Source organism: Typopeltis vanoorti, chromosome 15 (genome assembly GCF_054136105.1).
Source record: "Typopeltis vanoorti isolate ZY-2024b chromosome 15, IOZ_Tvanoo_1.0, whole genome shotgun sequence".
In the NCBI taxonomy this organism is placed as follows: Eukaryota; Metazoa; Arthropoda; class Arachnida; order Uropygi; family Thelyphonidae; genus Typopeltis; species Typopeltis vanoorti.
In genome coordinates, this window is record NC_143563.1 from 99,381,931 (window position 1) to 99,526,109 (window position 144,179).

The window sequence follows — 144,179 nt, forward strand, 5'->3', positions numbered from 1 at the left end:
ACGATTAATTGAATTCCTATGGCGTGCTGTTTTATGTTAGTGCTCTGCTTTAAATGGCCGACAGACACAGGAATAGTGTTGCTATCAACGTAGGTAGTTTTCGTGAGCTAAACGTTTGCTTTATGATGTTGTTGCTTGCAACATCTCTGTGTATTGCTGTGAGGTATTGTTTATAACCATTATTTTATTTTATTGTGTTTAATAATGACAGATAAAATTCAGAGTAAGGGTGCTATTGCTTCCGATGAAAAGAAGACGTGTAAATCTATTACATTACATATTCAGGTTAATAGATTAAGTTTAGTGACGATAATGTTTTGACCACTGTGATAGGCAGCAGGCTAAACTTACTGTACCAACAGTAGTTACAAAGATAAAGTTCTCAGTGAAGTAAAAAGTGCTATACTAGTTAATACCATAGTTATCCGTAAATGAATGCCTTATTTACGTTATTTATGCCTTAAATGACGTTCTTTGTTCTTAAAACGTTCTTAAGCAGTCACATATATGACTGCTTAAGAACGTTATAAAACAATTATGCATCTAGAAGTGGGGGGGGGAGGAAGGCGGTGATTCGCTATAGGACGTTGGTCAGGAACCTAACGTGTCGTCTGACCGGCTTTTGCCCGTATATAATGTGATTCCCACCCGCGATTGATTTTTGTGAATTTACAGTACATTGCTACAGCAAGTGATATAATAATGTTTTATATTTTATATTAACTTTATATATTTTGTATTTTATTACCTACTCCAGAGACTCTGCTCTGGAGACAAACGTGGAACTTTTTCAAGCACTTTCAAGACCGCATTAAGCCTAATTTATCTATCTATCTAGGAAAGTGGGCAGCAATACGAGCCTCTGCTTCCACAAGAGGGAGAACAATAATTGTCAACCAAATAGCTACCAGTGTCCTTCGGCGTACACTAACGATTCTCACGCCACCGGCGAAATTCATCAAACAAATAAAGTCAATCATTTATCGATTCATATAGAACAAAACAAACTGGCTTTCGTACTCCAAGCTATGTATTTCTCTCAAAGATGGAGGACAAAACTTGACCTCCATTGACAACAGGATAACAACGTTCCACACTCGATTTCTCCTTAATGCCCTACAACAGGAAACAGCACACAAATGCACCACTGAATATATTTTCACCTCTACCACTAGAGGTCTCTCTCTCCACAACCTTAAGAATGACAACAGCGCACGTGCCAGTGCATCTAAAAAACTTCTACAAAGATGCCCTTCGAAGATGGAAGAAGCTAAACCTCCAGCACACAGTGAAGATAGCATCCCTTCCTGAAATCTCCAAGGAACCCATCTTCTACAACATGATGGTAAGAAATCTGACCACTCAGAAAGAGATTTTCTTTCCTCCATGGAGCTGGCGAGGCGTGAGGATCTTGAGTGACATTCTTTCTCCGAGCCTCACTTGGCGCGGGAATCAGGCTGAGCAGATACACACTGTAAAGGCCGCTTTTCAAGCCGCTATGCCTGATAGCATAACGGAAGAGAGGCTTAGCCCTCCAAACTGAGAAGATCCGGTGCCTATCTTTCTGATAAATACTAATAATTCATTGGAGAAACTACACCTAGCAACGCTAACGGAATCTACAGTACTCTAATACAAAGTACTTTATTGGAAAATCCTGTACCATCCCACCAAACACCATTTCAATGGGACTTACCGTATCGCACAAGAGCCATCAAACGCGACTCAGATATTCAGTGGAGAATGTGGCACAATGTATTACCCACTCCAACTATATTACGAAAATTTAACTCAGATGTCTCAGATAAGTGCCTATTCTGCTACCGATCAGGAACAGTCCGGCATATCTACTTGGAATGCCCAGTCAACACCCAATTAATCAGTTTGTCTCGGGAAACGGCAGCTCTCACCATGTTTTCATACAGAAGAGGAGTATTTCAATCTCGTCCATGCAGAGTCAAATAATCATTCATTCTGCAATTACCGCTTCATCACTGCTAAAGCGGTAATATACAGTTTCTACCTCAGACATACAAGACCAGACAGCTCAGCAACTTCACAGAGAGACAGCTGACCAACTCCTTGCAGCCTTCAGACAAATGGTGAGAAGTCGGATCCTACACGAGCATCACCACCACAGGCAAAACAACATCTTAGATCTTTTCCACCAAGACTAGAATCCACGGAATCAACTCCTGGCTGAGCAGGGCGACTACATCACTTTCCAACATAGAAGTGACATTATCCCACCCACCCCCCAAGAAAGGGGGAAGAAAGTTTTTTGTGCTTAAGTGCGAATATTAATCAGCTGTCACTCTCATGTAAATAGATAATATTGTCCTATAGTAACTGTTATGTTATTCCACATGCATGTCAGACTTTATGTTCTTATACAGTAGCATGTCAAAATAACTGTTAATCGCTTTAATCTAAAAAAAAAATGTAATTCGCCTTATAATAGTGACTTCGATGTAACATACCTCAACAAGAGTATGAGCATGCTGCCTCTCTTTCTGACTGCAGAGAACTAAAAACCGGTTAATCCTGTACATAATATTGTTATGTTTACAATATTAAAAAAAAAAAAAATATATATATATATATATATATATATATATTGATTGAGTAGTGGAGACGGAGAGTTGTAGAGTAGGCGCCCTCCGTCGATGAATCTTTAGACTCCTTGGAGGTGTCACATAATAATACGATGACACTCATCATGACAGGATGAACTACTTCGTAAGCTCTAAACCATCTCAACTTTTGAAGTTCGAAATGCAGAAATAGACGGTATTTCTTGCCTCCCTGGCTATTAAGAAGAATCAACGTCAAAAGTTGAAATAAAAATACGAATCTAAAGGGTTCAGATGGTTGTAATAACAACCGAAGCAAGTAATTCTTCTTCTGGCTTGTTTGCCTTTATTTCGACATAATAAACCCGATTTTCTGCTGGAAAAATTCTTCATTCTTCTATTTTCGCATGAGATTGGTTAACTCACCTACAGTTGAAAAGCTCTTATACAGAAGTTGCCAGACCAGTATTAATAGTTTCTGTAGAAACTATGAAAAGCAAGCAAAAGAAACAATGGAGGCTAGGCCTAACGATGCCAAACAAAATATAGGAAATTAAATAAAATACAACGAAAAACTGATTTTATCCGACAAGAATGGCAAAATCATATAAAAGATGCTGGGATAAAGTCGGGGGGGGGAGGAGGAGATGAACACCGAATATCAAAAGTGGAACGTCACCTTGGAAAACAGAATAAAGATGGGTTTAAAAACAAAATCAACTAAGCCCAGTGGTAAAAAGAAATCAAGTTGACTGCAGGAAAGAATTAAGTTAGCTCGGATACAGAAATATATTCCTGTTACGCAAGGAATAATTTAATTATGATTCCTATTACATAATCACACTTGCTTTTTTGCCTCGCTTTTTCCAATGATCGTATTTCACTGCATTTATTTCTTTAATGAAGGAAACTTCGGTCGTTTCCACAGCTTACTCAGCATTGGCCCGCTAGAACAGTTTTTATCGATGGCATAAATCGTATCAATTAATGAAACCGCATATCCCTTGTATGGGATGTTTTTAGAAGCATAACGAGCATTGTAACGAGATAAGTTAATTAGAGGTAATGTAATTTATAAGGACGAGTTTCGATTAGCGTCGATTTTTATCATAATGCAAAATAAATGGTCGATAAAAACAATAACGTAAGCTCGAGAGAAGGATGTTGTACATTAAAGTTTTCACGCAGAAAGAAATTCGAACTTTTAAGACATGTTAATGAAAGGCAATTAATTAGTTATGATAATCGCGTATATTCCATGTTCCGTGGAAGAAACTTGCCATATATTGGAATATCGGTGAAGATTACGTTTCGTAAACGTATTACGCTTGTCATCAGGATTAATTAGCAACAAAATTAAGTGACAGTTTGATTTTAATTGCAATGACAAGATTTGACAGAGGATGTAAGTCATGAGAAAATGCAGTCGAATTAACAGTAAGGCAAGACTTCTTAGCCCTAAGAATCTTTTTAGGTGTGGCGCCGAAATGATATTTTATGTCACTTTGGTTTCAACATCGATGATCAAAAGTGTATGCGACTTAAGGAGTCTCATTACATTGACTTAGACTCTTGCAGAGAAATTTTGCTAATTAAAAACTCCGATGCTGTCATTTGAATAGCTAATCTCAGATATGCGTACCGGAGTAATTTATATAATTAATTGGGAAAAATTCTGAGATTTAATTAACTTTTAATATTAATTAATTAAAATATTCATGTTATTTCAATAAAACCAGAAATCAAGACTAATTGAAACAGATTATTTTTTTGGTTTCTGTGATATTGAAGAAATATCATTAGTATAGGAAATTATTAGCGACTACATGTTAATAAATTCAGTAATTAATTTTTAATAATACATTTAACGATAAATAATTCAATAATTTTTTATTTAATATGAGTTATTAAGAATAGTTCAAAAAATCAGACAGTGAGCATATGGAAGAAATTATCGATAAAAAAAGAAAAAATGGGAGTTTTGCATATCGTATTCCAATAATAAATTTAGGTTAAACTTTTGTTTTCTTATAAATACCAAGAGAAACAATTTAGATCTACCTCCACATCTCTGTGAGCCAAACACACTTGCTCAATCAGGCCGGCAATGATTAAGTGAAAAAATTAGTTTTTAATAATCCAAACTACAATATTTTACTTAATTATAATAACTAATATCAAATTAGTTAATAAAAATTATAAGTAATAAATTATTATTATTTCTTTATTCATTTTAAAAATGCGGAAAATGAATAGACGAGAGGGGAAAAAATCACTCTGATATGTACGAAAGTAAGGGAGTCAACTACGAATCAATAATTATTTCCACAAACCGGAAAATAAAGCACAAGCCCCCCCGCCCCCCAATTTATCTATATTTGTATGATGGTCAGTCATCCTCAAGCAAAGCCCGATACTTAATATTTTCCTCGCATAGGGCGGGTCTGAATTCGTCTAAGGAGCAAGAAACCTTTATAAGAGGCTTTTCGCTGACAGACGCTTTCATCCGGTGATGGTGGTGTTTCCTTCCGGTCTTAGAACATGCGCAGTTAATAGCATTATATGCTGACTTCGTGGTAGCTATCTGGTTAATCGAATCAATCCAATCTTCATGATAAAATTCTCCACTACTAGGCGTACTAGTTTTCGGAAAGTCTCTCCCCATCGATAAGGGATAGTAAAACTGTTTGATTTTTTATATAAAAAATAATTTATGCGAGGATAATCTTACCTGCAAAACGTCGTAAACTACAGCAGTGTATTAATCCGTGGATAGGTACCCACTTCGATAATCGGGAAGTCTTGCTCAACACACGAATTTTTCAAGTCACTTCAGAGACACGTAACAGTAGTAGGCTCACACCAGAGGATGAAAATCATCTAGCATTAAAAGAAGGGAAATAAATCCGTACCGCCGCTGTATGAGACGAACTAACTTCCCGTTGAAAATCCTAATGTACGTTCTTCTCATTAGGATTATGAGGATTGGGATTTGAATGAAGATCTTCAAAAACACAAGACGCATACTATTCTTCCAGGCTAGTTCTGTACAACAAAAATCTGGATTCAAATCGCATTGATATAATTTCTAGGGAGAATTAAAAGTAGAGAGACGGAGGGCAATTTTTTAACCAAAGTTTAATTAACCAGTCTCGAGTGGAGGTGGGCAATTTTCCTCCAGAAAACTCACTCTTCCTCCCTCGAGAACAAAGTAATTATCGGAAACACGTAAAAGTGGGAGTCATAAGACACTCGTTTATTGAACTTAGTTACCGGAAATTAACTGTAAATAATTAAGCCTAGGTAGCCTAATCTTTAAGACAATTCTCAGTTTTCCATTAATCCTTATTTGAACAGAATAATCGCTCTCTCTTCTCTCTCCTTCTAATTCTCCTTAGTCCACGGATAAGTCGTGCTTGTTTCCTGCTCTGATCTTTGCGACATAGTTAAATAACAGCAAAGGTCAGCAATTTCAGATTCCAGCGACCGACCAGATTCGTAATTTACTCTTCACCCCCCCCCTCCCTCCCCAGAACTTCGCTCAATTTCACTCGACTGTCGAATTCACCTTTAGTCCTGCTGTGAATAAATCGGAATTCTGAAAGGTTCGATGTTCAGGAAGTGGGTCTTGGCTGGCAGCTGTCGCTCACTCCCGAGGTTCGATTAAAATGTAGGAAAGAGGCAAGGAACACATAAATCGCCCGAACAGCGAAAGAGAAATGCCTACACCACACGAGCCAGTTTTACATAGTTGACATACCAGTGACATTTCCTGACAGCTGGAGAGCCAGGATATGCGGTCTCCTTTAAAGTTTTCATGCAAATTTCCGAACTATTTGAATTCCTAAGAAATATGAATAAGACGCTCTTTTGCCGACTTAACAACGGTGCTCATAGTCACCTTCGTATGAAGCGGACGAATTTTACACTCAATTTCGTGCTGTCTATTCTAACTGAAGATTTAGTCCTCACACGTGCTGTCAGCCTCTTGAAGAAAACAGACGTTCGCCGGCCCCGTATTCATCTTTGTAACTGTCTGACATCAGAGTTTCTGGTTTTCCAAAAATCGGTGGCAGGTGATTTTGTAAGAACAAAACGGGAATGACTTTTGTGTCTGTTCAAAGTTCTTAATCCATCTTTCCCTCTCTATCATGTGCTCTTTCTTTGGAGTTTTTCTTTCTCAGCACTTATGCTATTGATTTAATACATCTTTCTCAGACATTCATTGCACTTCTGCATGGAAATCGAAAAATTTGTTTCATTTTTGATCAAAGATTTCAGAACAGCATTGCAAACAATTGCTTCATTGAAGATCGATCTTCATCGATTAAATCGGAATAAATAAGCTCATTTCGTGCGTCATTCTTAATTTTTTACCCATTGATTCTACTTGTTTATGAAGATTACATGCAAAGATATGCACTACAGAAAGAATCGTATAACTTATCGCAGTTTTTGTTTTTTAATGATAGCAATTATTCAGAAATAATTTACATGTTATTAGAATGAGAATTATGTGAAACTTCTAATCACACTCAACAATGTACTGCGAGACGATTATCATATTACGCAACAATGAATAATTGATATGTTATTATGCAGAAGATAATGAGTATATTTTAGTATATTTCGCAGCATGATGATGAATTATCAATAATATAATATTCGATATGGGAGTAATTTTATTGTCTGTTTCAGAATCAACAGCTTAATTAAATAATTCGACATTATGTTGAGAATTTTAAGGTTGAGAAATCCACAAGATATTTTTGTGTTATGCGTAGGCGTTCATATGCGGTATACTGCGCACTATTCTATACCCGCATATGAATTTTAATCTCGGCACTGGAAGAAAACCTATAATTAGGATGCTGCTGTATAAACAGCTTCCTTTCTATCCATTCCAAGTGAAATTAAAATACAAAACTATTTCTTCTTCCTAGATGTCCTAGAAAGACGTTTAAATGCAGAGGATAAAAGAGTCCGGCGATCTGGGATTTGAGTGTGTCTTCTTCAATAGAGTCTGTCTTCCCTTTTGAGAGAAAGTCTTTCTCTGGGGAAATACAAAAGACGACAAACTTTAGTTTACTCTTGAGGTCGACGTCAGTTTACGTTGAAGTATACCCTTTTTCTTCCTCTTTAAAGTATACATATAAAATAATCCTGCACGGTCAAGCAGAGAGAACCACAAACAATGTCGTTTTATTTATTTATTTGATGCACTTCACTAAGATAAAGATAAGACATATGAAATGTTCTTCCTCTTGAAAGGAAACGAAATCTTTATATATATACTATATATTACATATATACAGTACGGCGCGAAAAAAAAAAAAAACAGTACGACGATCTATGTTACCGAACGTTTACTCATGATGATATGTACATCATCAACTGTCTGTGGAATTTTGGTCAAATAAAGCGTAAACGATGGTAGATTACGTGCTCGAAATGGGCATCTTTTCTCTTAAGACAGGTCGTAACACATGCGAAGGTTCTCTGTCTTCTTGGAGAGTAGCGATTGGAACAACTGCTGGATACATCGTGTAATTTTAGCCCTTAGTTCATCAAGATTTGAAGACGGGTCATGGTGGAATATTCATTTTCCTTCAACATACTCCAAACGAAGGCATCAAGTGAGGTGAGATCAGGAGAACGTGAAAGGTACAGGAATTCTGTGAGCCTCCCGGGGAAGTGTTCTGATAAATAGGCTCTAAATAGGCACGAAATGGAATGTTTTTTGCACGACACATCCTATGCTAATCCTGGGTGAGCGGAACCAACACATTTTCGATGTAGTGTTCGGTATTAAAAGTCACAGTTGCGCCACCCTCTTCAATGAAGTTGGCGCAATTATGCCATAGCTGGAAACCGCACACCATGTGGTGACCTTCTCGCTGTCAAGTTTCTCTTGGACAAATTCAGGTCTCGAGAATGGGCATGCATGTTTGTGATTGTCCTACAAACTTTATGTGGAAAGGGAATCTGTGACCTTACCACTTATTCTAGTAGAAGACACCATCGCCAAAACCATGTGAGGTACGACAGTGACCATACGGCGTCTACTGATGTCAAATGTGAAAGAAGAAAAAAAAAGAACGCAAGAAACCTGTAAGTTCGTCTGCTTAAGGCAATGATGACACTATTGCTTGGTGCACACTTACGGAAACAACGAACAAACTGCTTGCAAACATGTCGTAGGCTTGGACCGCTGTTCTACCAACTCCATTGGAACGAAAATAATGCTCGACAATAAACATCTTCTTCCAATGTCAACACCATTGCTAGCTAAATATAATGGCGTAGACTCTATAAGTGCTCTTCTATTAACATGCATGCAGCTGAACGGCATATCTTATAGCGCGTGTACTGAAGGGGTTATCGAAGTTCAGTGCTGTCTTTTTTTCCCTCGCCATACTGTATATATATATCATCCTTATTTCATAGCAATGTATAGAAACTTAAAAGGTTTTAAATTACTCCAGATAGCTTATGAGTATACAAACCTCGGCATCGGAGTTACTCTTGAAGACACGAACTCAGCCCAGGAACCTGTATGTTTGCCTTTTTATTAGTGCGTTTAGGTTTCGCTGGCCTGATGGCTGTTTCCAACTTTTGGTCCTCGACAAAGACCAAAGAGAAACTTTAAGAGGACAAAAACCTTGTTTTCCATAGCAAGGCAAATAGTGCAAGCCACTCGGATGCCTAGGATTGTATTCTCATTAGCTCGATGATATATTTTCCAAACTTTCTAAGTTACTGCATATTTGACTAAACAGGAAGATATTTAGGATGAGAGAGGTTCTGGGAGAGCGGCCAACTTACCATTTCTGCTTTAACAAAGTGTGTATGGACGAAGCAGTTTTCAGTTAGTTGCAATACTAACCGTTGAAATCAGAAAAGTTTTTTATTCAAACGATGTTGGACAACATTAATCAAAATGATTCAGTACAAATTAGTTGCCTTTCATTATTCCTTGGTGATAAAAGGTAGAGAACCATTAGTAAATAAAAAGAACTCATCTCGTGCGTCATTCATAATTTTTCCACTAATTTCGTGTCATGAATATGTAAAATGCGATTCACTCTTTCTGGAGTGCTCTAATTGGACAAAAGGTATTCGAGTTATTCATAAATAACCAGAAAAGAATTGCAATTAATTCAGTGTTGTGCATCACTCCAAACGTTCCATAAAACTCAACAAACGCTAACAACTTTCCGTTCGCGTGTGCCGAGATAAAAACAAAGGGACGACACTCAAAGCATCTGCCAATTTAATAAAGCGAATGACGAAACTAGAATTAATTCTGCACAACTGAAAGATTAACGTCACCGTTAAAATATGTGGCTTATTCGAAACTCCGCTTACATTTGTCTAATTTGTAACTGATTTATGACTTTCGGACTCATCATGCTCCGAACAATGAGGCCAGCGTGTGTGTGTGGGGGGGGGGGGAGTAAGAATTAAAAAAAATAATAAAAATAACCAACCGTCCACTGACATTATTATTACGTTACACTAGTCTAGTGTTCGCTTCGCGAGCCGAACGTTTCACGTGACAGAATTAATCTAGCGAAGTAATGACATGCTGTGTGCCGCACGCGGTATCATGTGTGGTTGCTGTAATGAGGAAATCGAATTTTAAAACACTCATTATTCATAAAGCGTTTTGGGGGTGGGATGTGGAGAGAAATTCCTGAGAAAATTACTACTTGCAAAAATATCCCTTTTCTTCTACGAGCTGATGAATAATTTATACTGATGAAATATAATTTTCCTGTTCCTCGATGTGTGATAACACACTTTATTTTGGTCCAGCAGTTTAATAAAGTTAAGACGTTGCTCTCGGATGATACTCGAATCTAACGAAAGGGAGCGGATTGCTAAGTGAATGCGAAACTCAGCCACTTGGAAAAGAATAATCACGACACGAGACACTTGGAGGAGGGATTTTTAAAAAAAATACGCATAAAGGGAGCCAAAAATGAAATGCAAAGAAACAAACTTTGTTGGTCTCTAATTAGCCTTATTTAAACATTTCGATTTGAATTTAAATTGCAAAATAAAACTGTGATATTGCTTTGTGAATAAAATAATATTTATTTAAAAAAAAAACGCTGAAAGCACCTTTAGTGATACGCATTTCTCCACTCCCTCATTTCTCACTTCTGTGCGCTTTAGAACCAAATCATACTGGAAGAAATCCGCCTCTTGGTGGCGCTTTTATACTCTCCGTAATTATATAAATATTTGTTGTTAATTTTATTTTCACTTACCTATTTATTAATTGACATTTTCAATAGCGTGATGGGTTTGCTGACAACTACATGACGATTTACTTTGTTGTATTCGCGCATTGGGATGATGATGCCCATTGACTGGAAGCAAACCTTGCATTTTTTTAATGTTTAATAAGGGACCTTTAGAAAGCTCTTCTACCTGACAAGATTGTTTATCTTAAAACAAGCAAACCTACTATTAGAAACGGTTTTCAGATGAAATACATTCGATTCGATACTTCAAATGTTGTGGCGTAATCTTTACAGCCAAATAATTATCGTCTGCTTATTAACATTGACAGACACGTGTCAATGTTAATAAGCAGACCTCCCTTCACATTTATATTTATCTGGTTAAATACTTTCACCATGTAGCTTTGTGCCAATGACTTTTACATCCTTAGCGCTAGGCTGCTCGAAGAAAGAGTGTTCTAAGTTCGATTTTAGTCACCGACTAGAGGATCTTAAGTCCGAAGTCGAAAATAATACAGAAAGATTACGAAATTAGCTACGAGAAGGACAAATAGCCTTGTACTCTATTTGACCTTGTGGTAGGAATGTCACAAACATGGCACGTATCTCCATTGAAACCAAAACCATATAGACGGGGATGAAATCTGTTTCAGGACGGATATAATTAAAGGAAATTTTATATTTCGTTGATATATTTAAAATAACTAATAATAAACAGCGTCTGTATACAACTATAACTTAGTGCTGGAATGAAAATGACCCTCTATAGCGAAAATCTCTCCAACAAACATACTTTACTGACCCAAGCATGGGCGTCTGCAGAAGGGGAAAACGGATCTACTTGTGAAAAAAAAACCCAAAACATTAAATAATTAAATAAAAATTTATTGATGTAATTATTTGTCTCCAAGCTTTGCGGGATCCCCCCCTCCCTGGAAAATTTTCTGCGGTCAAACAAAGTAGAGTATGTCTATGGGGGAATGTTACAGCGGACATGTGAATGGCTCGACAACTTTCTCTTTACGTCTTCTGCCCCGATATTCATCCCAAGTACCAATGCATAATTGAACTGAAGAGATCATCGGCGAGAGACCTCTTGTAATTTGGAACAGAAATCCAAGGTGAGCATGTTGATATCCCATCGTCTTTCAAGAAATTTCTTTAGCCCTTTTTGATGTTATTCACTCGTGCGGATTAATGTGAAAGTTTTCACAGTCCTGTTGCACGTTTTCTTGCTAGTTATTACCGCCATTTTGAAATGTTATTAATAAAAAAAGTAACCTCCAGGAAAAACTAATCCATCAAAAACATTCTTTTCGAAACTTTAATGCATTTCAGCGTGAAAGGAGTTTTCTTCCCTCGGGAATTCCCTCGTTTTTTTTTTTTTTTTTTTTTTGATATGTGTGTGTGACACGCTCTTCCGTAAAGATCACGCGTGCCGTACATGCTAGGTGAACTGTGTGATGAATCTATAAAAGTCGATTGTAAAGGAGAAATGATCAAGTAATTAAAATTTCTTCCGGACAGGAAGAAACAAAAAAGAAAAAAAAAAACGGAAAATATCCCTGTTGATTTAATCTACTTTTTATTGACATTACACTTAAACTGAGTTTCGCTAAGCATTTGAGATTATTCATAATTTAAAATTACAACAGTTCAAGCTAATGCAGGAAGTCTTGTTTAAACGTTCAGAATCGTGCAAAATAATTTCCGCAAGTCCCTTTGGTCCTATAAATGCTGAAATAGAATGTTTAGGAACTGTAACAATGATTGCAAAAAAAAAGTTAAACAACGATCTGTTTAATGATTGTAATAATTTTCACAAAAAAAGTTAAACAATGGTCTGTTTATTTATTGTAATTATGATCAAAAAGTTAAACAATGATTCTAATTACAATACAAAAAGGTATCAGTGATCTGTTTATCGATTGTAATTATGACGAAAAAAATTAAACCATGAACTGTTTATTGATTGCAATAATGATCATAAAAAGTTAAACAATGATTTGTGTAATGATTCTAATTATTATCATAAAAAGTTAAAAAATAATAATTTGTTCAATGATACAAAAAATCAAAGACTCATCTGTTTAATGATTTTACAACAAAGGCAAAATCGGTTAAAAGAAATTACTTTCGTGGGGGTATTTTATGTATACAATTACTTTTCCTGGTTTGAAATATTTCAAATGGAGATAATATACCGCCAGAGGTATTATGGATTTGAAATAACCTTGTTCACCATAAAAGCAAACAATGTCACTTCAGGAATTCAATTTTTAGAACCTCTTTTACTATTAATGAAATATTTCATTTTTATAGTAAAAGAAACAAACAAACAAAGAAGTTGAACTAATCGTTGGGAGATCGAAATTTTAAAATGTCGGTATCCTTTCTTGCACGTGTACCCAGTAGGTTACGAGAAGTCAGAAGAGATTTCATTCCGAGTTTCCTAACTGTCATTTCATCAAATCATATTTTGTTTGCTGAAGCCGTTCCTTTGCATGAATCCATCTTGGTCTTCTTCTCTTTTCTACTATTTTTGCTTTGACACCATTTTTGCTAATCCTTCATTTGTCGTTTTGTTTAAATATATTCAGACACATTTCTTCAATCTTCATATCACATTCCTAATATGGTCTGCACATGACTGCATTTTTTCCTTTCGACAATTTTGATCAACGCTTTATTAATGTACTTAGAGCTGAAGTGTGTGTTACACGCATTCACTACGGAGAATGCAGATAAAATGTTCTGTTTTCCTCTATTTTGATATTTTGTTTTTCGTTGTTGATCTTTATATTAAATTTATTACCACTGTTATTTTCAGCAAATAGTTTCGGCAGATTTATTTATAAAGAAGTAAAGAAAAAAGTAAAGAGTTAAATGAGTATATTGCCTATTTTGACATCAGGTTCGATAATATTTTCCTTAATAATGGGGAAGAGAGGGGACCGGTTTGGTTTTAAACAACAGTAGACTTACACGTTTGAATTACTGTATGATTCATATTGTAAGTAACCTGCCAAAAAACCTTTCACATCTGATTACTGACATGACGTAAGTTTATTTTGGAGACAATTCCATATCCACCGTATAATCCAGCGTTTGTAACAAGCTTTCACTTGCATATTATCGAATACCTTTATAAGATTTGCGGAATATAGAGATTCTATTTCTCATTAGTTATTAGTACCATCGTAGAGGAGGAATGAAAGAGATGAATTGGGACCAGCGAAGGCTACAAAGGACCCAACATTTCTTTCCCATAGGTTTCCACAATCTTTAATTATCACTCGAGATGAAATGGTTATGGTTAAAATATGTTAAGCTGTTTAATATTTATCCTCTGTTGTTATGGCGAGGGATGTTGATTCGTAGGTTTCTTCAAACTTTGCTATAAAAATTCTGTTTTTCCTCTACAGTTTAGCACCAGATGAACAATAACTGAAGCTTGTACAGACGAAGAGTGATCGTAAATTTTAGCTCCATCTGGTACAAAAATTTAGAAAGTGAGTTTTGTTTTTGTTATGCGTATTGACTGTAAAATAGAAATAGGGTGAGAACAAGTGAGTTAATTTTCATAAAGTAGCGGGGAACCAGTTTATGTAGGTTTGTGGAATGCGATAAACGCAATCATTAACTTAAGCCTACTCTTATGGAAGAAACGTTTCTCGTAAAGTTCCATTCTGCGAGTTGAACTGTGCGCTTATTAAATGAGCAGTGAAAATTGGGTATTTCGCTATTAACGCTCCAATGTTTGCAGATTCTGTTTCGTGTGCGAAACTGTAATAGCCATACGAATTATCGCACTATTTGAGAGAGCAGCAGATTTCGATTTGTGTCATTCTCTCTAGACGCTTAATGGAATTCTATTTTCGAGGGGGGGGGCGAAATTGTGAAGCTACAGCGCCAATGGATTAACGCTAATTGTCAAAATAGTCACGCGATTTCACGGAGTAAAGAAGTGGAACTCATTCTGCAAGAGATGCGGCAAAATGCCCATGCGAGACTGAACGTCGCCTCATTATTGTTGGTTTCAGGGTACCGTCGCGTGACCATGAGAAATTGGCATAAATCACGAGCGCTATTGTTTAGGTGAAATCGACCATACGAGCAAAACGTATGGCAGCACCAGTAAATTGTTCATGACAGGAAACATTGTTGTGATGTATTGGATAAAAGAGAAGTAATTTATAACCCAATCCATTCACATTAGTATACCAGCAGGGAAAGTCTAATAAGCCATACATCTTTGACGTGATTTTCTTTTAATAGAAACAACTCACGAGAACCCTTGCATGTACGTTAATACCATCATCTTTAAGCTGTCATTATTATTGAATAATGATAAATCTTATTTAATATTTTGTCTAAAATAATGGATTTTAAATTTTGCCTGCTTGACATGAAATTCGCCTTAATTTTTTGTTGGTCTAGCATGAACTTTAGTTTAGTTTTTTGTTTATCCAGTATGAACTTTTTAGTTTTTTGTTGATCGAACACGAATTTTAGTTCAATTTTTTGTTGGTCCAGCATGAACTTTAGTTTAGTTTTTTGTTGATCCAACACGAATTTTAGTTCAATTTCTTGTTGTTGGTCCAGCATGAACATTAGTTTAGTTTTTTGTTGATCGAACACGAATTTTAGTTCAATTTTTTGTTGGTCTAGCATGAACTTTAGTTTAGTTTTTTGTTGATCCAGTATGAACTTTTTAGTTTTTTGTTGATCGAACACGAATTTTAGTTCAATTTTTTGTTGGTCCAGCGTGAACTTTAGTTTGGTTTTTTGTTGATCGAACACGAATTTTAGTTCAATTTCTTGTTGTTGGTCCAGCATGAACTTTAGTTTAGTTTTTTGTTGATCGAACACGAATTTTAGTTCAATTTTTTGTTGGTCCAGCATGAACTTTAGTTTAGTTTTTTGTTGATCCAGTATGAACTTTTTAGTTTTTTGTTGATCCAACACGAATTTTAGATTAATTTTTTGTTGGTCCAGCGTGAACTTTAGTTTAGTTTTTTGTTGATCCAGTATGAACTTTTTAGTTTTTTGTTGATCCAACACGAATTTTAGTTCAATTTTTTGTTGGTCCAGCATGAACTTTAGTTTAGTCTTTTGTTGATCCAGTATGAACTTTTTAGTTTTTTGTTGATCCAACACGAATTTTAGATTAATTTTTTGTTGGTCCAGCGTGAACTTTAGTTTAGTTTTTTGTTGATCCAGCATGAAATTGTCTCATTTTGCTACTGGAGCACAAACTGTAGCCGAGTTTTGGCCTAATGATATAAAATTTAATAAAATACCTTAATGAACTAATTAAACTAATTAGATATTCTTGGTAATGGTATGAAGTACTGTCTTTCCTATACAGCTCAATGGAAGGGCGACTAATTATCCGCTTTAAAATAACCAATTTTCCAGCATTCTGAAGTAAGGAAGTTCCACACTGACAAGACAAAGAGATGCATTACTCTCACACCCAAGTCCCTCCTGACTGGCATCTAAATTAGGGATTTTGGTATTAGAGAGAAGAGAAAGACGACAACCGATGACTTTATTATCAACCCGATGCCGTACTCGCGAGAAACGTTACTTATACATAAGTATTCCACTAACTTATACATGTGCTGCTTCTACAGACAGCTGTCAGCACGGTCCCAGAATGGACTCGCGCTTTTGATAGAAGCCACTCTCGATTGTCTCGCGAGTGTCATGTGATGTTTCAAGGAGAAACGCTGACGGGTAGTGTGCTGTCTAGGATAAAAGATGAGCTTCCCAAGAGAGGTTATGCGGAACGATGTCGGAGGTTCATCGAAAGGAACGGGAAGAATAGCGGGAGTAACGAAGCGGCTCTCAGAAGGAAGGTCCTTGACTGTTGGTTATAGATTAATACTGCCAACACACCTTTGGTGGAGACGTACGCTTAGGTGCGGTAATCAGCAGTCTTTAAATGACAGCAAATCTGTCCTCTGAATCGTTAACAGAATAATCACTAGTGGTGAGGTTATATTGAAAGTTCTTAGTCGTATGTGAGTTCTTGGAGTGTGCACAGTTTTATATGGAATTTACTACTAAGGTGTAACTAACGTTTTAGACACCGGCTATAAATAGGCTAGATTATCTTCGGTAGTATCTGAGTTCAAGTGCGTGTGATAATGGGCAAAGATCGTGAGCTGTCACTTCGAACGGCAGTGATAGTGGGATCCAAATTCGTGGGTCAGATTATCCATAACCTAGCCAAATCTTTCATTAAACATTTCCTCAATCTCATTTCCTGTATCACCATTCCAACATGAAGGATATCATTCCCCATTCCGATCAGAATCCCTGCCTGATATTCAACCGTGGGCTACCACACTTTTGCAAATACAAAGCAAAAATACCGCCAATAAATGATTCTTTCTCTGATCACTGAAACTCACACCAACTAAAAGGAGAAAACAGTCGCAAAGTCGAAACCCTAATTTTGAATTGGTAAAATACAGAAAATTTACATCTGACTTCTAAAGGCTTTTCGGGCCTTCACCAAGCACCAGAATTTGTGAGTAGCCTTTGTTCCACCTCTCTCTCTCTCTCTCTCTCTCTCTCTCACGTCACTATTGTAACGCCACCCAAAGACGTAGTTGACTTCCTAAAATCATTCTTCTTCAACTGTTGGATGCTAACCATGAAGAATCATTTGGGTCCAAAGTAAAAAACCAGTGACCTACAAGAACATATTATTAAGCTGACTTACAAGTGTATTCACAGGCTCGAACAAGTATTTGTTCGATCCTGTGCATATACACTTGGTAAAAGTGAAAAAAATTCATTTCTAGGTATACAATATTGAAAAAGTGGGACATCATTCTATTTGAAAGAAACCTAAATCGCATATACTTCAATAACGCATGGACGTGATTACACATTTCATTCTTCTTGGAATACTCTTCATCCGTTTGGAATAATACGAGCCAAACATCCCTCTTTCAGTATGAATACCAGTTAATATTTCGTTGCTAGACGGTATTGTAGCTAGATACGGAAAGTCGCCTATTTTGTTCTTCCCTGCATAACTGTCATGCGTCTAATATAGAGGCCAATGTTGCCATGGAAACATCAAAGTATATTGTCAATCCTATTTAGTCAAGAAATAATCTTATACAGAGAAAGGATAAATATTCAGTTTTCATCGGTACACAAGCAAGGAAGGCTGAAATGTTCTTGAAAATAATTTTGAACGTTTCGTTTTGAAGTAGTTTAATAATTTCTGAAATATCAGTACGGTAATGCTGCACTCTATAACGCACGCGTGACATGATCTTTAAAAGATTTTTGATGAAGACCAAACATGGTGAAGGATGACGCCCTGCTTCTTATTGAAGTGAGTAGGATTGTGCAACATTTCGGAATCCTCCTTAAATTCCCTAATAAAAAGGTTATTTTGGATGTAAGGCGTTTCTGGTTTTGCCAAAGTATCAGATGGTCTTCATTGGTTGTGCGAAAAGCCAAATGAGATCTGGCTTTTCTTTTCTTTTTGGCACGTTTAAAATGCATCCTTGACATGAGGAACACCGTGTATGATGAACGTAGCAAATGCTACAGGAATAGTAAATCTTATATAGAGATCTCCAGATTATTACAGCCTCTGAAATCTCCTCATAGTCTCCGCACCCCCCCTCCAGGAGAGATCCACTGCTGAAGCATTTGTTAGGTTGGTCAAACTCGAAGTTCCGAAGCGATCCCGATGTTACGTTTTAGAGATGTCAAAAAAGAAAACACAAATCACGTTTTGCTTTACACGACGACGACCATCTGGTACTCTGGGAAAAAAATAAGTAAATTCTTCCCAGCCTCCGTCTACTGTAATATTGTGCTGTAAACAAACATAAGGGGTCACTATATCACTTTCCCGTTGCTCCAACGGGAAATTGATATATTTTGGATGTGAATCTATTATGCATTCATTTTGTTTTATTTTTGTTTATATTCAATCTTTTTTTTTTCTGCATTCAGTTCACTGATCTTTTGTTGATGTTCTAGAAAATGTATCAGTGAATCGTAGGTGATTTAGTTCTTTTCCAATTTTCTTTATGTTATTCCTACCCACGAAAGCTTAATATACAAACCTATTGTACATTTTATACCGTGGGTGGCCTGAAGTTTTTTCTATTTTTTTAAATCAATATACAGGGTGATCAAAGTATCCCAGTTTAAGGGCTTATGGAGCCATCCAGTGATCCAAATGCTGCGAAACTTTGCAGCAATACATTGTGCGCCATGCGTAAGCGATATCTGAGAGAAAAAAGTAGTTCCAAAATTCACCACTAGGCGAGTGTAAACCCTAAATGCATGGAATTTATATATCATGCAGCTCGGAAGATGCTAAGAGGGTTTACAAAGATAGACACGTGAACTTTCCCTTCATTCTGGTTGTTAATGTCATCCACAGCGATGGCACTAATCTCACCCCAGCGTGCTTTGTTCGTGAAGCTGTACTACCTAAGCAATTGCAATGTTATTGCTGCAGCCTGCGAATTTCGTCACCTGAACGAAATGTGCACTATCTCCATGTACTCTGTTTGAAGAAACAGATTAGTTGGTTTGAAGAAACGGAATCGTTGGGAGTTAGACTTGGCAGAGGTCTCAAACCAATCAGTTTACAACCAATGAATGAAGTTGCTGTTACCGTTGTGGAGCAGGCCATTAATATCAGCATTGGTTCCTGTAGTGCACGTCCTGTATCAAAACACATGGATGTGTGCCTTGCACACCTTGTCTGGAAAATTCTGTGGAAGATTTTGCATTTCTACCCATTCAAGATAACGTTGATGCAGGAGTTGCGCCTGCAACTTTGAAAGTCAACTGACATTCACTTTAACTTCCCTGCTCGAGTGGAGTTGGACGCTGCCACACAACGTCCAACTCCACTGATTGTGTCATGATTTCATGGGGGAAATGAGGCTCACTTTCATTTGAACGGAGCTGTGAATACCCACAATTTCCAGATATCGGCTATGCAATCCAACAAATTCCTTTACATTCAAGTAGTATACCAGGCACTTCTGACCAGATCAAGATCAAGATAAGATAAGGGATTGTATCGTGAATGATTGTTGTTATCAGATGAAGATAAGTGACGTCATTTGTTAGTTGTAAATAAGTGACATTATTGTTTTGAATGGAAAGGAAGATATATTACTGGATAAGGAATTGTGTCGTGATTGGGGGGGACACTTTTAACCAGATCAAGATCAAGATAAGATAAGGAATCGTGACGTGGATGTGTGTTGTTATAGAGTTTGGAATGTTTGGAATTTCACTGGGCCCCCCTTCTGTCAGGGACATCACGTAGTGTGTTGGGTTCGCATATTGTATTGTGGAAGCTTAAAGGTTTACAATAACTTTTTGTACATAGTCTAGAAATTCTAATGATAATTTAAATTTACTTACAGTCTTTCCAGAATGACTCTTCTTAATGCAAGTAGATATTCCAAAATAGTTGAATTTTTATCCACAGTACAACACACACAAAAACACAAGCTTGAAAGAACGAAATTTCTGTAATAACCTAAAAAGCTATTTGACTTTTGTTCCCTTAGAATTTCTGTCCATTTGGTACACCGTTAATTCCTTTGCATACTATGTTTTTATTCCCAAGGTGGTGAGTGTAAACTCAAACTGTCGTTTGCTGAATAATATATCCACTAGCAAAGTTCTGTGTGAGTGTTTACTCTGTGTGAGTGTTTGGATTTCCACTCATTTGGTTCCGTTGGAGATGACTGATTAATTTCCGTCTTAGTTTTCGACCTCTATCACGCTATGGAACAGTTTGTATTAATCACATCCTGTAATATATGAGTTGCTGTGTTGTTCAAAAGGTATCATTTTCCCAAGTTTTGGATGTTTCTCAAATACTTATATATGACTAAGTGATTAGCATTCACATGATTGTGATGACACATGTCCTAAAATTATTCATTCCTAATTAAGGATTTTATACACTTATTGTTTTCAAGTAGATGGCTTGTTTGTTTGTTTATATTTTGAGTAGCTATGAAACTGGAATTTATTTCAAATGAATATTAGCTCTGTAATATGTAGACTTTGATAATTTCTATGTTACCTTTTATTTTATTGTAATATTATTAACAAATTGTATTTATCGAATCTAACATACAGAAATTAAATAAATTGAAAAAGAGAGTATTTTTTTCTTATTCTTCTGATTTCACATTTGCGCTGATGCTCGTAGCGTATGATTTCCCACTGGTGCTTACGTATAATTCAAGTGATTTTTCTCCATGTGACATTTCAAAACAAGTGTAAAACTCATTTCCGTTAGTCCAAATTGACTGTTGTCATCTCAGCCTGACATTTATTTCGCAGTACGGATATTTATATATATAGATATTCTTTCCAATACAAATAAATAATTATTTATTCTTATTTCAAATGAAAATTAGCTCAGAAAGAAAGAACGAAAGAAAAAATGTTTACCCTTAAATAAATATTTATCACAGTAAACAAGAAATTCATCAGCTTTTTCGAAGTTTTGAAATTCATGCAAATATTGTTTTCATCAATTGGTATCATTTAAATGAAGAACGGGTCTGGCTATTAAGTCGTTAATGTTTTTTTTTATTTTCTCTTCCAATGACAAGTATTATTTGATATATGCATGTTGATTCACTTGTTATCTGCATGCTACAATACGTTTTTATTTTTTTTTTTTCACTTTTCAGGTGAAAGGGGTGAGCCACAAAATTCTTTGAAAGTTTCTTTGTGAAAAGTTCTAATTGTTTAGAATTTTGTAACAGAAAGTTACCATAAGTATACGATTAGAGCTAATAATCAGTGAAATAATAATAATAGTAATAAATAACTATTTATTTGTGGTGCCATATGAAATAATCTAAGAAGAAGAAGAATGAAGGAAAACGATTATGAAAAATCGACAGTGGGTGAAAAATACGAATTTTCGGTTATCATCGCTATAATTGATGTACAATTTCTTTTGAATAAGTGTTCAAATTTATTTCCAAAAGAAATTTGTATTTCTGATGGAATTATTGTAAGATATGTATTGACAAAATCACCTTGTAGTTGGAAAGAATTACCTGGAAGAGTTAAAAAACAGAATTCTTGGTTAATAAAATATAACCATCAGCTGAAGTGGGAAATTGGTTCACTAGCTTCAGACAAACTAAGAGATTGGATGATAGAATCAACATGCAAATATCAAATATTACTCGCCAAAGGAAGAGAAAAATCCAAAACATTAACGAGGTTAATAGGGAGGCCTGTTCTTGAGTAGAGAAAATGAAATTGGATGCCCAAAACGTGAAAACATAATGTGTAATTTTAAATGCTTTTGGAAACATAATGAAAGATTCTGTACTTTTAATAATGTTCAGAAATATACGTATGAGTTTCAAAAAAATAAATATGCAACCCTTAATTTTACTACAGTAATAAATTCCCAATGATCACCAAATGAAAATTAACTTTCAGATGAGAGTCAAATTGTGAAAAACCACATGACGGGAATTCCACAAGAATGGGAAGAACCTTTGATGTATTTTTCAATTTATTTATTTTCTATATGATAGATTCAGTAAAAACAATTTGTAAATAATATTTCATTCAAATAAAATGTGTAAATTTAAATGAACAAATTGGGTGTCGTTGATGTGTTATACAAATTTAAGTAAGACCATAACTTTTTTTCCTTCTGAAATTTCATGCCACAAAATAACCAGACATTTTTTTTTTGAAATCCACTCAATGAAACTGTGTCAACTCTTGGAAGCAAAAGGAAATGGGCATTAAATTAATAGGCAGAATTTTAGTACAGAATATTTCACCCGAAAAGTGAAAAAAAATAAAAAGGTATTGTAGCATGCAGATAACAAGTGAATCAACATGCGTATATCAAATAATACTCGTCATTGGAAGAGAAAATAAAAAAAAAGATTAACGAACTTAATAGCCAGACCCGTTCTTCATTTAAATGATACCAAATGATGAGAACAACATTTGTATGAATTTCAAAACTTTAAAAAAGCTGACGAATTTCTTGTTTGCTGTGATCATAAATATTTATTTAAGGGTAAACATTTTTTCTTTCTTTCTGAGCTAACTTTCATTTGAAATAAGAATAAATAATTATTTATTTGTATTGGAAAGAATATTTAATGTAATAATTGTGTTAAAATATATATATATGAATATCCCTACTGTGAAATACATCTTGGGCTGAGAGGACAACAGTCAATTGGGACTAACAGACATCAGTTTTACATAATTGAACTATGTAAAAACCATAGTTTAGCTTGTTTTGAAATGTCACATGGAGAAAAATCACATGAATTATACATAAGCACCAGTGGGAAATCATACACTATGAACATCGGCGCAAATGTTAAATCAGAAGAATAGGAAAAAAAATACTGTCCTTTTCACTTTATTTAATTTCGTATGTTAGATTCAGTAAATACAATTTGTTAATAATATTACAGTCAAATAAAAGGTAACAGAAATTAACAAAGTTTATATATTACAGAGCTCATATTCATTTGAAATAAACTGCAGTTTCCTAGCTACACAAAATGCAAACAAACAAACAAGCCATCTACTTGAAAACAATAAGTGTATAAAATCCTGAATCAGGAATGAATAATTTTAGGATATGTGTCATCACAATCATGTGAATGCTAATCATTTAGTCATATGTAAGTATTTGAGAAACATCCAAAACTTGGGAAAATGATACCTTTTGAACATTACCGCAACTCATATTACAGGATTTGATTAATACAAATAGTTACATAGTGATAGCGGTCGAAAACTAAGATGGAAATTAATGAATCATCTTCAACGGAACCAAACGAGTGGAAATCTAAACGATATAGTCAACTTTATTTTCTGGTTATTTACAGAAATATTGCTCTGTGTGAGCGTTTACCGATTGCTGGTGGATATATTAGGCAGCAAAAGACAGTTTGAGTTTACACAACACCGCCTTGGGGATAAAAACATAGTATGACCCAATGCGAAGGAATTAACGGTGTACCAAACAGACAGAAAATCTAAGGGAACAAAAGTCAAATAGCTTTTCAGGTTATTACAAAAATTTCGTTCTTTCAAGCTTGTGTTTTTGTGTGTATTCTGCTGTGGATAAAAGTTCAACTATTTTGGAATATTAATGATATTGGAATATCATTAGAATTTCTAGACTATGTACAAAAAGTTATTGTAAGCCTCTAAATCTCGTTTATTTTAAATTTATTTTTTAAAATAACGTTTGGTGTTTCTCTTTATGGTAAACTAAAAAAACACCAATACCCAAACATTTGTAAACAAGATAACGTAAATTCGAAAAAGAGGTTGTCATGTGGCAATAATCTTATAGTGATGTCACCTCCAACTGATAGTGATAACTTCGGAGCAAAAAAAAGTGTATGTTTGAGGGACACCAGTATATAATTAAATTAATCAGAAAAGCCTAATCACTGCCGCCATCAACACTCTACTCTAAGAAGTCCCACCCTTCAACAGGAAAGAAATACTCCAAAATATATTGGAAAATTAGTACAGCCATCTATAGACAACCAAAGACAAAACATGACGACAATGACAGATGTGTGTCACCCTGGAAAAATTCCAAGGTATCGTATCTCAAAAACATCGCCCACAATTCCATAGGCAAACCAAAACACCATGTGATATCACAGAGAGACATATGTTCTGCAGAAATTTCCAAACACATAACGTCACGATTCTTATCTCTAAATATACCCACAAATAATTACGCGAACCCAACACACCACGTGATGTCCCTTGCAGAAGGGGGCCCAGTGAAATTTCAAACATTCCAAACTCTATAATAACAGACATCCACATCACGATTCCTTATCTTATCTTATCTTGATCTTGATCTGGTTAAAAGTGTCCCACCAATCACGACACGATTCCTTATCCAGTAATATATTTTCCTTTCCATTCAAAACAATAACGTCACTTATTTACAACTAACAAATGACGTCACTTATCTTCATCTGATAACAACAAACATTCATGACAAGATCCCTTATCTTATCTTGATCTTGATCTGGTCACAAGTGCCCCACGAATCACAACACGAATCCTTATTTCTACCATCACCCATAATTCCATACGCGAACCAAAACACAAGAACTGACGCCACTGACACATGTCCCTAGGGAAATTCCAAACATTACAAACTCATGACGTCACACACAATGACGTCATCAAATGAACAACCAATCACGTCATGATTCCTTATCTTATCTTGATCTAGTCAGAAGTGCCTGGTATACTACTCATTCACCTTAAGTTACTGTCTGGGGCTGGTTTACAGCCTTGTTTATCTTTGGGCTTTCGCCCAAATTCTTCTTTGAGGACATTCGCCAGTCGGGTACTGTGACCTGCTCAGTTGTTGCCGAGAGGTAACGTGATATGGTAAACAATTTTTTTTGCCACGGCTAGAGCAGCGCCTATGCACGGATTCAGTCATTTTCACGTAGGATGAGTCCCCTCGACACATCGGTCGATTCGTACAGGAGGTTCTTCGAAAATATTTCACGGAAGTCAGAGTGACTGGTAGTACGTTTCCCTGCATGGCCACCTCATTCACCTGATCTGACCCCTGTTATTTCTGGCTCTGGAGGATTTCTCCAACACCGGGTTTATCTCGATCATCCTGATAACTTTCCAGCGCTGAAAGACAGCATAACTCAGCATGTACGCAACATCAGTCCCAACCAGCTGCGTTCTACCATTGTGCACGCTTTGCAAATGATGCAATTTGTCGCATACCTGAAAGGGCAGCACATTGAACAGTACCCGTGAACGCATAATAGAATTGAATAAAAATGTGTTATATATGTTTGTGTCGCTTTTCTCCTTCTTGAACGCATAAAAATTACTACATATACATTCGGTAGATCATACAGTACCCCCCTGGTAGTGAATTTTGGAACTACTTTTCACCTCTGATATCGTTTCTGCAAGATTCACAATGTATTCCTGCAAAGTTTCGCAGCATTTGGATCACCTAATGGCGCTTTAAACACGATTCTTTAATTTTGATCACCTGTATATATATTTTTTGCATTTTTATTTATTTATTTTACATAATAGTCCAGAAAACTCTAGAGACCAAACATGGAACTTTTTGAAGCCATTGCAGGCCTGCAGTAGTGGGGTGGAAGTCTCATACCAGGCGGTGAAATTCATCTCCCACCTAAAGACAATCACAAACATCCATGTCCACGGCAGGATTCCAATTCGCAGCCTGTTGGTTAGAGAGCGGATACGCTAACCACTCGGCCAACCAGATAGGCAAATTTACTATTATTGCTGTATTTTTTTCCTTTCGAAATTTTTAAAAATTTATTCTGTGGTTGCTGTAAATAATTTAGGTGAAATGGAATCTCCCTATCTTACTCCCTTTTTCATAGGAAATTTCATATTTGTTCCTATAGATGGCGCTGTGTTGTAGACCGCAACGCAGCTAGTACCTGCTATTATGCGTTTGTTGTTCATTTTGTTTTATTTATTATTATTATGTTGAATGATGTGAATTTTATCGCTCAAATACCACATCAAAAATTACCATATCGATCGCATTGCATTTCGTTCATTAACTAAGTGCAATGGGAATTGCCTTCATTTAATAAACTGGGTGCAATTCCTAATGCACTCAGGTCAGAGTAAACTTGGACAAAGTAATTCAGTTAAGTGATTTACTTTGTCAAAGTATTTCCTAAATTTTTCGAAATATCAAATTAATGTTTTAACGAAGGTCAAGTGATTTTAGTTTTTCTTTTCCTTCACATAATTCTAACGCAATAGTTCTAATATATTCTGACAAATTAACTCGTGTTATTAAATTTTTACCAATAATTTAATTTTAATAATTTCGCTTTAGAGACTTGTGTTAGTTGGAGAGCTAGCATAATATTTTTGAGTGGGGTGGTGAATTTGTGTTGCACTTTCTGTAGTAGCGTCTGGCAGAGTAGTAACTTTTTTTTTTACATTTAACTTGATGCATCGGAGGAGGAGATTCCGAGATATTTTGTTCCTCTGCTATACGAATTGTAGAATTAAACCTCTGTACCAGGATGGTCTGAAACGTTCTCGGCCTAACAATGAAAAAACGAATTTATAATTTAAAAATTCTTTTTATTTTTCTACATAATCTCCCTTAAGACTAATACATTTATTCCAGCGATGCTCCAGCGCCATTATCTCGTCCCTGTAGTTGTTCTCAGTAAGATCTGCAAAATACCCCTCTACAGCTGCAATCCCCTCTTGATTCGAAAAAAAACGCTGACCAGCGAGGAAGAGTTTTAGTTTTGGGAAGAGATAGAAGTCAGAGGGAGCCAAATCTGGGAAATAGGGTGGATGTTCCAACAATTCATAGTGCATATCCCTTAATTTTCCAAAACCCTTTTGTGGACAGGTGCATTTGCCTGATGAAAGATGATTTTTTTCTTCTGCAAACCAGGTCTTTTCTCACGAATTTTTTCGTCTAGTCTGGTTAAAAGATCGGAATAATATTCTCCGTTGTTTTACCCTTTTCAAGATGTAAAACATAATATTTGTTGTTTTACCCTTTTCAAGATGATATTATCCCAAAAATCATCCCAAAAACACCAATACCATGACCTTTCCTGCTGATGGAATCGACTTTGTCTTCTTTGGCGCTGAACAACCGGCTTCTCTCCACTGTTTTGACTGCTTTTTGGATTCTGGTGTGTAATGTTGAATCCAAGTCTCATCCATAGTAATAAATCGACTCACAAAATCAGTTTTATTCTTGTTAAAACGCTCCAAGCACTGTTCAGAGATTTTCATGCGAGTGCGTTTTTGATGTGCTGTGAGCAAGCGCGGCACCCATCTTGCGCAAAGCTTTTTTATTTGCAATTCTTCGTGCAAAATATATTCTACACGTTCCTTTGAAATGCCTATAGTCTCAGGAATTTCATGCAATTTTACTTACCGGTCATCCAATACCATATCGTGCACTTGATCAATGATATCTGGTGTTACACTTTTTTGGACGCCCTTGATGTGGATCATCTTCAAAGGCTGGTACGGCCACGTTTAAAAACTCAGCAGCCCATTTCTTAATTGTAGAAAACTTAAGTGCCCATAAACTTTTATGAACTTCGAATGAATTTCTTTTCGCGCTATACCAGTGGTGGTTGTACATGAGCACTGCGCCACTGCAGCCTCCACAAGAAAAAAATGAAAAAAAATTAAATTTTGTTTGTGTTTATAAATAATAACCATGCTTACAGCCTTATATAAATGGAATACAACATTTTAAAGGTTACAGCTTATGTTTTGACATTGATTGAATTGTTAATAATTGGAATTGTTTGATTATCGCTTTAGATTACGAAACAAATGCACGGATCTAACGCAGTGTCGGAATTATCACGTTCGGTCAGCTACAGCTAGACTCGCCGATATTCGTTTGCACTTGTCAACTGCGCATATGTCAACCAGCGTTGGGTAAGTTATCTACCCAACACTGCTCGTTGAGCAGTGTCGCTACAGATAAATTGTATGCTTGACAGGTTATTCAAAAAGGTTATGGAAAAATTTTGTCAAGGCAAAAATAGAAGAATGGATTTTATTTTCATATGTTTTTGATAAAGCAAATTTTTATGTAAATTTACTTATTAATAAATTGGTTACTGATTAGGAAAAAATTAATTATTTTTCTTATTTTGTATATGCAGTACCCCCCACTTAAAATTTCCACCGGCTGCCACTGCGTTAAACCTTCTTTTACAAAGAATTTCATACCCGCACGATACTCGATTTTATCCATTTCAAGGGATACAGAGAACGCTTTTACTTCAGACAGCTGGATAAAACATACTACTTGATAGAATGACTAGCAATTTCACACGGATGCTTATGACAGGTGTACCCAGTTAGAAAAAAAAATCCTGCTGATAGTATCGCCATCTATGGTCGATGCCGAGAACTATTCAGACTACCCTCCTATGCGATCTTTTTCTGCTATGTTTCCTAGATTGCTAATTTTGGGAGAATTATTGGATTTTTCCAGTTTTTTTTTTTTTTTTGTATCCGGATGATATCGGCAATTTTAAGGGGGAGTGAGGTAAAGTAGTGTTGGTATTCCGTTTTTGATGTAGACCAGGTGCATGATAGCTTTATGTAGTAGTGACGTGATGGTTTGTTGGTAATTTCATCAGGGCCTGTTGCTTTTCTGTTGTTGAGATATCATGCACCTGGTCTACATCATAAACGGAATACTGACACTACTAAAATGGCGAATTTTGAGAAATTTCGATAGTAAGTGATCTTCCTGTTGAAGGGGTGAGCTTTCTTCCCCACTGTTGATTTTTTATAGTTCTTGAAGGCCTCACGGACCTGGTTGGTGACTTTGTTGAGGATTTTTCGGTCTTGAGAAGCTAATGTCTTGTAACATCTTTTTCGGGCTTTATTCATTTCTCGGATTATCTGCATGATTGGTACTGATCCCATGCATTTAAGGAATAGCAGTGAGGCGTTTCCCCATAGTACAGATAAGTAGGGTGGGTGGATTAGTCCTGAGTGCACAGTTGGAGTTGGACTTAATTGTGCTCTGGAGTGAGCTCGTTTGTAGTTGATATTAATATCGGATATTTTGAAGAATGGCGATATCTAAGACATCTAGTTTTCAGTAGGATCCGAAATGTGTAGATTCGGTTGGACCGGTTACTGCTGTGTTGCTGGAGGTGGCGTATGCATTCGATATTCATTGTTTGTCGTTTTACTGTTCCATGGTTAGCCTTTAGATCACCTGCTATGATGATGGATTCTTTGGAGCCTAGTAGGTATTGAGGTCTTTCGCCAGAAGAGATTTGTTCGGCGAGTTGTAAGCTGCATAGAGTTTGAGTTTTCCTACGTTGTTGGTCTGGATTTCGATACCGGTGATTTCTAGGTGTCTGGTTTGGGGGGATAGCTATGCATGAGGTAGTATTTTACACAGATGGCACTACCTCCACTTGTGGCATCCAGTCTGTCATTTCTGTAGGTGATGTATCCTCTAATATTTGGGTTGTTGGCTTTTTTTGCCATTCGCGTTTCGGTAGGTGATCAGTAGTGAGTTTGGTACGATTTCGTATCTATACATTGTTGAGTGCGGTTAAAATTGAGTGGATATGTTTGACGAATCTTTTCATCGTTTCCAGGATCAGGATGGTTTTACTGAAATCAGCTAGTTTATCTGTCAGTGATGATAGCGACTGAGTTGTAGTTGCAACTGGAAGGTTGCAGTGTGTGTCATCTTCTTTAATCGAGTTATTTCCGCGTTATGTTATGTGAGATTGGTACTTTTTAGTCTCTTTTGGAGGGACTGAGTGGTTTGGTGTGTGTGCGTGGGGGGAGGGGGCGACTGCTTGGTTTTCACACGTTCAGGATTGACGGGTGGGATTTATGCTTCTTTACCTGCTTTTTTTTCTTTTTTAGATGGAAACAGTACCCTTTGAAGTTTGTATGATGAGGACCACCGCAATTTGTACACTTTGTGGTCGTGGCCTTAAGTTTTTTTGCAAGTACTGATTGGGTGATTCTTGCCGCAATTCACACTGATCGTCGAAGAGCTTGGTTAAGTTTCGGTAATCTGAGATTCCTACAAGTTGGATTCTAATGCCTTCGTCCGTGTTTTTTGCCTAGCAAATGTTGATGTCGTGATTTTGGCGGTATTCTTTCCTTGGGATGGTTATTATTGTTCTCCATCGCAAATCTTCTGTTAAGGTGATATATTCGGTTTCTTGTTGATGTGCTCCTCCTGTGGTTAGATCTTTTTCTGTTTCAGGCCTTGGATGGTTACTCACGTCGTCTGACAAGGAAGCCTTTCGTGTCCAGGTTCGCCATGTTGGCGTATATTTGGAGCTTTCCTGGCCAGTTGTTGCTGATGATCTGTACAAGTTATTGTTTGTTAGAAATCTAGGTTTTGGAGCAGAATGTTCTCCTCTTCGTCTTGCAAGGCAAATTGGCTTGTTTCGGGTTGTTCTTTGTAGAAGTATTCATTATTTACTTGTTGACTCAATAGTTCATCTGTTATTTGATGCCAGGCAGTCCAAACAAATAGAGACGAGCTATTAAGAGAAAACAATTTGTCACTTATCCAAAGAATTGGCGTTAATTATATAGGAGATTAAATTAATCAGAATAAGGGCTTACCATTTAACTAAGTATGATACATCAGTCAATAACTCTTCATTACCTCACAATTACGAAAAAAAAAACACTTCTTGTTCTCAACCTTGACTAATTGTTAAAATTCAGAACAAGAGTAGAATTGAATAAAATGTTTACGATACAGATGAAGTCATTTCGAATTACTAACCAACACAGCCTTGTACTATTTTCACGGAAAACAGAAACATTTTCAATAACAGAAGGACTGGCTTAAAGGGGCAAAGCAAGAATGCTTTTCATCTTCCCCGTTGTCTGTAGAGGACAGTGTAAGGAGAAGATGTTATTGAACTATAAAGCTCTGATCGTGGCAGGGGGGTAACAGCAATAGCCGAGTCTCAGTTAGAACTCCATTGGCTAAAGCATTGCCATCCATTACCCTCCAAGGGTATTAATCACCGCATCTCACGGTGGAATCGTCAACTTTCATAATCATGGTTTTTAAATTAACTTATATAGTCCTTACAAGGACTGGCTTAAAGGGGCAAAGCAAGAATGCTTTTCATATTCCCCGTTATCTGTGGAGGACAGTGTAGGGATAAGGTGTTATTGAGCTATTAAAGCTCTGATCATGGCAGGAGGGTAACAGCAATAGCCGAGCCTCAGTTAGAACTTCATTAGCCACAGCATTGCCATCCAATACCCACCAAGGGTATTAATCACCGCATCTCACAGTCGATTAACTCCAATACAGCATTCACTAGTAACTAGTAACATTACTGGCTTAACGGGTGAAGCAAAAGCTTTTCATATTCCCGGCTATCTTAACAGAGACTGTGAGTGGAAAGAGTTTATGAGCTATATAGCTCGCCCTGATTGGGCTAGGAGATTAATCCTCAGTGAGTGGGTTTAGGATGGCTTTAGGTCTTTTGTGCTTAGAATAGTCCGTTGCATCATAGTCAGCGGCCAGTTGGATCAGTCTGTTAGGATGCACACTTGCCTTTGAAAAGAATTTGGTTGCTATAGTCCGAATGAAGGTGTAAATATAGGGGACCTCCGTGTCGCGGTGCAGTTGGACAGTTCGGATGAACCATGGAGCGCCCAGGATCATTCTAAGACACTTGTTCTGAATGCGTTGTAATTTAATGATATTTGAGTTTGAAGTATGGCTCCAGGCCGGTGAGGCATAAGTGAGTATTGGACGAACCATCAGTTTGTATATGAGAAGTTTGATTCTGGTGCTCAGTTTGCTGTTTCTGTTTATTAGCGGATAGAGCTGGGCTATGGTTTTGGATGTGTTTGCACAGAGAGTCTTGATATGGGAGTTGAAAGTCAGTTTACTGTCCATTACTACACCAAGGTACTTGATCTCTGTTTTCCACTGAATTTTTGTGTTAAAGAGGAGAATATCTTCTTTGGGAAGCACTGATCTTCTCGAGAATAAGACGGCTACGCTCTTCTGAGGATTCACCTGGAGACGCCATTTGGCAAAATATTGCTCTATTTGCAGTAGGTTTTCTTGCAGTTTCTTGATGGCTAGGTGAGGCTTTAATGATCTGGCCAATATCGCTGTGTCATCAGCATAAAGAGCTTTAATTGAAGATAATGGGTTGTGTGGTATATCATGCAGGTATAAGGAGAATAGGATTGGTGCTAGTAAGGACCCTTGTGGAACTCCAGCCAAGATGTGTTTCTGTGAGGACACCACTCCACTTAGTCTCACTTGCATGCGCCTATCGCAGAGGTACGTCTTTAAGAGTTGAATGATTCCGATTGGGATACCGGATGATATAAGCTTGTATAGTAAACCATAATGCCAAACCTTGTCAAATGCACTGGCTAAGTCTAGGAAGACAGCCCCAGTGCATTGGCGCCAGTTAAAACCTGTGATGATATGTTCCACCAATCTGTGTATTTGTTGTGTGGTACTATGCAACTGTCTGAAACCAAACTGCTCCTCAGGCAGGATGTTTAACAGGAGTACAGAATCTTGAAGCCTAGTAAGAATTACCTTTTCAGCAATTTTTCCGAGATTAGAAATGAGACTGATTGGTCTGTAATTCTGTGGCAGAGTGGGATCCTTTCCAGGTTTATGAATTGGAACAACGTATGCCAATTTCCAGTAGGAAGGGAAATACTTGTAGTGAAGTATGGAGTTGATTATGTTTACCAAATGAACAATAGCTTTGCGAAGTAGAAGTTTTATAACTTTGTTGGAGATGCCGTCGGGTCCAGGAGCCTTTTTATTTTTGAATTTCTGAATAATAGCATATATTTCAGCAGGTGAGGTGGGTGTGATTTGAGTAGAATGTGTGGGAGCAGACTTGAGTGAATATCTGACATTACGGTGTATCTTGTAGATATGACTAATGTCAAGGTGACTGTATGCAGGTTTGCATTGATTTTCAAGGTGATTCGCTATTGCCTCAGCTTTATCAGCATCGGTGTGGATGAGACCTGAATCTGTTTGCAGAGGGGGAAGAGGTTTATTTTTGTTCTTGATCTTTCGGATAAGATTCCATACAGAGTGGCTGTCAGCGGAGATGGAGGTCAGTTTTTCTTCCCAGAGTTGAGTTCTATGAGCTGCGAGTGCATCTCTCACTGCAGAATTTAACCTATTTAAGATCCGTTTATCTTGTGGCGCCCTAGTGTTATGGTATCTTTTTCTAGCCTTATTTTTTTCCCTAATCAGATTCATAGTATCTTCAGGCAGGTGGTTGGACTTGTGGGTGGTTGCAGGGGTAGTAACTGCTGTACAGGCTGCTGTAATCTGTTCTGTTAGATTTTTGACAGCTATGTCAATTTCCTCTTTTGATTTAATGATGGGAACAGGTCCAATATATTTCGGGAGCATCTTGGAGAGCCTTTCCCAAGGAATAAATGAGTAAGGGGGTGGGGATGATTTTTCAAGATTTCCTAATTTTAACCTTATTGGATTATGATCTGATGATAAATCATTGATTGTTATTAGATTGTATTGGAGTCTGATGTGCTGCAGTATGGCTATGTCCAATACATCGGCCCTACCATAGGTGTTGTGATGGGTGGGATCAGCTGGGCCTATTACGTGAAGGTTGTTGAAATCAGCATAATTCTGTAGTATCTGTCCATTTTTGTTAGTGGAGTGGCTATTCCAGGTAGAATGCTTGGCATTTAAATCACCTGCCACAATGGTAGGCTCTCCAGTGTCAAATATGGCGTTCAAATCAGAAGGTAGTAGTGCTTTTTGTGGTGGATGGTATGCTGCAAAAATTTTTAATTTGCCTACTGAGCTCGTGAGAATCTCGATGCCAGTGATCTCAAGATTGGAGGTAGTAGGAATGTTTATGGAGTGATGAGAGATAAAATTTTTGATGAAAATTGCCGTGCCTCCACCTCTGTGGGTTGATCTGTCAGTTCTATACGACTGATATCCATAGATTTTGGGATTGTCAGCTGGTCTTAGATGCGTTTCATTTATTAGTAGAACATCTGGCCGATGTCTGTGGGCAAAATTTTGGAGTTCTAGGATCTTATTTCTTAAGCCGTTTGCATTCCAGGCTATTATCTCTAGGGCTTCTGGTTTTAATTTTTTACTGTTCATTAGTGAGCGCTGAAATTATAACTTGAGTATCTTTTAGAAATCTGTTAGTAGAACTTTGTGAAGGATTAGATCTGCTGAAATCTAATAGCATATTTGCCAGGGACGCAGTAATGATAGCTGTCATATTTGGGTGTGATGTTGACTGTTGTAGGGATGTCTGTTTAGGGCGGGTTACATCCGCATATGTCCTGGGCTGCCAGCTTAGAGTCGTTTTTTGAGGGACCTCAGTTTTCAACAGATGGGCTTCTGAGTTTTTATTCTGTACTTTAGGAGACTGTGAAGTAGCCGCAGATGTAGGCGAGCTGATGGAAGGAGAGAATGGTCCCTCTTCAGATTTCCTGTTACGTGGATTGTACAGACATCCTCTGTAGTTGGATGTGTGAGGACCGCCACAATTGGCACATTTAGCAGGGGTAGATTTTGGTTTAGAACAGGTGTTGGTTGGGTGACCAACCCCACACTTCAAACATTTAAATTCGGCCCTACACATCTTCTGGGCATGCCCAAACTTTTGACATCTATGGCATTGCCCAGTAGAAGCTCTCTTCCTTAACGGTTCTACCGAGATTTTTAATCCACAGATGGTTGTCAAGTCATATATGTGTTTATAGGTTTGACTGATCTCGATCAGCACTAATGGCATTGGAGTCTTGTCCCTCCTGGTCATCCTGCTGACCTTGATAGGTGGTAAATCATTTGAGTGCAGGTCTGTGGTGATTTCATCGGTGGAGACATCCTCAGGCACGCCTCTAATCACAACCTTGAGATTTTTTTCCGAACCGAGTGAGAAAGTATGGTACTGAATTCCTCTGGAATTTAGTTCTGCTGTTAACCTACGATAGTCTGTGACAGTTTTAGGGTGAATTTTTACACCATCTGTGATATTCTTTGCATTGTTATATGAGATCTTCAGGTTGTTCATTATGCTCTTTAGAGTCATCCATTTGTTCTTCTCACGCAGGATAATCGGGGGGATCTTTTCCCTTGCGGAGGTAGGTGAGTCTGGGGCAGAGCCATCTTCTTCCATGACATCTATAATTGGTGTTTCGGAGGTCACAGTTTTGCGCTTTTTGCTTGCACGAACCTCCTGGAAATCAGTGTGGTCAGTACGGGAATGATCTTCAGCCGTTGTGGTTTTTTCCGTAGCGTTGTCTTGGAGTAGTTCAAGAAGTTGAACGTCGTCCGTATCAACTTCTTGGATTTCATGAACTACTACCTTACCTGGCCATTTTGTGTGTAGCAGATTTCCAATATGCTTGAAAATAGCCAGGAGCTGTTTGAAGGTGAGTTCCTCGTACGGCAGGTCTGTGGTTGGACCCACATTTTGTTCTGGATAACAGGACATGCTTTCCATTTCTGTCTACCGTATAGTGAAAACAGGTAGTTTCTAAAATAACAACTGATGTAATGAAACAATGGCGATGCTGATGGCAGTAGGCCTAGCGTATCGCCGTTGCTTCGGAAAAAAAGGTTAACTTACCTACTGAATTAGTTTTTATGAGCCTATACAAGAACCAAACCGGTTGACTATATCAGTAGGACTATTCACTGTCAGTAAAAATATTTGTCGAGTTCATTAAATCACATTTTATATCAAATATCAGAATCGCGAATCAGATGTATGAGCACTAGGCAAGACGCCATCTTCTTTCACTTCACCTCCAATTTATATGTTTAAAAATTATCATAAAAAGGAAATGGTGTAAGAGTTAAAACACAAAATTCAAAATAAATTATTAAATATAAAAAATAAGTAAGCAAATGAAGATTAAAATAATAAATTAAATTTAAATTGTTAGACTGAAAACTTCGTTAGTATTAATACAGCAATGAGACTTCCTGGTGTCATGTTTAAGCAACAAAATTTGATTTTCCATAGATCTAAAAACATGACTTAATGGCAATAAACAGGGAGATTAAATTATACGAAGTAGTGCACGAAGCATAATAATGTCAGTCAAGATCGCAGTGACGTAGTTTGATGGTGCGTACACGAAGAGCGTGAAATCAATTACACTAGTTGTAGTGTAGATAGGCTGCCAAAGACGACTGCGCAATATAGTCAAATGTCTCTTCAGGATCTGCGCTCTCTCTCTCTCTCTCTCTGCGTTATCCTTGCCACTGATTTCGGTTAAACAGTTTGCACACGTAGCCAAATAGCAACCTATAGTTAAGCCGTTGACGAAGGTGGTTCTGCCGTACACAAACGTATGGCGATATTTGAATGCTGTAAACTAAATCGGTGGCGATTGAATTGGAGTGAACGACACACTCAAACAATAGAATGACCCGAGCTCTTTACAGCACGAACTCCTACATTATTTCTATAAATATTCGCTGTGATTAAAAGATCACTCGCATAAGTCGCATGTTAAAATGAATTTTGATCAATGCATTTAGCTAAATTTCTTAGAGTTGTGACATTATTATTTTTCTGCTTTAATACTTATCACAAGACAATAAAACGAGTGGTGAAACGTAGGGGGAAGGGTTCCCAAAAAATCTCTCTCTCCTCGAACACTTGATCCTCGGTGTTGCTCATACATCGACGATTATTACTACTAAACGTACTAGATTTGCTTTAATCCTGTCATACATTGGAACCGAAGGTGGATAATGGTTTGATAATCCGAAAATCCTGCTATATAGACGACACCTGAAGCTTTTTCAAGCCACTTCAGGTCTCCACTAAACAAGACGGTAGTCTCGCACCATCTTATTTATTGCTTCGTGTCTCCTGGTGGTGGTCTTAACTGGGCGATGAAATTCTACGAACTAAAGAACATTCGCATTCCACACCCACGTTGGGATTCGAACCCACTACATATCGGATGGGAAGAGAAAGTATTGTCCATGCTGACGACTTGGATTTATAATTGCTATGAATAAGCTTTGCATTCTAAAACGATGCAGAACTTACAATCTTAAAAAAATAAAAAAGAACTCCAAGTTTTCTGTATCTGCAGATACCAAAATCTTTGACTTGGTCATCCTGCAGACGCAGAATATCTGCAGGATGACCAAGTCAAAGATTTTCGTATCTGCAAATACAGAAAACTTGGAGTTCTTTTTATCTTTTCTTTTTTTAAAGGTGTAAGTTTTGCATCGTTTTAGAATGCAAAGCTTATTCACATTCCTCATATTTAACCCATGAGGCTGAAGTCTCATGGGTTAAATATGAGGAATGTGGGACGCTTTGAATTGCTCCATCATGATTAGGTTTTCATTGCACAAATTAATCACAACATTATAGTAAGAGAAATGAACTCGACCATCTTAATCTTATTGTACGATGAATAAGTATTAGGTAGTTACTGTACGATGATTCACTGACCGTGACGCCTCTATGGTAAGTAGAGCACCATATTATGAAGCCAATATATTACTACTGGTTTTAATGTGTTTCTGTACGTAAATCGTGTGTGTTCTTCTGCAGGATGACCAAGTCCTCTACAGTTCTCATAACTGTTAGCGATTTATTGTCACACATATTACGCGATACCTTCAAGTCAAGAGAATCGATGGTTAATCTGATTCTTTGATTCATGTCTATAGCATCAAAGATCTTAACCGGGCGATGGAGATTTGAACAAGTCTGGCCTGATTGCGGGACGAAAGAAAACCCCGTGTTTCCGGAATTAACAACCCTTTCAACCTGTATATGAGACCGGCTAACCCACCTTTAGCTGAAAGCTGTGATAAGTTTGCATCTTTGACGGGAGTCGAACCCGGGTCTTTCCAACCAATGGGTATCGTCAAAACCGTCTGTTACGAAGGCTCCGATGAATAAACGGAATGGTTGCATGCTGAAGAGTTACCATGTTGTTAGCATGACCACTACTTCTTGCAGATGCCTTAGAAACTTGGAGAATTGTTTTTAATTTTACTACAGCAACCGCTGTGCGGAGAGAGAGAGAGAGAGAGAGAGAGAGAGAGAGAGAGAGAAAATATTATTACTACTATTAAATGACTGATAAAGTTCTCTTTTAATACATTCAATTTTATGATTCTATTTTCATGATTTTTCTATTCCGTCATCTGCTCAAAACAGATGACGGAATAGAACGATTAAAATAACTAAAGATATTCGTTTCTTTGATATTTAATTTTACATTTTACTAATAACCTTTTATTTAGAATGCGAAGCGGTTTCGTCTGTAATACTGAAAACGAAATACAGCTTTGCTTACTCTGCTAAGAGGATTAAAACCGTAAACTTCAATTAAAGATAACTACAGGACAAGGGAATTATTAGATTTGTTGACACAATTAATTATCGATAGACACGATTACTTGGCAGTTTCCTTGTTCGGAATTAATTGTAACGAACAATATCGATGTAACTTCCGTGCAAAGCACATGCGGAATGTCTTGATGATCTGTTGCAAGTTTAATCCATCAAAACGCATGACTTTTAACTCCATCCATTGATGTTCATCGGAGCGAACATGAGTAGCAGTTAATGATAATTATTTAAACAAAAGAAGAAGAAATCTTACTGAAGATTTCGTAATCATTTGAGATTGCTGTTAAGCAGGAAACGATTGAACTTTGCCATGTTGGTGTGGGATGTTTGTCCACATTACTTTTGGGTATTATAGCATCAAAGATCGCCAATTAGCCAACACAAAAATGGACGCCTAACTTGAGTAGGTAAATATACAGTGCAAGCATCTCAAGTAAGACAAATCAGAGATACACTTATCAAGTGTGAACAACTTTTGTTGTAATATTTATCTTTTCTTATCAAAAATATTGCTTACTTTCCTATTAAATATACAGAAAGAAATATATAGTTCTTTCTTTCTTCTTCTCTCTCTCTCTCGGAGTTTTATATTTCTCATATCAGTGAAATGATCAGATCTATTTACTGACGTTTCTTGCAAACTTTGTATGGACATCTTATTAGATGTTAGAAATATTCTAAACGAACTAATATAAAAACATTAGTTAGAGCTTAGTTTTATTAGACGCTGTCGTTATTACTACTAATCCTTAACAGGCACGCCTAGGTTGGTATTGAGATAACCAATATTAATTATCATGACATCAGGCTGGCTGCGATTTATCACTATACATGATCCTTAAAGAGTGAGCAAGGCAATAATAGTCATTGGATTACTTTTTTGATGATTTCTCTTTAAAATTGTTTCATAGAGCAATCATGTGATGTGGGATAAGGGCGATGGTGTAGGATAGTAGCTCATGACTTCATGAGAAAAAAAAAATCCGAAAAATAGAGAATAAATAGACGTTTTTGATAGTCTTAGTTTATCAAAGTATGCATTGTTTAAAGACACATCAAAATGGGGAAAAAAATAATAATAAGTTCAGAGTTTAGCTAAAATTATGAGAAAGATTAAAAAATCTGGATGGCAAGACTTCGATAATATGAAAACATATTTAACTAAGATAAATTATCCGTAGATTTAGGATGTGATAATTGACATTAAGAGGTGTTTTCAGATCTACTGTACGTTGAACTTATCTATATATACAGACGTAGTTCTTTACCCTATAGAAAAATAAAACACGTACAATGGTCTTTTATTAGTATGGACATGAATTAAAAACTATGCTAGCGTTATAATTACAATTCCAGAACGGGCTGGTAGCGAGTAATCATTGTTGATTATCCTTATCCTCACGACAATGTGGCGGTCTGTTTTAACTAAACATTCCACGAAAGTATTAATAATTAAGTTATGTGACTGAACGTGCAGTATTTAACAGGCATAAACAAGTCATCGTTATAACCACGAGTGCAGCCTACGAGCTCAATTATTCCACATCTAATCTACCACGGTATAATGTCGATGTTAAACGAGTCTGTCACCGCACGCCACTAGAAATGAGAAGATTTAAGAGGGCTTCCGGTTTATATCTGGTTTCCTAATTACCATGTTCACCTTTGTTACCCGCTGGATTTGGCAGAACTTCAATCCTCATTTGAATTTATTATTAACTCTGCAGCCCTAATTGTCATAGTTGTATTTGAATACCACCTATCCACTCTCCCCGAGGTCAGTCGGCTACGCGTATAGGATGGAATTGTAATTACTTCATCAAAGCACCCAGTAATAAGTAATAATTACATATAATAACTACTTAGGAAAACTAAAGAGATTCTTATTCAAACAAACTTTTTAAAAACTGAATGAAGTATGCCTTGCTACGCAAAATGATAAAATAGTTCATGGTGTTTGCGTAGTTAGTCACGCACTGTTATTATTTATTATGAAAGAAACGTTCTATGCAAAAAGATTTCAGAATTCAGACTCTTGCATACCACTTTTAGATTTTTAATAATTTTGTTTAATTTTTCAAAATTAAAAATGTAACTTAAATTTCCCTGCTAATTTAAAATTCATAATTTTAAATAACTTATTTTATTTTCAAAAATTCTAAAAGAATTCTATACATCTTCAAATGTTTTTGATAATATTATACCAAATTAAATTATTAAAATTAGTGAGATGCGGAGGAGGATTCATTCAATCCAATACCCTTGGAGGGTAATGGATGGCAATGCTGTAGCCAATGAAGTTCTAACTGAGGCTCGGCTATTGCTGTTACTCTCCTGCCATGATCAGAGCTTTAATAATAACTCAATAACGCCTTAATCCCTACACTGTCCTCTACAGATAACCGGGAAGATGAAAAGCATTCTTGCTTCGTCCCTTTAAGCCAGTCCTTATAAGGACTATCAAATTATTATTAAATATGAATAAAGAAGCTTTTTGGTAGAATATTTAGCTTCATTGGAATGTTGTTACAACTATAAAACACAACATTATCAGCTGTCCAATATGTTTGATATTTAATAATAGCTTAAAATATAGAGCTATCTTTCCTAAGTGTGTGTGTGTGTGTGTGAGAGAGTGTGAGTGAGAGAGAGAGAGGGAGAGGGATTAATATAAAGACATTCCGATCGTGCAAGAACATTCCTAATGCAAAATTTTCTGAATAGTATTTTCAGTGTTGGGGATAAATATCTCCCTTCAGGTTGAATTTCAGACCACCTCTTCCTTGCTGGAGTTGCATCATCAAAATAATGGTTACTTTAGTGGAGGGGTTTAAAAGTTCAAGCTTTTGAACCTAAAGGTTTAAAAAAAAAGATCAAAGATATACAAAAGTACATCAGTTGTACTGATGTTGTTAATTCTCAAGACCTTATAAAAGCGAATACATATTTAAGGAAATATTGGTTTCTGAATTAACAGATATACAGTTATTTGAGTGCAAAGCTAAAATGTAATAACTAAATTTTACGTATTTTAATTAAATAATTTAAATTTTAGAAGCCGTTATAAATTTCATTCCTAAAAGAGAGAAATATATTTAATTCTTCATATTTTTGGATTTCCTGTCGAAAGGATTTCTGACCACCGGAGTCATAAATGCATATCTTTATTGAAATATCTGTCAAAAATCTGTCAAAAACAACATTTTACGACTGATATATAATTGATGTTAGTTATAAAAGTTTTATGAGCTTTCCTTTTTGCTGTTTCTGGTTAGCACCATTTAACGTTTAGTATCATTAAAATGAATAAAAATTAATTCTTTAATTTTAAATAATGTAAAGTTTAATATTAAATTTTATTCAAAAATTTAGTCAATTATAGTGATCAGTGAAAGTTAGAAAATTTACAAGTAAATAAAAAGAAGTAATTTCGTTAAAAATTAAAACACAAATATAGTATAATATGGCCTGTTACTTACATGTAACTTAATAAACCTAATTACTATAGAGTAGAGCCGAAAGGCTTCAGTTTAATTTGTAATAAATAAAATATTACAATTAAGGATATTATAGATCCATGCATATTTTATATCCAAATATAGAAAGAAACAAAATTTCGAAATGAGAACAGTTTGAAACCTCTGTCTGGCCATTGAAACCTAATTTAAGCCATAATAAAAGGCGAACATACGGGTTCCTGAGTAGAGCTGTTTTAAAAGTTGTGCTAACTAATGCAACTTATGCCAAAGGTTGTATTCTCATAGGCTCTCTGGTAAATTTTCGAAACTTTTCATACGTTTTTCTATATTAGGCTAAAAAATATGATTGGATCTATAATATTCTCCATTATAATAATAAATCTATTTAATAACAATGAACTAACTTTGATATAAAATAAGATCAGTGAGACACATGTTGAACAGATCTTAATTGTTGATGGAAATGCTATAGTAGATAACCCATTGCGTCTAGAATCTTTAAGAAAGCTATCAGGAAGTTTAAATTTATATAACTTAATATAATTAGTCAACGCAAATATAAGATTATACTCGTAATTACCAGTAGTAATGATGTATGGTTGGCTGTCGAGAGAAATGTTAGTAGCCTCTTATGCAGTGAAGCAATCTTCATCAAGCTGGACGCCAACACTTTTTAGTAAGGCTATAATCGTAGTATATTGTTTCTATCAAAGGTCGTTGCTATGGAAACTCTAATGGATGTCACCAAAAACATTTTTCGTTTATGGAGTATAACAAGCAAAACGCATCATTAACTCCCCAAGAGTCTCCTGTGGGCCTCAGCTGGAGGTTAACGCTGTGCGTATAACGATGGAAACTCAAGTCTAACAAGACATTCCTTAATAGCTCCATCTACTCAGCTATCGAGGAGATGAACTTTCTTTTATGATTAGTGTCAACATTATTCTCTGCTGGCTTGGTGCGGAAGTCCCATGGGATGTAATGCAATTTTTGCTGGGTGTCAGGTGGATGATAAGTTAATAGAAATGTGGGAATAACGAGGATAATTGGATAGATAAACTGGAAGAAAAGACAAAAAAAAGAGGGAGCAATTAAAAGAGTAGATTACAAAATACGTAAACAGCGTTTGATATATTTTTTTTTTACTAATTAATTGAGGTTTTTATTTTATTGTTGCATGTAAACTTTGACGGCACCTTTTTAATTCTCTGATAGGTATCAGTAATATATACACAAAACAAAAAATTTTATTATATTATGTTATATTATGTATATGTAGTTGTAGCTACGTTGGTCTTTTACTGCGATCTCCTTTTGTATCAGTAGCACCTAATTCATTATAGTAATTAAAGTTTGATGCTGTTAAAATATTCAATTAAATCGCTATAACTTACCAATAAAATATCTTGTTTATTTAAGGGATTTTGAAATTCATTAATTTCATAACATATTATTGCTGTTATTAATCTTGAAAGTAATGACCTTAAATAGTAGAACAATTCGGAAGATATGTCAATGAAATGAACGCTGGTCTCATTGAGACAAACATTTGATATTTTTTATGCTTTTAAACTTTAACCAAAAACTTTAAAATATAATATTGACCTGGTAGTAGTGTTTTTTGCTTGATTAACCTTAGTATACAACTGAATTTCATTAGCAATATTAACAAGCTATCTAGACTATAATTATACCCACTTTCACCGATAACGAACCATAAATTGACAAATCATGGTAAAGTTTCAGTAGCATAATTCTGTAGAAAAATCTTTCAAACGGCTTTTGAGCTGAAGTCCTTTTTACAACTTACAAAAAAAGTTTCTAGAATAACACACTGGCCTTTATCGTGTTAACTGATTAGGCCATAATTTTAACCAGCAGAACCCAGTCCGATCCCTACCTTTGACTATTCAGTTTGCCCTAATATGTCTCCTGGTATCTGCTACAGTTCGTTGATAACACAGGTTTTACAGCAACAGCTGTAAAACTTGTGTGTCACCAAGGCATCAGTACGAGTATACAATGAGGGAAAAAACTGCATCAAGTCCACAGAAGAAAAACAAACACTAAACTGGATTTCTAATTGCACCCTCTACGTTAAGACGATCTTCGTTGTTAGGTTAACGATTTAATCATAATACTCTGAGATTTTTGATCGTTGAGAGTCCTACAAAAATCCGTCCCTTTTTTTCCTTCACCAGGAAGGAGAAAAGGTATCTTAGACAACACTTTATCCCCACAAACATACCATATAGCCACACCAATATATTGATATGCCCTCCATTGATATGTTAGAAACGTTATAGAAATGTGATTAGTCTTACTAACCACAGCAAACATCCACATTGCTAGCAACATCCAATAGCTTTCACACACTACTCATCACCCATTTCCTTACATTTGAGACTACCCTTATCGGCTCACCAGAGGACTATTTTTCACTTATCCCGTTGCCTACAAGACCTGTTTGCTTCTGCAAACCGGCTTAATTAATCCAAACAGAAAGAACTGCTGGTATCGCCTAAATTAACATAAAAATTTACGTGTTCACACTATAGGTGCGGTGCGCAGGTATTGCAGACTATGCCAGTGATTTAGATCATAATACTTAGTAGCAACAACAACAAAAAAGGTTTGTTCTGCAGATGCTGATTTAAATGTGAGAGGCTTTTTGGGAGGGGGATCACCCATATTTCTACAATATTATCCCTAATCTAAATAAACATAGCTGCTCCAAGAAATCTGGGAGACTGTTATGATGAAATAGCCCACAGTTCAGATCCCTTTAGAATAGTCGAAGAGGACACGATGGAACTGTTTGATTAAGTCAATTAATAACCCAATGTGTGTGTGTGTGTGTGTGTGTGCGTGCGCGCGCGCGTGCGTGAGAGAGAGAGAGAGAGATAATCAGTATATTAATATCCGCACCAAGTTAGTAAGATAACCAAGTAAGCATAATCTCAGTTGAATACATTTCTACATAAAGTCTAAAAAGCGGTGTTTGCGTCAAAACGTCCCACAAAAAAAAAAAAAAAAAAAAAAAAAATTAGGTACAGTTTATGGGAAAATTCCATGCTACTGCTACTCCTCTTAAACACTATTATTATAATTACGGCTATTGTAGCCTGTTTTTGTTTAGGAAAAAAAAATAGGGGTAAATTAATTAATTAATTCCAAATATTTTTTCACTTATATACCTAGAATCGGGGGTATTTCCGAAATTGTGGACATCGGAGTCTACATATTTCGTGAGATTAAGTTCTCCCTTAAGGCAAATACACAGTGCTTTCCGCATAAAGAAATTCTCTCTCTTACACACACACACACACACACTAGGAACACTGCATGACCGCAGATAAATTCGACACCTGAAAATTTGATTATTCAGTTAAACATGCGACAGACAGAGTTTCCTAATTTCTTTTGATATTTTTTACAGTTTCACTTTAAAAAAAGAAAAAAAGAAAGAGCAAATATTTAATAGAGTGAATCTTGTGTCATACTTCCATTAAGGAAGCGAGCGTGGTTGGTCTTTTGGGAAAAAATTAGCGAAGGATTTGCAATAGTTAATGATCAAATATTTTATCAATTAGGTAAAGTAATTAAACTTTTGATTAAAAACCGTTTTAATTTTTGAAATGGCGATTTCTGTGTAGACATTTTACTAGGGAGAATTGTGTGGAATTGTTTCTATAGGAAAACAGAAAATATGTAGTTATTAAAACAGGTTGTGTGTGTGTGTGTGTGTGTGTGTGTAAAGAGAAATTTCGGAATAATCATCCGTGTGTGAGGGGTAGAATTAAGACGCTTACCAACAATCTTCTTTTGAATCCGTCCTTGAGGTTTCTCTTGGCCATTTAAATAGATCCCTCGGCCCTTATATTAATATATAATTTGATTGCATATCACACTTTTTTTACTTTTTTCTGGTCATAACTAGCATTTATCTAGCATTCAAATGACAAAACCATTTATTGTTGACTTCATCATTTGAACTAAGACTACTAATCGCTTTGTTCCTTTTACGCCCTTTTAATAGTAAATACATCGTATCCCTGTTTGATATTGAAATGAAGTCTTGTTCCAGTGTCCAAGGACACAGACCTGTCTATTTAGACAGTTTCGAATATGTTCTTCGTTTTATGAAACATGAAATGCTTGCAGCGTTTTAAAACTTATCGAACGTAGAGCACAGCGCAAGAAACTGTGGTTCCTATGAATAGTCGTGAAATTCTATTTAAAGAAATGGATACAAATATTGTTCAGAAAAATCTAAGTATAGAAATCAGTTAACTGTAAATATAGACAGAGTGTCTTAAACAATAATGTTTAATAGAAATCTCAATATTTCTTCAAAGAAAAGCATACTAGATGCATGTCTTTAGACGATTGCTACATAGGATTTCTCAGGAAATTCTATGAATTCGGATGATTGAAGAAGTTATAGCACTTTAGATAAATGTAGGCACCTGTTTTTTCGAAGAATTCCTGGTTAAATATATTAAAACGTTTTTATATTAAAATTAAAATCAAAAGAAAAAAACGCTTTCTTGATGTTAAGTTTATACACTATCTACTAATAATTGTCCGGACACTTGCAATTTTCAATTGATACCAGCAGGCGAACCCTAATATCGAGTATGTCCATCTTTGACTTTGATAACCTCCTGCACCTTTTGAGGGAGGTTTTCCGCCAATGTGCGGCAGACATCAGGTGGAATTTGTCTCCATTCCTCCAACAAAGCAACACTGAGTTCACCGACAGATCGAGGACGTGCTAGTTTGAACCTCATTCGTCCCACAGGTGTTCGATGGGGTTGAGGTCAAGACTCGGCACAGGTCACGACGGTTGTTTAAACTCATCTCTTCATACATTCCATAACAGCTGCTGCTTTATGGCATGGGATATTGTCGTCGTGATAGTAATACGGGTCCGTTACATAAAAACTCACAGTGTAGGCAGTACCTTATTATCCAGAATATCAAGGTACTGAGCTGCCTTCATAGAACCACAGACAACGACCAGGGGTCCCACTCCAAACCAGCTGAATGCACCCAACACCATCACTCATCCACCACCAAACTTTACTGTGGGTACAACGCATTGTGGTAACAAGCGTTGTACCCAGTAAATCAGACTGGAAACAGATGAACCGTGATTCATCGCTCCAGAGTACCGTTTTCCACTGCTCAATTTCCCAGTTCACACGCTCTTTGCACCATGCCAGACAAGCCGTCTTGTCGTTGTTGTGATGTTCGGCTTGTGTGTCGCTTCTCTTCCGTGGAAACCCAATAAATGGAGTTCTTTTCGTACAGTATTAGTGCTCACCATAGTGTTACTGGCGCTCTACAACTCATTACGGATGGTCTGTGCCGATTATCGCTGGATTTTGCATACCATCCGTTTTAACATCCTCCTGTCCCTGTTAGTCATTTTCGGCGACCGCCCTGGGTGTTTTCCTACACTAGTGAAGCCAGAACGTCTCCATTTGTCGATCACATCACCAACCTTTGATTTTGGATTACCACCTGTATTAATAAACTGCTACGATGAAATGCTTCCTATTATCTGTACACCGGTTTTTATTTTATTAACAAACCGGGAATGTTCCATAACATCACTACAAATAACAAGGGTGACCCGACAATTATTGGTAAATAGTGTATGTTTATAAACTTTTTTTTTACTATTTTATATATTTATCTGTTTTCTAAAGATGGTTCGAATCCTGTCTCTTATGTGGAAAATTGTAAGAGATTTTCAGTTGAGGAAAAGTTAGCCAATTTCATATAGTGAAATGGCAAGGTTTCCTATTCCACATGGTCGAGTTGGCGCACGTTCTGAATGTGCATGGCATTAGGTAATACGAGGGGGGGGGAGTATTAAAGCAACTGATATAACCACAAGAGAGAACATACCAGTTACGAAGGTAATTTATGTTCTTATATTCTTATACCTTCGTATTTTCCTTCTTGCGGTTATTTCAGTTGCTTTAATATCATTTTTGTTCTCGGTGTTTATCAGAACTTTCCAGACCCCCCCTCCCTCGTATCTCCAAGCCACTTGCTAACCTTGGTCAACATTTTTATTCTATCATTATGCTACTCAGAATACCGCGTCCTAAGTCCACTTACTGAATACAAAGGAAGTGCAATCTCGGAACTTTTGAAGCGATCATATTGTGTTGAGTGACAAATATCGAAGTTCTTATCGGTTTGCTGTTGCTGAGCTCTTCAGGTACTGTTTAATCTCCCTCTCTTGGTTCTAATTTTTAGTCTCTCCACGAAGTGCGTAAGTGCAAAAGCATTAACAATTAGGCCTCGTGCGATGAAAGTTCGATAAAGAGACTCTGAACTTAATGGAAGCAGCGGAGTATACTGATGAAAATAAGCTACCAAAAGAGACTTAAATGGATTCTTTGTATTTAAATATCATTAATCATCTCTTTTGTTATGAGCAAAAGTAATTCCGTCTTTCACACCAGCGAGATGCTGACGTCTGTTCACGTTAAATCTAAAGTCCACAATACCCTGTTACGAATTGGCGTCCTTTCAGAAAGCCAGAGGGATCCCTGCAGGAAGATGTCCTCTCAAGTTTCTATTTATTTAGCTCAACCTACCACACGACTTCCTACCCGATAAACAAAGACGTGGTATAATTAGTGAATTTAATTTCTTTGTGTTTTTATTAATAGATTTTGAAACGGCTTTGATACTTTTACAAAGTATCTTTTCGTTTGCTGGTGGAGCAACTGTTCGTTTAGTGATAACCCCGAGACTTTATTCCTGCTCGGTGCAGCGTAGCAAACGTCGAGCTGCCTAACTAGAAACACTTTATTTCTACTTTCGTGTGTGTGTGTGTGTGTGTGTCGAAGAGGAATTAAATTTTCTTTAGAATAGTGTCAGCTCAAACACTAACCAACCGCAAACATTTCTCTGTTTTGACACCCCTTATCCAGTTGCACTGCTGGAAGAACAATCATATGCTACACCAGATTTCGCACTGAAATGAATAACATATCGTTCAAATATCTCAGCTAAAAAAGGATAAATAAAATATCTGGATACTAACTTCTGTTTTATTATTATTATTATTATTTGTAACTTTTGAACATACTGATCTACAATAAAAGTATCATCCTTCGAAGTAAAACTTCCGTTGAAATGGAAATAAATTATATATTATGTAAAAATAAAGTAAGAATAAAATATTTATCAATTTAAAAATTTGTATTTTTTAAAAAATTATTTTTTTATTGTTTTTTGGATACACTAAGTACACCGTTTATTTATTTATTTATTTAAGCTTATAAGGAATGGATGGCCGAAAGTATTTGAATTAGTGGCCTATGGATGCGTTATCATTTATTATATCATTTAAACTCTTAAGGAATAGCTGGTCGACATCATTTGAAATTGTGATCTATAACGCTTTTAAGTATGGCTTCGTTATCGGCGATATCCTTTCGAGTGGAACGATCTAGGTGAATTAGCTAATCTGATGCAGAGATTGCAAGGTTTTCCCTTCCAGAAACTCATATTTTCGAAAAGAAAACAGGACGATACATGCATTTAGTGACAGTATTACAGTTGCTTTCATTCATCACTCAAGAGACATTATTATATTTTTACAAAATGTTTTTCCAGGCATGCTTTGTCGAATTGAACTTATATATGCATTCATTAAGAACGAAGCAACAGATTAATAAAGATATTTAGAGATTACATAATAATTTAAAATTACACTTTACGAAAAATATGAAACTAATTTAGGATAATTTATGTAAATCCGATTACCTCTAAGTCTTTTGATATTTCGTTTTCTAATTAATATGAAATAATTTGTGAGAAAAAAACATAAGGAAACACAAGTATAATAGACTAGTACAATACCTGACCTAGTTCTCGGTTAATTAAATAAATATTCTCGAAGAAGAAGTTAGTGAATAAATTATTTTTATTTATTTTATTTATTTACTTGTCCTTATATTTTTTTAATAGTCCTTATAAGGACTCGCTTAAAGGGGCGAAGCAAGAATGCTTTCGTCTTCCCCGTTATCTGTAGAGGACAGCGTAGGGATAAGGTGTTATTGAGCTATTAAAGCTCTGACCATGGAAAGAGGGTAACAGCAATAGCCGAGCCTCAGTTAGAACTTCATTCGCTACTGTATAAGTAAAGCCATCTCTAAAAATAAGGACGATCCCTAGACCACTTAGTAGTGGCTGAAAGACCGTCCAACTGAGCGTTGGCTCCACTCAGTAACGGGCTTCCCCACCACCCGGAAGAACCGCTCATATTCCAGGGAAAAGCATCCACCGACACAGCCTCTAACCGGGCCATGCCGGAGAACACCCTTCCCGGAGACTCAAAATGCTCTCCTCAGGCAAATCCCCCCCCCCCCTCCCTCACCGGGAGCAAACCTAAGAGAACCGAAACTCAGCGTCTCTGGGAATAACAACAACAGCCGAGCCTCAGTTAGAACTTCATTGGTTACAGCATTGCCATCCATTACCATCCCAGGGTTTCTACATCCAACTCACCTCAATTTTTCGTTATTTTCTTGTCCTTATCAGGACTGGCTTAAAGGGTTGAAGCAAGAATGCTTTTCATATTCCCCGTTATCTGTAGAGGACAATGTAAAGATCTTAAAAGAACTGGGACATGGATTGAGTTCTTGACTCTTTATCCCGTCATCTGAATGAAGAAAATCTGTGTGGTTGGAGTGTTATTGAGCTAGAAGCTCCAGTCATGGCTGGGTAACGGCAATAGCCGAGCCTCAGTTAAAACTTCATTGGTTACAGCATTGCCATTCGTTACCCTGATTAGTAAGTAAAGGGTAAAAATCTCAAAAAATCGGACGATCTCTAGGCCACTCCATAGTGGGCGAAAGACCGTCCATATCTCCGCGTTGGTTCCACTCAGTGACGGGCTCCCCGACCACTGAGCAGAACCGCTCAAATTCCGAGGAAAATAATTCACCAGCAAGAACCCCTCAGCGGGCCGTGCCGGAAAACACCTCCCCCGGAGACTCAAAGTGCTCCCTTAAGGCAAAAACCTTAAGAGAGCGAACTCAAAAACTCATCACCCAGAATAACAGCAACAGCCGAACCTCAGTTAACTTCCTTGGTTACAGCATTACCATTCGTTACCCTGGAAGTCCTAAAAGGGACTTTTCTTCTATCCGCTTCGCTGTCCTCTCCTTATTTACTTGTATTTAGAAAGAAAATTATATATATTTTATTATATCTTTTAGTTTGTGGTTTATATAAATATGGTATCATTACTCAATAATACTTTTTTATTTATTACAGCAGAGGTATGCATTAGCAAGTTAATTTCTTTTGCATTTTGGTTTTGCATAAAAATATGGTAAAATAGAATAAGCCCATGCATTGTAATAAACTGGCTGCGTATATAAGCAGCACTGGACAGAAATACAATCAGCCGCTTGGCAATTATTTATTAACTAGTGCAGGATTTTTTAAAAATTCTTCGTCATAAGTAATAATCTTAATATGTAGAAACAAAAATTCTTACTGTAAATATGCACAACTGCCTCCTTTTTATTTTTTCTTTTCTAAATTTGAAACTTAAGGGAGTAATTCTATAGATAATTTATGGTTTACGTCTTGGAGATAACCCCTGTGATTATATCTTGCCTAACAATTAGATTTAATGAGCGCCTGCCCAAAAAAAAAAAAAAAAAAAAAAGTTAGAGTTTCTCTTTGAAGTTTGGGCAACCCTACTTAGCCAGTGTATACCGATTCACACAGGCAGTTTATAATTACAGGAGGTGGCAAATAATAATTTAATGTCCACGGTTAAACGATGCATCTAAACAGTAGTAGCACAAAGGTCAGTATTACTGCGGTTTCTTCATTTTGGTATAAAATATAAGGGTAATTATAAAAATTTTACAGGCCGTTAATTTTACATTTCTTAAACACTGCTTTATAAAGTTAACAACAATAAAACAACTGCGGCTTTGTGAATGTAATTGTTAAAGAAGCGCGTGCTAACAACAATAAACCAAGCATAAAAATGAACATTAAAGCGTGCTTACCAGCTCATCTGTATCATTTAAATGTATGGGAAATGGTTTTTTTACAAAATTTGGTTATTTTATTTATTTAACGCCAGTGTCCATGCATTGTAAGAAGTCGTTTGTTGTGGAGATGGAATGCTTTTGTTGTAAGTAGAGCTTTCTGGTATACTGCTGGATAAGAATGAGATGAGCTATAAAAGGATGTCGCTCCAGTTGTTCTTTGTTTGTTCTCCATACAGTTTAGTAACAAAATTCATATCAGAAAATTTAGACGCTTTTTTTTTTATTTAACATGGAACTCTTTCCAGCTATTTCGGGTTCCAGTGAATAGAGTGATGGTGTTTCATACCTGGCGATGAAAATCGTCTATCACCTTCGGGTTCGGGCTGGACTGGTAAGTCGAGGAACGATACAAGAACTAGTGGTCGTCCTAACAGAAAAACGGTCTAAAAATACCTGAAACATTATCGCAAACATTATACAGTATTATCGCAAACGCGTGGATATTATGCCTAAGAAGGACTACGCTTTTACAGTTTCAAATTATAACCTACAAAATAGAATGCTGTCTCCATACTTATTTGCGTAGAATAAGTATGATCTTGCTATACGCACCACCTGTACTGATAGTTTATTCTGCGTTCGAAGTTGCTGATATAGTTTAATTTGGCGTTGCAGTACAACAATGGCAAGTTAAACCGGAGCTTCTGCGTATTACAAGGTTTATCGCAGAAGCTTGAGAACAAAGATTCCATATTATTAGAAATTATCATTATTTTGAGGTTATTAGAAACTAATAGCCCATTATTTTATATTTTTATGGTTTACATATGCCTGTATGACATCAGGAAACTCTTTATTATGTTAAGAGTCTTAATTTATACGCAAGAGGTCACTTTTTAGAACAGTACATCCTTAATCGCAAAAACTAAGTCGTACAACTTAGCTACAGGGCATTGTCTTCTCCTGCTGAGTTAGCATCTTGAAATGCCAGCTGTCCTCCAACAAAGTGATCCGAGTGTTCTTTTTCATCTACTCTCCTGATTTTTCATTTTTATTCCGCAAAAGTTTTAAGAGCGGTCTTGTGAAGAGGCAGCCAAGAGATAACCTCAATTAGTTACTGATACTTGTATGATCCTGTTGACCTCGGTGTCCATCCCTCTACGTGTTCCATGTATCCCAGTGACCTTTCTGTACCCTTTCACCGCAATTTTTCTCGCTACCAACATGCAGTGGTGGTGGTACAACATCTTAAATTCTTTTTTTGCTGAGTCATTTTTAGGTCAACGCAAGAAGTGATTTGTTGTTCTCTGTCATGAGGTGATAGTGTAATGCCTGAGGGGTTGTTAGATATTTATCCCTCCATAAAAATCCACAGGAAGCTGTTTAAAAAAAGAAACGAATTCCGTTAGCCTTAAGAATATAGTAGAAAACAGTTCAGTTGGATGTTTAATTAAATATTTTTGTTATTCACAAAATGATCGAGTATTTCCGAAACATTTCAAATTCTTATTCTGAAATAGCTTTAGAATTATACAGAAGAGAAAATCACCTATTTTCTACCCTGGTCTTTATGTCTCAGTTGGTCGAACGACCATCAAGTGGAAAGAATTAGGTTCGAATCCTATCCCTCATATAAAGTTATATATGAGGGACAGGATTCGTCATATAAAATATTTAGGTTCAAAACGAACTATAGTCTTACTTCATTCAACACAGCTAAACAGGCGAGAGAAACAAACAGAGGTCAAAAAATAAACAGAAAATTAAATTAAATCCGCCACTATTAAAATGATGGTATGTGACTGGATGAGACGAGTGCGAGACTAATTGTTGGAATGCAGTGAACTGAATACATTGTTGTGAACATAACTACTGTTATATTTATATGGATGTTTCCTCCCTTTTCTCCTCCGTCCCTATTGGGGGCGAGTTGAGCCCCCTCATGGGGGAGTGAAGTATTTATGGCTGTAGATACCTGTGTGTGTGTGTTCAAGGGGCCGGTTTGCGGGATGAAAAAAACTATAGTCTAGATAAATTGGGGGGAAAAACCCTGCTGCCCACGCCCGGCTAACTTGGCTATGGCAGATCCTTAAGCTCCTCACGTCGGCGACGAGAATCGAACCCAAGACACTCCTTCCCCAGGCATATGGTTGCAAAGCGCAAAACCACTAGGCTAACCGTGCGGATACTGTTACATTCATCGTCTTGCACTGATATTAACTGGAATTATAGCCCAGGTGGTGATTGGTTGACTGAATCTGAAATTTGCAAGAAGCATTGCCTTAAGTTAGAATAAAGGTCATGCGATATTACTGTAACGCATATATAGTTCACTTTTTAGACATGATGATTAGATAATCAATAATTATATTATTGCATTTGATCCATTTCCTGGAGAATATTCACAGCATTTAAATTTTTAAGTCCTATTGTTTAATATATGCCTGATGCGATTAACATTTTCTTCGCCTTTCCAAATTAAAGTTTTGCTTTTACTAGCAGAGTTCATCTTTATGATTCCAACCGAGAATAACCCACTGAGAGATATATCGCAGTTAGATTTCCCTGCTACATAAAACCTAAGTATTTTATGGCGAAAAACAGCAGTATGGCGTCATGATTTTCATACTTTTGATTTATTGATTGGAGGAAGTAAAGTACAAGAAACAGTGATAGTGGCCTGAATGTTGAAGAATTAACCGACCGGAATTATGTGACTTTTATGGCTGGATTTAATGAAGCGTGTGTATTCTCTGCAAGGAAAGCCTTTAGGTCATGAATCTGGCCTAACAAATACTGCATTGAAGTGCTTTTGGCTGTCCCACCTCTTACTGTAATGTTATACTGCTGGCGCCGAGGGGGGAGGGGAATAGCACAGGCTGTGATTATATCAGCTACGAGTAATTTTTGTAAAATAGGGTTTTTTTTAGTCAATATAATATTATGGTGCCCTTGTTTCGACAATAATTAATCAAATCAGCATCTAAAAAAAAAGCTATTTCAGACAGAGGAATGCATTCAGGGCTTACCATAGCAATTTTCATTTAATTACGTTAATTGCATTTCAGTTCCTCGATCTACGAGTAATCTTATATTACATTCTGATATATTAGTTGTAGAGACTTAAGCGGTTTTCTTTTTTTTTTTTTTTTAATGAGACGTGATTTACACCCAAGTGTATTCTGTAGTCAACTCAGTTGGTCCAAGTGCGTTATAACAAACAATTTTGGCTTGTTTTGCCCTGTTTTGATCAAAAGATTATGACTTCGTTATTTTTGTAGTAAACTTCACAAGAAACATACGTTGCTCAAAGTAAAAAAAAAATGGAAGGATGAGACAGACTTGAATTTTGTCATTTCTTGGCCCGCATAGTATTTGTTGGTGTGCGCTAATTCTTTATGAACCCGAGAGTTTCCAAAATGAATTGTTCTAAAGACAGAAATTTTGAGCTGGAGACATAGAAGGCCAATATTTCACTCAGAGGTGTAATGGACTGTAATTTGCTGTTGGGGTTTGTACATCTTGTATTTTCTGGATATCTGAGGATGAAAGATTTACGTCACAATTCCGTGTGGGAAACTTATTCTTAAATTAACTAATGATAGGTGTAAGTAAAATGCAAATACATAGAAAAAAAGCAATTACAATTTAACTAATTAATAAAATTATAAGAAAATATTAAATATCCGTTAATTTTATAAATAAAATAAATGAAACTTAGAAGTTTCAAAGGTTCTTTTAAGTGAAAGAACTACTCCCTCGCAAATGTTTGACTACATTCAAGTTACTTGACTTATCAGCCACGTCAACCAGCTATAAAACATTTAATATTTATAAAAAATTAAAAAAAAACATTTAATTAGGTATTTAATGAATTGTTTTAATAAGTTATTAATTAAATAAATAAAATATAAAATTATATAAAAAATGAAACACCATACTAATCTTTGGATCTCTTTTAATTTTTTATTCTAATGTGTTCAAATTATGAGAATTTTTTTTATTACATTGATTTTTCAATGACCAGCGCAATGCGTAACTTCTTTGATATTATTGAAAGACACATAACATCACTGAAATATAGATCCACAAAAAAAAAAAAAAAACTGTCACTCCGAGAAAGTGTATCGTTTCTAAGCTGGAAAGATTAAAAGAGAAATCAAATATAACAAGTTTGATCAACCTGAAAGGTTCTTCGAAAGAATTCGACAAATTTAAGAAGAAATCATGAAAAGAGTCCATCGCGAGTTCGTTCTATGTTTCTAAAAAAGGAATACGAGACATTCAATGATGCCAAAATCTGTACTCGAGGAGGCTCTCATTCTATAATGCCATTGAAGAGAGAGAAAAAAAAATCAAGAGATAAATGGAGAAATAATATAGATCTCTTACATTATATGAAAAGGTTCATTTATTTCTAAAATAAGTTTTGGCTTTTCAGAGGAATTCTTGTAAGAAGCATTTCGAAGTAGTGTGTGAAAGACGAGCACTCGTAATGTTTAGGACATATTTTTTACTGATTATTTCCACTATCGAATGTTTCTGCAATTTAAACCACAGTATTATTTAAGTAAGGTATCTACCTTTGATTAATGACTTGTCTTGCTGAATTATCCGCGTGAACAGGCGATGAGTGTCAACACCCGGTGTGACTTCATCAATATCCTGCTTATCGGAGGTGGCTAAAAGTTCCATATTTGCTCTTTAGGGAATGGTTTTCAGATGATTCGGAAAATAAAAAAACTATTAAGGAAAATTTTACAAAAATAGACATAAGTGGAGATTTTTTATTTTTTATTTTTTCAGTGTTTTATTTCATTATTTTTGTTTCCGATTGCAATTACAAATTAATTTTTCTCCTCTTCTATTCATACGAACTTTGTTAATTAAATCTGTCTGTTTTTTTATGAACAAACATACAAACTCTTCAACTGTTAATTAAAATAAAATGACGCGATTAATGTTTAATTAAAACTGATTATTTTCACAGACTTCTTTTGTTTTGCACCCTAAAATTTTCTCTTTATTATAACATTCGTCACAGTTATTTAGCTGGGAACAAAAAAAAACATATTATTTTTGTAAAAGTAAGCCTTTACAGTTCTTCACAATAGGAGATAATTTATTCATTTGAATGCCTGTGAATGTAGCAAACACAATAAATATTCCCTGCCTTTTGAAACGGCCCGTTCTAATGCTCTGTTTCTTGTTTGTAAAACTTCCTTATTATCAAATGTCCATAGAATTTTTTCCAAGCTAATCTCGATGTAATTAACCATTTCTTCCAGTGCCTGAAAAGGAACATTTTTGCTTTCAGTTTTTCAATAGATTTGCAAAGTTGTAAAATCTTTATAAACCCACGTTAATGAGAGGAACAGCTTGGCCGTAAGAAACATTGTCAGACACTTCACGAGAGAGATTTCTTTAACATCTTCCGTTAGTATTTCATGGTCTAGCATGTTTACCATCCATCTTAAGTTTTCTTTCTTTTTTTTCCCCTCCTTTTCGCACGTAAATTGTGAAAGGCTGTCTCTCTCTTTCTATCGCTAGCTAACATTTATCTCCACCCGCTCACCCACCCTTTTACTTCAGCCACGTCTCTTGGGGTTATTTTGATGGAGTACTGTCGCTTACTAATATCCGTAAACTGGAAAAGTGTTAAATGAATAAAACATGTCAACAGTTATGTTACGTGTGAAATAATCTCGTTTCAACACGTATTAGCTGCAAGGAAGGAAAGAAATGTATTTTTGTCTGCAATTGCTTCAAGCTAAAGTATCGCCTGACTGGCTTCAAGGTAATTTTTAAGATCGGCAAACATAAGTTTTCTTCTAAACTATTAGGTTTATTATTTGGCTAACGCTATTACTTTCAGAATGTCGACTTGAGATCTTTCAACATTTTTCAAAACGAATTTTGTACTGTATTTTATTCTTATTATTATTACTTTGTGTATCGATTTATACACAAGATTCAAGATTCCCAAGGGAAATCTGCCAAACCTCGGGGATTGATTCATTCAGTGATTTTAAGCACTATACATATATATGTTAGATTCCGAATTGGTTGGGGGGGATGTATTACAAAAGGGCTAACAACAGGAATTCACTGCATCGGAAGATTTTGGACTCTTCATCTTCATTACAAATGTCCGACCAATGAGAGAAAGAGATACAAATATTATCATGGCATAAGTAAATAAATTCCATTTAGAAAGCAGACATTTTTAGCAAGCCATATAAGGGTTTTATTGATGCCGATTTCTTAAAGAAATTGAATTTCCAAGTTAAGACAAAGCCTTCAGATTGTAGAAAAATATGTCACAACTTCTAATTTTAAAATAGGCAACCAAACTGGTATTGTAGTTTGTTTTTTCTTACAAATGCCACATTCCTATGCCTATTAAATATCAGATCCATGTTAATATACTTTTTTTTTGCTTAAAGCCGCTGAAGAGATTGCCACAATTCCACACTGAGGCTGTTCTTGTCCAAGAAAAGTTGATCGCATCTAGTTGTCTCTAACTGAACTTATGGACAGATCTCGAAACTTTACTCCTCTTTTACTGATTCTTAGCTGCCCAAGATCGATACAAGTAGCCAATGACAGTATTTTAGCGCACTGTAGTACCCCTGAAACTAGTCTCGAATGATCTGTACTTTGTGATATGATTCATTATACTGCTGGAAGTGATCGTTATAATGAATTTGCTATGTGTACGAACGATTCACCTGCTCGGCGAGTTGTCCATTTTAGACGGCGCATTAAGACATATGCTGCACCTCCATTATGGAAGGGACCACATGGGAGGGACCTCTGCAATAATCTTGTAGTGTTTCTACCTATATTAATGTTTCTATTGATTCATGCTTCTGAGATCTGAGTGAAAGTAGAACCAGGATTAGCTGCTTGTCCTTTAGCGTCATGGGCAGAAGTGACTGCTGTTTTTTTTGTTTGTTTGTTTGTTTGTTTTTGTTTTCATTATCGCGTTGAACTGTACTCACACACACTATCCTTGACATCTAACCACTACTTTGATGTAGCCCTGAAACATACGCATCAAAAGAAGCAACGAATCCAAGGGATGATGGGAATATGCGTAATAATGTGTTAGCTCTGTGTGCATATATATATCAATAACAGCGACAGTACACAGCCCCCTCTGTGCATCTTTAATACATCCTTGAATAGGCTTTCAGAATAAACCAGCATAAAGGATTATAGGAATATGATAAATTTCCCGTTTCGAAATATGAGCTATTAAGGAACTGTTTCCGAAGGCTACTTAACCCAATACATAATTTATAAAAAAATATAATCCTTGATATGTCTAGAGACCATTTCTTACGATCTGAACATACTGTAAGTTATAGTCTGGAGACATATGGGCAACGCTATGATTAACAGAAATATGCAGAATATTTTCTTTTTCTATTCTCAGAATGCCTTTTTTTATTCTACAATTTTTTAGCACTTAGCTAGAAGTGCTCTCAAGTACTCACTGTGAGGACAGCTATTTACTGCCTCATCCAGTCTAAAGTTTAATATTCCGTTAACCAAATACCACCACGAATATAACACTGAGATGTTCACACGGCTTTTCTATTTATGAGTGCGACACATTCACAAACAGATATTATCTGGGAATTGATATGCTTCTATCGAAGACGCTAATAGTATCGTACAAGCTCCTGGGTATTTGTGAGCATCTTCCGTTCTTCGCGAGATATGTGAGCATCTCTTAATTTGTTTTATCTTTCCCTAGTCTGCCTCTGTCGTTATGCGCATAACATTCTAACTGGACAGATTTTAATGAAATTTGGCATTTGAGATCCTTAATAATTTGTAGGAGAAATGGATTAGATTTTAGAACAGGTTTTCTAAGCTGTTTGTTCAGATATTACAGGTACACTTAAACGACGTAGAAAATAATATAAATCCATGGATTCTGTTGAATATTTTTAGGTGGGAGATGAATTTCATCGCTCGACGTGAGACCACTGATCTGCTTATTGGAGGCCTGAAGTGGTTTGAAAAAGTTTGTATTTATTTTAAAAAACCACACACATTTATTCACTCAAAGCATCAACCAAGTCATTCGAAATCATTGATGTATTCCACCTCACTAGGAAACGGTCGATGAGCTGCAGGAACGTGCATTGAACATGCATGCCACCTAGAAATTTTTTGGCGCGCGAGACTGTCAGTGGTGAAACATCTGAACGGAGGACATTTTGAACACCACTTTAAGATACGTTTCTTCATTCCAAATTGTTTCCTTTGCCAGTTGCTAATGGAGTTATGTTTATTTGTTGATATTTAGTCTACTATCTGCATTGCAGATTGGCGGTATTCGTGTTGTTGCCACCAGAAAAGTCGACATCTGAAATGTGAGGTTCCCACCCATGCTTACCGGAACCTTTTCATTAGTTTGAAATTGTAGAATATACCTTTCAAATTTATTACAACTGTGGAATCGCCCTCTGTATAAACGAACAATAAAAGTCCTTCGTTGATTGTCATATATGGGGCTATCGATCCTAAGGGTAGCACTGTCATTTGCATATTCACTTTTCAGACATCTTCCTATTAAAAATTTATTCTGACATTCCATGCTCCCTAAGGTCAGGTTCTTAATATTTTATGCCCTGGATGAAGTTCTTGATATTATCTCGAATTATATTATCTGTCAAATCGTGGTGACAAGTGTCTCCACGAAGGTATTTCGAATCTCCATCTGAATCGCTATTTCACATTGTTCCTTATTTTAAGGGAAATATTCGTGTTCGACAAACCAGAAAAAAATATTGCTCGTTCTTCTGGTGTGTTAGATAGTCAAGGAAGATTACTTTATTAAAATGTTAATACAATTTAATAAAATTTAATTTTCATTGAAAATTGAATCAACATTGCTTTTCCACGTCTAATAAGTAATCTGTCTATAGAACTAATTATATTTTTTGTAGGCGGGTTAAACCTCGCTACATAATGCATTTATCTACTGCTTGTGATTTTTGGCTGTTTACTCCAAAAATCCTATGAGGAGTGACCACATGGTGTCCAGTTGTTGTCGAATGACAAAAAGTCTTATAATCTAAAACTTTCGAATGCATGGATTGGTCTAATCTCACGCCATGCTTGTATTTAATAAAAAAATTTAATTGCCTGAAATTTAAATAAATAAAAACAAGGGACAAAAATAAATACCAGCTTGCATTTGGGAAAATAATCGTATAGCTTATGTAGCCGGCAAAAACACAACTATCTTTAATTTACTTTCGGCCGATGCAACAAGATGGCGCTCTAATATAGCGCATTCCTAATAGGTAAAAATGTAAATCACCACTCCTTATGATATTGTTTCAGTAGATCAGTCTACTGCATGTCGTGGTGAAAAATTTGTTAAACTAAAGCGAACATGCCAATGTCCTCTGGAAGTGCTGAAGGTCAGAAACTGTCTAGACCGCTAGTTTGCTACAAATAAAACTAGAGACCAACTCAGAACAGTGCGTCTCTAGTTTTATTTGTATCAAACTACACTTTAATTATATCTTCTCCTTGTATATTCCGTGTTCTACTAACGCAAAGTTTAAACTGTTCTTAAGACTAGCGAACTCTTGATTAGAGCCAAATATTTCGTTGTGATTAGAACCTTCTGGAGAAGCTACTAAATTGACTTCTGTTGTCAGATAGAAGCTGCCATGAAATAAACATCAGAACGTGTCGCTATGATTAGTACACGCACGCGAGACAATTGGAGACACGTCAAGACAAAGAACTCGAAGTGCAATGCGAACATAAAGGCGAAATGATGCATCGCACTAGAAGAGGCTATTAGAGAAAGACGAGAGATTGCTTTTGTGTGACACTTCAATATTTAATTACCTGACAAATGAAACACATTCACTTCCTATTTGAATTTATTTACACTTTCGGCTAGTTTCAATTGTTTTCGTTATGATGAAAGCATTTTATTGTAGTTGGATTGTTCTGGGAGTTTCAAGACGTATTGAATGAATGAAGAAATATAAAATAATACGCCAATAATGCTACAAATAGGAAAGAAATATTTTTTATAATTAATAGAAAATATCACAGTGGTTAGGTATTACGTGAACTGATGATGCACGTAATAAATTCATGTGATAACGGATAGTTTTAGTGTTTTCGTTTTCATCCGAAAATAACACCGCTGTGAATCATATTCAACAAGACTGTTTCCTTTTAGGAACTTTGTGAATGATTAGAATTATTAATGTAAAGTAATGCGCACTATCATTTCTGGATACATTCATATACAATATAAGAACCATGTTCTACCCATATATATATGGTACTAACGTACTATAGGTTGATTAGCCATCCTCTCGTGTATGGGCCCAACATAAAAAAAAAAGTTCAAAAATTATCCGGATTAGAATCGCTAAATAGACTATATACTCCAAATAAATATAACATATACTATTTCATTAAGCGTATTTATTATTCCAATGTACTTATTAGAAATAAATGGTGTATTAATGAGTTCTAACTAAACTTTGAATTTAATGTAGTTTTACAGAAATTATTTACTTCATTGACTAGTATATTATAGTTAAAAAAAGATTTTATTATTATCATCACAGCTGAATTTTTTAATTTCGAAATTCCATGTCTATCTGTTAAATCACTATTCTGTAACTAAATAATAACAAACGCCATCTAGATGAAATCACTTGAGTTACTGTATGCCAAAATATAATCAATAACGTGTGGTGTACGAACAATAGGAAACTATTGATTTGTTAAAATAAGGAGAAAAAATCGCGATTTAAGGACAGTAATCTGTGATTAATTTTTATAATAAAGAAAATTAGCGCGATTCTTTATCTGACTGCCAGATCGATATAAAGTGGATGAGTTCCACTCTTAAAACTTCGAACAGTGGGAAAAGTGCGGGGGGGGGGGAGAATAGACAACGAAAAGGAACGCATTCAAATCTTTCTGGGCTACTTATCCCTTCCGCTATTATTTTATTTCAGAGATATTTCAGATAACTTTCTAAGAACTATTATGACTTTTAGGATGATTGCTATCGATACCCGGCTGGTGGTTAGGAGATGCTGTTAGGAACACGATAAGTAGAAGTAAGAATATCGAAGACAGTCTTACATCACGAAGTAATTTAGATAATGACAGACGATGGAAGGATCGTGTGGAGGAGAAGTGAGGTAATTAAAAGAGGGATACAGTTCTGAGTACTTTAAGATACTTACAGGAAATAGCTCGACTTAAGATTCGGATATCTCAATGGAGCTAATGCCATCATGCACACGAAGATGGTTGTTCATTAATCTCTTTAAGATTGTATCAATGAAAAAAAAAATAACCTATAGAATTCCTCCGTAGCAAAATCTCTTAATTATTGTCGCAAATAGTTGTGAAATGTTTTTATTATTTTTTCTTTTACCGGAACGTGCTTTTGTTTTGCAGTTATGTCGTTCGCATTAATCATCAAATTACTTTTTTTTTTTTTAAATCACTTGCGATTTGGACTGTTAAGCAAATAAAAGACGCCACCACCAAAGTGCACGTGTGTTCTTTCGTTATTAATATATTTCGGTCTCACTGTGACAAACTGATTGGCTTTCTTCAGTTCAGTGACATTGAGAATCTGAGATACTGGCGACAACGGGATATCTTCGAAAACAATTTTCTGGTTGGTTGATTGTGTTTATGGCCGAAGCAACTAAGGTTTTAAATTGTGTGTGTGTTCTGGCTGGTTTGTCTATTTTGGGGTTTTCTGAAACCAAAGAGTTATAAACGGTGTTTAGTAGTAGCTTGAGTTTACCAATGTCGACTATTCGAACACTTTGGTGGTCGTTTCTTTTATTTGCTACGACATTACGACAGTGCAGGTCGTACACGGTCGTGACTGCAAAAAACTATAGAACTATAATGTAGCGCACAATTATAATTTTCTCCCTTGGGGGCCTGAAAATAGTCCCTTGGGGGAGATAAAGATAGATAATCAGATTTCTCTGGTCTAAGACCAAATCAGCAACGTTTTCAAGCCACTTCAGGCTTCTAATAAACAGGGTGGTGGTGGTGGGGGGGAGGAAGTGTCTCATAACAACAACGATAATCAGCTACTAACTAAAGACGTCACAGATATGCGTTCCGCAGATTCGAACCCACAACTTGTTGGTGGAAAATGAGTATATTAATCATTCAGCTGACTTAGACTCAGCTGAATTTCAGTCTTTTTCAAGACTTATAGACTACTCATCTTATAAATGAAAACAAATCTCTTTGTCCAGCGTGAAATTTCACCATTGGACTACAGTCACTAATAATGCTAAATTTGGAATTTAGCATTAGTGGTATTACTACGTTTTTTTTTTTTTTTTTTGATCCAAAACAGAGCTTATGATTTTCCCTTTTGCGCCTTATATCACGAGAATCTCTGCCGTAGAGGTATGTTTTTATTTCTTTATTTATCTTCATTTTATTCTAATTTTTTCAAGCCACTTCAGGCTCCAATTTCTTTCTTTAAATTTTCAACTGGGAATTTCCTATTTTTAGAAAGAAATCTTCGTAAAATAGGCAAGTCATTAGAAATATTGCTTTGATTTACATTAAATTAGACTGATAGAATGTAAAAGAGAAAAATGTAACTTTGGATGTAATGTTTACAGTTTGAGAAATGAACCGAATACAAACAAGTTTTATTCAACACCGATCAGTTCTAATTCTGAATATCTCTGAATAAATCTTTAACCTCGTACGTGATCTTATTACAGAATCTATTCATAGGTATGAATCAGATCGATCTAATATCAGCTCATTGATCTAAGTATTACAAAGAAAACGCACGAGGATGAAGTTCAACTTCCTCTTTGGAACTCTATAGTTGTGTCTGTTGTAGGAACACCATCTTCCACTTAAGACGAGGAAATACATTAGTCTTAACTTCAGATGGACTGTGAACCCTAGAAGTTGTAGGTTAACTTTTTTCTTCGATGAGTTCCATTACTCACCCCAGTGACAAGCAAGTTCGTAGATAGGGAACATTTCGGCTCCGATACCAAGCCTGTCATACATCATCAAGCAACACTTTGCTACCTCGGGAAGGAAGTACGCTCTCCGATGACGCCACTACTCGCGTGCACACACACACACACACGCACACACACATGCAGCCACCCTTCTCTTTACAGAAGGCAAAGCGCTTTCCTCTACGGATGAAGCTGTACCAAGTCAGCAAGCAGTGAATCACACAAATGACAGTCGGGGTCAGAGTGATCTACAGCACTTTCTCTGTGTCACAAACCGGACACTTTACGGGGGAATTTGGATGTCGTCATCTCACTGAATGGCTTGCGATTAATATATCTTTCCCCTTCCTTGTAATGCTGATGTTCCGGAGGAGATACGCCAGACTTTCTGGAAACAGTTCAATTTATACTCCAAAGTAGGATACGTAAATATCAGAATAATACGAAAGATGACACTAATAACATTTCACCTAGAATAGAATTAAAGATATTTAAATACTGAGTGATGTAATCACAAACGAATGGAAAACAAAAGACTTCACACACCATTGTTAACGTACAAGTAATTAATAATTTATTATTCATTAAACAATGGCTTTCGATTGTTCATACACTAAACAATAAACGGTGGTTCATTGTTGATTGAACAATGGCTTCAACAGTTAACCACAGTAGTTGATCAATTAAATATTGTCAATTGTTATCCAAAGTAATCAAACGAAAGAAATATAGAATTCTTTTTTCATTCTTCTATATCATTAAAAGGACTTTTTTTTTCAGATGCGGGAAACCATTAACGAAATGGCTCATACGCCGAATATAATAATTTTTGGCTGGCCCGATTTTCTTTCAAAATTTTTTTCTTGTTTCATTTATTATTCTTATTAATGTTTTGTTCTTAGAAGCTTATGTCTGTGCAAGAAAAAATCATAAATACAAAGAACAGAAAAAAAGGCAAAAATGCTTAATTCTTTAAATGAAGAGAAAAAAAAAACAGCCTTTGATGCAAATACATCACAACGTAATTATCAGCAAATTTCTGTTTTTGCAAAAAAAAAAAAAAAAAAATCCTCTTCGACTTTTTATCAAAACCATATTACATCGGATTAAATAATTTTTATGTTTTTTCAATGATAATTCAAAAACTGCGCCAGAAATAATCACGAAAACAAAAAGATTAAAATGGACCTCATTTTTTTTTTAATCTTTGAAAAGACATTCCATTAAGAGCTTCATTTTCTTTGTAGCGAAACTGCTAATGGGCCAACCAGCTTCCGCTTGTTTCATTCAGATGAAGCAACTATGAGATAATGAACTAAATGATTACATCAAGACCGATCTAACTGTTTCTAAAATTATATGATGCATCAGATTGTATTAGTATAACATTAAATAAAAAATATCTGGAATTAATGAAGCCAGTAATTAATGCTGAGAATACAAAATAATATTTAAGGGGAAAAATCACAGTTCACACTTATTCCTATCTTATCATCCGTCTCGGACGGGTTGAATCCCTTCCTAATGAGGGATTACTGGCGTATTAATGCAGCCGGTTCACCACTCCATCTTCTAAGGGTGATATTCATGGCTGTATCTGTGTGTGTGTTCACAGGACCGGTTTGCCTGCTTGCGGGATGAAAACCCCCAGATAAACTGGGGGGGGGGGGAGCCCTGCTGTCCACGCCCAAGACCGGCTAACTTGGCTATGGCTGAGGAAGATCCTTCAGTTCCTCACGTCGTCGACGGGAATCGAGCTTAGGACACTCCTTTCCCGGGCATATGGTTGCGAAGCGCAAAGCCATTAGGCTAACCGTGCGGACCACACTTATTAATTCGTGCAAACTAATAAAAGCAATCAGTGAAAAATCTATCCAGAGGAGTTTGCTGATCGAGGTAACTTTATTCTTGATAAAAAAATAATAATAATAATAATAATAAATCGTGGAGAATAGGCTCATGGGTGTAGGGTTCTAGTATGTTATTGTTAATGAAACTTACTTACGTAGGAGGCTAAATCATTTTCCCCCGACTTCCCGTATGGATGGACGGACAAATTTTGATTTTAGCTCGTCAACAAATCATCAGATAGACAAAGTTGTTTGGACAAATTACCTGAAGGACAAAGTTGGATGGACAAATTAATAAGGCTAAAGTTCTTTTGGACAAAGTACCTGAAAGACCAAGCTGAATGGGAAAACTACTGGAAGGACAAAATTTGAGGACTAATTAACAGAAGGACAAAGTTGGATGGATACATTACTGGATAGACCAAGTGAGATTTAACTTTGAATATTGTTAAATCCAAAGTTAAATCTTGTTGGATTTCACAAAATACCGAGGACTAAAATTTATTAATCGTAATTGTAATTGGGGGATGCATTCTGTCACTAGATCTAAATGACATGCAAGCATTATTCTGAAATGCTATTGTGTTGAACGGGCAACTCCTTTGAACTTCAATTGGATAACCAATAAAAATTCATCGTATTTATGGAAAATCGTCAACACTCAACACACTTTTTTCTTAGTTCTCCGGATATAAACAAATTAACTGAAGACAAGTATTAAAAATAAGAGTACTTGCTCATCCGTATAGGAAACAAAAACTACAAAATACTCAAGACAAAATAGATAAATATCGGTATTCTTTCTTTCTTGTTTTTCGGAAAACCACAGAGTGAAGTGCCGTCCACTTAGCAGACGACACGCAAACACATTTCCCTTTCAGCAATAGTCTGAAGTACTTGCTTGTTGCAGTGTGTTGATTTCCAGTCGGTAAGCGTTTGGTTCTCAATAGGAGCAGCGTATGAAGAAGCAGAAGGTGCGAAGAATGCTTGAAGCAAAATGAATTTAGAAATAAAAAAAAATACTCAAGATGCGGCAAACTGTAGGCATGCATCCGCTCCACACACACACACACACACACACACACACAACGCTTTGGCACACTTTTAGACTGTCCCTTGTTTTCTAAACGAGTAACGAAGTGGAACAAGCAGTTGAGGTACCCATTAAATTGAATTCCACACTTTCCACTAATTAACGACTAATTTACCCTAATTGCCAAACTTAATTTGAATTATATTAAAGCCATTTAATTGGCGATAAATGAATTTAGTTATGCTTAGTCATTTAAGCTGAATGGATTGAAAGTGCAATCGTTTCTGGTTCTTTCCCGATAGTTTTCATAGGGGTGTATGTGTGGGAGGGAGAAATCATTCACTCGTATTTCTCTTTGCGTCATACTGAAGTGAATGTGGTTCAACGTTCTTAGAAAATAATGATCGTTTAGTACATATTGATATTATTAATGGACTTATCTGTCTCGTGTAAGGTTGTCACTATTTGTCCAATTAAATAATTAAAAATAAAATTATAAATAATCTAGCATCAATATTTATACATGCAATTAGAATAAAATATTTTTCAACTTCTAAAATTAGCTAAAAATTATGAATTCCAAGTTATCCCCTTTATTTTCTTACATCCGCTTACTTAATAAACTGCAAGTTCGTGATAAAATAAGAAATAAGGGAAACAGTTGGAGTAGGAAATTGGAGAAAAGTCCTTTTTAGGACTTCCAGGGTAACGAATGGCAATGCTGTAGCCAATGAAGTTTTAACTGCGGCTCGGCTATTGCCGTTGCCCAGTCATGACTGGAGCTTTTAGCTCAATAACACCCCATCCACACAGATTTTCTTCATTCAGATGACGGGATAAAGAGTCAAGGACTCAGTCCATCTCCCAGTTCTTTTAAGAACTTAATAAACTAAAGAAAGCAGATGATAAATGATGTGTTTGTTGTTTTTGTGAGGGAGATTAGATTAAATTTTGGTTTAGTTTTCCTTCTGCTCAGGGATTACAGATCTGCAATTTTATTTCTCCTCTCCATTCTTTATCCCCCAACAACTGCACTCGGTGACCTGGTAGACATATTATAGTTGTTTGTAGGAAATCAGAAATTAATTTTTAAAAAAAATACAAAACTTTAATGGAAATGTTGTTAAACATAATTCCTCAAGGATTATTTGAGCACTTAATCCAAAATTATATAAAAGAAGAAGGCAAAATGCTCCTGAATTTAACGTTTATATTGCAGGGATGAAAATATAGATTCTTTACACTCAACCACTCAACAACATGCATGCTTGTACAACCAAGTATTGAAATGTTTAAATATAATTCAGCACCATACTATTTATTTTTTTAAAAACCTATTGAACTATGAGCCGTTAAGATCAGTGAGGAACTGGAGAAAATGCAAATTAAAATGTTGCAGTTTCTCCAATTTCATTGTAGAAATTACCAACTGCATAACATTGCAATTGTTTTTTTTAATTGCTTAAATTTACAAAATGTTTTAATTGTATCATTTCTCCAGCTTTTCTGCATTATTTTGTTGCAAATTATCATAAATACTCTCAAACTGATGACACGAAGTTCTAATTGTGACGAACTTTCGTGTTTGTCAAATTGCGTGTCTTTGCAAATAAATGAGTTCATTTATATTTCTGATGATTTAATACATAAGATAGATAGAAGGGGAGAGAGAGAGAGAGAGAGAGAGAGAGAGATGAGTGAAATCACAAAAATTTTGGTTTTTATTCGAATTTCCCTTCTTTGTCAGAGAGCATCCCAGTGTTCAACTATTTTTCTTTTTCTCTTCCTGCCTTTCTTTCAAAATCTGCTCACAACTTGCCGTTAATGGAAGAGTTCGCATGAAACTCCCCATCTCACTTCGTATAATTTAGTGTCCAGACGCCGGATTTGGAACGCGATGGGTAGTTCACATTTCATTTCCTTCTGAAACCTCCGCCTTTCTGATTATCATTCCTATCGTTCAGAGGGAAGACCCTCTTAGGAAACTGCTTAGAAGCAGGCCAATAGATACGCGTGATGGCTTGTTCATGCTCTTGCGAAGACGGATCTAACTTTCGCACATAATGGTCACCGTACTTCGGACCGACTTAATTTCTTTCGGCAGGAAATATCTCCTTGACTTATCGCCAGTGAAGGTTGTGAAAAGTTGGCCATTAGTGGAGATAAGAATGGGGGATTATAGCAGGTTCGGCGGGAGGAGGTGCCTTTGTTTGCAAGTAGAATATTTCTGGAGGGTCAGGACTCCGCTTCGCTTCGAAGTACCGAAGTAATAAAAAAAAAGAATTTCAGCGTTAATGAAATTTATCTACAAAATTTATGTCATGTAAAATGCGTGTAGGGAAAAATTCTATTTACTTATTCGCCCTAGTTACGGTTCACCAGAGATAGATTTAATGTACTTTAAAAGTTTAGCTGTTAGCGACAGTTCCTGATATTTATAGAATGGCATGTTTTCATTTACATCTCTAATCAAACAAAATAGTATTTATTCACTTGTTCATTTCATATTTTTAAATTATAGCATTTGTGAAACTCAACGTCACAATACCTAATTAACAATAAGTTTATTCGCAAGCAATTGAATTATGAACAACAATGACAATTTGTAACAATAATGAAAATAACATTGATTGATAATTTTCTTTTGTTACGTATGCCCCAATGAAATAACCGATGCTTCAATATTTGATGTAGATTAAACAACAATTGAATAGAAAAATAAGAATATTTGTCCATTTTTCGAAGAAACGACAACTTCAAGAGATATTGTAGCTTATTATGAGACTAGGAATACAGAAAAATTAATAAACCCCAAATTTATAGCATATTTCATAACTTATTTTTAATTTTATTTGATTACTAAATAATAACCAAGAATATTAACTATATTGTAGATTAAAGCATTACGTATTTCTGATTTTTTTTTTTTTTTCTGAAAATAATTTCGTACGGACTGAAATGACGCAAACATATCCATTTAATATCATATATTAAAATAAGAGGACACGCAACGTTAAAATAATTACTTTACGCACACATTATGAATTTCGCTGCAAATCATCTGTGTTGTGATAAAGTCCTCTGACCTAGGTCATATAATCTCGCAACCAATACCTTTGAAGATTTCAATTTTAACTAATGCATTGAAGTATACAATCAGCTATTTTTTACATCATGCTTAGTTGGTAACTCGAACCAGAAAAGAGACGAGACCAAAAAAATGGACGGGGATTTTGAGCAACAAATAGGATACCAGCTACTGTTCGACTAGGAGGCCATCTGGTGTGCACCCACATCTTGATGCAGCTGCATATTGACAGCTTCGTTGTTGGTGTCCAACAATGCAAGACTTCTTGTTGCCTTTTACATTCGTTAATGTAATTACAACCAAATGTATTCCACTTTTATTGATCTTTGAAAAAAAAAATAGCAGAAATATTTCTTCCGGAAGTGACTTTATTCCATGAACGACGAGTATCTGAGGGGGGTTCTTTTCAGAGTCGATTTTTAATTAGATATGAAATCCCAGCTGCTGTCAGGTGTTCGATATTTCATTCTAATGAAACAAAGTGAGCCATTTGTATTCGCCCTTTTTCTTCTTGTTCGATAGTATCTTGATGGCAACTTTGTTACTCAGGAATTATTTCATTTCCGCTCTGCTACCTGTCTCGAGCCATAACTGCGAACATTAATCTCACTAAAATGATAGCAAAAGGGATATTTCCGTCTGTAAGATTTCTTATTAATCTATCATGTCACTGACGACTTGGCCCGTCTAATCTGAAATTTAAATTACCATATTTCTTTTCTTTTTTTTTTTCTTTTTTTTCTGTCTTTGTCTTTATGTTCTTTATTTTTCTTCTATGAAAATCTGATTTAGAGAAAAATCGAAACGACTCAATGATCTTTTGGTGTTTCGCTATCGGCAGGTGCCGTAAAATTATCATCGGCTGTAAGTCGAGCGTTTTTTTTTTATTTTTTTATTTTTATTTTTTAAATCATTGTTCTTAATTCTTTGAAACGGTAAATTACAATTGGTTTTCTTAAAAATGTGGATAGTGATCATGGATAGTGAAAATTAGAAAATTTATGGCTTATATCTATATTTAGGCTTATAACGATAAGCACGAATAAATACAAGTTGTGTTTATTCAATGAGTTTCCGTTTTATGTTTATGTTTTGCGAACTTCAATATTTTTAATATTAATAAATTAATATTAATATGAAAATCTTAAACTGCAGGACTAAATTAAATATTAAATTATTTTACTTTTTTTTGCGACAGTGGTATAGTTTGACAATTCATATCAAGGGAAGTTGGAAATATTTACGCTATCCTACGAACAAAAACAAGGACGCCCAATCTACGATCTGCAGACCAGATATGGCCCGCTAAAATTTTATTCGAACCCGCCAGATTATACGAGATTTGTTTTGAAAGGTTCTATTTAAACCTTTTAAACAATATGGGTAATGATATACTCATAGTCAAGAACTATTGTGTTGTTTAACACAAAACACGAATGTAAAATGCAAACATTGGCCCACTGCCGAATTTTCCACTGCACAATCTGAAACTAAATTTAGGACATCAGACGATCAACTTCAAGGTACTATTGCAAGGTAGTTCATCTTACTAGAAACCGTAATTTTGAAATAAATCGAAAATACTCAAATCCCAAACATTCCATTGATCGTATGTATTTTTTAAAACAAAAGTTTTACAATTAGGTAACGTTAAAAAGGCCAAATAAGTCTAAGCATTTTGGAGACACGGCACTTAAATATGTTTTAAAGTTATTAAAAATATGGTAGCATCCATATATGTTGAAGTTAGGAAAGCAGGTTTATACACTTTTTGTAACTCGTAAATCTTTTAATAAATTTTTGACTTTTTTCCTTACCCCCATGACTTCCCATTTCTTCCTTTCTTAAGCTGTGCAGCACCATAGACTTTCTTCAGATTAACCGATGCCATCTATCGACTTTTTCTTTCTGATCTTCCGAGCAGAAAGAAAAAGTTCTTCTTTCTGATCTTCCTTCATGTGGTCGCCATTCCGTAATATTTTTCGTCCATCAGTTAGCTAGAAATGTGACTCGCCCACTGCCATTTTATCTTCAGCATTCTTTTTCGTAAGTCGAATATTTTTGTGTTTGATCTAATATTTTCATTTCTTTTTCTGTTAAGTATAATTCTGTGTATTTTTCATTCTGTTTTTTTTTTTTTTCATTTTATCTATTATTTCTTTCGTAATTGGCCACATCTCTGCTGTCATAAGTCATCGTTGGAAATTTGCAATTTTTTTGGGATCTTGTTTTGATGCATAATAATGTATTTAATTTATCAAAGATAATATTTTTTTAAAAATTTATGACATAGCATTATGGATGTTGAAAGATCTGAATCCTTTTTGTCCTGATTTGTGAAGGGAATACTCAATAGTTTAAAAAAAGGATGAATCTCATATGCGATGATTTCTACAATAGAAATTGCTTTGTGTGTGGGGAGAGAATATAACTTAAAAAAGTTTCTATACAGGTTTACATAATGTCACGCAGTTGTAGTAATATATTCCTATTTATTGCCAGACATTGCTTATAAGGACCGCTAGATGGCAGCGCATAATCATTTATAGAAGAGAGTTCTGTCATTTGAATGAAAATCAGATTAACTCCCGAAATACTTCAAAAAAATAAAGAAAATATAATCAATTTGGAAAAATGCTGACATAAATATTCACACAAAATTGTAAAATCATAAATTCAGTCATTTACTTACAATAATTTGAATAAGATTAAATAATACTTGAGTCCATTGAATTAACAAATCACAGCAACTCATTTCACAAAATATCGTGTAAAAAATATATATTCACTGTTATAACAAACCGATTATATGTTGCAAGATGAATGTTACCTAATTAGGCAACAGATGGCGCTCTCTACCTGATAATAGTTGCTAATTTTTTTAGTTTGGAGCTTGTTTAGCGAATTTTTATTATCATTATTTTTTATTTGTATCACTAGAGAGCGCTTCTGTCACTCACTCAAATACACAGCGGAGCCAAATAAAAAATAAAAGAATTAATGAAGAACGCAGAATCTGAAAAGACATTCCCGACATACCAAATTCTCATTTGAATATAAAATCGTGTTTGCTGAAGTCTGCAAATTGGTGAATGTCATTCAATAACTTCAGCTTAGGAATCGGAAAATGCTGAACGACTGTGAGTCAGGGCATACGATCGTGTGAAAAATAAGTATCTTGAATTTAATAGTATAAATATCGGTGGAAATGTAAAAGAAAATAAAGTGGAAATATTTAAATATAACAATCACAGTGCGGATAAATGCATATTGTTTAAACATGAATTCTGTTGATTTGACCATTGTTAAGAGCTACAATACAATTCTTAACAATATACAAATTTAACAATCGGTCTAACAATTGTTAATCATCCCCATCCTTATCGGCATAAGCCCATTATACTTCGGTGGGTGGAAAAAAAATTACATGTTTATAGTAATAATTTAGCAATGACATAACACAATATCCAACGTTAATCATAGTAGTTAAAATGGCATTGTTGATATAAAGACATTAGTTACGTCATAATGAGGAAAGAATCTCAATAAACAATGTTATCACAAGCTGCAGCGAGGATCATATCTTAATTCAAATCTTTTGGCTTGCTTGAAATTCGGAGCACTTGATTGATTTAGGTTGTTATTACCGATTTTCGATGTGTGCTAATTGCTCTAAGACTATATGACATCCTATAGGATGTGCTATGTTAACGCGAAATAATATTATACATCTAGAATCGAAATTGGCATGACTCAAAAAATATTTCGCCTTGACTAAATCAATTAGTTATGAATACCAAAAAAGTTCAACCTTAAAAATAAGTTTTTCATTATTTTTGTTTTTCTTAAAATAAATGTTAATTTATTTAGATTATAGTGAAATACACCTTTAGCGAAAAATGATAAACATTATATAAATAAATTACCTATATTTTTTGTCATAGGTCATTACATAATTTTCACATCTTATTTTCATTAATAATTTTCTCATTTAGTTCTTTATACGTTACACATTATTTCCTCTGGGTGCTATAATATATACAGGGTGATCAAAATTAAAGTATCCCAATTTTTAATGCTGCAAAACTTTGCAAGAATAAATTGCGTTTCATGGGAAGCAATATCTGAAGGGAGTAAAAAGTTCACAAAATACCACAGTGATGGCATAATCTTACCCCAACGTGCTTTGTTCGTGAAGGTGTACTACTTAAGCAATTGCATTACTGTTGCAGTACTCAGCGAATTTCGTCGCCTGAACAAATGTCGACGATATCTACCATCTCCATGTGTTATGCGACGAATGGTGAGTCGTTTTGAAGAAACGGAATCGTTGAGAGTTAGACCTGGAAGAGGTCGCAAACCAATCAGTTCACAACGAGTGAATGAAGTTAGTACTTCTGTTGTAAAGTAGACCATGAATAGCAGCGTCGGTTCCTGTAGTGCACGTGCTGTACCAAGAAATAAGGATGTGCTTTACACAACTATCTGGAAAATTCTACAAAAGATTTTGCATTTCTGCCATTCAAGATACCCCTGACATAGGCGTGCCCCTGTAGTAATTTGAAAGTCGACTGACATTCACTTTAACATTCTTTGCTCGAGTGGAGTTGGACGCTGCCTCGCATCGTCCAACTCCACTGATTGTGTCATGATTTTAACATTCCTTGCTCGCTGGAGTTGGACACCGCGTGGGCCGTGGATGATTTTGTGGGGAGATGAGACTCACTTTCACATGAACGGAGCTGCAAATACCAACAATTGCCAGGTAGGGGCTACGCAAAACCTGCATGCTATCTAACAAATTGTTTGCATTCGCCTAAAGTTACTGTCTGATGCTGGTTTACGGCTTCGTTTATCATTGGACCGTTCTTCTTTGAGGATATTCGCCAGTTGGATCTAGACCTGCTCAGTTACTGTCGAGAGGCATCTCGATGTGATAACAATTTTGTTCTGCCACCACAATGACTGCATGGATTCAGTCATTTTCATGCAGGATGGGATCCCCCCCCCTCCACAGATCGGTCGATCTGTACAGGAGTTTCGAAGTTTTCGAAAACATTTCACGGAAGCGAGAGTGATCAGCCTCGTTCACATGATCTGACCCCCCCCCCCCCGTGTCTTCTGGCTCTGAAGATTTCTCAACGACAGGGTTTATCGGGATCATCCTGAGAACTTGCCAGTTCTGAAAGACATCATAACTCAGCATGTGCACACCATCAGTCCTGACCAGCTGCTCTCTGCCGTTGAACACAATACAAAGGCTGCAATTTGTGGCATACCGGGAAGGACAGAATATTGAACAGTTCATTGAATACATAATGGAAGTAAATAAAAATGTGTTTTTCTTGTGTTACTTTTCTCCTTCTTGCACACACAGAAATGACATCTATATTCGATCCATATACATACATACATATATATATATATATATACACACATATATATACATACATATATATATATATATATATATATATTTCCTCTCTGTTCTATAATATACACTGCTTGGAAATAAGTCAACGGACACCATGTTGTGAGGCCCAAACATCTATGGTGCTCACTCAAAGAATATGTAGAAGTCCTTTCGCTGCGATTACTGCAGCAGTCCTACGAGGCATACACAAGCGTACGACAGCGATTAATGGGAATATTGAACCATTCTGCACGTAGGCATGTAATGATGTCCTGTACTGTTGTGGGGAGGACTCCCTTGACTTCACCCGTCTCTGCAGTTAATCCCACAGACGTTAGTAGGGTTGACATCATTTAAGTGCATTGACGTTCATGCCCACAAACCACGCAGTTACAGCCACAGCTTTATGCCACGGTGCTGACCATTGTCTCTTTCTATGAAAGAGACAAAGGTCAGCAGCCGGAGCATCACACTTCCGAATTTCATAGTTGGGGTTACGCATTCTAGACGTTCACCGGGCATCCTCTACATCAGGCATGTCAAACTTGTTTACCTCCAAGGGCCAAATTAAGAATTATTCATCAAGCCGCGGGCCGCAATACAAAAAAAATCTCGAAATAAAGAGGAAACAATTTTTTTAATATTAACTTAAAAAAAAATCATCTAACGCCTTTTTATTCCCGTATACGGGAAGTAGGCGAGGCCATTTAGCCCTATCTAACTTTTGGAGACTGAGTGGGCAGTTCAATCTCCACTGGTACCAATCAGAGATAGATGGCCCAAGACTATCACTAATTAAGCGGTACTCAGTGAAGAGAGACGGCTCAAATGTGCCGCCATCTCGTGGTCCCTAACCCTAACACAATATATTTAATGTCTGAAATAATGTGGGTTCTACGGTCGATTTTCTTGAGTTTACGGGACGAAAAACCCGAGTTTCATGGAGGAAAAACCCGCTGCCCGTGCCAGAGATCGACTAACTCGGGAACCGGTCGAAAAAAGGCTTAGAAAAATTTCCTCTAGTCGCCGACTAGACTCGAAACCAAGACTTCCTTCGTGCGGTGCTTGACCGCACGAAGGAAGACTTGGTTTCGAGTCTAGTCTTGGTTTCGAGACTTGGTTTCTGATATTAACTTTAGAGTATATAAATACAAAATACAACCATGTTACAAAAATACATATCAAATATAAAGTTTACATATTTAAATAAAATTACACATATCATTTTTTTGAAGAAACTTGACAGCGTGTTTCATTAACGAAATCTTCAAAATTTGGTTGAATTTTTTGAACTGTAGTTATTTTCAATATTGCTTGCACATGCTGGTCTGTTAATCTCGATCTTTTCGCAGTTTTATTATTCTTTAAATTTGAAAATAGTTGTTCGCATAAATATGCGCTACCAAACATACATAAAATACGCCTAATTGCACATAACACATTTGGATATCGATCGACTGATAAATAACTATAGAACTTTGGAATTCCAACATTTATATATTTTTGTTTCAATACGGAATCGCACTGAATTTCGATTAATTCCAACTGTAAATTGTCATCAACAGTTTCAACATCAATCGATAGAGGAGAAGTAAATAGGTAAAACTGATTTTCGTATTTCTTAAAATCTAAAAATCTTTGGAATTCATATTCTAAGAACTTCATTTGATTGGCATATTCTGAAAATTTCAATTTCGGTGATTTTTGTAATAATAATTGAAAACATTCAAAATGGGATAAATTTTCTTTTTGAATTTGTTTTTGCCAAAGTAATAATTTCTGTTTGAAAATGTTAATATTGTCAAATAACATGGTAACTGGCGAAAAGCAAAAGAGCCGTGAAACGGACCGAATGGCGATGTTAACAGTGCCGTAAAAAAATGAAGAACAAAGACAGGCACCAAAGAAAAGTAACGACGCACATCAAGGAAAGCCACTTCCGGATCCTAAAATTACAAATAACTTTGATTCATTTAAACTCATGGTGAAAGACTTGTTAAATACATACATGGAACAAATTAACAAAAAATTCGAGGAGTATGAACATTACATACAGTTCAATAACGAGACCTCTGAAGAAATGTTAGGAACCGTACGAGAAATAAAGACGAAATTAACGGCAGCGATAGAAACGCAAGAAACACTCCAGCGTGAAAATCAAGAATTGCGGAAAGAAGTAAACACACTCAAGTGCCAAATGGAGCACATGCTATAAAAAGAAAGAAAAAAAGAACTTCAAACTGAGGAAATAATGAAAGAAAATACAGAAGAGTTAAGCAACATAATGCAACTGATCGGCAGCAAAATTGGAATTTAAATCGCAACCACAGATATCAGCTATATCAACCGAGGCCCACAAAAAAAAACAAAGAGACACCGCCACCAATCATCGCTCGTTTCACCAACAGAAATCTGAGAGACTCCATTCTTACAGCAAGCAAGAAAACAAGGCCGACAACAACGATCCTAACTGATAAGAAACTCCCAACACCAATCTATATAACGGAGCACTGGACTCCATACTTCAAAATCTTTTATACCAAGCTAGGAAGACAAAAGCAGAGAAAAACTACGTTCCTGTGGACAAAGAACTCCCAGATATTTATCAGAAAGAATGAAAACACTAGAGTATACACATAATTACAAGTGAATCCGACTTACACAGCCTACCAACATAAAACACTAACTTTTCACATCCTTAAGAATAAGATTAGAACTCATTTAAAAACTATATAATGGAGATCGGAAACATAGGCGAACATATCCAGTCAGATAACATAAACTTCAAGGTCTTTGACTCTTTGAAGAAATGGTCAGACAATATTTCCACCAACACCAACTTCGTTATCATACACACAAACATAAGTATAAAGAAACACTGGCTTACATTGATAACACAGCTCACTTATACCATGATAAACATAGATGCGCTAATACTGACCGAAGTTGCAATAAACGTCACAGAAATTTACGCATACAACATAAATAATTATCAAACCTACAACTTATGTAGAACAAACAAAAGAGGAGGTGGCATTTATCAAAGAAAAATACAATGTGACTGAAAAACAAACTCACTTCGAACATGCGGAAACACTAATTTTGGAAATCACAAATAGCCACAACAGTATCAAATACACAATAAACACAATATACAGACCCCCCCCCCCAAGATAATAATCCATTCAGTTTTCTTCTTCACGAGTTAGAAATATGGCTAAGCGGCATCGAACCCCGTACAACACACAGGCTCATCATAATAGGAGACATCAACATAAATACGCCTGACCACGCTTCTTCAACCACTAACACATATCTAGATATACTAAGTCAGTACAACATAAACCCTACCATTAACTCCCCAACAGGAGAAGAAATACTCAATAACTCACAAACAAAATCATGCATTGATCACATCGACATACGGGCTCCCATCCATACATAATATACATCATCAGTAATTAACGTCAAAATTGCCGATCACTACTTTGTCTCAACTTCGTTTTATTACGTTCCCACCCCCCACCCCCTACCACCACCACAAAAGTCGACAAAACTCGATCATACTAAAGAGCATTGTCGATAACCAAGTAAAAAATACAGACTGGAATTCCCTACTTAAAATAAATGATCCTGTAACATTATACGAGAGTTTTCAACTAAAGTTCACAGAAATATACAAAAAAGCAACAAAACCTACACAATCGAGGCGAACAAACAGACAACAATCCATGGGTAAATGAAGACATACTAAATACTATTACTGTAAAAGAAAATCTATGGAAAAAACTTAAAAAGTCACCCAGTGACACACATTTACAAACTTTATACAAAAACACAAGAAATCAACTAACAAGAAAAAATTCGTTATTGAATTATGGGTAAAAAGACGCTACTACTTCCAAAAATTCATGGAATATAACGACAACATTAAGCAAACATGGGCTACACTCAACGAATTAGTAACTCATAAAAAGAAAACTTCAGCACAAGATTTTATTGCAAAAAGCTTCGGTCAGGACACAAACCAAGAGGAACTAGCAGACTCATTCAACCATGCTTTCACAAACAACATCACACAATTCAAAAAAAAACAAACTACCAACGATCAACAAAAAACTACCGACACAAAGTCAACAAAAAAATGTTTTTTTTTCCACCCGTAACATAACAGGAACTGAAAGAAGCAATCCTACAACTAAAACAAAGACCACTCCAGGAATAGACAAAATAAGACTCACAGACCTTATAACACACTTTGAACAAATAAATCCAATCCTTTTGAAACTCGTGAACATAATATTCGACATAGGCATTATTCCACAACAACTAAAAACTGCAGTAATTACGCCAATATACAAACACGGCAAAAGAATCGATACTCAGAACTACAGACCAATAGCTACCCTACCAGTCATCTCAAAAATTCTAGAAAAAATAACACACACCAGACTACAGAACTATTTACAGAAGTACAACATCATCACACAAAACCAATACGGCTTTCAGAAAACAAAAAGCACCATCACTTAGAAGACATCGCCGACACAATAAACAAAGCTCTCGACAAAAACAAGTACGCCGTCCTTATACTGCTGGACCTAACCAAAGCATTTGATACACTTGAACATGCCATACTACTCACCAAGCTATATTCAATAGGTATAAGAGGAACACTGCATACATGGTTCAAGAACTACCTCTCAAACAGAACACAAGTAACAAAAATAGGTACATGTCACAGTCGGAGTATACAAATAAAACACGGTGTATCTCAAGGTGCCATATTATCACCCACTCTATTCAACATATACATTAACGATGTTCATAACATATCCATAAGAAGTCAAATATTTCAATACGCAGATGACACTGCACTACTAGCAATCCACACATTAACACGGCCCTCTGCAAAGCACAACAAGATCTAAATGAAATCACAACATACTTCCACCAAAACGCAATTCTAATCAACGGCACCAAAACACAGATGCTGATAATACACAACCCAAGAATCATACGCCCCGCATCACTATCGATACATTGTCACACATACCGCTGCATTAACAACAAAAATACCTGCCAATGTTCCGAAATCAAGCCTGTAACACGCGCAAAATACCTCGGTCTCTATATAGATTCCCATCTTAAATGGACAAAACATATAGAATACCTACACGCCAAACTCCGGATCATCGCAGCAAAACTCTTCCAAGTTAAAGACATAATTCCATCCAACATAAAAAAACTCCTATATCATGGTATCTGCGAATCCCTACTCAGATGCGGAATAACAGTATATGCAAATACATCAAACAGCCACCTAACAAAATTAGAAACATTACACAGGAAAATCGTGTCAACAGTGATGTGGACACCTTACACGCAACAACCAATATCCGACAAGCACATGGCGATACACAGAATTTTGAGCATTAAAAACCTGAAACACTACATGACATTAACAAGGAATTACTTCAACATCTCCTATCGAAACGACAGAGACACATATCGTATAACACGACCTACAAGAACTCTCTACATCCCCACACCCTTCAACAACTCATACGGTTCTTTTGTGAAATCACATCAGATACCCGCGCAACTCAACAATCTACCAAGAAATTTAAAACGCGTAGATAACTACAGAACATTAAAAAACGAACTCTGGAAAATATATCAACAAAGTTAAGATACCATTAACACTAATATACACATCACAAATCACTAGCATCCAATGCCTACATCCCATACATAAACAGTAGCAACGACATAAATGGTGAAGGCTAAATCCCACTCTCTTCATAAAAGCTAACCCAAGCTTCGAAGTAGGTGCGATTAATTTGCCTCACTCATCTACAAGTAATCCTTATAAACAAATACAGAAAATTGGTTGTATAATCACTTTTTCTCAAACTTTGAAAAAAAAATTATACAAAAAATTCTGTATAATCTTTATTGTTAATATTAGAAGAAAATGTGTTGTAAATACATAATATACAGGCAAAAAAGTATTATTAAAAATTTTAATTTAAATCGAATGTAGAAAATGGATTTCAATTAAAATCCATTTCCTACATTTAAAATGGATTTTAATTGAAATTAAAATGATTTCAATTAAAACGATTGAAATTTCTAATTTCAATCATTGAAATTAGAAATTTCAATCACTGAACTCTGTAAAATTATAAGGTGCAATGTCACACAAGATGTTTATTGTATGTATAAATATTTTAGCAATCAATAAAATTATCAAATTATCAAAACAAAAACTACTTGATGTTTACCCTGTAGCTTAAGATTAAGTTGCCTAAGGTGACTTGTAATGTCAACTGAAAAAGCCATTTCCTTTATCCATTGATAATTTTTAATATTTCACATTCATAATTTTTCGATTCTAAAAAAAATGGTAATTTCGTCCAGCAATTCGAAGAATCGCTTTAAAACTTTATGATGGAAAGCCATCTAATTTCTGTATAATAAGGTAGATCGCTATATTCACTTTCTATATCTTCTAGAAAGTTACTAAATTGGCGATGATTAAGCCCGTGTGCACGAATATAATTTACATTTTACTGACATTTTTTAGGACATGTCCAATATTTAAAACTTTGAAGCATAGTGTTTGCTGATGAATAATGCAATGAAAATGTCGAAAATTATTCTTACCTTGTTCTTTGTAATTTTGTTTTAAATGTGTAACTCCTTTACCAACACCAGTGATGGCAGAAGCACCATCAGTTGCAAGACAAACTAGCTTTTTTAACGGTGAATTATATTCATTCAAAACTTCCATAAGGGCGTCAAAAATATCAACCCCCAGTGAGTATATCGTGCATAGGAATAAATTTCTAGAAGTTCTTCACTTACTTTTAAGTTCATATCACCTCCACGAATAAAAACAGCCAGCTGAGCGATATCCCGTACATCTGCATTTTCGTCAATTGCAAGGAAATAGGTCTGAAATGTTGGAATTATTGATTTTAGTTGATTCCTTAAGTTCCCGGCTGTATCATCAATTCTGCTAGCAATGGTATTTCGAGATAAGCTTATATTTGTAAATTTCTTTAATTGATCAGGACACAACACTTCAACTGCTTTAATAATACATTCGCGAATAAATTCCTCTTCAGTGAAAGGTTTCGACTCGCTTGCAATTAAATGTGATAACAAATAACTGTTTTTACCGTAGCTATGTTATCTTCAATAGGTTTGGTAAATACACTGTTGATTTTGAACTGTCAACTTTAATTTATCTTCACGAAGTTTCACAACATATTTGTCATAGTTTTCTTTATGATTTGTATCGAAATGCCTTTTAATATTGTATTCTTTGCAAACTGCAATAGAGGTTCTACCTATCAGGCATATATTTTTTTTCCTTGAACACAAAAATATTATAACTCCCATTTTTCTTGAAAACTACCAGGTTCTTCTTCAATTAATCGTTTTTTACTCATACTGGTTGAAGGTTTCGACATTTTTTTAAATAAATTATTAATTATAAAGAGAACACTAGACTTTCTTACGACTTGAAAATTGCTAATGGCTAGCCTCCGATTGCTGCGGTCAGCGGATGTAGCCGCATGCGTAGACTTGCTCGTTAAAATTCGATATTTATGCAGTGGTGTGACAAGATTTTTTGAAATGACAAATAGAACATTATTTCCTTTAGAAACTGCAGTGTAGTTTGTCGTATAAAATAATCTTAAGTGGAAATGTTAAATTTTTAAATATGTTTATTTAATTCGGTGTTGTCAAAAGTTAAATAACCATATTGGTTACAAAGTTTGGAGGATCGCATGCTACTTGTCGGTGGGCCTCAGGCGGCCCGCGTGTTGGACATTCCTGCTCTATACCCACACACCCACACCAGTCCATCTGCTCAGTAGAGGATGTAGAGTGATTTGTTACTCCATAACACAGCTTTTTATACCCATACACGCTCTTTGCACTGCTAATGACGACATTGCTTGTTGGTTCGGGTAATGTGGGGCTTGCATATTGCGGTCCTACCATGGAAACCCATCTTGTGAGCTTCGGTTCTTGTGTTTCTTTTGTTTTGTCTTGTGTTGTGTGTGTTCGTGTTCCAGTTGATGCCTAGAACTTCGCATTCAACGTGTCGGTCGACGAATGGGGTTTTTTACATATCATCTTTCATAGTACCACATGATCACATTTGGTGAGTGTGGTGGGTTGTGAACTGTAGGTAACACTTGCAGTTGACTCCCCCTCCAATTATATCTCAGAATGGTCTAATTGATTATAGACCTGGGATGGACCAATTTGTCAACAATTTGCTGAGCAGATAAGCCTGTAACATGACATCCTATCAGAACGCCTCTTTTAAACTCCGTTAGCTCCCTTCTCGCAGCCATTTCATCTGGATACAGTTGCACTGACTGGAGAGATCGTATTCTTCCAATTGATACCGGCTACAAACACGTGATGCCACGGTGCACCTTGTCCATGGCGTGTCCTTTGACTTCTTGCCCAGCAGTATGTGTATGTATGCAATATGGATTTGCTCATTCAGTTCTGTATGTATGTATATATCTGGAATTTCTTTGCGATAAAATTATTTGTATAAAATTTGTTGGAATTTAAAAAGCAAAACTGTGCAAATAAAAATTGTAATCAGATTGTTTTTATCAATCAGTTGTTTCATTTAAATCTTAAATTCTTACGACTAAATAATACATTTGAACGTGAAGTCATTTAAAGAATTTATGATCAAAGTGATCTGGTGGGGCAAAGAGAGAGAGAAAAAAAAAAGAATTCACTTCTACTTAGTCCGGTAAAATGGGACAATAGATTTCAGTTATAACCTTCCTTTCTGCATATCACACGATCGCTCTATTTCTTTATTCAACGAAGTTTACTCCCACTATATAAGATGAGTCAGTCTAGTCTCGCGCTGGCCGACGTGGAAAAATTATGACAACGAATTAACCTTGTCCAGTAAACCAGGAATTCTAGTACTCTTGATACATTGTTTGATATGCAAAGGTTTACGTCCTTAAAACGATTTTATCTGCAGAAATGTGGGAGGTAAGATCCTGTAGGACAGGAATGTCATATATATTTCTTGAGAGGTTTTCTTTTCTGAAATTGTTACAAGAATTACAGGTTTTAAACTACAACTTTATCGGAGGAGAAGGACAAGACTTCATTTTGGACTTTCAAGGCGACTTCCCGAGCAACGCCACAAGATATTTTCTTAATTTTAATGCTAAGCATCGTGAAGGTAGAAAAAGAGAACCAGTCATCCCCCCGACCCCTAATTTACCCTACTTCCATTTGTGACAAATAAATGCCTTTTAATATAGCAGATATATATATATATAAAATATTTAAGTGTTTTACTTTCTTCCTTTTTATTTTTAATTCTTTCAAAATTCTTTCTTGTTTCCCAAATAATCTTGCGAATATTGCATTTTACTTTCTTATTTTATTATTATTTTTTAAACTTAACAATGCGCATGGGCGAAAATTTGTTAGGAAACTCGATGAAAAGTTTCATTGTTAAGCTTACGCCTACGTATCCACAAACGACGTCAGTCATGGCTGTCTCGAGCAGAATAAATGGGATGAGAAGCATTTAATAGAATGTATTACAAAAGACGTTCGCATATTCTAACCTGAGCTTTTTATTTAATTATTTACTTGTTTTTTTTTTTTTTTTTGAATCCTCTCTTTCTGAGAATTTTCTGCCGGTTGGAAATCTACAATAAATGTTGAAGCTGAATGAAAAAAAAAACTTAAAATAAATATAAATATCAGAGCCAAACGAAGACGTTCAATCAGTTAAATCTTATTATATAAAGGAAAAGGCTTTAGATGGATTTGAAGGCAAATGAAATTAGATAAACGTGCATACTGTCCTTGGGGGATCAAGTTCCATTTGAACGATTTCCCTATAATGGAATGATTTAAATGGAGAAACGTCTTAGTTGCATCATTCCAATTGCTATTAGAAGCGAATATTTACGACAGCATATCCTTAAAGAATGTGAATTTAGAGAACGCCTGACTCAACAATCTCGAACAACTTTTGCAGAATTAAATAATTTCTGTAAAAATGAGATAAGAGACAGTGTAAATCTTACGGATTACGTAAGATTGTCTGGTAAGCCTTCTTGGCGAGTACAAAAAAAAAAAAAAATTACAAATACTCATAAAAGTGTGTGTGTGTGTGTGTGTGTGTGTGTGTGTGTGTGTGTGTGTGTGTGTGTGTGTGTGTGTGTGTGTGTGTGTGTGTGTGTGTGTGTGTGTGTGTGTGTGTGTGTGTGTGTCTTTTCCGTAGGAAACAATTTCTAGAATATTTTCTCTACATTTTCACTCAAAAATTGCTATCTTGACAGAAATAACGTATTCATTGCACTGTAATAGCAGATAATGAGTCTAAAGTAAGCTATTATAGACAGTGTTATGTTCGTCAATTTCTTTTCATGTCGACGCCTCTGATTTTCTGTTATTAGTAATGAAGCATAGCCATAACTCTACAGCTCTTCAAGGAAAAAAATACACCTCGAATTATTATTACATAATATCTATAGGTTTACGAGTAAGTATGGTTGCTTGAGTGGTTAACGTAGGTTGAAGTTAGGACATTTGTCCATTTGGAGCATTAGGTTGGTATTAAACAGCAATAAAAGAAATTACCTTCGATGTCCCAGTCCCAATGTTCATTGCAAAGACAGGATAATATCCCCCAAGGAACATTTGGAATATGTTGGTATTAAGCCTTCGAGGAAAGAAACTTCTTAATTTTATGGCGTTCCTTTCCCGCTCAATCTACTGACTAACTGCTTATATTAACTCCGTCATGATGCCCCGCACGAATAAAGAAACTACAGCACTGATAAGTGGGCGCTTCTGAATTTCATAAGATATAAATCGATATTCTTTGGCATCCAACGCACTTATAAAAAAACTCACTTAAAGATGAAAAAAAAAAAGGGTGGTTGTTTCTTTCTGTTGGTGTACACGGGAGATTTTTTATCGTATTCGCTCATACTCTTACTATTAGGCGATAGCCAAATGCTTTTTTTTTTTTCCAAATTTTTTATCGTATCGTTTTTGAATTCTATAGAATAGCCTCAGTCCTTTTATCCAGTGAAATGCATTAAGAATATTGTATAATTATCATGAATACTATGCTGGTTATTATTAGAAACAAACGCGTGTTTTATAGCAAACCAATTTACCGAGCCTTCATTCTTACGTATTAATCCATTGTTTACTTTGCTATTGTTTAGTGAATAAACCTACCATTTACTTTCATTGGTGAGCAACATTTTTACTTCTGATTGTTATTTTTAACTTTACTGACGACAATATTCGTATAAACTGCTCTGTATTCTTTTCTGAAACCTTATTTATTTCTACTTAGAATTTACTCTTTTTTTTTTTACGTACCCATAATGTTTAATAACATTTTCTGTCCAATATTCTTCCTTTTAGTTGCTTACATATATTTTATTCATTTTCTGTCGTAAATGTTCAAACATACATTAATCTGCCGTACCATTCATTTTTAGGTTTATTCACCATATAACAGGAAATTGCGGTTTTTTCATTCGACATTATGTTTAATTTTTCAGCAACAACCTTCCATCTATTTATTTATTCATGGAGATAAGTGCATCAATGTTCCACAGAGTTTTATTTGTGCGATTAGTCGGTTATATATTTTTATTATTTATTTAAACGGAAGTAAATACAGTTTGAAGAAACTCAAAACGGAAATAAGATTGTAGTTGAGAAAATTATTTTAATCTTCTTTACTACATTTAATTCTCTCGGTATAATTTTACTTATTTTATTCCTCTTTCTCTCATTAATTTCTTTTAACATTATGTTTCTGTCTTTTACTTTCTCATTTTCCAATATTTTATTTTTCTCTTAATTTCTTTCTCCTTTTTCATTTTTTTTTGTTTACTCTTTTCCATCTCCCCCATCATTTTTCTCTAGAAAATGCACAAAGCAGCTGCGGAACACACACACACACACACACACACACACACACACACACACACACACACACACACACACACACACACACAAAGTAGGCTTTATTAACTCTGGCCATTCTTATAACCGAACTGATTCTTTCTGTCTCTCATTAAAATATTATGAAAAAAAAATTCAAATGTTTCTTGAATATTCTTCGGAATAAAGTTTTTTTTTTTTTAATTAATGCGTTCGATGGTAAGTTAGCTGGTGCCACTACCCAATCTAAATACATTTATTTAATATGTTAAATAAATTAAATTGAAAACAATAATAACTCTGATTAAATGCATAAGTCTGGTCTGCATGTTTATGACGCTTTTCTTCGCACGTGCATTTTACAGTTTTGTGCGATAAGTAATTACATAGGTGGTGGTGGTGTCCTCCATCCTCTAGTCAGCGCGCGGTTGTCGACAATAGGTGAAATCTAGCAGTCATGTGATCCGCCAATGAACTATTAATATTCAGGTCGTATTTGATCAAGTGGGTCTATCTTCGGGGAAAATCTGCGGTTTTCATTATTACGTTCTTCGTGCTAGCAGCTAGCGGTGCGTTCTCTTGTTATGGCAGGCTATTTGGAGATAATGAGTCCCTTCCAGATAACAGCGTAATTACCGAGTCCCTCTCTCTCTTTCTCTCTCTCTCTCCGCTTCAAAAAACGCTTGCTACTAAGCCTCCATTGCCTGAAGGGTTACATTTGAATTGAGACATGAAGGATAGCGTCTTCTAATATTTACCTCTTTTAAGAACTCTAATCTTATGTAATGTCTTCTTCTTTAACGTTCTCCTCATTGAGAGAATGGAAAAGTAGTCAAAATTAGACAGCAGTATATTTAAGACGTTAATCACTTGTTCCCGAAAATAGACTTAGCGAAAGATTGAACTGTTTCTCAGCGAAAAACTATAGAGAAAGTCTTGTATTTTTGATGAGGTGCAAGTTAAAACTCCGTGAAGTGCATGACTTTGTCAAGATGAGTTAATGTTGTTGATGACGATTCAACTGTGAATGGGTTACGAATAAAAAAAAAAATGTTACAATAGCAATCTAGTGTTAATATGTGTGTAGCTTCTCGTGATCTAGAATTACATCAAAACAGGATATTGATTCGGTAATTACAGGAAAATTCGGCTTTTATTTTCTCGTGCGAAGAATGGAGATGATACAGTGAGTTACGAGAACAAAGAGGTTGCTCAGCTTCAACTGAAAATTCATGACGTATACTGTTTAAGCAGCTACCGTGTTAAGTAATCCCACCAGTTTCTTGTGTTTGAAGACGTATTTTTAAGATTTATCTAAAACGATTCTATTATTTTCCTTGTGTTATGAAATAGTTTAAGATATATTCGCTTAAAGGAATTTTTTAAACTATGATCTAAAGAGGGTCGATTTTTTTATAAAACATTATTTTACTACTAGCAAGAGATGATCAAATACTTATTTATTAAGTAGCACTACACCTATGTTAATTCCCTATTAAATAATAAATTAATAAATACCCTGATAACTTTCTATCACTCCCCACAGAGGGTTTCGTCCCTCTCTTTTAGTCTTCTTCTTTTTATTTTATTTTATTTATTTTTTTAAATTTTTTGATAGCAGGTCTCTGCCTCTCAATCATCGCCGATGTTGAGTGCATTTCTACAGCGTGCTAGATGAGATATGATATTCTTTAATCCTAATTAGTACTTATTACAACCTGTGTTTTACTTTTTATTTTGTTGATTTGCTAGTTTAAAAGCTTTTCCCTCTTCCGGATGGGGAAACGAACTCAGTACCAAAGAGCATCTAATTCTAGAATTGGCTTGAAAAACGACGAAAAGTTTCTATTGGGTGATTAGAATTCATCCTGTAAGCCTTTTACAGCTTCTTGGAACTGACTGCCAGGAGATGGACTTTCTAGATAACATAATCATAAGAATTATTATTAGGTTAGGTTACAGAATTTACTACTGTCTGTTAATAAAATTTTATTATCCGAAATAAATCTATTTTAAATTAATGATGTTATAGAAACTCGTGTTATACCGTTGCTATTATTACTGTTACCGTTATTCAAGGATATGCTTCCCTGGACATCAAATTAACCCGAGTTTCTATAGAAACTCATGTAAATTAGCACCTTCACTACAACAACAGTTGCATTGTACATATGCAATACCTTTATTGCAAAAAGTAGAATAGATAAATGAACTTTCTATTGCATATAACACTCAACGTTTGTTACTTCATTCTATATATACAAATGAAATAATATAAGTGATATCTTATGATGAAACATATTTAATCTGCTAACTCTTATTTCAAACTTTTAATTGTCTCCTTGTATAATGTACAAGTTCAATTTGATGATAAAGATGGTAGCTATGTTTCCATGGCAACCATGGGATAGGCATTTGGTAGACGAGTGGTAATATGTCCGCTGTTCCTCCAAACGTTTTAAATGCGAGTAGGTTCACTCGAATAAATTTAAGACGCCCCTTAAGAGTTGTTCGTGTTATGACGGCTCATCTGCGTTGTCTTAAAGATGAGTGACTGTTAAGTCCGTGCATTCTAATAGTTAATTAGAATGCATTGAACAGCAAATGCATTGTTACATTCGTATAGAATTTTATCGAAAAGGCATGAAATTTGACCTCAGTACAAATTCGAATGTGACATTCTGAGTCCCGTAGCTCACTAGACGGCCAGTTACTTCAATGATTAGTGAGATGCAAAACAATACTGCTCAATTCGTAACAAAATAGGTCTCTACATTGAAACGAAACTTGGATCATTATAATAATGGCTTCTATTTTTTTTCCTTTTGTTCCCGTTTTTGTTTCTCTAAACAAGAAGTTTTTTATAAAATATGTTCAAAACAGGAAAAATATATAAAAAATCAGCAATAGCAGCTATCAGGTTACTTGGAAAACAAGGATGAGCAATATTTCTCAGAAAAACGGCATTTGTCAACTTGAACAAATTACAGTGTTCTTTAACTGAAATTATGTCCTTGTAAAGCGTCATGATTTTACTAATTTTCTATCGATTTCACATGTCAGATAGTATGAACGCCGCTCTAGCTTAAATTTGATATCTTAGCAATGGGAGATTGTGATGTTTATTGTAATCGAACAAATGGCTTGATTTTAATCAGCGAAAAGCTCCCACAAGAGGAAGTAATTACTCTAGCGAACTCTACATTGTTTTGAAAGAATAAACGTCGAATGGATAGATTGGGTAATAACTAATGGATCAGCTAATTTGGAAGACAAACGTAATGGACTTTTGTCCAAAAAATATTAATGAATTTAAATAGACATAATCAGGTGCTATCTTCTATTAATAGATGCAGAAAATATCTACTCATCCTTAGATAGGTATGAATGTTTTACGCCAAATTCTAGATACAATTTTCAACACTTGAAGATTTGAAAGAGATTACGTTGAAAGTATTCTTTGAGCTGCAATGAATGGTAGCATCTTCGTACTGTTCCAAGGAGGTGTGAAAAGAGGTAGAAGATCATTTGAAGAACGCTTCCATTCTTGTACACAGCAGGGAATAATTTCACAGTAGATTCGTTTCACTTATGTCTTTTTTTTTTTTTCGTTGGAATATTTTATATTTACATCTTGGATTTTGATTCTCGTTGCCGAATCTTTCCCCCCCCCCTCTCACTGAAGCCAATGTAAATAACATTTTCTTTACCTTCGGGCTAGTATCGTACACCCGACACGTCTCCTAAACAAATGACTTAAAGGCACGTGCAGTAAATTATTATCTAATATTTATCTTGACTAAAAAGATCCTCGTAGAAACACACGAAACAAGTTTACTTTGCATGCAAGTGAATTTTTAACGCACTTGCGCGCGCGAGAGAAAGCTCTCTCTTCTGTTCGAGTAATATCATTAATCGCTGGAAGTAGGCAAATATCAGCAGAGGGGGGGGGGAATAAAAATATTGATTTTCTCATGTTTACCTTAAACGTACCATTAATCTTTAAATGCAACTCTTAAACAGAACACTGGAAAATACCATAAAAAAGATTAATGGAATACTTCTTATTGAAGCAAAGAACTTATCCAAGTAATCGATCCCATATTTAACTTTTATAAGAAATTGCCTCGAAATGAAACCTTCTGATAAAAGAAAAATGAATTTAAAAGATTGTTCCTGATATTTTTACCACGTAATGCTTTCTCCTAAAATTTGTTTAGGAGGGTGTTTTACTTACCCCCCCCCCCCTAGATTATAAAGCGTTTCAAATCGAAGTAGTAGCTGTTCTAGGAACTATTCTATGTAGTAAACACTTGACTACATTACATTCTCGTAAGCAGTCAGGTTTACTACACGCCTGAATAATCTCGGAACCGAATATTTCAAAACCAATATTTCGTCATAATTTAAAAAACTTTAAATTATGACGAAAAAAAATAATAACGAAATAAAATGACGAAAAGATATATCTGATTTAAAAAACTTTAAATCAGATATATCTGATTACCTGACAATATTGCATCAATCTATTAATCGAAAAAAATAATAAATAATAATAAAAAACACGGAGGGGGATAAAGGACGAATTGGAAAAACCAAACAAGCAATTCTGTACAGTATTTATAGAAAATGGTGTGGTTTAATATTTAGCGCCTACATAACATTATACTGAAGATGTATGTGCGCGTGAGTGAGGAGATTTAGGATATATTACGTCACCGCAAATTACGAACTTTGTGTTTTCTACACGTCGCAATGCTAACCTCAAAAACTAATATTAACACTTTGACATGATTAGTATTTTGGGCAAGATCACTTACCGATGATTATGTCAGTAATACTAACCATATCGAGCTATCAACAACACCAAACAGCAAACTATGAACAATGCAAAATTGTCAACAGTACTCTATTGGCTTTACAACACACATTCTTAAAGCCAATAGAGTACTGTAACAATTTAAAAAGTAGGCTGAAATACAGAAATAAACATGTTTTTATGTTATATATATGATTCCATACACAAGAGGTCGAAGGACCTATAATGTCATCAGTACCGTATCTGGGATACAGTAGAGTGAACTTGCCAACAATACTAATCATACGGAAGTATGATTAGTATTAATATTAGGAGTCAGATAGAAGTTTCTTGATTTTTTTTTCCGGCCACCACACGGAGCGATAACGATTTATGAATTTGACGAAATATTTTATATTATATTTATTTAATGAAAATAATGGTGTCTTAATATATAAGATGTTTATTATTCAATTTTAGGACTTTTCTAATAATTATGGAATTTTTAGTGCTATTTTTATAAAACATTTATTATAAAATTTCGCACAATTCAGTTAGTCTTTAATTTTTCGAATTACATAATACGCTTATTGAAAAAACAAACAAAAAACTCGTCTAATAAAATATCAGTTTAAGATAAAATCGTATTTGCGATGATTATCAATTTTCTTTGTGCACTATATGTTCTATTTGAACTGCAGCATGTAAATCATACTACATTCCACATTTAGTATTTATCTCTTACATTAAAAAAAAAAAAAACTTTAAAATTTACGGTGCCTAAGAAGGAATCTGCAGTACTTCAGGGATTCGTATTCATTGAATGATTATGAACTCACATATATACATCGATCCCATTCCAAACATACGAGGATGGTCTGAAAAGTTCTCGGCCTAACAATGAAAAAACGAATTAATAATTTCAAAATTATTTTTATTTTTCAACATAATCTCCCTTGAGACTAATACATTTATTCCAGCGATGCTCCAGTGCCATTATCCCGTCCCTGTAGCGATTCTCAGTAAGATCTGCAAAAGAAAAACGCTGACTAGCAAGGAAGAGTTTAAGTTTTGGGAAGAGATAGAAGTCAGAGGGAGCCAAATCTGGAGAATAGGGTGGATGTTCCAACAATTCAAAGTGCAGATCCCTTAATTTTCCTATTGCCAAAACACCTTTGTGGGCAGGTGGATTGTCCTGAAGAAAGATGATTTTTTTCTTCTGCAAACCGGGTCTTTTCTCACGAATTTTTTCGTCTAGTCTGGTTAAGAGATCGGAATAATATTCCCTGGTTACTGTTTTAACCTTTTCAAGATAATTAATAAACAAAATGCCTTTAGCATCCCAAAACACCGATGCCATGACCTTGTCTTCTTTGGCGCTGATTTACAACCGGCTTCTGTCCACTGTTTTGACTGTTGTTTGGATTCTGGTGTGCTGGTGAATCAAAGTCTCATCCATAGTAATAAATCGGCGCACAAAAAATCAGTTTTATTCTTGTTAAAACGCTCCAAGCACTGTTCAGAGATTTTCATGAGAGTGCTCCACCCATCTTGCGCAAAGCTTTTTTATTTGCAATTCTTCATGCAAAAAATATCCTGCACGTTCTTTTGAAATGCCTATAGTCTCAGTAATTTCACGCAAATTGACTCGCCGGTCATCCAACCATATCGTGCACTTGATCAATGATTTCTGGTGTTGTTATACTCTTTGGACGTCCTTCACGTGGATCATCTTCAAAGGCTGGAACGGCCACGTTTAAAAACTCGGCAGCCCATTTCGTAATTGTCGAAAACGAAGGAGAAGAGTGTCCATGAACTTTTATGAACTTCGAATGAATTGCTTTTGGCGTTAAACCTTCTTTTACGAAGAATTTTATAATCGCACGATACTCAGACTGATGTATAAAACAAACTACTTGATAGAATGACTAACAATTTCACATGGATGCTTATGACAACTTAGAAAAAAAATCTTGCCGATAGTGTTGCCATCTCAGGACGAGAACGTTTCAGACCACCCTCGTGTGTGTGTGTGTGGTAGTGAAAAAGAATGCAATCATTTCGCGATTAAGTCGCCAGACTGCCTAAAAATAACGTAATCAATGCAAAACATCTTACGTAGTGTGTTTCACGTAAGCGATCTTGGGGGTTGTATCATTTACAAAAAATAATATCACGTTTCGTGATTGGCTTTTTGGGTGGATTTTATTTACTGTACTCTACAGAAAGGATCCCCGATAAGTTTACAAACTAGGAATACGCGAACATCCACATCATTTATGGTTTTTGTAACGGCAACGCGAAAGTTACTAATGAGGAATGCCAGTGGAGGTTCGGATTCGTTATTTATTTATTAATTATTTTTAATGGATGTGCATTAGTGTCTATGTAAAACTGAATAGCTGCATGGTGTATATAAACGTGACATTAGTCACCCAACTACAAAATAACGTACTCGAAACAGTGCAACATAATTCGGGAACACGCTAGCACGCGGAAAATATCTTCGTACCTTGGAGTTCGTTTCCGATTAAACGGATTGTGATCATTATATAGTTGATTCGGTATATTTAAACTACTGACGGATTAAATAAATTTGTACTTCTTAACCTACAAGGTCTATTATTTGGCAGGTTATTTTCAGGAGTACGAACTTTAGTTTTCATACATTTTTGTGGTATAAAGTAACCCGGATAAAACTAATATTCACGTTAGCGTAAGACGAAGTTGATGACATTTAATCTCGCGCATTTGAGTCGTTTTCTGATTCAAATGGAGAAAGATTTTGTGGGAGGAGGACACTGCATTCTATTGTCATGCTATTGTATATATATATCACCATTTATTTTATCAACTATCGTTGTTAATTAAAATATGGTAATTTAAATTTAAAATCTGTCTAAAATGGAATTCTGGCAAATGTTCAAAGAAGTCCTTCGTTAAGAATTAGTTAAGATAAGTTAAACATCAAAGTAAATCGAAACGTATGCAAAATAAAGTTAAATTATTCATTAAATATGTCCGTATTGAAACCGGTCGATATAATAATATAAAAAAGAGTACTGTGTACGTCGACATAAGTACATTGCACCTTATTAACATAGTTGTTTGTTTAGTATTTATTACTTTCTGAAAGTAGAAAAATTTCATATCGTTAGAATTAGGGCTACGAATAGACAAAGTTTGCCCGAACCATTCACATGTAGAACATTCGGGTTTCATTTAAAATTTTAACGGGATGATTTGAATACCAAATCTTTTCAAGGGATTTCAATACTTGTGTTCTAAAGGTATTCTGCAGGTTGTAATAAGAGAAGTAGAGGCTGGGAAAAAAAGATGCCTTCAATGGCATGGTCTGAAGATGAACTCGTTAATATTTTTATAATATTCCCGCTCAGAATCAAACCTTGTATGCTACTTCGGAGTGGATTAACGGTTAGAAAATCCTGATGAAAAGCCGATTCATTTTCTGAGAACTTGTTATCACAGTTATCCTTGTTATTCGATGCTTGTTATCACAGAACTTGATTGGAACATTCAAAATACTTATTTAAATTAAAGGTTTTCGAAAAATTAAGAACTTTTGTGGATTTTTACTTAAGATTCCCTAAGTGACAATTGCGCTTCGGTTGTCCACATGATCAATCAATAAAAACTAAACTGCGTGACATCGAGCAGATCGCAAAGATAAAAACAATGGTACAGCATAAAATCCCAGTAAAAAGCTAACTGGATTTATCGATATGTCATATAAGTGTCTGACAGAAAGAAATTGATCATTTCCTTTACATTTTTCAAATTAGCTTTAGATATTAGGGCATACTACTTCGGAAATAAAGTACTGTATTCTACATTTTTTGTTCTTTATTAATATTATTAATCCAGGATAGTTTCCGGATATCTCCTCTTCACATGAGAGGAGAAAAAATATTGGACGTTGGAGAGTAATCCATCCGATTTAGTATTTCTTGTTAATTGTGTCGAAATACTATCCATGGGGCATGGCCATGCTCCATGGATAGTGTTTCTGAATGATAGTATCTGTTCTTATAACAGATTTCAAATATATTACAGTTGAGGAGATATTTTTGCAACATAACCAATACATTGCACACGGGAGCGTATCCAAAATTATGATGGATGCACACCCAGCAAATCTTCGGTGGATATATTACTCATTTTTCAAGTGGAATTCATGATGCTGCTGATAGGTTCATGAAGAATGTCCAATTCCCCATGCACTAATAATATTTTTAAATGTCTAAAATTAAAAAAAAATGTCTTCACTTAGGGGAGGGATATGATTGATGATTTTGTAAATTTGTGACCTTTCGCTTTACGGAGCCTTTCAAGTTCTTCACTAATTAAATAAATAAAAACTGTAATCATTGCTTAGACAGCATGTAGACAAGGATTACAAAAAAGTACAAGATAAATTAATGAGGGAAAGAAAGACACTAGTTTATTACAACACCAGCAAAAAGTTAGCTAATCAGATGGATGAGGAGTACACAAACACATCTGATCCAATTAGAAAAGCAGTAGAGAAAATTAATAGCTTTTCAGGAAGAAAAAAACAAGATTATATAAAAACTTTGTTGAATTAAAGAAGTATTTGCAAGTAACAGAGATATATCGCCTCTCCAAAGGTTTCTGGTAGTTGCGAAGAGATAACTAATTTTAATGGGGAGAACAGAACAAGAAAATATGCAGGAGTCGAGTGTACTTAGCACTACGAAGTATGCAGCTTACGATCAGAAGCGACGAATTCATAAGGAGGGAGAGGGATAGTAGTGTCTGTTGTCTACTCGTTTCACAAAATGAAAACGTTTGGAGAAATAATAAAAAAAGAAACAAAGTACACGAGTATGTTTGAATGACAGAAGTTTTAAATTAACTGTTATAAGTGAAAAATGAATTATATTGCAAATAAATAAACTGTTACATTACATTGTTACGTTAAGTTACATTGGCATTGTTACATAAATGTTACATTACATTGTTACGTTACGTCACATTAATATTGTTATATAAATTGTTACTTTATTAATTGTTACATAATTGTTACTTTATTACGTTACGTTACATCAATATTGTTATATAACTGTTGCGTTATGTTACATATATTATGTTGAATTATATTACAAATAAATAAAGTAAATAACATTCGTTATTTTATATATATATAAAAAATAACAGCTGGCGTGGTTGGCCGAGTAGTTAGCGTATCTGCTCTCCAGCCAAAAGGCTGCGGATTCGAATCCTCCCGTGGGAATGGATGTTTGTGATTGTCTGTGGAAATACTAGTGGTGGTGGTGGACAGTAGATGGTGTAGATGATGTAGTTGGTGGATGAGGTTGAGTGGTGAAGACAGAGAGTTGTAGAGTAGATGGCCTCCCTCAATGAGTCTTGGACTCTCTGAAGGTGGCAAATAATAATAATAATAATAATAATAATAATTATTATTATTATTATTATTATTGTTATTATTATTATTATCTGCCGATCTTTCCCCTCGTGAAATTTAGATCTGCGACTGTTATTACGAACACAGACATTGGATTTGCCAAGTTATATATGGATAGCTTTTTCTGAAATTTAAAGCAGACTTTAGTACTGTTGTTTAAAAATAAATAATTCATACAGGAATTGCAGCTGCATGGAAACGTCTTCCTTTAGCAAGACTAGTCTTTAAAGAAAGTTTCTGTAAGTTTGGAAAATAATTCTTTCGACATTTATTCAATAAAAGTTCAACAGAATTCAACATCTCAATGTCAATCCTCTGCGATATATTGAGAGACAGGAACGTTCCATAAATACTTTTTTATGTGTACTAAGAAGAAAGAAAGAAAAAAAAAGATCGAAAACAAGAGAGAAATTTGACAGAAAGATCGATGAAGAAATGAATGAATGGATGCCTTATTTTGGGTAGGCAAAGTGACAGTAACCACCAAACGACATTACGGTAAGCTATAAACTTTCCCCGAGAGGTACACGGCTGACTGGGATGTTCTTGGCTAATGGAAAGTAGATTTCTACAAGAAGTTAATAAATAAGAATCCTACCCAGTTTGGCTGAAGAAAAATAAATTATAGGTAAAAACCAGTTTCTTTAGTTTCAGACATTCCGAAGATGTCTGAAACTGAGAATATTTGCAGTTGCAGTCACATGTTCGCGTCTTCCATTCCTTATGTGCCTCTCAAGTAATCTCAAATATTACCTTGGCTTCCCTGTAGAGTTCTTTTAAAAACAAATTACTTCAGTCATAATTCAAAACAACCTAATAATGGTAGATCATACTTTTTTTAAAATAATGCTGTAATTATTCACTTTGCAACAATTCTTTCTGATATATTGTTGTCTTTCAACAATACTATAAGTTCGTATGATTGATTAACAGGATATAGAATAAAATAGTTTAATTTCATTGAATTTATTATAACGATTAACTTATTCAAACGTAAACAGAAAGAAATAAATTTGATCGACAACATAAGAGTTAATAGTAAGAAAGAATAACACATATCCATTATTTTTTCCTGTTTGGTATTGTCGTATATCAGCTTTCTATTACTGCTTACTTGAAGACGTACAGATCGTATTTCGCATAAGAATTCCTCTATAAACGCTTACGCATAGAACAAAATGACAGACCTTTCAGAGGACAAGAAAACCAATTAAAATTTAATATCATTAAGATATTGACAGAAAATTAACTTGCAGTAGCTCAAGTTTCATTGCTCTCCAAATTAAAGGCGTATTTTATGATGTTTTTTATTTTAATTTTTTCGATCTGAAGTACTCGCACGATCTTTTAATCTGTTTATTGCATAATAACAATTTCATTTGACATTTATCCCCTCCCTCGTCTTATATTTTCCGTTCTTTTACCATTTTCTTTCTATTTCTTACCAGCGTTTGCTCTATTCCCTGGACTTGTGCCAAAGAAAACTGCAGTATCCGTTATCCTGCTGGTTGTCAGTGTTCTTAAATGCTTTTTACCGGGATCTGCTTGCAGTGGGGACAATTTCATGCAACGCTTTACGTTCTAACGGCTCATCTCATGTTTTTATTACTACGTGTTTGTTGATGCACTGTCTCTGGATTTCTTCGCAAAATGTTGAGAACTCATTCCAGATGACATGGTCGTCATCGAAATAATTGCCCCTGCAGCTGCTGTCAACAACTTGCTTGCTCTTCTTCTTATTGTATGTTGTTGGTATTAATGGTCAATTACGTAGTTTCATCCATTTTTGCTGACTGCACTGTTTTCTTGTCAGTCGAGTACTGTGCGTGTGTGTGGGGGGGGGTTTCATTTTTAAGCCTTTGGCTCCGAATCAACGATTGAAGTAAGATTATATCTTGTTGAAGTAATTATAATTTACGATATAATGATCAACGTATGTACATGTAAAATTGTTAACAATATTATTGATTTGTATCATATTAATAAGATGAAGTATTATTTTATTTTAACCTTCAAAGAAGAAAAATAAATAATAAATCTAAAAGCATAAGTTGTGATATACAGTTATGAGCCAAAAGATTATGACCACTTACCTAACGTATGGGAGGGGGCCCCTATGGATGAAATAACCGCACCCGTCTTGACAGTGACTGTAATAGACCACCCTAGACTATCACAGAAGGTCTCTTGAGATATTCTGGACCAATTCGACAAAATCACGTCCCAGAGGTCAGTGACCGAGAGAAGCACTGGCGACGATCGGCGGATGCTGCGTTCCACATGATCCCACAAATGTTCAATCGGATTCAGACCAGAAGACAAAAATTAGACCAAAGGGGTGGTGGGGGTGCACACGGAATGCTTGAATAAACTCTTCGACCCATGCTTTCAAAGTTCAAGCCTTGTGACAGAGGGGGGGTTATCTTGTTGGAAGAGTCCAGATCCATCGAACTACATTGTCAATTTGTAAGGCAATATCTGGTCCAGAACAATCCACGCTAATAATTATTGGTCATGTTGTGTTCAGTAAGGATGAGAGGGCACAGTGATGCCCATGAGAATAACCCTTATACGAAAATAACGCCATCTCTGATTTGTTTCTGGCCAACCATGTAGTCTGGTTGGACGGAAATGGATTGGATGGTCATAATGCTTCTGGCTCATCAGTGTGTATTGCCAGTCAGTTTCATAGGTGACAATAAACCTAAAGAATCTCAAAATCTGAGTTTCTTCGTTCACTGACTACAAAATCTGAGATTAGGCCGTTCTCACCGAGACTTTCGGAGTGTATAATTTTTCAGTTTTATCCTGAGTATAATTGAACTTGCGTCAAGTAGTTTCTTGTTAATAGATTTATTCAGATGCTTCAAGTTGTGCATTGCATGATCTGTGGTCAGGAGACGCAGGTGGACGTCTTGGTTATCAGGGATTGTGGACATCAACCTCAAAGGTACCTCATGAAAGACGTCACAGCAGTAGCTGCTGACTTAGATGACCTAAACAATTCATTCAGCAATGGGGGGGGGGTGGCAAATGTCAGGAGGGATAAAACAACCTTGAGTAACAGTGATGATATAGAAATGATTCTCGTCTAGAACGCCGGTTTTCTAAACCTGCTCTGAGACCATTGGGAATATAAACAAGGATATTTTTATTTGCACTTCTTCCTTTTTAGTTGTTCTGTCTTTTCTTTTCGTTTCACTCTTGTTATGGAAACAAAGTGAATTAAGAAATGGTATCTTTCAGCGGCTTGATTATGATGAAGCCGCCGTAATTTTGTTTAAAAAATTGATGAAATGAATATATTTCTTATTTTAACATTTTTTTTAAATACACAAATATACTATTAGTTGCCAGTGGATGGCGGTATGTGTAATGATGAATTGGCTTTGTGTGTACATTGAGAATTAAATAGTGTAGAACGGTAAGTTGCGTGGCGTTTTGCCCTCCTCCTCCTCCTTAGCCCCTTTGAGGTGTCACTTATAATAATAATAATAATAATAATAATAATAATAATAATAATAATAATAATAATAAAAATCAGTATTCCCATGTGTGTGCTGAAAGATCAGTTATTTCATTTTCTATATTATTATTATTTATTACATTATATTGCAGCATTTTTTGTAGCCTTAAGTAAAATTTACGTTATCCAAAAGAAAAAAAAAACGCCTCTCGCAAGATTTTGAAGTTTCAATTCCTGTTTTACTGAATAATTCAGAGGTGAAAGTTTAAAAGTTGAGGGGCTTCTTTTGTGTGAAGAAAGCATTCGTATGACACAATATTTTACACACCTGTCCAAGGTTTAGACGAAACAATTTTTACTGATGCAGATGTTCCGTATATAAAAAGTTTGCCTCTAATAAAAAGCAAGTAACCCTTTCTACAGACAAAGTTAATCATGTTGCGGAGGGATAAAAGAACCTTGAATAACACTAATGCCTTGGAAGTACTTTGTAGGATTACAGGCTTCTGTACAAAGGACTGGTTTTCTATGGTTACTGGATTTCCGTTAACCCCTTCCCTCCCCAGAAAAAATAGCATTGCTATCTCGGTTTCAGATGAGATAAACTCAGATTTGACTAAAAAAAATCTACAGGAAGTTCCTCGCATTCTCCAAAATATTCAAACTAAAGTATTTCCGGTTAATGCGTTCTTTCGACGGTACCAAATAAGTGATAACACTCTTTGATCATGAATAATTATTGAACCATGAAGAACACGCTAGGTTAATCGTGCATTTTTGAACAAGTGGACACTCATCGCATTATCAATGTTGACAACTGAAGAGCACTTGTCGGCATTGATAATACGTCTTCCGTGCGAAAGATTCCGATAAAATGCAAGACAACTCTTATTGATCTTCAGCCGTATTTACCTGTTTTCTAAAAAAAGAGGAAATTTCTTTTACCCTTCATAAAAGAGAACTCATCATTTTTAATGATAAATTGCATTATTAATGCAAAACTAAATCTTCCGATCAGTATATTTAAACGCACGTGTGTCTTATTCTCTCCTTTAATTGCTGTAGAGCTCCCAAAGGTCTTCCAAACTAACGCGATTGCCTGCCAGCGGAGACAATCGCGTGTAAGTTTTTATTTCTTTATTTTAAGGAAGAGAAATTGGCACTAAAAGTGTCGATAGGTGCTTAACATTGCATTAATTAATGTTTAATAGATAGAAGAAATAAGGTACGTCATAATTAGCGTTACTTTTTTATTAGGTGAATTTAAGAAGCGTCATACTAAAATTTGGATGCTTCTTCGTATCCATTTGAACCATTCAATGTGAAATATATGAAGATAGAAGTTTTTTTTATGGAAATAGCTTTTTTCTTATAAATAGACAAACCAGCCATAGAACGCATGCACTTAACAGCCATGATAAACTATCCTTATGGCTTTCGATGGATATGTGTAATGTCCAAGCCGAATTTCTTACCAGAATGGAAACTTGTTTTTAAGTCTTTTTTTCCGCTGGAGTGAACTTGTAACGGCAACAGTCACGAGCCTTGTTAATAATAACAATTCACAGCTTTGTTTTTTCTTTCTTTCCATTTAAGATAGTTATTCTCCAATTACATCTTTCATTTCTTAAATGGTGATCAAACAAATACCTTCAAATCTCCTCTGAAATGACTCAGTCGACTTTTATAGACGATTTATTTTTACTGCATTTCCCTGACTCTTCACTCAATCCTACTAAGCCAAATGAGTGAATGAAAGCATAAAAGAACTCAAAACACATCGGTCGAGTGGTTAACGTATCCGCTCTTCACCCAACAAGCTGCCGGTTCGAATCCCGTCGCGGGCATGGATGTTTGTGATTGTCTTTAGATTGAAGATACATTTTATCTGGTATGAGACCACCTCCCTCTTATCGGGGTTTGAAGTGTCTTGAAAAAGTTCAATGTCTGGTCTCTAGAGCAGGTTTCCGGACTATGTAAACAATAAATATTAAAAAAATCGTTAGTCCACCCACCATATCAATCTACTGTAGGTTTATAGAAGGCTTTCGCCTATCTCTCTCTCTCTCTCTCTCTCTATATATATATATATATATATTTTTTTTTTACCAGGTTTGTTTACTTTACCATTAAATATGTTTATGGATCATGACAGTGTGAGTTGGTTACACTTTTTCGCCTTTGCGTTTCTTTTCTCTTACATTTCTCATCTGTTCATGACTGATCCACTTATGTCACAGCTTCAAGTCGGCAGCGTAAAAGACTGGCCATAATGGAACTCGCCGCTACCCCTTACATTAGTCGGTGACGTAACATCTGTTCGGAGCAGAATCCATTTTTGCTTAGCGCCCGTCCTCTACACGTTTTAACATTGTTATCGATAAACGTCCACGAGCGTCGAAATCTTCCAATATGAAACGCATTTAGAATGATCTCTTAAAGCTTCCAAAAGGCTTAGGAGACACTCGATAAATTTTATTTGTCCGGTGCAAGAACGTATGCAAATTAAAACATTCGCTCCGCACTTTAAGTTCGCGTGCGTTCCTTTTGCTTTCTTGGTCGTAGGTTGCCCCGCATATTTATGGTCTTCAGCGACCATAAAAGTTTTGCCCAAAACAGCATTATATTTGACTGAACTTGATAAGCAATCGCCACTGTTTTTTAGTCCAAATTCATTGACTTTACAAGAGTAATAAAGTCGTAAGGAATTTCAAGCAATGATATAAAGACTAACCCGGTTTCATTCCTTTGTAAACAATGCATTCATCTGCAGCGCCCATGATGTAAATGGCTTGTAATTAAGTTGAAAGGATTGCTGCAACTTTGTTTAAAATTCTATAAAAGCAGAAGATATATGTAGCTGTGTGAGTCCGAAAATGGAAGTTTCTTTTCTCTTGCAACAACAAACGGTTCGCTAAACCTAATTTTCATTCCGTGGAGTAATCTAATTAGCAAGACGGAAAACAGTTACACTGCATATTTAAAACTTTCACGGCAGCAACTCGTCGCTATCTGAACATTAAACATTGAATATTCCTCATCTGGTATAGATGTAATATGTAAATTAGTTATTCATGTGGGCAGATTTAATTTCTTTTCCTTATTTTGCGCTACCTCAACACAAAAGGTGGTTTTTGGGATGCATTGTATGCAGTTCCTTCTATAAATGTTTTCTGCAACTCAATTTACGTGTAAAAGTAATTTGTTGATGGATCCAAGGTAGCATTGTAATAAATGCATTCGGTAGCGTTGTTCTGGTGACGAGACTACGTCTGTCTACCATTGTTGAAAATGACACCATTGTTAGGAATATTTAATGATAAACAATTTTCGAGTTTTCAAACAATGCTCGTATTTTTCTGTCGTGCTTAGAATATTCGCTTTGTTAGAAATTTTAAACTTTCCTGAACATTTCAGACTAAAATGGCACGCATTGATGCGTAATATGCGAAGGTGACCTTTAGATTTGTTTGCAACATTGTGACGCAGAAATCACAATGTTATGTATTTACCTTGTTCAAATATAGTTCCGCATTTTCTAAAGGCTATTGATAAAGCTTAGAAATAGAGGAAAGAGTACTGTAAAAGGAATCAGAAGTGATAAAGGTGACATGAAAATTGAACATAAAGATATTCTAAATGTCCAGAGTAATTTCTTGGCAAGACTGTGAAACGGAACAATGGTAGAAAATATTCAAGAGGAATACGTCTCAATATTTGAAGCCATCAGAAACCTAAAATCTGGAAAGGTAGCTGGAGTAGATGATATTCCATTAGAAAAAATGGAGTTTAAAACTTTTCCAGTGGCTGCCCTGCATAATTCAGAAGGTTTGGTTAGGGTTCGAATTCCTTGTGATAGAAGTAGAGCTCTCGTAGCACCTTTCTAATAAAAAGGTAAATAAAACCTGAATGTAAGAATTACAGAGGAATTTATCTTATCTCTTACCGGTACGATTTATGCAAGTATACTTAAGAAATGGCTAAGAAAACTTGTGGAAGGGAAACTTACTGAAGAACAAGCTAGATTCAGGCCAAATAAAAGTTGTCAGGATAAGATTTTTACTTTAAGACAATTTTTTGTGTTTCCCGCCCACGAAAGTTATTAGTAAACCTGTAGTGCATTTGTATCGTGGGTGGGCTAAGGAGTTTTTCCCCATTTTTAAAAAATAAATTATAAATTTTTTTGTAAAATATTTATTTATTTTTACATAGTCCGGAAACCCTGTTCTAAAGACCAAACATGAAACTCTTTCAAGTCATTTCAGATCTTCAATAAACGGAGTGGTGGTGTCACACCAGGAGATGAAATTCATCTTCCACCACAATCACAAACATCCATGTCCACGGCGGGATTCGTGTCCGCAGTCTGATGGTTGGAGAATGGATACTCTAACCACTCGGCCAATCAGGCAGGCTAGAATCCGGAAAAGATTTGGAAAAGGCATATGACAAGGAGCCAAGAGGAGAGCTCTTCAATACGCTGCAGTTATATGGCGTAAATGGAACATTATATCAAGCAATACTTAGTCTCTATCAACCTGTAAGTCAGCAGTTAGAATTGAAGTAGGTACAGGAAGATGGTTTGGTGTTAAATCAGGTGTGAGACAAGGTTGCACATTATCTCCACTATTATTCATTATCTATATATCGACACATTATGAAAATAAGGGGCATTCATCTTGATATCAAAATTGGAGATGTTAATCTCAGCTCTTTATGCAGATGACGTTATGCCTTTAAATAAATCCAGCACCAGTCTGCAGGATTCCTTGACTAAATTGAATAACTGTTGTAATAAATTTGGTATGAAAATTAGCAACGAAAAGACAAAAACAATGAAAATAGGCAGAAATATTGAAAACCTCAACTGCATTGTGAATGGAGAACCTATAGAACTCAGCTACTTAAGCACGATTTTTAGTGAAGATGGTAAATTAAATATGGAAATAGACAACAGAATCAATAAAGCTGGTATGGTAGGAAGTCAATTGAATAAATTCATATGGAATAAGAGAGAAATTAGTCGGAACACTAAACTAGCTGTATACAAGACAGTGTTCAAACCAGTTTTAACTTATGGATCTGAGAGCTGGGTCAGAAGTAAAACACTTGACCAAAGACTAGAGACCGCTGATATGAGAGTCCTCAGAAATATTAGGGGACTGAGCAGATGACATTAATAGCAAAATAATATTTTTTAAAAAAAGGATATTAGGAAATAACTTCGCATTGTTAGCAGAACAAATCTCAGATGATCTGGTTACTTAAAAGGAATGAGAGAAGTATTAAAACCAGTTTTGTTTTCAGGATATCAGAAAAAATACTCAGAGCAGAATCAATATGTAAGTAGGGTTGATACAGTTGATAAGAAGTGCTTCAAAATAGACGAAAGACCTGAGAATATTGGTAATTGATTATAGATTAATTTGGTAGGAAATTAGCGATAGGAAGATAGTAATAATGTGAAGTTTACGATGTGATACTATTATAGTCTTTAGTACATAGCGGGAAATTGATTATGATAATATAGTTTCGGAAAATTATTTAATGGATTTGTTTGAGCCCAACTAAATTTAAAATCATTTCGATAATCTGGATTAAAAATACTTAACTTTTTCATATTGCTCTACTGACGAGTCCTGTAGTGTTCAGTCGTTACCACCATTTGGTTGGAAGGCCTTGGGTTCGAATCCCGTCTGAGAAGCGAAGAACCTTTATAAGGGCTTTCAAATGAAGGCGAGGTAGCTGAACTCATATGGCGGGTGTAGGGTTTTCTTCCTCCCTCAAATCTGTTTTTTTATCCCGCAACACAGGCAAACCAATCAAAGAACCCACTCAGTTAAGAATGTTGACTTCTCAGCTTTCGTTGCTTCGACCATCAATCTAAATAGCCCAGTTAACAACTGATATTTACAGCCCTATTGAGTCTGTCTGTATGCAGTTTATGATTACATAGAATTAACTAAAGAAGGAATATCAATGTCTGTTACTTCTCTCTGTGTGTGGGGGGGGGTCTGTTTTCTAGAGATAAAATGCAGAATTTCCTGAAAAACAAAAACAAAACAAAAAAAAATCACAACAACGATACAAATTTCATTTCCCGTTTAAATAAAGGTTTAACGGTTTGTAGATTCCCCCTTGCGCATATGGAGATCATCATTGAACTCCAGCGTAGTTTTTCGGCGGTATCTCAAAAAAAAAAAAAATTAATGGCCGATTAATTAGGTTTTGAATTGATCCCATGCGACCTGTAACCCTACACATGCGTGGTGGGTGGCGTATGAATGGCCTAAAAAATACATCTAAAATATTTTAACAGTACCCCCCCCCCCCCGTGTCTCACTTAGCAAGTGCACATTCATAAAATAAAACCGGGTGATGAGTGGTTGTCGAAATATACACATTGCATATCGCAATATTAGCTGTTCTTATGTCCATGATTTCTTTATGATTTCGTGTTCATTTTTCAAGTTTAAAATCATGAGAAAATCCCTGAAGGAATATTTCGGGTTCAAATAAGCCATCCAGGAAGTTTGAAATAAAGAAAGTTACTTCCTGGTTTAACTAATCGATTAAATGGAGCTCTGACTTTGTATATTTTTTATTTATCACTTTCTTAATCTCACTTCAAATTAGTTTGCTCACTTCTCCAATATTACGTTTAGATATTCGTCATTAAATCATCATTAAAGTTTCATTATTGAACGTAATTTGTCGTTGCATTTTATAAAACCTGCTGGTAATTCCTACTTTTTCTCCCTGGTGCTATTATTACCATACAGTTCCTCTCAATATAGCAGATTTATTTTTAATCGTGCCGAAGTTTTAGTTGTTTCGAATTATCCCCTCAATTTTGCTGCCCATTAATACTACTGACCAAAGATTCGTTAGAAGATAATTTATCATATATTCAGTTCTTCAGGAGAAATAATGATACTTAATAGGTTTCGAAAACTCAAGTTCTGAAGAGTTAATAGCACTTTTTAATTCCATTCTAAAACCAGTAACAAATTCCATTGCTATTATTATTTACATAATATTATGATTGTTGCCACTGTCGATTTTCGAAGTCTGGAAAAGCGAAAAAGAACTTTGATTAAAAATTCACGAGCATTCTTTGGGAGCATTCTATACGAATGCATTTCTGTTTGTTAGGAGATAAGCAATAATATTTGTTAATATAATATACATTATATTAATTATGCTCACAAAAAAAATCAAAATTACCAGCATGTTGATTCATCATGAGTAGAATAGATTGTCTGTGACGTCACATTTAAAAACAATGATCATTGTTATATATTCCTGTCACATTGCTGCGTACGTTGAGGTCTAATCATGAATCTCAGGAGTTTCATTTTTAAAAATGTTTTCAGATATTGTTACGTAACAGTTCAACCCATTTTGTTTAATAATTGTTTTTGTGTGGGAAAGGGGATGGAATATTGCATCTCATAGTCGCATCGTATGTCTATGAAGTTAGAATTATATTTATACCGTTAGTATTCAAGTTTAAAATTCCATAAATATTTTTCTAATAAATTTGAACATGCATTTAAGAATTATATACTTCTACTGTCGTCATTCTCGGATACACGATGGCTTGGTCATGAAGTAAATGGACAGTTATCAAATAGGGTGTAGGAAATGACCTGACCAGTAAATAGCAGTAAATTTCTTTCTCAATGATTGCATTTCTCTTATTAGGATATTGGTGAACCACTCATTGCACCCTTATATGAGGAATCATTTGTTCAGCCACAAATTGGCTACAAAGAAAAGTAAGGGAAAAGTGGTTGCCAATTATGAACAGGTCATTTCACCGACCATCTGCAACCAATGTCTGAAGAGATTAATTTTATTATTTCTTTTAGTTTTTCTTGTGAAGCAAAAACTAAAGGTGATTGTTGTTTAGCGTACCTAAATAATAAATAAACAGGCATATTCTTAACAATTAAAAATAATTAAACCTATTAGTTGATTGCTAGTTGTTTTATGATTTTCCGTGCATATTAAACGACTTGACACAATTTTACTATGATGTTTCGTTATCAGATTGGCTTCCAAAGTACGGTAACCTCGATTTTCGGATGGCTTTTGTAGAAACCGATTGTACGTGTTTTTTTTTTTTTTAATGAGAAGAAGGTGTATGAGGAATTAAGTAAACTTGATGTCAATAAAGTTGTAGGACTTGATTGTATATGACTACGTGTCTTGAAGGAATGCGGGAGTTAACAACAGTTTTAACTTATCTCTAACATGCCTGGTAAGATCCACTTCATAAAAGGGGTGATAAAATAATTTCAGTGGAACTGTTTTTGATCGACCGCATGGGTTTGCTAAAGGAAAATCGTATTTTAGCGAACTTCTTCTTCAGCCATTTTTTTTCCACTGCTGGACGAAGGCCTCCTTCAAAGTCCTTCATTTAGTTACTATCTTGAGCTTTTCTATGCCACTGAGTTCTAACCATCTCTTTAATTTCATCCTCCCACCGTTTCTTTGGTCTTTGACAAATGCATTGGACAAGGGGGGAGAATGCATGCGCAGCAATATATTTAGATTTTGCAAAAACCTTTGGAGAGATTTCCACATGACAAGCATAATTCAACTGGAACAGATGGGGTTGGACAGTAGATTAGTGTAGTGGAGAGGAGATGTGCTGTCTGATCGGTATCAGCAAGTTTTGTACCCGCTAGTAGTGTGCCAAAAAGATCTGTTTTGGGACTGTTGTTGTTTATTTTGTATGTAAATGACGTTGAAAAGGGATTAAATGGTGTTTGAAGATGATGCAAAGTTGGGGAGAGTTATGAGAAGTAGAGTAAATGTAGCTTTGCAAGAGGACCTAAATACTGCCTGAATGTGCGAGTGTGTGGGGATGACAGTGTCTAATGGTGCAAAGTGAAAGGTTTTAAAATTTGGAAAGCATAGAAGGAATGCAGAGTATCAGATTGGTAGGGATATCTTAGAGGAGGTGAGGGGGAAATAAAGGATCTGCAGGTGATAGTGGATAGAGACGTGAAGTTTTGGGGACACTTTGGCAAAATGTCCCCGAATGTGAGGGCAGTACAGCGGATTATGTCAACGATGCGGGCGGACATTGACACCTAGAAATAAAGATGTCCTGATTGAATAAGGCTTGATCAGACTGCATATGGATTATTATTTTCGGATTTTGTAGCCTGGTTTTCCAAAGGATGTTGGGAAGGGTTTCGGAGAAGATTGACTAAGGTGGTTTCCGCTCTGTGGATGGTGAGTATGAGGACGGATTGAGGGAATGCCAACTGAAGAGTCTAGTGGATAGAAGGACGAGGGGCAAGACATGATTACTGAGGATTCACAAAGAATTGGGGGAAGACGGGGAGAGAACAAAACTATCCATGGAAGCTGTATAAGGAGGGTACGAGAAAGTAAATGAGAAGAAGATTTTTAGGGGATGGAAGGTGATCGGAATCAGTACCGTCAGCAGGGTGTAGCATAGAGGCAGCTTGCCTCAGGGCGCGGCTTAATAAGGGCGCTCGTTCAGCCATATTGCGGTAGGCGCCGTCGCTATGCTAACAATTCCTGTTAGCGTAGCAAGTGCGGAAAGAAGTTTTTCCAAGCTTAAACTGATTAAAAATTATTTGCGAACAGCAATGACCCAAGAAGGATTGGTTGGTCTAGCAGCTATATCGATAGAGGCGGACATAGCTTATAATTTAAATTTAGAAGAGCTTATAAACAGTTTTATTGTGCGATATTCCTGTAGAGCAAACATTTAATTAATATTATTATGTAATCGTTTTGCATTAATGTTTCTCTTGTAATAAAAGCAAAATAGCAATTGGAGATTTTCTTATATTTTTGTCTTATAATCCACCAGGGGCGATATTTAATTATTTGCCTCAGGGCGTGATCTAATCTGGCGAAGGCCCTGATCGGAATTGTCTGAAAGTGTGGTGAGTACAGAAACAGTGAATATACGTATTTCAGTCACGGTATAATGATCCGCATATGTGAGAGTGCGACATGCCACCATGAATGTTTAGTGTTCATAGTCTATGAGCACACATAGGCACTGCATCACCCCCAATTTTTCTCGATATTATTATTACATGACACCTCCAGGGAGTCCAAAGACTCATCGAGGGAGGGCACCTGCTCTACAGCTCTGTCTCCACCAATCCACCAACTACAACGAGCCGCAGTTACACCAACGCCATCTACCGCCCACCACCACCACCACCACCACTAGCATTTTCACAGGCATTCATGCCCACGGCGGGATTCGAGCGCGCAGCTTTTTTGCTGGAGAGCGGATACGCTAACCACTCGGCCAGCCAGGCTGGCATATAAATATATTTATTAATTTATTTATATTTACTTATAATATTTAATTTTATCATCAAATATCATCAAATTTGTAGAAAAAATAATAAAAATCCATCTTGTAGCACTTAGGAGGGCGAATGGAGAACTGTGTTTACCACAGTATCATATTGCTACGCCCGCAAACATATGCCTGTCATAGTGAGATGCGAGCTATTAGCGTAATGCGGCACTGTCCGTCGCGCAGTTCCACTGTTGTTTATATGCAGTTTGCGCCAGTGGTAGAGTGTTCGTAGTGCTTATCGTGTTTACTCCGTCTCTCTAAATATTTGGACATTACAATTAAAGACATAACATTTCTTAGTGAAATTACTGTATTGATAAAAATTCTCTTTACAATTCCTATGACTACATCAGAGCCTGAACGCTGTTTTTCAACATTAAAGAGAATAAAAACATTTCAAAGGAGCACTATGAATCAGGATAGGTTAAATGCACTTGCGATGATTTCAACGGAGAAAATATTCTTCAACAGTCACACAAACATCAAGGAAAAAATTATTCATCTTTTCGCTCGAAACAAAGCAAGAAGAATGGATTTTATTTTTTAGCAATTTTGAATTATACTCAACTGTATAATTTTATCGATAATAATTAATTTTTACCATAATTTTGATATTTTATCCAAACACGTATACACTGTACTTACAGTGTGTATATTTCGAAAGTTGTAGCATTCCCACGATTTCAAGCCACGAGCCGCCACTGATAATAATAATACTTTTTAATCGGTATAAATAAGTATGCCTGTATACTTCTTATCACAACAATTAGTGAAACGTGATGAGTCTCACAATTTTTTGTTTAACGATGAGATATAATCGGTCTGCTTTTTCCCACAATTAAAATAAATCGTAATGGGAGAAAAAAAATCCTAAATAAAGGTATTTATTTTTAGTTTCGGTACAGTAGCACAGTTTCCATGCCATCTCTTTAAATATTAAAGAGATGGCATGGAAACTTGGACTTGGTTTAATTGAGCTCTACTGAAATTCTTGAGAAGGGTGTTAGCAGAAATCGTATTTATCGGTGTTTCAGCAAGACGCAGAAACCTATGTGAGGCTGTTCGTATTTTCCAGTGATAACGCAATCAACAAACTAACGGAGTGTCGTCACTGTCATTCCATCAGCTTCTGCTCACTTGTTGTCTGGATTTTTTCAATGGCCTATATGCAGTGAGTCGAAACCTGTCAGAAGATCAGCTTTTCAAGCACTGCACCAACTCACTGATTATTATTTGGATTAATCTGCTGCTGCCAGTTGCTCATAGGAAAATGAGCATGTGACCTACAGTATTGTAAAGATGGTGACGGTTATTTGGAAGAAATAATAAAATCGTTTCTTTATGCTTTTAGTACAAAGCATAATGTGGGTGTGTTTATGTATGACAAGCGCACATAATCTTCGGCTTGTTTGTCCTTGGAAGGGAGAAGGAAGTAGTTGAGACATTTAAAAGAAACTTATAATGAAAAGGCAGAGCAGCAAGTTAGTTTTTGTAAGGTTTTCCAACGCGGGACAGCTGATGACCAAGAAATGTGGGTTCGTGTTTCACACTGAACAGCTAACTATAATTATCGTTAGCTAGAGACCCCAATTTAGACGAAGAAAGCCAATTTTTAGAAAATTGGAAAATGAAGACATGGCAGTTCACACAAGGTGTTTTTTTTTTGTTTGTTTGTTTGTTTGTTTGTTTGTTCCAAAAAGATGAAAATATCATTAAGATGAGCCATCTGCTGGCCAAAGAACAAACTCTAGTTGATACTTTTAATTATATACGTATACAAAAATGTAAATCGCCATCTATGAGACAGATGCTGAATCAGCATTACTTTATCTATTGGAATAAGAGAAAGTACATAAAAAAGTCTTGTTATCTTTGTTGCCTCATTAATTTATAGTCTCATTCGCAACCAGTATTCCTGCATTCGTATTTTTTACAGCCGATTAACTAATGCAGTTGGATAATCAGAATAATAATTTAGTCATATTGACTATTAGCTAAATATCTGCTTAGTTTGCATTATTTTATTTCTTTTTTCTTTCAAAGCAATCATAAATTCATTTTTTAAATGTCCAAAGTATTTGCTTAATTATTTTCATCATTTCTGTTTGTATTTATATATAATCGAGACAATTATACACATATGGTGAAATCCCAAAGGATTAACTTGAAAAGCAGTTGATTTTGTATTAATTACTTTTATTTCGATAGCATCTTCTCAGTTTGAAATAATTATCCATATCTGAATATTTAAACTTGCTTGTTTTTTACACCTTGACCCATATTTATTAACCAAGGTCTGATACCTGTCTGGTGGCCTTAATTCTCATGATTCCCTTTTGGGCATTTTGCCAACCGTTGTTTTATTCCTAACTGTCGTTATATCGTATCTAACAATATATTTTATCATGTGAAAAAAAAAAAAAAAAACTTTAGTCTCAGATATATTCAATTTCTAAACTCCCGAATAATGATAATAAGTTGACCTAAGTAATTTATTATTATTATTCATTAAAATAGGATTTAAATAATTAATTGTAGTAAAAGCAATAGACCTGATAAATCTTGAATGTGTTTTTAAATAAAAAGATTATACTTCGTACACCATATATTAATATTAAAAATAAAAATAGATATTCTTTGTTGTTCTAAAGTTTTGAATAAGGACCGTGAGGTGCGGTGATTAATAATACCCTTGGAGGGAAATGGATGGCAATGCTGTAGCCAATGAAGTTCTAACTGAGGCTCGGCTATTGCTGTTACCGTCGTGCCATGATCAGAGCTTTAATAGCTCAATAACACTTTATCCCTACACTGTTCTCTACAGATAACGGAGAAGATGAAAAGCATTCTTGCTTCGCCCCTTTAAGCCAGTCCTTATAAGGACTATAAGTTTTGAATATGTTTTGATCTTTCTCGCTGCTTTGTTTTTGCGGGAATTTTACATACGATGTTCGTTTTTTATTCTCTACATAAAATTGAGACAAAAATCTATTTTAAAAAAAAAAATTACAGAGAAGATTATGTTGTACGTAAAAGGCAATACTTTAACGGTAAGTAACCCTTTAAAAAAAATATGCTTGAAGACTAGGATGCTGAAAGTTTGTTCAAAAGTAGGTTAATGGTAAAAACACCTTGTGAATGCATTAATTTCTTAGTTATTGGACACCTTTTTTTTATTTTTGTTTCATTTTATTTATTTATTTTTTGTAAAAAGATAGAATATTTAAGATTTGAATTTTTTCTGGTCTGAAAGTGGTTTTCTTCTTAAAAATCCAGTATTTTTGTCCTTTGATCAGGATAAAAATTACAGTGCTCTCCATATATATCCTCTATTTTCTTAAAAAGAAACCGGCAGATAATTTTTTTTGCTTGTTGCAAATGATGTGCTGCTATTTTGCAGATGAGTTAAGTATATTGAACAAAATGTTGTTTTTCAAGGAATAATTTCTTAAAAGCTATTTTCTGCTTATTTTAAAAGCTTTCTTACTTCAAGACAACAGTAAATACCGAATGCCTCTATAGCGTAGTCGGTAGAAGAAAGACTTCAGTTGGAATTAAAACAATGACGTGATTTTTTCTTTTTTTTAACTGAAAGTGAGTTAGCTAATCACGTGATTGCATTTTTTCCCCGAACCGAGCAGGAAAACATTCTGAGGACACCTGCCGTTAAGAGACAGACGACATATTAGTGGACGAAGAAGCATTCGATGATTGTGTAACGAATTGAGTTGAATCATTGTTATGACCTCTACAATGAGTTCCGGGACTCCATAACAAGAAATAATAATGATCAGGGAACATTATAAAAGTCATATTAAATTACGATATATTTGAGACACATACCCTACACCAGAAATTCAGGGGATGAGATCATCACCCTAGGGTGGTGCTCTCAGGTCTCTTTTTCCGTAATGAACAATTGTGTGCCACAAGTATTCACTTCGGAAAAAGAGATTCTATGAACACTAAAAATATTTCAAGAGGATTAAGTATTGATCTGATAGCATTAATAATATATTAAACTTCGATCAAAAAAAAAGTTAAATACTCTTTTATTTTAATACTCTGCGATCGGCAATAATAAACCATTCATTTGGTTACAATCTTCATACAGAGAATGGCATATGGAAAAGAAAGAAAAAGGCAACTGCTTCTCATTTATTATACACTTCGATCTGTTTACCATGATGAAATGCTTGGTGGAATTAAATTTCTATAGAAATATTCGATGGATATCTGTATGCAAATCAAGTCTATTTTTGGAAGCATTTGAAAACCATCAGGGAATCAAGACGTACCATGAGTTTAATACATAAAATATGAAAGAGGAGAGATTTTCTTTCGGAGGATCAGACCATTTAAAGATAATTGAGTTTCGCTTTCCTAAACGGATCAACGGATATTCAATACACCAACTCATGCAATTTTTAAACTATAATAAATAATAATGGCATGTATTGGCGGGTAGACGTTGTACCGTTAGAGCCTATATTATCACAACGGCAAAAAGAAAATGAAATGTATTGAATAGGAAAATGTACGTAAGTTTGAATTCGGCATGATAGATGGCACTGATGTTCAAAGTGATTTAAGAATTATCGAATTTGTTCAACAGGAATATTCCGGCAATAAAAAACAATGGCAATCAAACAGTAATTTTTCAGTACTTGCACACCTTTTTAAATAATGATTTTTTTAATGAGATCTATTTTTAGAAGAAGTAGAAAAACTGGTCGAATGCTGTCGAAGTTTTATTTTCTTCCCTTGCTTTTATAGCTCTTTCTCCTTAGTTTTGTTTCGATAGTCCTGAAATTTTACAAGAGTCCTAAGCAAAGTAAGAAACGACAACATTTCTAAATTGCATGATGCCACAAACAAACAAACAACTATATTCCAGATATGGTTGTAGTTAGTTAAAATTATCTGCTGTTGAGATGAAAATAATCGATGCTGTTTTAGGCGCTTTCCACCATAAATTATATTTAATTCTTCGTGTTTAGCAAGCCACGTTTGAAAGATTCCTGAAGAGGTACATCAAGTAAAATTTTGGTCCTAATAACCTCTGTATACTTCTCAGTGTCCGAGAACTATACTTGACTAAAGTGTCACTCCTGAGGCTGTTGATCTATTTTATCTACGAAACTGGACAACAAGTCGAAATTTTTATTTCACTTACCCAACACAAAATGTTTGCTTCTTTGAAATTGAATGGAAGTTCAACAATGAGTCTTGTAAAAGCCTGTCGATTTTCAGAGCGATTGTTACCAAGGTAACAATTTTTCTGACAATTTTATTCATTGTTTTGAATATAAGTATGTTTCAAATTTTTTAAATGCTTACATGCGATTTATTTTTTATTTAAGCTACTTGCTGATTAGAGTCCAATCTTAGTCTCTCTGATTGCATTTCCCTTGGTATTGGTTTTCCATTACTCCTAGTGAAATATATATCGCCCCACTCGTTATTGACTACATACAATGAAAATCTCCATTCATCAGGGTTATGTGATCCACTAGGAGACACCATTAATCTGTCAACGGCAGTGCAAAATACTAGATTATCGAACAAAGAAGGCATTAGGGGGGAAAAAAAGAAATATTTTCATATTCTCCATCAAAAAATTCCATTAACTTCCAGGACAGAATTTCAACTTGTTTTCATAAATTCAGAGGGGTATGCATCTAACTGATGCTGGGTAATTCAGCCAATGGTCATTTAGGTAATGATATTCGAGATGTCTGGATCCTTGCGTTCTCCAGAGATAACACGTTCTTGTTAGAGGCTCACTGAGTGGCTGATTTTCATCCAGTAAATGTTGATGTTAAATTTGAATAGCGAATTGGATTTAATAAAATCTAGACATTTCTATTCTAACAGAAGTAAATCAGTGTCATGATTCTTTTTTTTCCCCTCCTCATGTGATTAAAATAGCTAACAATTGAGTCATCCACTAGCACTATAGCAGAAATGATACACGCACGCACGAGAAACCGTTTTTATTTATTTATTTATTTTTTTTTTTATTTAATCTTGGTGGTCACTAACTTTAATTCTAAAATAAAATGCAACTTTATCAGATGCTGATTTTTTTTTGTCTTTATGATTGTGTGTGTGTGTGTTGCCCACTGTCATTTCCAATTATATTGAATATATCTCAAGATAATGAAATATTGAAATATTATAAACCGAATAATTTAATCAGTCATTCTCAAAATGTCCTATAAAACCTTAGCAGTGTACAGAATAAGAAAAATGTCCTCAATGTAATCACAGAAGAATAAAATTGATTTTCTTTGCTTTGACATATCAAGACTTACAATATCAAATCATAATCTGCTCTCGCTGACGTGAATTTATATTAGAAATACGCAACATAAGAGCAATATTGAAGGTAACCTGACATCGTAACGACAGGGCAATCATTCCTTCTATGGACAGCCATAGATCAGACTGACCTCTTGGGACACACAGAGGAGCGAGCTTAGTCTGTATTTAATCGGTATTTATAGTTGTTGGACAAACACGGAATAAGAGAGATTAGAACTACGAACACCACGGGAACCAACCTCGTTCCATGATGAACTGTATGTACTAACGTTTGCTAGCAAACACAAGTCCGAATAGATGGTAGGGGCTTTTCCACCGACGAAAATTAATTCCGGTTGTTTGAGGATTCGTCTTCGTTCCATTCGAAGTTTCATTCTAAAAATAATCATATCCTGTATTTAAAGCATGCATTAGTAGTTTTATTTGAAATAATTTATATTAAAAGAGCTGCTTTTAAATACTTCAAGTGAAACTACTGATTTTTAGTAGTTTCACTTGAAGTATCGTTTTTAAAAAAGAACGTCTGTATTAACCTAGCTATGTATGCAGTATTTCAACTATAACGCTAAAAATCTCAGTCTTTTGGATGTACTTTGCAAAAATGGAATAAATATCGGTGATGTAATCAGCTGAGGAAATGTAACAGAAGGGGAAATACTTTAACTGAAACATCGTTATATAATTTACATAATTATTTCATGGGAAACTTCCAGGTAGTAGTAGATAGTACTCATGAGACAGTTTTTATGAAAACATCAGCAAAATGACGCAGATGTATAGAGAATAGGTTGCTCGATTTTTAATTCATATGGAAAATTATATTTTGCTGCAAACAGATGAATAATAAATTGAAATGCGATATAAAACTGTTTTTTAAAGAGGTACTCTCATATAAATGATAATATTTTACCTGAATTCCACAGTTGAGAGACAGCTCAGCGATTTTGAAATATTCACGTGGTTAAGGGATGCATGAAATTTAATTTGCAATCTTTCTACGTAAACTTATCTTTTTATTTCGTTTTTTATGATCCACTAATTCACTACATTCTTATCATTTTACACACACACACACACACAGTGTATTTTAATAACCATCAGAATATTCTCAAGACATATCTAAAGTTTGAAAAGCTAAATAATGCTACTGCACTGCCCAATCTGCAAAGCAAACAAACTAGTTTTAGGATACAGTCATGGTAGAACGAACAGACTGTTATATAAACAATAGTGGCTTCTGCTTAATGCTTTTATACTGCATTTTTTTTTTTAATTTCGCTTCTTTTTTTATTGACTGTTGTCATTGTGCACAGTAAACTGCAATAGCTGTACCAGTTATGTAATGATAAAAATAGTTCTGAGCGGAGTATTTTAATTTATATGATTCTCGTAACTGTTGAAAAAAATCTCTGTTCAAATTACTTCAGGTACACAAATTTTTTTAAACTCTAAACTGTGGTTGATTTAAACGATTGCAGGTGGTGCACTCACATTTCGTGGTATTCGTTTCCAGCTGAGATACCATATTTTCTAATCTGCAGTTTAAGAGTTTAAAATCAATTTAAAATGACAGTTAAAATTTAGAGGAACTTGTTATTCTTAAATCCAGTATTTGCTTCGATAGTCATTTTTGTTAATTATTATTATTTTAAATTACTGGTGTATAAAATTATTTATTAATATTGTTTTCAATACATTTGTATTTCTTATGCCTCTATTATTTTTGTTCTTCCTCTTTGTCTTGAAATTAGTTTTATATCGTTTTAAAGCAATTGCCTGTAAAAATTCTAAAAAAAAAACTAACAAAAAGGAGCTTAAAGGCTTCGTTTGGTCAAGTAGTACTATTCAATGAAAGAATAAATATCCATTTCCCTCTTTTTTTTTTAGTTCAAATATATTGAAACAATAAAGTTTCGAAAATGTCAGAGCCCTTTGACATCACAGTCTCAATAATTCAACAGTCCCAAGTCGACAAGTTTTATCTTACATAAGTGAATTCTCGGTGGGTGCATGAGTTAGAAGCTAGTATATAGTCCTCCTGAACTCCGAGGAGAACAATATACGCAGTTCTAAACAGCTGTCATGTCTGTGAGACTTTAAACAAACGCACTGACATAAGACGAATATACAAGCTTTTGGACAAAGTCTCTTTCAAGTAGTGCAATACCCAGGCAACTCGATGCCAAATGCTGTACTCCCACAAATCTAACAAGAAGTAGTCCACCTGTGTCTTACAGAAAGGTAACATAACTGCATTGGATCTGATCAGAACTGATCATAGAGTTGACTGTTGGTCATTTAACTTTGAAATGGATTTCAATACTTTAATGTTGTTCACCGAAGTGGGGGATATCTATGGATCTATCTCCGGTGCTTAATGAACTTTTTACCCATGCACACAGATGGTTAAAAACAGTCCTTTCCACCACACTCCTACAACTGCGCTGCAAGAGCATCTTTCTATTGTCTAAGCCAATAATAGTTTGCATCACAATTAGAGCGACAGTGGACGTAACAAAGCAATGCCATTGAAGATTTTCGGAGTGCTAGGATACCAGACGTCTTCATTGAATATTAAAGGGAAATTATAAAATAGACATAATGCCTTAAAGATCCGTAATAATGAGTTGCGTTCGTTCTAATCTGGAATCTTAATTACTATTTCGGTTATATGTTACACAAAGTCTAAATGGTAATCTACTTTTGATCCAAATCACGATGTCAGTGACGTCATCGCTTTAATTTTAAAAGTATCTTTGGTTTCTTTGTGTGAAATGAGCTTGCTGACATTCATTATTCTCCATTGCTTATTTAGGTGGTATCTGGTAAATTTATGATATTCACGAGACTGTGAAAATTTAAACGTTAAGAGGGTTAATGCTCACTACGATATGTTCTAAAATAATTTATTAATTTCGGGCGCATACTAAAAATTAAGGTGAGTATAGATTTATCGGTTTGTGTTTTTATTTAGTAAAAGTATCATAGGGAAATTTAAAAAAAAATTCCCGGTGTAGCATAATCTTATCTGCTTGTTAACCTAGAGAATTTTCTCTCATGTATTATTCGCAGTAAGCAATTACACCTAAAATTCGTATATTTGATTTTCAGTCATCTTTGGATGCAGTGCTTGTATTAAATCTTATACATAGCATGCTGAACAAGACAAATCGTTACGAAGTATAGTCAATGGCGATATTCTCTCTGCAACTCTCAACAAAAACGTGACATATAAAAATCCTTTAAGTTTTTAAAATTAGTTGTTAGTTATTTTATCGTTGCAGACATTGTCGTCATGAAAAACAGCGTCTCAGTCAATTTAATTAAATGTCTGTCAGACGGAAATTTCGTGAAAAAAAAAAACAATGAACCGAGCAGGGCAGAATTCGAATCTTCTGATCCATAGTCAGACAGGTTATCCATTGCACCACTAGATCGCTTCTTTTTTCCATCTTAATGTCCGTCCTTATTTTTATTTGCGTAGCACCCGCTATGATTTGAAATGTAATATAGCGTCACTCTTCTGTCATATTTCTTACGCAAATCTTGTGTTATGTTTAAAAAACTTCAAATATCTTAAAAATAATTTCCCCTAAAATATGCATTATAATGTTGATTTACTTTTTAACTACTTTTATCTCTTTCCATCCTTTTATGGTCCATTCACCAAGAAATTTTGCTTTTCAAGCAATTTTTATATACAATATTACGTTGATAATTAATTTTGTGTGGTTCGTTTAATGCGAAGAAGTAATCGAACGTTTGGCATATTAATTTCTTATTTCAACAAAATAGCCCAAAGCTAATGTTTATAAGCTCCTCGCTTTTAATATCTTATTCTAATTTATTAACCATAATAAATATAAAGTCACTGAAGGACAAAACAGTACTTAAGTGAAAGGGTAAGGGAAGAATGTAATGACAGGATTAATTGTGAACGAAGCATAAAGAATGGCCTGCTGTTGGGAACAGCATAAGAGAAAAGTGCTGATTTTTTTTTTAATCTGAATCTCATACAAACATTCGTAAAATTCTACACGAAAAATGGGAGAAGACGTGTTCTTGTAGAAACTACGTAAGTAGTATGGTAGCCACTAGAAGATAAGATAAGGAATCGTGACGTGATTGGTTGTTGAGATGATGACGTCATTGCTTGCATGACGTCATGACTTTGGAATTTCCCTGGGTGCATATGTGTCAATCGCTTCAGTTCTTGTGTTTTGGTTCGCGTATGGAATTATGGGTGATGGTAGAGATAAGGATTCGTGTTGTGATTGGTGGTGCACTTCTGACCAGATCAAGATAAGATAAGGAATCGTGTGGTGGGTGTGCATTGTTATCAGATGTAGATGAGTGACATAATTTGTTAGTTGTAAATAAGTGACGTTATTGTTTTGAATGAAGGAAGATGTATTAGTGGATAAGGATTCGTGGTGTGATTGGTGGGACACTCTGAACAAAATAGGGGTAGGGTGAAAGGGGAAGTGACGTCCGTGTCGTGGATATGTGTTGTTATAAGTTGTAGATAAGTGAATGGTTTTCATATGGCATTATGGGTGATGATGGATAGTGATAAGATAAAGTTTGGAATGTTTGGAATTTCACTGCCACCCTTCTGTCAGGGACATCACGTGGTGTGTTGGGTTCGCGTAAAGCATTGTGGGTATTTTTAGAGATAAGGAGTCATGACGTTATATGTTTGGAAATTTCTGATGAACATATGTGATATCACATGGTGTTTTGGTTTGCCTATGTAATCGTGGGCGATGTTTTTGAGATAAGATATCTTGGAATTTTCCCAGGGTGACACACACATCCATCATTGTTGTCATTTTTTGTCTTTGGATGTCTATAGATGGCAGTACTAATTTTCCAATACAGTTTGGGGTATTTTTTTCCTGTTAAAAGACTATGGGAATTCTTAGAGTATAGTAGTCTAGTGGTGGCAACGTTTAGGCTTTTCTGAATAATTTAATCATATGCTGGTGTCCCTCAAACACACTTTTTTTTCTCATATACATAACTCATCCGAATATTTTGATTTGTCTACATTTAAGATCTTAAACTTCATTACTTTTCTAATTAATGTTAACTTTTTTACAAAATGTTTGCCTATTGGTATTTTTTACTTTACAGTAGAGAAAAACTAAATGGCATTTAAAAAATAAATTAAAATAAACGGACAGTTGAATGGATTACAAACCCTTTTGTATGTATTCTAGAAATTCTAATGATAATTTAAATTACTTAGTCTTTCCAGAATGGCTCTTCTAAATGCGAATATTCCAAAATAGTTGAATTTCATATCCACAACACAAACACTCACACATCAGTTGAGAGAACAATATTTCTGTAAATAACCAGAAATCTAGTTCACTACAACTTTAGATTTATTAATCTTTCTTGAAGATTAGTCATTAATTTCCGGTCTTAGTTTTCGGTCCTCTTTCAGTTCCCACGGTGACTTAGTGATTTTAGCATTCACATGAGGTTTACAGTAGAGGCAACAATTTTCCATTAACTCCACAACACTCATGGTGGGTCAATCTATGTTTGTTTGTTTGTTTTTTCACATGGTAGCTCAATGTGTCTTGTCATTGGTAATATCATCCAGCGACCGTATTCGCCGAATTGTTGTGTCTACTTGTGAACTTTTCTGATGGAGGGGTTGGAATTCTCCTGGTCTTACTTGAGGGTGTGATAATACTTCCCACACGACAAACCTAACTCACCTTTTTCATGACTCATCTCCTCCCTTTGATGTTTTGCATGGTATTATAAGTTTGGCGTTCGAGCATGTGAACGAATTGTTTACAAAAAACTCAATTCAATTACTTACAGTCTTTCCAGAATGGCTCTTCTAAATGAGAATTCCAAAAAAAGATATTCCAAAATAGTTGAATTTTATATCCGCAGCACAGCACAACATAAAAACAACAATATTTCTGTAAATAACCAAAAATTATAGTTGACTACATCGTTTATATTTCCATCTGTTTGGTTCTGTTCATTAATCCCTTCCCACAGTTCTCATGCTATGTTTTTCCCAAGATATCTATCCCTAATGACATCATACTGTTGAGCCTACAAGCGATTTCCTATTTTTGGAATTCTGGTAGATTTGTTATAAATACTTGTATTTTTATTTTCTCTCTCTATTTTACTTTAAAAATAAATCAGTTAACTACATTTTGTCTACCCAGAATAACTGAGCAATAAATAAATAAATATATGTGTGTTAATCCCCCCCCACAGTTTTTATATTTTCATTAGTCTTTCTTGAGGATTAGTCATTAATTTCCAGTCTTAGTTTTCGGTCCTCTTTCAGTTCCCACGGTGACTTAAGTGATTTTAGCATTCATGTAAGTTTTACAGTAGCCACAACAATCTTGTGACTAAGAACTGACAAATTTGCATCTCTAGAAGCATAGAGATGCGATTTTTTTACAATAATTAAACAGAATTGCATTAAGGTATAATGTTATGAATTTCTATATCAATTTGTGATCAGAATAAATGAGTAAAGTTTCACAGTGGAAAACGCAACAACAGTACACATCTTTGTTCATTAAGTTACAAATGCATATTTTATATTTTATGATTTATATATTTTATATGATCACACCAAGCAAGAAATTCATCACCCTTTCAAAGTTTTGAAATTCCTACCCATATTGTTTTCATCATTTGGTATCATTTAAATTAATAACGGATCTGGCTATTAAGTTCGTTAATGTTTTTTGATTTTTCTCTTCCACTGGCAAGTATTATTTGATATTTGCATGTTGATTCACTTGTTATCTGCATGCTACGATACCTTTTTATTTATACAACAAACTTTTTAAGAGTTTAGTAACTTGATGGGTTAAAATATCTAATGTCTCTCTGTAAATAACCAAATTCTAACAGTTTTTCTAGTCTGTTGGAGGTATCTACATATATAATAAATAAATTGTCACTTTTCAGGTGAAATATTCTCCACTAAAATTCTACCTACTAATTTAATACCCGATTCCTTTTGCTTCCAAGTGTTGACACAGTTTCTGGAAATATTTAAGGGCTTGTATGAACAAATAAGACTTTTAATTCACTGAGTGGATTTTCAAAAAAATAATAATAATAATAATTTGTACTTTATTCATTTCAAAAGATACAATTACATTATTAGCTATCACATCTGTCTTTTTTTTCTGTTCTCCTAATGGAATAGCATGTGTTGTGAAGTTTTGAAGAAAAAAAAGTTTCGACTGCCAGTCATATGTTATTAACTTAAATCATGTACAAATGTTTGAAAAGAAAAGAAAAATGTACGTTCTTTTCTTTTCTACACCAAGCTTTTTTTAAGAGTTTGGTAACGTGATGGGTTAAAATATCTGCAGTCTCTCTGTAAAATAACCAAATTCTTATCTTACTTTGTGTTATCTGGAGAGTACAAACCCTTTTTCTATACAAAACTTGATCAATTCGGGGTTTGAGTAAGTGAACGAAATGTTTACAGATAACTCAAACATTGTCAATAGGTAATTGTCAATAGCATTAGATAATTTTCTAAAATAATTAAATACAGGTTATCAGTTTCCCCAGTTTTTTTTCTTCTTTTCTTCACCAACCTTTTTTAAGAGTTTGGTAACATGATGGTTAAAATATCTACAGTTTCTCTGTAAAATAATTAAATTCTAACAGTCGTATTGTTCGAATTTGGAATGACTGTTTTTCTAGTCTGGTGAAGTTATCTACAGATATAGGAACAAAATTGTCATTATTCAGTTCATTTTTACTTTATTCACAAAACTACAAATCCGTTATTTGCTATGGTCTCTGTTTTTAATTCCCCATCACTAGAATGTATGGGTGGTAAAGTTGTGGAATAAGTTTTTTCGACTAGCACTCCAGTCACTTGATTTTAACTTTTATCATCTACAGTGGTGTGAAAAGGAAATGTGATGGGTTAAAATATATAAAAATCTCTGTAAAATAACCAAATTCTAACAGTCATACCGTTAGTATTTGGTACGAGTGTTTTCTTCTAGTCTGGTGAGCTGTCTACAAATATAGTAACAAAACCCTCACTTTTCACTTCATTTGTACTTTATTCACAAAACGTAGTTTTGTGACATAAATGAGCAAACCTTATCTCTGTGGCTCGAAGGGTATTCTATATTATTTGTCCTTATTATGTTAAGTATTTTATCCTCAAACAGCATTTTTGATGTTAGAGCATGTGACTAGTTCTCTCACTCATATGTCCGAAATTGTTGGGATGGAAAAAACTGAATAGCATTAGGTGGTGGAGGTGAAAGGGTGACAGTAGTCCTCCCTGCAATGCTCCCCCTACCCCATTCTCTAACCCTCCTTCATCCCTCTCTCCTCCAGAAAATGCCTGCTCAGACAAGTGGAGATGAGTGAGCTCCTCATTTGGGATATCTTTTAGTGATGTCACTTCCAACTGATGCTGGTAACTTTGGAGGGGGGAAAACGCGTTTTTCTGACGTCATGACGTCATCATCTCAACAACCAATGACGTCACGATTCCTTATCTTATCTTGATCTTGAACTGGTCGCTAGTGGCTACCATACTACTTACGTATCAAACAATTCAGTGTTCTTCCTTTACATATTAAATATCGACAGGATATTCAAAAGTACTTGAATAATCCAGATGTATCAAAAACGATATCTCCTGTTCTCTGATCAGCATAAGAGCAGAAGGCGTGAAAGTAGCAATCTGAAAGGCCGCATCTCTAGAACAGCTCATTGTGAGCACCTTTAGCTAGAGGCTCGTGGATGATCTATTGAAGACGAATAATTGCTAAATCACTTATTCGACCTCGATGCTTCCGTGATAGATCTCGAATTCTGTTAGTCGAAAACCGTGCATTTTACCAACTGCAGCATAGAGGCTTTCTCACCGATTAAAATGTGTTCTCAAGAGTTTATGACTTTGAGAATCAGAGGACTTAATGGTTCAGTTTCGGAAGAATACCACGCGCGGTTTTCTGAAGGAACAAAAAAAACGTGTTTTTTTTCGAAGTATTTTATATTGCGGCTTTCTTCACTATATATAAGTCAACTCCAATCCCAAGTCGTCATTTGACTCCGAGATCTGTAGTATATTGCATGGAGATAAATTGAAACAGTGCTTCTCCATTTAACTCTAGCCATACAGAACGTATGCTTACAGTTAAATGGAGAAGCACTGTCGGAAATTATTCTACGAGTAATCCGACATGAAGAGCGATAGAACGGGATTATGGATGACAGTTCCTCAGGCAGATTCAACAGTGCTGAAGGAATGTGTACAGCAGTGAAAGGTAAACAAGGATTACTGCCCAGTTCAGAAATTGGACAAATTCGCACAAACGAGATCAACTTGTTGCTGCAACGCACTTGTAGCAACGAGTTGATCTTAATACTGCAACACAACATGGGAATTGGTTCGATGCCACGTGGAAAGTCGATAAATGATGATCAGGGCATGAGAAAATAGGCCATAACAGTAATATCAACCATCATGAGACATCTTTATTATGCGAAAGGGACATTTTATGGACATTGAAATCTGATTTATTACGCTAAGAACGAATCTGTCTTAATGCAATAACACAGTGCAGCATTACTGAGAAGAAGTACAAAGTAAATTGACAGGATGATTGGAATGCCCTGATATTTTAAAATCTGAGGTATTTAATTGTTTACTTTTATACCTGAACCTATATTTTATACCTATATTTGAAATTCTATTTATAATCAGAGATTTTTTTTCGAAATTGTTTTTCATTTTCGTACATCATTTTAAATGGCCTATTACTTCATCTAACACGATTTCCTTAGCCCAGTTTTATTCTGTTAGGAAAGTTAATTCTTTCTTTATAACGTGTAATATTTGTTGATTTGCAAATTGTTCGACTGCTTTATTTTCTAGTTCCGCTGTCTCCAATTCTACTTTCCAAGTTTTCTAGGAGTGAAACCCCACCATCTTAGTATGCGACCGACCACCTAACTTATCAGTTGAAAACTATTTCTCTTTCAAGAACATTAAGTTCACAGAACGTGCTGTGAACCATGCCAAGGAGGCTCTAACTGATTAAAAAAAAAATAAATACAGTATTTTTTAAAACATTGGCTTTGGTGGCTACCTAAAATAATTACATTTAGGTTGAAGATGAATTCACGATCCCATATTGCTTATTAGAGAACGCATATGCTTGGAAACGTTTCTCATATGTTATAAAAATCAAGTGGATATTAAATCCAGTATTATGTCATATGGTTTCTCGAGTAGGTTTGTCGGAACACCTATCTTTATCTCACCAGACGTGCTAATCCACACGAATTTGATATAAAAGAAAATAAAGTAATAATTAGATGATGCAGCAAGACTCTCGCTATGAATGAGTTCGTGACATTTACTTCAAAATGAAATTATCCTGTCCGTGCGGTTAGCCTAGTGGCTGTGCGCTTCGCACCCATATTCCTGGAGGAGTATCCCAGGTTCGATTCCCATCGGTGACATGAGGAGCTGAAGGATCTTCCTCAGCCATAGCCAAGTTAGCCGGTCTTGGGCGTGGACAGTAGGGTTTTTCTCCCCAGATAAACTGGGGTTTTTCATCCCGCAAAGCGGCCTTGAGAACTCAACACTACGGATAAAGGATACACCGGGGCGTAGGGCTTGACCACTTTATCCTGTGAACGGTTTAGGTCCGATAATCAATAAACCGTCGGCACCGCAAGTTAAAAAAGGAAGATGAGATGAGATGAAATTATCCTTGAAAATTCAGAATATTTTCAGTAACGAACCTCTGCAAAAGTGACCGAGAAACAAACCATAGACTGTTAATTCTAATTTCTGGATTAGTTACCAAAAACTGATATTAGGGCTTCTAATTTGGTGAACACGAGGTTTATTTATTTATAATAAAGTAAATGAAAAAAAAATAGTTTGAGCGTGTAAAATATGCACGAGTTCATAATGAGATTGGGTACTATTTATCTAAAGTCAAGAAAGAAGGGAGGAAAATCTCGAGCCAGCCAGGATTAGAACCTGGAATCTTCTGATTCGTATTCAGACAAAAAAAGAAGTAGCGCAATGGAAAACATCTAACCTCTGAAGAAAATAGATGGTTTCCAATGCGCTACTTCTTTTTTTTTTGTAGAAATAATTAAAGAAATATATTCTGTGGCTGCACTATTTCAGACTTATTTTGGGAAAGCGTCCCTGTTGTATGGAAAATACAAGATTTTGAAAGAGATTCTGTCTTCAAATTGAATTTTCTCCTGTTTTCTGAAAATGGATTTACAAATGGAACAGGTTTAGAAAAAAATTACTATAAACTTTACAATGACAACTTATTTTTAACAACGACACCTTAGCTCTAATATATGGTGCAAGAAATTAAAAATTGCGCTACTGGTCCGCTTCGAAATGTCCGTGTGAATTACGACTTCCTACATGAAACAGAATACTGAATTATTAATAATTCTGTAATCATGGCAATGGTTATAAAGAAATTAAAATATATCTGTGGGTTACTATGTTCCTTTGCTTTGCACTATATTAATCTGTTAGGAAAGTGAAAACATATGCTACATGCAAAATCAATTATTAAACCAACACCTTTTTAACAACGAAAACAATCGTTTTAAATGTGCATTGTTGCGAGGATGTTTAATATCAAAGGAAACTAACCTTGATCTTATAATGCCAGTGATATGATCACATTCCATTGTTAAGAAGGGACTATATAAGACATGGGGGGGGGGGGAGAATGAAGAAGAATATCTTTTGCATTACAACATTACGAATAAATGGCAAGAAAAGGTGTGAGGGATGGGTGAGCGAGGGTCAGATTATTGTGCAAGCAAGCACATCCTGATTAACTGCATCTCTTTTTATAATTTATCAAGCTACAGACGTATTAAAGTGTAAATTCTGTTTCGCGTTACTTCGATATTAGCAACTGAAACATTTGACCCCAATTATTTCTCATTGATCTGAAATTATTGAGGTCAAGTGTCTACATTGAAATACGCGTGGGAGGTCGTTTCGTGGGTTTTAAAAGAAAATTTCCAGAAGGTGACCCAGCTGGTATTATGGAGGAGGCGATATGACTTGTGTAACCGGTTATTCTTTTAAGGGGGCGAAAACCTTCTTTTTGAGATAACTGTATATGCAAGAAAAAAAAAAAATCAGTCCTACACCCTACCAAGAAAATGAATAAGCAAGGTTAAAATTTGGAATATGTCAAATTCTCTCACCATCTGCTTATATTTTAATTGTTTTCATATATTTATGTATTTTTTCATCAAATTAATTATGGGATAAAAAAAGTAAAAAGAAGGGAATGTATAATGAAAGCAAAGCCATGAATTCAAACAATAAACATTAAAAAATAAATCGAGCCAGCCAGGATTTGAACCTGGAATCTTCTGATCCGTAGTCAGACGCGTTATCCGTTGCGCCACTGGCCCACTGTAAGCCTACCTTCAATTAGTAAAGATTGCCTATGATTGCAGGTTGAATTTATTTCATGAGTTATTTTATTTATTTATTTTATTATTTTTTTTTAACTTTCAGCAATATACAGTGTATATTATTCTACGTAAATATAAATCTATTTTTTCCGCGCTTTATTTACAAAGGTAAAAAAAAAATAAAAATAAACAAAAATAAAATAAATTATTATTTCAATTCGCTGTTAGTATTCCTTTCCTGTTAAAGCAATTTTCTTTTATATATTCGTCGACTCCTTTGAGTTTATCTTTCTTTTCATTTTAAATTACTTGCGCTTCCACAAAGAAGTTATTTCACTTTTATTTATTTTTACTGATATTCATTGTTTTCTTCGGGTATATTATTACTGTTATCTCACAAAATTACGTATGTTACCTTCTGAGACGAATAAGGGATTCCATTTCGTATTTCTCTTAAATTCTAACTATGCCACTAATGCCGAACTGGTATTAGCATCTTATTTTTTATTAGTGCTTAAGAAGTTCAGCGAACTACAATATCTAAGATATTCTAAACTAAAAGAGCAATATTTTCGAAACAAGGCTTCTAGAGACTTGTATTGAGCTACTGGGAGCACTAAGGGGAAAAAAGTTTTCATTTGTCTTGGATTTCGTAGTTAGATATTCATTCCGTGGTTTAGATAAATTGTGTGTGTGTGAGAGAGAGAGAGAGAGAGAGAGAGAGAGAGGATGGTAGTATTCGGTCTATTCTGATCCAACTACTTGAATTTACTATTTTGATAGTTCTTAAGGAGAAATGAACGTTAAAAGAAATTTATGAGTTAAAAAAAAGCACGAAAAATAAAATATGATTTGAAAAATTTGGGAAATGCCTGAAGTAGTTTTTTTTCTAGTTATGAGATTATGGCGCTAGAGAAGTCTGATATCTTCTTCCTGTTTGGAAAAATTACGAAGAATGTAGTTATATTTAGCAAACGATTGTGTATAAAAACAGGAAATATTGTGTAGTCAAATTCTTGAAAATAAAAACGTTTAATGATACTGAGAAAGAAAAAAAAATAGAAAGAAAAACAAAAAGATAAGAGAAGTTCTACTCGTATTAGTAGTAGAAATTCTTCACTAGACATTCTGTTAACTTCAATTAATTGTTTACGAGTCATTATTATTGAATTACTGAACAAAATGAGTTTTGCACGCGACTCCTCGCGCTCAGATTTATTAAAAGTGTCAATAATGAATAAGCTATTATTGGATTTAACGTTAAACGTAAACAATGAAAAATATCATTAGTGTTGCAAAACATTTAGAATGAATGGCCGAATGCAATGATTTACGTTAATGACAAAGCGCAATTGTATAAATAGCTTTGTTTTCTTTATACATTACGTATTATGAATTTTTCGTATTTTGTTTTCATTCTTAGTTGTTTAAGTGAAACCGAAAATACAAATTCTTTTCGAGTGTTGTTCAAGGACAATGAACAGTACTTCCAGAATTGTTCATTACCCGAAAGCGTGCAAGAGTTCAGAAATGGGAGGTTTAGTGTCATATTCATTTGTTACTACCTGTAATAGATTGACTCTGTTAATCGGCGTTATATGCTATTTTCAGGGGCCGAGAGAAGGCGTTCACCCCAAGCAAATTAGTTCAAAATGAATTTGCACACGAAGATGGTTTCTCCTCCCCCCACCCCGCCTTCATTCTGCGTGATAGACTACAGCACAAGTCATTCCAGTCGTGCCTCGTGAACAAACGGATTAAAATTAAAATTACTTGGAAGACTCAATCAGAAATTTCAATTAAATGTTTTGGAGTTTCTTATCTTCCCAAATTTTTAGCGGTAATGAGTTTTCGTACGTGAAAAATTATATAATCATGATCTCGCCTTGCACCCGCCCACCCTCCGGAAATATTTCCATTGCGAAATTAATGGATAACTTTTGTCTACGTCGATATTCAATTGATGGCTCTGGCTGCAATAGAACGTAACATGATAAATGAAAGAACGTGTTGCATTGTTGAACACGGAATGCGATTTGCTTCCTATCAGATTTTTTAAAAGTAAGTTTTTAGTGTTCTCTATTGATAATTATTTCAGAAATAATAATTATGCAGATTTATTTATTTATTTTTTTTCGGGAAGAAAGATCAAAATTAACTTGGAACAACCAGCGTTTTAAAAATGCTTCAATTATATTTATTAAATTATAATTTTTTCCAAATAATTTCAGTTCAAGCAACTTTGCTTCCTGTCGGTCATTTTCTCAGGTTGAGGACATGTGTAGGCTATAAGGTCACAAGTTTAATGTTCCGTCTTACACTTCGCCTACTGTCTGACTTAAGACGCCTCCAGAAGTGCACTCAACTAGTGATATATATTTTGAAAACACCTACTTGAATATCGAAGGTAAATGACTTGGTTTTTTCCATATTGACACGCATGAGTTCACCGATAATGCTTAACTTATTCAGAAAAATCAAATTATGGAGAGACAGAATACGAAATCAAACAGAGCTAAAGATTTGTTTTTAATGATAATATAATTTAATTTACATAATAACGATACATATTATTAAAAAAATTCAACCTATTGTTCAAGAGATTGCACACTTCCACTCTCCAGTGAATGAAAATTGTTAAAAAAAAGATCACGTGAAAAACAACATTCGTTGGTCTTAATTATAAAAAGTATACGATAATTTAAAAAAGGTGTTTGGAAACTTTTATTTTTCTCTATAAAAATAAAATATTTCAGAAAAATCTTTATGAAACTTACATGTTATTTTTATGTTAATAATAATTATATTAATTTCTTATAAGTAAGAATTAGTTTGTCGTGTTTTCAGCCTTTGTATTACACACCACTGAGGTATCTTATATTAATTTACCTGGACAATCGAATAATTCTTCGTTTAGGTCCTATGATAAAATTAGGCCCTCATCTCGCAATAAGAGCCCTCGGTATTCACTAGAAAGAATGTAACTCCCCAGAGAATCATTAGCATTCATTTAGGAAAATTATGATATTTTTAAGCAAAGAATAGCCTTTTAGGAGAAGCGTGTGTGACGCAAATGTGAACAAACTGTGACTCCTTTCGCAGTATCAAGTTGGTGTGTTGTTTATTAAGTTGCGTTAATGTCTCCTTAATGTGAACATAAATTTCAGCAGTGTTTAGGTAGGAAATGAGGATGAATGGAGTGCCGTTGATATTATAGTTGACATTTTTATTATATTTTCGAGGTGATAAAAGTTGTAAGCATTAGTTTGACCAAATGGATATTAATACATTATCACAAGGAAATGGTTTGCCTCCTATTTTTAGGAGGCACCTAAAAATAGGAGGCAAGGAAGGCATTTTTATGCGTAAATAAAATATAATATAATGTACTGCTATTGATATAGTTTTAATTACTTCGGATGTAAGGTTTATATTTCTGTGGGAAATGTTTAGTATATTAATAAAATACTGTATATTGTGCGAGTTCAAGTCTCTCATCATTGGTCTTTTGAGCATAAAAGTAGCGCTCAGATTCAGCAGAGAGAGAGACCCATTAATAATTGAAGTCTTCTACAAAAAGTGTTTGAAACTGTATGAAAAAAAAAATGAAAAAAAAAAAACTACCGCCACTGAGAGCAAAACTCTGGTTTCAAATGTGTAACGTGGAAAAAACTTTAATGCACTTTTTGCCTACTTATAGTTAGAATTACATGCTGTGTTACTGTTTTTGGGTCAATAAGGTCAGGATGACTGGGTGGACAGTGAGAGATCGTCATCAATCGTCTTTCTACTCCATTTCTACTTGGGATCCGACACCTTGTCACTTCAGATAAAAGACGTTAGATTTCCACTAAACCATTGCCTGCGCTTTCTCTATCACTCATACGGATTTCTTCTTTCTTAGCGACATACAAAAAAAAAAGTATGTTTTTTTTTTTTTTATTACGCTTTACTAAAGTAGAGATAATTCAGAAAGATACCCTGCGCCCGTCCTTCAAGGGCAGAATACTAGATCTGAATAACAATACAAGAGTATATTTAAGTTTCTTTTCCTCCGCTTCTTATCATATGATTCCGCAAATCTTTTTACATATCTGGTTTTAGATCTTCTGCAGGACCTTTTCAAGGCTCAAGGCGTTTTTTTTTTTTTTTTTTTTTTTTTATCTTTGTCTTATTGAGGGTTTTGCAAACATCCTTCCTGCTACGCATTTTTTAATACCATTCAAGTATGAATAACTAAAGCTGGTATAAGCTGAAAACAATTATCGGCAATTTGAATCTATCTTTTAATTATTATAGTTTATAATAAGGGTCAAACTAAGTTAAAATTATTATGAAACGCCACTGGATGCCTTCAATAAAAAACTACACCGGAAAAAGAAAGTCGTTCAACTGTTAGTTACTGTGTTTGTAAGCCAGGTGATTTATGCCCCGATTATCACTGCGAGATAATATAAAGGTTTAATGCAAGTTATCTTGACACGGAAACATTTATTACAGAAAAAATAAATAAATGATATGCTGGAAAGTATTGCCCAATAAAATAAAATAAAAGCAATTTAAAATATTGGGGTAGGCCCGAGGATCTTCTATTACACTTTGTTGCAGCACAAGTAGTTTCTGTTCTTGCTGAACTGTACTGACAAGATCACATGGATCTTGTTTCGAAGGATGGAGTCGCATCAAATCTTGCAGATGCGTTGGACTTTGTATGTTTATTTCTTCTATGAACATAATTTTTTTAAACATATCATAAAATATTTTAATATACTATAAATCGTTTTTAAAATATTATGTAATTTAAAGAATATTTGTAAAATATTAGAATGTAAAGGATACACCAAATAAATTTTAATATGATCTTCATATTTGAGAAATGCTGGACGTATTCAAAGTAAATTATTTTAGTTGATCGCTAATTTTCATTCTGAGATATGCTGGAATATTAGAATACCGTATTTGTTGTATCGTAATGAGAGACGGAAGCAAATGCATTCATTCCCATTCTTACAAAGCCGTCGCCTTTAGAATGTTTGTAGAGCGCAAGTCGAAATATAAGTTCTGTTGTAAGACAAATAAACCAAGTCTTGGAATAATAGTGCTATAGTCTCGAAATAGGTAAATATCCATTTGTCTGAACCACTATGAATCTTGCATCAGTAGCTGTTGCATTCTCTCAAGAATTGTAGATATTTTATTTATCCTACAATTGCTCTTCATTAATAATGTAGACGAATGGGCAGGTAAAACAGAAACAATGGTTGAATAATGGTTCTCTTACATACAGAACTTATCAATACAAGCTGATTATATAACTTTCTTAAATAACGCTTCTCTGTTCAAAGTATACGTTTCTATGGCAGTTGTTAAAACATACGCACAAAAGCGTCTTGATTACTAGAGAATAACCAATGCTTGCTTAATGGATGTTGTGCTATTTCATTCGGTGCTTATTGATCTGTTTATGTATGTTGGCAAGGATTAACATTCAAAAAGGAATATAAAATTCATTGTTGCTATTATTCTCAAAAGATTTAGCAAACATTACTAACATCGTTTACGTCATACAGATTACAAGTTTACATTGTCTGTTAGCACTTCAGTGCTATGCGCGGACAATTCATGTCTCAATATATGAAAATGATCCCGCCTTTTGTTAATAGCTTCACTGTAGACGAAGAACCAGTAGGTTTTTTCTAACTCGCTGGTGTTATTATTATTAAATAAATTTGTATTGTTCAATCAAGCAAATATGCAAAATCTTATCTGATAACTTTCATTTCCGAATTGCTATTTATGTATGCTTAGAAATCAGAAAATAAATATAATATAAAATTGAAATTTTAATAGATATACAAAATAGCGAAGTGTTTAAAATCATCTAAAGAGCACATGATGTAACTTGAATCCCAAGTCCTTATAAGGACTGGCTTAAAGGTGCGAAGCAAGAATGCTTTTCATCTTCCCCGTTATCTTTAGAGGACAGTGTAGGGATAAGGTGTTATCGAGCCATTAAAGCTCTGATCATGGCAGGAGGGTAACAGCAATATCCGAGCCTCAGTTAGAACTTCATTGGCTACAGCATTGTCATCCATTACCCTCCAAGGGTATGGTGGATTTTCCTAGTCATATATTTTGCCCAACCTGAATCCCAAGTCGTTATAAGGACTGGCTTAAAGGTGCGAAGCAAGAATGCTTTTCATCTTCCCCGTTATCTGTAGATCTGTAGAGGACAGTGTAGGGATAAGGTGTTATTGAGCTATTAAAGCTCTGATCTCATGGTAGAAGGGTAACAGCAATAGCCGAGCCTCAGAACTTCATTGGTTACAGCATTGCCATCCATTACCCTCCAAGGGTATTAATCGCCGCATCTCACGGTCGATTCCTCTCCTCTCAACTCACCATTTCACCCTGAATCCCAAGATGCAACTACATAATTATAAATTGATAAAAGATTAATTTAATATTAAGGTGTGTTATCATATTCATGTACACTGAGATCTAATTTGGTTTAAAATGTTTTTATTTGGTATCTAGAGCAAAGTTTTTAGATTATATAAAAAAAGATTAAAGTTTAAAAATATTTAAAATCGATAACCAAATTAGAAAAATCTGTTTACCACTTATGTTATTTACTTGCTATAGATTGCAACCATTCGTAGATGGCACTCACATAAAAAAATCATAAATAAATAAAGCCATGCTTTAAAAAAAATAGGACGTTCTTGGGATATAATTATTTTCTCTTAAAAAATATATCGCATGTCCAAGATGATACGAAGCCTTCATGATAGAGGTGTATTAAAATTCTATCAGGGAAAAAATAGATACCTACTTTAATCATTAAAATTAGTGGCACCACTTTATCATTTTTTGTTACGTGTTTATGCATGCAGGATGACGTAGCAATTGAACTGCGCATGCTCAACTGATATACATCGTTTTGACGACTTGACTACCTCTAAAATGAAAGAAAAGTCATAGGAATTGCGACCGAATGAAGTTCATAGTTAGTGATGTGAACTTTAAAAAATATATATATATATACGCCCATGTTCTAGCATGTCGATATTTAGTTTTTTAACTGAGGTAATCAAACATGGTGATTGATGAGCAGTGACTCCTTGTATAAATTTAATTCACTTTTTTTATTTATTTTCCTCTCAAACTATCACATAACGAAACTGACCATAGTGCTGCGATTAATTGCAGTGTGTTTAAATGGAGATTTAAACACTACGCCTGGATATTAAAATTTTTCATCTTGCATACAAGTCATGCATGCAGTATTAAAATCCGATTTGGTTGAATGTATTGTTCATGCATTTTAACCATTTAATATGTAGATGAACATTTCAGCTGAATTTCTGACTTTATGATAAATTACACTATCCAGTTTCATCAACAAACACGTAGTCACATTCCTTGGATGTTAAATGACCAGCTGTTTCCATGGCGTGTTTTGTCATGGTACAACTGGACCTTGGAAACGGCGCAGGTGAGGAATGGTGCTGGGGGTAATGGATGAGTTACGCCATTTCAAAATCGCATAATCTCTCGGGGGATACAGAATTCCCTCCCCAATCCTCTTCATTATCTTATCTGTATCTTGAGTGACTTGGTGCTTCAAGTGAAGATATGGTATGATATAAAATTATATACTGCATATACATATCCAAAATTATTTAAATTATGTTGGACATTTTAACTATTCGCATACTAAAATTGGTTCTGTATCTATGTTATTATATTATATAAATAAACACATGTAAAGATAGTTCAGGGATTGCTCGTAAGAAATGCTCATATTCTTCACTGAATATGAGTTAGCCATTCTCATGCGGAGGGGTTAGCGATCGCTCCTCTTTGGGGGGGGGGGACCTACGGTTTTCCATTTTGCAAAACAGTAGACGAACTGGAGACAACAGAATACACTTACTATTTGGAACATAATGCACTAACTTCAAGACCCCACTATTCCCCGATACTTCTGGGAAAAGTGGGGTGGTTTTGTATTAGTAATATACTGTTTAGTATATTATACGAATCTCAAATTAATGAGATTACAACATGACTCCGTTGTTGTTTTAATGGAGAAAATGCGACTGTAAGTGAGGTGTTGTCATTCTATCAATTGTTAAGCTTTCCAGAGTCTCCAGAGGAAATACTCCAGTTTCCTGGAGGAGAAATTCTACTAACTTTGCGAGGCATTTTTTGCTTGCGAAGGCCTTATATATGCTTCGCTTATAAGCAGCAGTCGAACTCGGGTCTCTCAAACCAAACTGGGTAGGTCATTCTAAACCCACTACAGCGACTGCTTTCTCTTAACCACGCACATTCTCTTTACCTTTCATTTCATCGTCATATTTTCTCTTCCTTCCTGCTTTACGCTTGCTCATAGACCACACACTGTACTGCGCACACTTTTGGAACCATATTCGACGGAATATTGTCCTAGTTCTGTATATTGCGTGTGTTCTTCTGTTCGATTTACTTGCTTTATGAGATGAAATACCAGAGTTTCCGAGAGAAAAAAATTCTTCCGCTACCGTATCAGACCGGCAAACTCACCTTCAGATGAAAAGCCCTGTTAAAGGTTCTTCGCGTCCTAGACGTAATTCGAACTCAGGTCTTCCAACCCAAGGGCTCATCGAAACCAACCGAGCTGGCAGGATCGCCGTTACATTTTGGTAAAGACTAATCAGCGATGAAATCACTAATTAGAATACAAAGAAAAAAAGAAGATTTATAAGTTACCGGAGCCTCCGTAGCTCAGTCGGTATAGACTTTGTCTATACCGACTAAGCTACGGAGGAATCGAACCCAGGTCTTTCTGACCTGGGTTCGATTCCCGTCCATGACGTGAGGAACCTTTATCTAATCTCTTTCGACTAAAGGTGAGTTAGTCGGTCTCATACGGAGGTCGGGGGAGTTCACCCAGAAACTCTGGTTTTTCGTTCCTCAGAACAGGCAAACTGGCCCCGTGAACACACACACACACACACACACACACGGATTTACAGCCATGAATACTTACGACAGTATGCGAAAGAGATAGGATCCTCACGATATGTCGTTACACCAGTAGTTAACCATGAGTCACATCATGGTAGTCAACCTTTTGGATAGGAGAAGCACATGAATGGGATGGGATGAGTTACCGAAATGTATGCTAATACCATTAACTGAATTACACATTTTCAGTGCAAATTAAAACAAACCAATGAAGTAAGAAAATAAAGAAAAATTTCTACCCCCCCCCCCCCAAAAAAAAAACAGTATTTAAAATGTCAGTAGTATAGGATCGCTTAGATAGAAATTCAGATAGCAAGATAGTTGCAAAATCGCGTAACTGGACACAAACATATAGTCATTACACACACACACACACACACACACACACACACCTTGGATTTTAAATGACCAGTTCTATTCATGCCGCGTTTGGTCATGATACAGTTGACCTTGAAAGTGGGGAAAGAGAAGAATAGTATTGAAGTGATGGGTGAGATGCCCATTTCAAAGTCACCATCTCTCCGGATACAATACCCCCCCCCCAATCATTTTCATTCTATTTCGTATGCCTTCACAAGTATCATCAAGGTCACTTAAGGTAAAGAGAATTATTAACGTTCAGTAGCTTTAAGTTCTAATGTTTTTTTTTTTTTTTTTTTTTTTTAAGGTACAGATATTAAGAATGCTTTTTTTTTTCTCTGGTACTCCGAAAGCTTGCTGACCTTCACTCAGAAGGAACCGAGAATACCAAGATAGCTATTTAAGCCTGCATTTGAGTTTGATCGTATCGCCAATGTAAGTTTCTTTTCTTCTTTTTTTTTTTTTTTTTCGATAGCATAAAAGGAAGATGAGTGCTTTATCACTAAGACCAACAATTTAACTCCTACTGGATTTCGTATTTGGATAACCTTTATGACGCGAAATCAAAGAAATAAGCAATCGCAGACCTGCCTACAGTAATGCTCTTCTGATCTTCCTTGCCCCTAATCAATTACCAAAATGGTGCGTTGTTACCATGACGACAAACTTTTTCTGTTTATCTTGCTCAGTTTCCCTTTTTCTAGTGCCTCTTTAGATATGCGATGGAGATTCCTAAGGCTTTTCATCCACGTAGTGATTTCTAGCAGTGTCGGACGTTTATTTATTGTCGGCTTGTGAAATGCCGCCTAACACAATCCTCGTCTTGTTTGTGTAAGACTCAAACGACGCAAACCATATTTCGTGTGTGAAGCTATCAAATTCCAGAATGATCCTCTAAAATTTATTATTAATAACAGTTTTTTTACTTTGATTTTCTTTATAGTGTACAAGTTTAAGACGTCATTTCTCAAGTAATTTGTGTCATATTTAACATGACTTATGCATTTAAAGTTTGTTTTATTCTACACTTTAAGATATTTGATGCAACAACTGAAATATCTGAGTCAAGAAAGGATACTTCTTATTATTTGATATACTTTAAGTCTTCTTTGAAATCAACCGTTCAATGACTGTTTTCTTTATTTTATTTTATATTATTTATTTATTTATTTGCAGCTTTCCTCTTTTTGTGACGCTAGCTGGTCCACTTTTTTTTTTTTCACTGGCCAGTTTGGCTATCACTTAATTAGAATTTATGAAGCCGATAGCCAAAACGAATACACGAAGGTTAAGTGGATAGCACATAAATGGAGATTTGGATAATGTTAGCATTTTTGTATCCATATATAAATTAGCTTCTATTGTTGCCATTATTGGTCTAATTGGTATCCAATAATACCAGCCATGCGAAACTGATATATATATATATATATATAAGATTCGCTCAGTTGAAGATTGTATGATTTAAAAGATTTAGTTTATTACGACCCTATCCATCACTGCCCAATAATCTGTTGTTTCTTCCTTACCTGGGATTAACCTTTATTTTATTTATTATTACACGTATTTTATTTTATTATTGCCTTTTTATGTTCGGACTTATTGGAATAAAATAGCAAAAAAGAGTATCAACAGACTTCAACAATTCATATGTCATTTTAAAACGGTGAGTTTGAGATGTAAAATATGATTTTACACAAACGCGCATGATTCACGTGGATGTCTCTGGTGTTTTTCAAATGGCTGCTAGAATAATCCTCGAATTTAATGCTTCAATTTATTACCATTTCTTCCTTAAGTTTATCTTAAGATGTTTCTTGCTGTTCACGTTTTAGTTCCTTAAGGAGTTTTCTTTATAAAATGGAATTAAACTGGAAAAACAAATTTACTTAAGCCCTACAAAGTTGTGCAATTTATCGAAGATATATAGCTTCATTAAAGTATCATTTCCTGCTAAATGAAGATCGTTTTTTATTATTATTTTTTTATTCGCTTACTGAAAGTTAAATCATAAAACTGGTTCGGTAAAAATGGCAACTTTTGATATCTTTTTAAAGGCTTTTAAAATGTAAAACTGGTTAAGAAAAAATGGCAAGTTGATATCTTTTTAAATGGTTAACGACAAATCTAAAAGCAAATATTATTACTCTGAATCGGATATAAATAAACCCGAAGAAGAACGGGTTTAAAAAAATTCACTAACTTGGTTTAAAAATTTATTTTTAAACTTTCGGGTTTTATCACAAACTAAGTTCTGAATTGTTATGTAAGACTTCTCAACTGACACTGGGGTCGCCACCATTCGACGTTCAGTTTTCTAAGTGTTGGCACACCCCACCGGATGAAACGTAGGATGCGCGTGAACAGAATTTAAAATGATTGATTCCACTGAAATAAAACGAATCGCATTGTAACTGCAATCCCCCCCCCCGCCAACATCTGGCTCTAGTCTTCTAGTGGCTGTTAAATTATAAACCTTAGTATAAATGTGTCATTCGTCTCAAATTTCATTCTCTGTCACCGAGAAAACTTTACGGAGAGCTCTCTCTTTTATGGTACACTTAAAGAAAAAACCTTCACATGAACATAAGAAAAAAAATAATAATGGAAAGCTTGTAACCCATTTTCTATCGAACTGTTTCTTTACTACAGTCGTGAACGTAATGACTTATATAGAGCTTAAGTGGGAATGGAAATCCTTCCACACGATAAAATTTTATTTCTGTATGTTTTCTCTATTTATGTCTTCATTCGTTTTGCCTGACGAAGATTACATCTTCATCGAAACGCATAAATAACATGATTCCAAATCAATAATGTAAAACAATGTACATCTTCTGAAAGACGATCGCCGTACTTATTAAAATGAAGTTAACAAACAACGCTTCATATAACTGAGATCATGTCTTTCCCAAAGGATTTCATAACTTTCAGGTTTATTATATCAGGATATGACGGACTGAACGTGAACATATATATAAAATAGATCTCATCTTTCATTGTATAATAGCATGTTGCAAAATGTTTTATTTTCCTTTGAGTGGATGCTATTTCAAATAGTAACATTTACCTGTACAAGTGATTTAAAGAATGAAGTATGCAGTCGCTTTGTGAAATATAAATAAAAAACTCTAACAATG

General features: G+C 35.1%; 1 non-coding gene across 1 annotated transcript; it reads right to left on the bottom strand.

Moving 5' to 3' along the window:
• Positions 1–131,588: 131,588 nt before the first annotated feature.
• TRNAR-ACG (transfer RNA arginine (anticodon ACG)) lies at positions 131,589–131,661 on the bottom strand. The gene has a single exon. It is a non-coding gene; the product is annotated as a tRNA-Arg (tRNA).
• Between the last annotated feature and the right edge of the window lie 12,518 nt (positions 131,662–144,179).